Source organism: Lampetra planeri, chromosome 5 (assembly GCF_965212315.1).
Source record: "Lampetra planeri chromosome 5, kcLamPlan1.2.h2, whole genome shotgun sequence".
Classification (NCBI taxonomy): Eukaryota; Metazoa; Chordata; class Hyperoartia; order Petromyzontiformes; family Petromyzontidae; genus Lampetra; species Lampetra planeri.
Window position 1 is genome coordinate 22,875,081 of NC_136111.1, and position 142,526 is coordinate 23,017,606.

At 47.5% G+C, this 142,526-nt stretch overlaps 8 protein-coding genes across 14 annotated transcripts; 3 read left to right on the forward strand and 5 right to left on the reverse strand.

Moving 5' to 3' along the window:
- Positions 1-344: 344 nt before the first annotated feature.
- Positions 345-4,019, reverse strand: LOC144719161 (fatty acid-binding protein, brain-like). The gene is made up of 4 exons (XM_078595033.1): positions 3,820-4,019; positions 2,172-2,344; positions 669-770; positions 345-535 (listed from the first exon to the last, which is right to left on the reverse strand). The coding sequence occupies exons 1-4, from the start codon at positions 3,890-3,892 to the stop codon at positions 488-490; spliced, it is 396 nt and encodes a 131-aa protein (XP_078451159.1). The 5' UTR covers positions 3,893-4,019; the 3' UTR covers positions 345-487.
- Positions 4,020-4,758: 739 nt separating this feature from the next.
- LOC144719162 (phosphatase and actin regulator 4-like) lies at positions 4,759-38,622 on the reverse strand. Of its 5 annotated transcripts, XM_078595036.1 has the most exons (14): positions 38,566-38,622; positions 37,020-37,176; positions 36,798-36,883; positions 21,171-21,341; positions 19,906-19,986; positions 18,592-19,122; positions 16,047-16,238; positions 14,573-15,280; positions 13,733-13,889; positions 13,182-13,237; positions 12,578-12,642; positions 11,748-11,888; positions 10,488-10,564; positions 4,759-9,516 (listed from the first exon to the last, which is right to left on the reverse strand). In XM_078595036.1, the coding sequence occupies exons 3-14, from the start codon at positions 36,811-36,813 to the stop codon at positions 9,501-9,503; spliced, it is 2,211 nt and encodes a 736-aa protein (XP_078451162.1). In that variant the 5' UTR covers positions 36,814-36,883; positions 37,020-37,176; positions 38,566-38,622; the 3' UTR covers positions 4,759-9,500. The 5 variants fall into 5 exon arrangements, with proteins under 5 accessions (XP_078451162.1, XP_078451163.1, XP_078451161.1 ...); XM_078595037.1 differs by lacking the exon at positions 38,566-38,622 and having other exon boundaries at positions 21,171-21,338; positions 36,798-37,090; XM_078595035.1 differs by lacking the exon at positions 38,566-38,622 and having other exon boundaries at positions 36,798-37,090.
- A 5,355-nt stretch (positions 38,623-43,977) lies between these two features.
- LOC144719163 (CDKN2AIP N-terminal-like protein) lies at positions 43,978-49,120 on the reverse strand. Its single transcript, XM_078595039.1, has 3 exons — positions 46,408-49,120; positions 44,401-44,503; positions 43,978-44,244 (listed from the first exon to the last, which is right to left on the reverse strand). The coding sequence occupies exons 1-3, from the start codon at positions 46,629-46,631 to the stop codon at positions 44,236-44,238; spliced, it is 336 nt and encodes a 111-aa protein (XP_078451165.1). The 5' UTR covers positions 46,632-49,120; the 3' UTR covers positions 43,978-44,235.
- LOC144719164 (H(+)/Cl(-) exchange transporter 4-like) lies at positions 47,558-67,483 on the reverse strand. The gene is made up of 16 exons (XM_078595040.1): positions 67,326-67,483; positions 65,667-65,825; positions 61,136-61,260; positions 59,104-59,203; positions 57,977-58,164; positions 57,446-57,568; positions 56,387-56,593; positions 56,180-56,260; positions 54,817-55,089; positions 53,772-54,059; positions 52,920-53,106; positions 52,143-52,327; positions 51,469-51,570; positions 51,082-51,193; positions 50,224-50,476; positions 47,558-49,120 (listed from the first exon to the last, which is right to left on the reverse strand). The coding sequence occupies exons 2-16, from the start codon at positions 65,809-65,811 to the stop codon at positions 49,030-49,032; spliced, it is 2,460 nt and encodes an 819-aa protein (XP_078451166.1). The 5' UTR covers positions 65,812-65,825; positions 67,326-67,483; the 3' UTR covers positions 47,558-49,029.
- A 2,715-nt stretch (positions 67,484-70,198) lies between these two features.
- On the reverse strand, positions 70,199-75,439 carry LOC144719169 (high mobility group protein B3-like). The gene is made up of 5 exons (XM_078595047.1): positions 74,823-75,439; positions 72,393-72,551; positions 71,942-72,099; positions 71,191-71,365; positions 70,199-70,739 (listed from the first exon to the last, which is right to left on the reverse strand). Exons 2-5 carry the CDS (start codon positions 72,540-72,542, stop codon positions 70,545-70,547), a joined length of 678 nt encoding a protein of 225 aa, XP_078451173.1. The 5' UTR covers positions 72,543-72,551; positions 74,823-75,439; the 3' UTR covers positions 70,199-70,544.
- A 3,940-nt stretch (positions 75,440-79,379) lies between these two features.
- Positions 79,380-91,596, forward strand: LOC144719166 (uncharacterized). Of its 3 annotated transcripts, none has more exons than XM_078595042.1 (7): positions 79,380-79,594; positions 81,426-85,772; positions 86,468-86,548; positions 87,127-87,270; positions 87,979-88,202; positions 88,600-88,697; positions 89,317-91,596. In XM_078595042.1, the coding sequence occupies exons 2-7, from the start codon at positions 81,426-81,428 to the stop codon at positions 89,511-89,513; spliced, it is 5,091 nt and encodes a 1,696-aa protein (XP_078451168.1). In that variant the 5' UTR covers positions 79,380-79,594; the 3' UTR covers positions 89,514-91,596. The 3 variants fall into 3 exon arrangements, with proteins under 3 accessions (XP_078451168.1, XP_078451167.1, XP_078451169.1); XM_078595041.1 differs by having other exon boundaries at positions 79,381-79,594; positions 86,465-86,548; XM_078595043.1 differs by having other exon boundaries at positions 79,384-79,594; positions 81,645-85,772; positions 86,465-86,548.
- A 4,250-nt stretch (positions 91,597-95,846) lies between these two features.
- On the forward strand, positions 95,847-104,206 carry LOC144719167 (uncharacterized). The gene is made up of 5 exons (XM_078595044.1): positions 95,847-96,116; positions 98,844-99,205; positions 100,640-100,851; positions 101,464-101,523; positions 102,318-104,206. Exons 1-5 carry the CDS (start codon positions 96,060-96,062, stop codon positions 102,494-102,496), a joined length of 870 nt encoding a protein of 289 aa, XP_078451170.1. The 5' UTR covers positions 95,847-96,059; the 3' UTR covers positions 102,497-104,206.
- Positions 104,207-109,440: 5,234 nt separating this feature from the next.
- On the forward strand, positions 109,441-114,822 carry ZFAND2B (zinc finger AN1-type containing 2B). Its single transcript, XM_078595046.1, has 9 exons — positions 109,441-109,602; positions 111,519-111,613; positions 112,139-112,261; positions 112,511-112,662; positions 112,781-112,954; positions 113,074-113,128; positions 113,326-113,396; positions 113,676-113,751; positions 114,527-114,822. Exons 1-9 carry the CDS (start codon positions 109,548-109,550, stop codon positions 114,569-114,571), a joined length of 846 nt encoding a protein of 281 aa, XP_078451172.1. The 5' UTR covers positions 109,441-109,547; the 3' UTR covers positions 114,572-114,822.
- The last annotated feature ends 27,704 nt before the right edge of the window (positions 114,823-142,526 follow it).

A 142,526-nucleotide genomic window follows, 5' to 3' on the forward strand; every position in this document is an offset into this window, starting at 1 on the left:
TTGGGTGGGTTTTCCCTTTCTATTGAATTGTTGTAACAAGTGTAGTAGTGCTAAATGTTGCTTCTGAGATACTGGTTGATGCTTTGACATTTTTACAATATCTAGTTTCGAAGTGGGTGCTGGATTCTTGTTTTGCTTTAGTCCGTGTATTATTCCGTGTATTATGTAACTCGATTCTGAGTTTGTAGCCGGCTGGTGAGATATATGAATCTGAGACACGAGGAAGTTTTTATACCTGATAAAAAAATATCACATAACCTTCAGACCAGACTGCGAGAATCATTAACTATATTATTTCATTATAAAACCTACCCACACTCAAAACGTCTGCAGACAACAACACATTACAATGAAATGTACTTTATTATGAATTCATCATGTAAATTGCTATCCAGTACATATGCAGGATTATAACCACATCAAAGCAGACTACACATCGGCTGCATCTCCCCGAACCATCAGCTCTTCAATGGCACAAGGTAGGCGGCTACTTCTCATAAGTCCGGACACACTCCACGTCACCAATTCTACAGGTCTGGGAGAAAGAAATCAAATATACAGAGAAAACGTTAGTACGAACCACAAATAAACTACGTTGACAATCTACGCAACGGAACCAGACGGAATGTGCTTTTTGAAAATGCATTAACGGCAAAAGGGTGGCTTACCAAAATTAGCTTTCCATCTTTCAACTCCCTCGTCAAGATGGACTCCTTGTTGTCCCACTTTTGTACTTGCACGAGTCTGTCCCCTTGCATGGATATGACGGACTGTGACGGAGACGGATGATCGTTAATGGCGGAACGCAATCGCTCCACCCTCATCCATCACTCTATTAAAAAATAAAAAACTGCTCCATCAAATTCACAAACGCTAAAGGGCTCTTTTTTTTCTCCACACATCTGGCTGTCGGCTGATGATGCTGGTTGTTTTAATTACTGACGAAACGTCGAACTCGAATTGTAAATGTTGTGGATTTACTCCCCAACACACCGGTGTGCTGTATTAGTAACGATTTCGCATGTTTTACTTACATGACAAGCCTTACTAATTGGCTGTGTCGGGTGGTGGCGGGTGTAGTGACACATTTATATTTACACATTCTAACCTCCAAAAAAACATCTTATAGCCTAAGGGCTGCGTGACATTAAAGTGAAACTTTCTATTGTACTGCCCGAAAAAAAACTTCCACGGCACTTAATGTTTCCGAAAAGTAATGCTCGACAGCGTGGAGAAATAAATACTCTGCTTTGAAGACAAATCAGTCTCTTCGAATGTATCTTGTTCAAAGTTCATCATAAAAAAACATTAAGACATGGAAAAAGTTCAGAATATTGGACAAAGAAAATTACAAATAATTTCCCTCTGGAGCCGGTCCCCCCCTCCCCCCACATCACAAGCGAGATGACTCATCTCAAAACGATGAATACCCCGTCATGTTTACTGCATGTAATTAAATTCTCACTAACGGCACTTGCCTGACAGTCTACACGGTTATGCGGGGGGACCTTGAACGGTGTATTTGTACACCGTCAACATTTAAAGATTTGCTGAGAACTCGAGACTCAGTGACTGTGTCACCTTCTCGACCCTTACCAATGCTAAACCTTGCCGCATGGGAGAAAACAGGTTAGCATAATCATTAGAAGGCGCCTTTGTCGTTGTGTGCTTGGTTGGGACTCAAACCCACGACGGGCGGACATGAGCTTACTCTAAAGCACCACGTGGAACATGCCGACAATGTAACTGCAGCAACAAAACTGATGCACATCCAGGGGGGGGGGAGAAATTGGCTCCATCGAGAAACTAATTTGTATTTTTTTTGTCCAATATTCTGAACTTTTAAATTAGTATCATTTGTATTACTAAAGCAGACAATGTTTGTGTGAATGTCACAGAAGCCTTCAGCGTCCAGTATGCAATGTCCCGCGACCCTCGCATACAGCAGCAGCATCGCCGTACAGCGGTGACATGTGATCCGCTGAACCTCTCACAATCTGCTGCGTCATGACAAGCAAACGTGGACCCTCCACGGCACACTGATGGACGCGTGTCACAAGAAGTCGGCCCACGTGCAGTGCTGGGCCCTGGCTGCGTGTGCACGGGCAAACGTTGAGTGTCAAATACGAGAGACGTGGGCAGCTGTGGGTACAAATTCAGAGGGAACTCACCTGGACCTCTCTGCCATCCGCAGTCGTCTCCTTGAACTCCTCGCCCAGTTTGCAGACAACCTCCGAGTTCTTGAAGGAGCTCATGGTCTTGATGGTAATGTTTTCTCCATCCGAAATGATCTCCTGTGTGGGTTTGGTCATGTTTCCGATCTTCCTCACGGTAAAGGAGATTCCTGCAAAACGCAAAAGAGCCGCATGATTGGATTCCTTCCGGCCACAATACAGGCACCCAACAAACATGGAACGTTGGACGAACGTTGGGCCACCGGTTTTAACCTCATGCCAACGTCGGCCCAACGTGGCACGTTTACTGGGTGTCATTGTAATTGTAAACGCAGTGCACGTGTCATGGATGCAACCGCACGACATGACCGGTGGGTGCCAACTGCTGTGCGGAAAGATCGAACACTGGAGACCGAAAATCCACATTTGCAGTATTCATGGTGGAGCGGTAGCGCAGTGGTTAGCGCACCGCGCCGTGCAGCCAGGCGGTCATCGTCCGTGGCTAACATCAGGGGCGAGTGGATATCTGAACCGGTCCTGGGAACGCTCTTCACCAGCCCGCACTGACCAGCGTGGTGAAGTATGGTCAAACAACCCCCACGGCGTGAGGAGACAGCCTTCATCCGTCAGCGGATGTTCCAAGTCATACCGCAGCCCGTGCAGCCGTCAATTTGTAACACGACGGACGGACGTCATGGAGCATTCGCCACTGGTGTTACCCGTGGCCGAACCCGGGTTTGCAGGAGGGCTGGACGATTTGGGGAAAATATCTAATTGCGATTTTTCTGACAGATATCGATGGCGATTTGATTTGCGATTACAAATTTTTTTTAAGTCAAGCTTCAGTTCAATATTCACTGCGTAATAGATTGAAAACATGTGATGGAGCATTACCACATGATACCATCAAAATATGAACTGCTCTATATATTCTAATGCAAGGATGAGAACTTAACATATATTAATTGCCTCCAACATGTATTAAACAATTGTTAAATTCAATAAATAAAATTATAATATTAAAAAATAAAACAATTCCAACAACAATGTAATAGGACTTTTTTTTAAAATCTCAAAACATCGCATTGTTTTGAATTGCGATCTCGATTTGAAATCGATTAATCGTTCAGCCCCTAGTTTGCAGGTGCGTATCGCGTTGCGCTCACCACTGCGCCACCGCTCCCCCGCTAGGGCGGCACAGCGTGGAACACAGCGAACGAAACAATCCGCCACGAAACCGTCATCCAGCAGTGGATCGACAGAAGCGCGGCCGCGCGTACCCAGCGAATTGTGAAATGCAGCGTCAACGTCCCGCACAAAGCAACTTGCAGCATCGCAGCACCTCGGTACCGTGCGTATGTCTGCACGTGTGAGTCTATCGGCCTATTGGCTCCTCCACACACACACACCAAGCATCATCAAGCAGCATTTGTTTACAAAGCAAAGCTGTGGACCGGCTTCGGGGCCCACCTTTGCTTTCGTCGACAGTGTCAAGCCCGTTCAGGCAACCGCCTCTGGATTCGCAGCCGTTATTTGGCCAAGAGAACTTCCACATTTTTTTTCTTCCACATAGACCCCAGGGCACCCCCAATCAACATTCACAAGCAATGCAATAGCGTCCACACTGCTCGTGGATGTCGCTTACCTATGGCTTTCATGTAGTTGTCGAAGTTGACGCTGTTCGTCAGCCTCCACGTGCCGCAGTACGCCTCCACCATGATTGCGAGCGCGAGGTATTGATAGGTGCTGAGTAAGTAGTACAAACACTGCCTGTGCAGTATCGATCACGACTGGATTGCGGTATCGCAAAGTCCACATGCTTTTAAAGACCCACTGAACTCCCCATTGGCCATTCGGGACCGCCCCGCCCGTTCCCATTGGCCTGTGGTGGTGGGTGACCACGCTTCTCTCTCGCTCTCCCTGGCTGAAACCACGTTGTAGTTGGATATCGATTGATTTCCACGTGAACTCTAACGATACTTGCACATCTATTGCAATAGATTCGTGCGCGTAAAAATGCACGGTTTTCGTTTCATACAGGTCGCATGCGCATTTGCTCACGTTTATCTTGGGCCCGACGTTTCCACCCTGCCTTTGACATGTCATTCTGATTTCGATTTAAAGCTTTCGTGACTGCAGGGATTCATCTTCTTGGTTCTTTCGGTAAAGTCACGTAGAATGGAAATAATAAAATAATAAAAATAAAACATAATAAAATAATTCTTACGACGTTTCGGCCACAACGCAAGCAGCCGTCCTCAGGTGACTTTACCGAAAGAACCAAGAAGATGTCATTCTGAGTTTTAATGAAAAGTTAACGGTAACATTTCGAATTAAAGCTTTCTGAATCTAGACGCCGTCTTTCCGACAGATCTGTTCTTCACCTGAGGACGGCTGCTTGCGTTGTGGCCGAAACGTCGTGAGAATTATTTTATTATGTTTTAGTTTTATTATTTTATTATTTCCCTTCTACGTGACTTCACCGAAAGAACCAAGAAGAAGTTAACGGTAACTAAAAAAAAACTGGACACCATTAATAAAATGCCGCCACCTACAGGTCATATGAAAGGTTCAACGACAGCAAGACAGGAAAGCGACCAGTTTATTTTTTTTAACAAGCACACCATTACATTTCCGAAATACAATCATGAAAGCAGAAAACCGGCATAAGCCAAGTATTTCTGGAAAGCACACCCCTATTCCTCTTATAACTAAGTGCTAAAAAAATTACAAACATTCTGACATCATAGAATTCAAAGAGGCGTTTGCAGGTTTTGTGTTGACAACATAACGGTGATAGACTTAAGACTCGATTTTGGTAAATGTTTTACTCTGCACGTACTCCAATGAGCATAGTTTTCCCTGCAGGTGTAATTGTTAACAATTTGTACATGAAGATTCCTCTGAACGTGGGGCAATATATATTACAAAATTACATTTCGTGGTTTATTAGCAAAACGTGTACGATTTTGTTTTTACAAATTATCAATCTTTTAAAATAATATTTTTTTCATAAATTGTATGCAGTTTTAAAAAAAATTGGCACGTACAAGCTACTACAAATAAGTTATTCTAAAAATACTACGATCGTTTTTTTAATGCCATTGTAGTGTCCTGGTTAATACATGGCCTCACACAAACTGGAGTCATCAATGAACATTCTCAATCATAACGAACGCATTCTCAAGTCATGTGTAGGGTCGTCAGACCAATGTTACATCGCATAATACTACATATCCTCTTTACATTCTTATTCTAAATAAATGCGCTTACATGGCCATCAGCAAGTGTGCTTCCACAGTATTACATGCAACTTAAAATGACAAGTGAATGCGAGTTCCTCTACAAAATAAAACACTGAGATAATACGTATTTTTGACACCGTATAACCGCAGGCCAAATGCAAATACATGCAGAGATGGTATATCAAGTACAATTTTAAAAAAGCTATATAAAACTCAAAACTTGTTATTTTCTGGTCTATCTATAAAAGTTTCCATAAAGCACTGGATTCTACAGGCAAACTAAGTTTGTACACAGACATATTTACAAGTTACATCTTTAAAACGAAACTTAAAAATATCGGTAAAACAATATTTGAAATGCAAGGTATACGTGACAGCTCAAATGGGGGGAGGTACATTCAAAAAATAAAAAACGATGCATTTTCACCCGTTATTAAAATAGACCTCACAGCTGCCGTTCCCCACATGTTATCAGTCGCAATTTGGCCCAAATAGAATCAGCCACTTTTACTCTCAGCTTTGTCGAACAACCTTGAGTGCAGAAATGCACCTTCACCACACTCAATCAGAAGCTCCACTCTGGAACCCCCAAACTCGTCTTGCCCAGTACAATAACGCACAGCTAGCAGCTTGCGAGCTTTACGCTTTCAAAAGGTAAGGAAAATCATCCATTAATTTTACTTCCTAGCGATTCTTTTTCAAAACTCGCATATGAAATCAATTTGCCAGAATTAGTGCGTCCAATTATTTTTCGATTTCAAGCTTTCGTGACTGCAGGGATTCATATTCTTGGTTCTTTCAGTAAAATCACGTAGAAGGGAAATAATACAATAATAAAAATAAAACAATAAATACAATTCTCACGACGTTTCGATTGCAACACAAGAAATCGATTGCAACACAAGCAATCATCATCAGGTGTGAAAACCTGATGATTGCTTGTGTTGCAATCAAAACATCGTGAGAATTTTATTGTTTAATTATTATTTTATTATTTCCCTTCTACGTGACGTTACCGAAAGAACCAAGAATACGTCCAATTATTGTTTTAAACGGGCACCTGCCCTGCCATCATCACAATCACCCGCAGACCGATTCCACCATTCTCAGTAAATTACAAATGTACCGCAGTGCTCCCGTTCCCCGAGATTACCTGGCTGTCACCAAGGACCTGTCTGTCACGAAGGACCACAACGATGTGATTGAGACATTTTAAGTCACCAAACGGAGTTGTACTGGATAAAAGGGTGCAGTCAAGATGCATACAATTGTTGTTTGGTAACATTCAGCAGTATATTACACCAAAACGATAGCCAGCGTTTACAAACTGGCTTGAGGCATCACCAAGCTGTCTTAGTTTGCGTAATACATTTAGAAAAACGCAAAGCAACATAAGGCATTTTGTATGTATGTGTGTATGTATGTGTGTATGTATGTGTGTGTATGTGTGTGTATGTGTGTATGTATGTGTGTATGTATGTGTGTATGTATGTGTGTATGTATGTGTGTATGTATGTGTGTATGTATGTATGTGTATGTGTGTATGTATGTGTATGTATGTGTGTATGTATGTGTGTATGTATGTGTGTGTGTATGTGTGTGTATGTATGTGTGTATGTATGTGTGTATGTATGTGTGTATGTATGTGTGTATGTATGTGTGTATGTATGTGTGTATGTTTGTGTGTATGTATGTGTGTGTGTATGTGTGTATGTATGTGTGTGTGTATGTATGTGTGTATGTATGTGTATGTATGTGTGTGCATGTGTGTATGTATGTGTGTATGTATGTGTGTATGTATGTTTGTATGTATGTGTGTATGTATGTGTGTGTGTATGTGTGTATGTATGTATAACTTATTTTCACCGCATGTAGCCAAGCGTGCTAATCATACAAGCCAAGATGAACCAGGCCCCAATCTTGCCAATATCCACTTGGCATTGTGAATAGAAAACTGTCAAAACATTTTCAACATTTACTTAAAAACGGATCATGACCATTTCAGAAACCCATACAAGTCACCATAGTCGTGTATCATTAACAAAGACATCGGTGTTAAAATAGAGATAGCTGAAAAAATAATCCACTACATCAGTGTAAAGGATATTTCATAAAGCAATGCACATGTTCGTGGAGGTAAAAGAGCGACATCGAATAAAACAAACATTCAGAATGCCGGTGTTTAAACATGAGCGTATTTTTCAGTGTGTTAGAAAATCACCACATTGTTTAATGTCCGTAAATATTAACAAATGAGCACTTACAAATGTCCATGCCAATATATTAACTTAATTTTAAATGTCTATGAAAAAAGGCACTCAAAGGACTCTTAAATCAATTTTATTATAAAGTGGGTCACTACCAATCTATATTATACACACTTCTGCAAACTCTATACCGATGTCAGTCAAATGAAAATCTCTCCGATGACAATTTTAAACATTTATTTTACGCTTTGCAGTGTTTACACACCAGATAAACTGTACAGTCCGTTATATTCAACATTGACTGCTGTCGTCTTGACCAGCGACTCTCAACTGCAGTCATCACAAAGCAGCAGGGTGCAACTTTGCCCTGATTAATTACCAAGGTGCGTGCAGTGGCCTCAGCTGCATACGAATAGAAAAAAAGATTTGGTAATCGCGAATCGGCTGGGCAGGAGCTGAGAAACACCGGTCGAGACAGTCATGAAAGGCGAATGATGATGAGCGTACCCTTTCCCCACTGTCGAGCATATACATGGTAATATACCAGTTCACATACAAATGCAAAACCAGCACACCTGTTTAACCACCTGTGCGGCCACAGCATACCGAATGTTACTACAACGAAGAATGACTTCATCGAATGCATTTGCAGATTCACAAAGCCGATACCCTCCAACAGCGGTTCCCAATCTGGAGTTCGCAAAGCTGTGTGGGGAATGATCCGCCCAACTTGCTGCATATTCACATTGCTTCTTCTCTCACAAAACACCACACGGTGCCCCGCGAACATCTGTTGAGGGTTGACGGGTGCACGTGGGTCCAGAAAAAGTTGGGAGCCACTGCCCTAGAGGGTGTTAGGGCTAAGGGTTGGATGTGGTGGGCTAAGGCTACGGGGCTAGCCTTGATAATGCGCAAAGGAACCCTAAATAGCCGCACACTTGCTGCCGTGCGTTAAATTCCACGAGGGAAAGTTGTCATAGTGAAAGAGTTCTGCATTACAGCACATCATCGACACCTTTGTTTAGGGACAAGAGCAGTGGTAGAAACATTGTTCTAGGAAAACTTGAATGCTCATTCAGTGCAAGCGTTTGGAGACCGTGTACCAGAATAGCGCTTTCTAAACGTCTACCTATATACAGTATATTATTAAACATTCACTTTTGTATTTGTTAACACTCATCAGATATATTAATTCTGACTCAGTCGGTTTAACAATAGCCTCTTAAGGTTTAGGATACAAATTGTCTATGTTTACCTGTATATCATGTACTTTAAGTGCAGGCTTTATTCAAGTTTAATTATTTAAAAAAAATCTAATTATTTTCTTCCAAATATCGTACCCAGCAGTGGTAGTGACATCAGGAGTCATAAAATACACTGACAGATTTTTTAATCGATAACCTCAATTAAAGCGAATGTGACTGCCACATGGCACATTGTATTTATTATTCATAATTTCAGGCATGTTACAGGAAGTAAGTTTGTTTCCTAATACAAAATGTTACATTTTTAAACGTTTCAAAACTACATGCAGTTATTTTGTTTAATAATGAAACTAACCCGATGCTTTCAGTGTTATACGTTTTAAAAAAAATAATCGATCAATAAAACATAAATAAAAAAGCTTCCTCATGAGGCTAAGAGGATGGCTCCAGGGTCAGTTGCCATCTTTAGTGTGTGTCAGTGCATGGGGCCCACAGAAGGGAACAAAGCGCATGGGGCACCACGGCGGTCCGTGGAGATCCACCGCACCGGGAGCTCATCCCCCGCTTCTCCCCTCCACGTCCAAGCGGCACGGAGCAGGAGGACCCCCCCCCCCCCCTTCATCACAGTCTCACATTGAAGGGTACTCATGCTGCTGGCTCCAGCCCCCGTCACGGTTTGTGAAATCTGCACGGACAGAAAACAGCCCAGTCGGTCAATTCGCTCTCGACCACCACGGCCCGGTGCGTCGATTCACGATGACCTCCCTCTCTATGGCCTCGTCTCGAGCGCCATGGTCAGGAGCAGCGGAGAGACATTGGCACTTTCATGGATCCAGCATTGGCGAGCGCGACCGCGAGGTCTCGGCCTGGTCCGCGAGGGACCTCTGCCTGATCTCACATTAATGGCGAGCTTCGGGGCTTCTACGCTCAACCAAGCCCCACGGATAGACAGGCACCCAACTTGGCACTCAATGTAACAAATACCGCTATGGGTGTATTCTCGTGTTACGTGTTTATATCCGTATGTGCGGGGCTTTTTAAAAAAAAGCATCTCTTGAGTTAATTTGAAACTCTTTGGTGGATTTCGCACTCAAAGCATTTTAATTGCCATGTACGCGTATAGTTTTCACAACGAACGATTAAGTTGTAGTACAGTTTATAGAGTGCACATCAACATTAAAAAGACACCACGAGTACATACTTTAAATACTGGAGGACACAAATGTGTGCACCTGACCCTTATGAAGTAAATGAAACATGTGTGCCAAATATGATGCAAGATAAAGTTGTTAAAACTCATGACTTTGTGTTTCCACAAGATTAAGCAATGTCTGCATAACATTTATGGCCGATGAACCAGGGTAGTGGAATATTGGTTATTTATTTACTTATATGGTTGCCATGAGTGTGTAAATTGACACATGCGTGGAAAACAAAGGAGAGAGACCCACGCCACTGTGGAGATGGCGCAATGAGGTCAGTTTACATGCAGCAGCAGCAGCAAGATGGATTGTGCGACGTTTGCAGGGCGGAGGAACAGCGTGGCAGACTGACGCTGGTGACCATGCTGGAAGATTGATGGACAACGGGTAACAACAATTTCTGTACACCCCGTGTGTATACTCTGCACGCAATAAACACAGACGGGGTGCTGACCTGGTGAACATTCTGCTCTCTTCATGCACCTCCATCTCCGTGCTCTTGAACGTATTCAGCTCGCTTCGAATGGCAGCCTGGGAACACGGGGTCAACACGGCAACATTGCAGATTGACCCAGCCTGTTTGTCCGTGCCGTTCTACCGTCAGCATTTGCCAACACAAGAGGTGGCCTGGTGGCTCAGAGGTGAGAGCCATAACTAAGATCCAAGTAGCCACCTGTTATTAAACTGAGTGTCCACGTGTCGTGAGCGTAGCAAGTTGACGGTTTGAGCCCCGGCACCAATTTGTTTCTGCACTTAATTATCCTTCAAATTGTACCTCTGAGAATTCAAATTTTAATTTGACGGTCACGCTGCGAATAATCATTTAATATGGCAGAGCAGGTGGGAATTGGTGCCATCTCCTACTGTGTGGATCAGATCACTTTCAGGGATGTCAGAGGCCGCTCAATGTGCTCTCCGTTGCCGTGGGCCGTTCTCCAAGGAAGAGCCACCGCTGCTCTGCAAGAGCCCTGAATGGATCCATTGTCTCATGGCATGACACCAATGGCAAGATGTAAACTACCTCACCTGGTATACAGGAGGTCATGGGTTCGATCTCGACCCTGACACCTGCTGTATATTTGGAGTTTGTACGTTCTCCCGGTGGTCACATGGATTTTTCTCTGGGTCCTCGGGTTTTTCTCCCATTTAGAAACACGCGTTTAAGAGTATTTTGATGCTATGAATTCCCACGCGACAAGCCACTTCGTTGAGCTGTCATTTGTGGCCAGGTCGTGTCTGAAAAAGATCTATACAGCTCAGTTGGGGCCTTACCTGGTAAAATAGAAAATAAGTTAAAACAATTTCGATTTAAAGCTTTCGTGACTGCAGGGATTCATATTCTTGGTTCTTTCGGTAAAGTCATGTAGAAGGGAAATAATAAAATAATAAAAATATAAAACTATCAAAATTATCACGACGTTTCGACTGCAACAAAAGCAATCATCATCAGGTGTGAAATCCACAGCAAGAAAACAGAAAAACCGCCACTTTTTCAAATTTTCTTGCTGTGGATTTCACACCTGATGATGATTGCGTGTGTTGCAGTCGAAACGTCGTGAGAATTTTAATTGTTTTATATAATTTTTATTTTATTATTTCCCTTCTATGTGACTTTACCAAAAGAACCAAGAATAAGTTAAAAACAGTAAAATTGGTGGAAAATTACTAAAAATAAACACAAACATCCAAGGTGAGAGCAGGGCTTGCGCTGTACCTTGTCGGCGGACGTGAGCCTTGTCCACGGTTTGTCGCCTTTGCGGTCGTAATCCTGGGCCTCGGCCACCTCCACGTAGTCGTTGAAGTGGAGCAGGATCTTCTTCTCACGCAGCTCCTCCACTGTCGGTCTCATGCTCAACTGCACAACGCAACATGGGGAGAAGAGGGCGAGGGGAGGGGGGGGGAGGAGAGGTCACTCGAATGGGACAAATGCCTCGCGCACAATCTAATGCAAGCTTTAACACACGCTGTAGATCTGATGCGCTCTACCTTAAAAAGAAAACTGCCACAGTGGGACATTCACCTCTTGGGGGTGTAAAGATGTTTGACTTAAGGTGGAGTTCAAGAAATCATCCTGGAAAATGCCTCCTCAACTCCAACATAAGATGGGCAACATAACAAAAGCAGTACTCGGAGAGTGGTAGCTTAACAGACAGGTCTAGGATTGTGAAATCCCTTGTGCAGGACAACCACCAGAGACCGTTGATCCACGTGCCCACTGTTTCTGCACAGAGTCTCAGTCGCATTAACACCCCGCTAAATACACCACATTGCCCTGTGCAAGCCAACCACACCAAAAACACCGGGAGAGTTGTGGCTACCGCTCATTGCTCTGGAAGTCAGCAACCACCACACGACAACATGGGCTTATTGAGCAATCGTGCATTATTCACAAATTGAAGCACAGGATGCAGTGGCGTCCTCGACATTCCAGAGCTAAATATGAGAGCCCGCTATTTAACCAGGCAGGTCAATCCATGCATAAAGTGACCGTTTAAAAGCGTTAGGGCTCTCCCTTGCTCTCTGCGTTCGAGGCTAAGCACCCACCTTCCGCGTGAGCCTGCGCTTGAGCTCCTGTTTCGCCTCTTGCTGCTCGTCCTCATTCACCACCGCTGGCGGCAAAACACAACAACATAATTAATTCATGTCAGCGCAAACATTTTGCTTCACAAAAATGATTCTGAGATTAATTCGTAGAAATATTTCAAATGAGAAAAATGGCCGAACGGCGGTTTTCTGACTGCTGCAGATGTTCGTGGTTCAAACCCAGCAGCCGCCTTGGTTAATACTGCCGGTGTATTAACCAAACAATATGCACAGTCTGTTTCACAGTGCACATTAAAAATCCGGTGACGTTATTTTAAAAGACAAGTATGCCGTGTGTGCCAACATCATGGTCAAAATTTGAAAAAGTATCTGTAAATTGCTAAATTACTGAATTGGGTAAAACCACAAAGCATCATGGCCCCCTGGCTAGCAGACAATATCCATCTTTCAAATTAAGTGCCTTTGTAATAGCCTTGTGCTATGAGGTGTAAACACAACATTTACTAAGTTGTGATTTTTACAATAAAAAAAATAATCAGTGGATTGTTAAATTACGAAGGAACAAGTGTGGCTCCATTGTACTCGCTGGAAGTGAAGCGCATACGTTTCAGGATGTTTCGTTGCAGCAACTCGGCAGCAGACGGTCTCTGGCTCAGGCGTCTGGGAAAACACAGAGAGCACTGGTGACGGCAAGTCCAGGCCTCCCTCGCACAAGGACAGCAGCACACTGTGTCCGTAACACTTTCTTACCAGCGGCAGCATCCACGTCTCTCAGCATATCGTGGCATGCCAGCCAGTTCAGTTTAGTAACTACTGTAGAATTGTATTGTGCGTTTGGCTTGTGATTTTTAGTGGTTTACGTGGCGGATTTTACGTTACCGTTATGCACCCATGTCTCGCCCACCGACGTTGAAATTGTCGGGATGGATGGAATATTAATAACCTTCCAAGGCTGTACACGTAAGCTAAATTCGGTGTACTTGTAAGTACTGGGGTTTTTGTAAAAAAGAAAAGAAAAAGATATGCCTGGACACTTCACCATGCAGTTTGCACACAAATATCTCCAAGGGCAGTGTACATCACAAACTCAGAGCACCGCCTGGCCTCGTCATTCAAAAACACAGCCCAGCCGCTGTCACGCGTTGGGCTCCGTACCGGGTCAAGGTGTTGCCGATATTCATGCGCATCTTCAGCCGCTCAAGGTCTGCCTGCCCAGGGGAGAGGTTCTTGTTCTCCTGATCCTTGGAGGAGGATTGCTGGCCAATTAAGATTGCGAGAGAGTCTTTGCGTGCGACCTTGCTTGCAAATGCACCTGCGAGACACGTGTTGGATCATTGTGGTGAGCTGCAGCATATGTTGGCGACTTGTGAACATCTTAATTAAGAGAGTTGTTTGCAGGCATTTCAATTTGAAACATTGTCATTTTTCTACGATTAAGTCCTTCCGTTCACAATCCATGCAACAAATTGTTTGTGCAAGAATAAATTAATTTCAATTCATGGAAATGTTATGCAAGTAATGAACGAGTAGAAACAACTTTACAAACTAGAAAGAACAAATGTGAAACAATACGAATGAGATGGAGAGAAACGAGATGAAAATAACATACCCCGAATTGACAATTATTTAAGGGGTGAATCATTTAATGCCTTCTGAAATGATACGTTAAGTTATGTTTACCTCCATTAGCAGGGATTGTCTCCAATGACTCAATAACACATTGCAACTAATGACACTACTAGCAATACATATCTGTGTTTATAATGAGGCTTAAGCGATTGAAAGTGACCAGTGTCGGTGTAACTTCCTACACCGTCTCAGGACTGCCAGCAGAGGTGAGCAATTCCCCACGCTCAATTGAGAAGGAAGAAACTTAGCAATTTATACTTCACAAGCAAAAATATTAAATCATGGCTATCATGAGCACATGTCAGGTGACGACTCATAAACCATTGAAAAGTGATGTTAAATCAATACAAAATTAAATTTTCATACTTGTGATTGGTACATCCTCCTCTTCCCCCTCCTCATCGTTCTTGTAGAGAATCGGGCCATCGTCGGAATCGGAATCCGACTGAGAGTGATCAGCATCCCCCTGCGTGGCCGCCTCTCCCCCTCTTTCTTCTTCGTCGCCGCCGCTGTCGTCGTGATGATCGTCGTCGCCCGCCTCGTCGGGCACCGGCTCCGGGGCCTTCACCACCACCTTCCGCCCCGGCGGCGGCGGCGGCCCGAATTTGAGCAGCTTATTCAGCTCGCTGCTGAAGTTCTTGGGCTGAGACTGCAGCAGCAGACCCTGGGGTTCGCACGAGTGGCCGGACGGCGTCGACTCCTGCGAGGGCGAGGGAGGCTGGCAGGGCGTCGGGGCGTGGTGGGTGTCGCTGGGGTGACCTGGCGGCACGCGGTGATGCGTGGCGGGCGAGCGTGGCTGCGCGTGGTACACGTGCGATTTACTGGGCAGCTTGGGGGAGTCGGTGCTCTGAGGCCGCATCGAGGCGGGTGGTTTAGGGTGGACGGCCGGAGGCGCAAACGGAGGAGGAGGCTCCTCGGGTTCCGAGAGGTTTTCGCAGTCTGGATGTGGCGGATGGCTCTGATCCTGTGGACGCGAGGATTCATTGCGTCTGGGAATGCCTGACGCGTTCACAGAGACCTTCTTCGGAGGAACTGGAGGGGCCACCGATGGCAATGGGGCTGCGGTCGAATCCCCTGCAAAAGAAAATAAACGTGCCACGCATTCCGTTCACTTACAGTAAATGACAGGTGTGATAATGGAGACTTCATACAGTTTTAATTCAACATTGCTCTTGGAAAATACATTTCCTGAACAAGAACATTCCAGCATTGGTACCTCATTTTCCAGTAAAAAATATGATATTTGTTTTTTTACCCTTTTATCTGGCAACAAAACTGACACCTTTTTTATGAGGAGTCATGTTTGCATAGACCACAATACCTGTAGTCATAATGCAAACAAAAAACATAACTCTGATAATGTATACACTGTCCTTGAAGTTGATTGGTCCACACCCGAGACAGCTTTCCTTAGAGCCCAGTCTCACATGGGTTGGACCAGATGACGCCAAAAGGCGCACAACTCAAAGACAATGCACCATCATAGTATGAGAGCTCGGGGTAAGCATTTACACCATTGGTACCTCATTTGCCAGTAAAAAATATGATAATTGTTTTTTTGTTTGCATTATGAATGCAGGTATTGTGGTCTATGCAAACATGACTCCTCGTAAAAAACGTGTCAGTTTTGTTGCCAGATAAAAGGGCAAAAAACCAATTATCAACAAGAACATTATTACATCATCCGATTTCATTTGAAATGTAAAAGTATAAAACGTCAAGCTTAAGCGAACTTCACATTGCCAGACGTTAGCGGTACAATAAACGTTTTACGACAAACATCGTGAAGGCTCGAAATCCCGGCCGTGTGCGCGAGCGCTTCGAGGCAAGGTCCACTCACCGGCGTGGCCGTCAAACCCGGAGGAGGTTGACTTAGGGGGCAAAGGCGGAGGTGGAGAAGTGATACGGGAAGGCAAGCTGCCCATCAGTGAGCTAGGATTGGGGGAGAATGATTTTTGAGGTAACAGGGGAGGACCATTCCCCGCCTGGGTGCGTGGGAACGTCCCCCACGCAGGGCCACCGCCGTTCGCTTCTGCGTGAGGGGTGGCGGCGTCAGGGAAGAGGCGGGGGGGGGGGAGCGTTAAGGGAGTTGGAAGGAGTTGGGCAGAAAATGCAGGGGAGGGGGGAAAGGGTGAGTGAGGATTAGTAGGAGAGATACCAGAACCAGACTACACCAAAAAGCACCACAGAACAAGCAGAATCCCAAACTATCTGCAGAGACTCCCATGCAAAACAGTGATGTAAAGTCTTTACTATTAAACTGTTAATACGATAGGCTGAATTGTATTCCCCAGTCACAGCTAGCATCAGTGGCGAGTGAGAGACAAAACATCGACACGCCTCTCTCTCTAAAATGTAGCAATCTTTGGAATTACGTAATCAACCAGGTGGGGTGTTGACTGTTGTGTTGGCCGACTCTCTTTGTTGCATTGCATTATATTTCCAAGTTTACTATGTTTGTTTTCTCATTCATTTGTACCAGGTGATGATGGTTGATTGTGTTGCAATCGAAACATCGTATTCTATTATTATTTAATTTCATTTATTTCTACGTGACTTTATCGAAAGAACCAAAGAGTAATTCCTGCAGTCACGAAAGCTTCGAATCTAGTTTTAATCTCCTGTAATTCAAATGCGTGGAACAAAAGCCAACACCAATTTCACTGCAGAGATTACAAAACGCACTGTATTGTTGTAATTACCCAACTCCTGCATGAGTGGTTATGCTTTCATTAGGCTACAGATTGTCTCAGCAGATAGCCTATTGATTCTGCAAAAACTCTTTTGTATGTTGAAAATCCCATTATCCGTATCGATATGGAGGGCATTATAATATAATCTTGTTAACCGCGTTTATCCACGGAAAGTTCCCATTAATCTGAGCGGGAAAGCACATTTGCTGGCGACTTATATGTACAAAGGCGCGGATAACGGGAAAAAATACGCATGCGGATAATATTACCTTGGGCTCTACTCATTCATAAACACGGATGACATAGCTGTTTGACATAGGGATACGGATAAGAGGAGTTCATTGTATTGTCATGCATTCAGTACTCAAAGATACCATCACCAAACAATAAACCAAACAAAATCACCACAACAGGGTGACATATAAACAACATTACCATGTGAATACCTACCATGTGCCGTTATTCTATTGCTATGTGGGGGGATACCAAAGTGAGTGTAGTTATAATTGGGAGGTCAAGCTATAGAATCCAAATATAATAATTATTGTTTTCATATTCATGCTTTCCAAATCCGGTTCTGGGCCACCCCTTCACCAACCCACATGAAGTAGCGTGGTGAAGTATGGTCAAACAACCCCAGTAACGAATGCAGCATGGGGGGGGGGCAGGCCTACATCCATCAATACAACAACACGGGGCTGAAAATAATTGTCATTAATTTAATTCACGCTCCACTGCTGTGCCACTGCCAGATGGGATGCGAGACGGGATTGGTTTAGCCGGAGACGGGGAGTGAAGCCGTTCGCGTAGCAGTGTCTATTTCTTTCCACGAGGGGGTGCTACGCAAAGTAAATTTGTAAAGTATCAGATGTTATTGGTCCACGATACATCACCCTAACCCAGGCCCAAAGACTTGCTCATTTCCTTGCCTTTACAGAATGCGTTTGTTCACTATGCAAGCGTATACAATTCCAGATGTTGTATTGTTGTCTTTACAAAATGATAAGATAAATATATATTGAATGTCTACATTTGCTCAAATAACCACCGCAGTTTAAAATCAGATGTTATTTCTTCTATCAGAGCTGCAAAGCCTCAGTTTTAAGTATGCAATGGAGGGTCACAATTACAACCACTGACCACCATACACAATATAACATGATCGCCATCACAAATTCCCTATGAACTGTACACCGATGTCTCTCGCTTGCGCTGCTGACCATTTGCTTTATATACGAGGCTACATGGTATTCTGTTGAAAGGGCAGAAAATCAACAAAATCACAAAGGACCTCTTAGGAGCCTTCAGAGAAGTTTGGCCCCATGTCAAGCACGTTGCCGTGCTACATTTGTAACTAAAACAGCTGTACAATGTCTGCTAACGCTACTATTCTGCGATCGCAACTCAAACAGGTGCAACTACGGTGATGAAAATCAAAGCGTAGAGACAACAGGAGATAAACACTCGGTGCATTATTTTTCAATCGGCGCATCACATACGGGCCCTCTTGGAGACACCGTTTCATTCGACCCCAAACTGGCCTCAACCACCTGTAGTGCTTCAACGAGGCCACATAAATCCACTCAATTTAATTAAACATGCATTGTAAGTGCAAAGCCATCACCAGGGCACTATTACCCGTCCCGTGCTTCTAAAGTGACATCAACGCGTGTGCCAGGCAGTTGCTCTCACCGGGGGCCTTGCTCTGCCTCCGCTCTTCCGCACGCTCGGCCCTCTTCGTCTCGCCACTCACGGCAACGTCCCCTTCTGCCGCAGGGCCAACGTGGATGGACGTCCTGGGGCAGGGGACCGGTTTGACCGCAGGGACGCTAACGAGGGCGGCCGGTGGCGCGGCTTCTCCTCCGGCAGCCTTGGGCTCGGCACTCTTGGCTCCGCCGGGCTCAGCGGCGGCGGTAGTAGCGGCGGCGGCAGCGGCGGTGGCGGCACCGAGGGCTGATTTGCGGTCGACTTGGAGTCGCGCGTGCGCCGGGAGCGGGAGGGCCACGGATGCCCGCATGGACGGTCCCGGCGAAGGCTTCTCAGCCACGATGTACGGCTCAGATTTGGGCCGGACCTCCGCTGGGGAGGGCTGCGGCTCCGGCTGCTCGAGTCCATGCTGGGTTTCCGCTTCCTCCCGACTCTTCACGTGCCCGTTGCCAAGCTCCTGCTGCTCCGGCTTTTCTGGCTCCTCCTCGGGAAGGCTCGGCAACACGGATGGAATCCCTGTTACCGGCAGAGAGGAGCAGTTTCCCACACATACAATCGTGTCTAGAGACCAATGCTGCATGCATTTTTGCGTATTAATTTGATCCCTAATGTTATTTGAATTTCACCCTTTAGTCACTCCTGTATTTTACAAAGCGGTGACTCGTGGGAACTTAACATCCTCGAATTATGAAGCTTATATTACGCGTTATCCCACACATGGTACACACACTGCTGCTCAAGCCGCTATTGGCAGAGGCCTCCTCCTATTGAGAATCATCTTCCCTGTACTTGAACAATGATTATAAAGGTTATAAGTAGGGGGCAGGTGGCAATTCTTACCTCTCATGTCATCAACACAGGGGATGATGTGCGACTAACCAAACAAATTATTTGGCGATACTGCATCAGCAGTGGTGCACAAGCACAAACACCAAAGAAAACCCAACACGTTTGTCTATAACACTGTGGCCTTCATGGGAAAATATTAAATATGTGGCATTTAGAGCAATGGCCTTCTACATCGCACACTGTATCAAGAATGGCCTTTGCCAGAAACTTCGCCGATTAGGTTTTTCTTTTTACTTTTACGGCAGTGTTATTCACGAACGTGTTGCGTTTTAATTCTCCCTTCTGTAGGACTACCGGTCAATGTATTGTCTCGTATTCAACAAACGGCTTCGTAACCAATCACATCCAAGGCTGCATATAGTGTGTACGTGCGGAGGACAAGTTTGTTGACGTTCGGTCTGCGATAGACACTGAGAGAAGGCCACGAGTCGGGCATCGCTCCGAGCATACCAGTTTCCGGAGAATCCTGCAGGAGGCCTTTCTTGATCAGCTCCTCCCGAGGCAACCTCGTCGAAATCTTTCTCTCCAACTCTGCCAACCATAGAGCCAAAAAGAGACAGAATCATGCGGAGATTAATTTTAATTCGATTAACCCGTCGACCTGTGCCTCCTATTTATAGACATGGCCAAGGCACCATCTGCAGCTGTGCATTCAATACGGGCAACATTTTCTATTTTTGAAAGGGGACTTAAAAACAAGCAGGCCTTCCGACAGAAAAATCAAGGCCGATTAGATTACACTTCTTTGGAACCTGCTAAAAACATTCTAAGACAATTCACTTTCTTTGGAAACACTCCAAAGCACTACATCTTGAACTATTACACAAGGAAACAATATATATGCTGTACAATAGATTGTTTATTGTAACGGAGTGGCCGCCAGAGAATGAAACATGCCCGAGAGAATGACCACTGAGGCAATGGAGAGATGAAATCAGTTTGTGTGCCAGTCCTGGATGGATTGTTACATCGCAAGATCGGGAAAGGTGGTGGTGGATTGGGGAGGCCTTGATCCAGCAGCAGTGGATTGACCATGGCTGATGATGATGAGACGTTATGAAGGGGAGCACTGACGCAGTTGTTAGCGCACTATGCTAGAAACCCAGCACACTGTCAGTGGTGAATGAGACCCGAACAGGTCCTGGGTCCTCCATTCACCAACCCACATTGACCAGTGTAGTGAAGTATGGTCAAGTAATCCCCACGACCGGCATGCCGTGGAGAGGCCTTAACCCAGCCGTGGATTGGCAAAGAGCTGTTTATTATATATATGTTAGTTTAGACTGCCAATGCTCGTGGGAGCAAGGAGACACTTTGTCTTATATCGCGCACGTACATTTTACAGTCTAATACTGTGGTATAAATACCCAGCAGAGAGCAGTGCAACAAAATATGTTGTCTTCACTCGCCACCATCAACCCGCACTACCAGCATGGAGGATGGTCAAATAACCCCGATGGCCAGCACGGCCTGGAACGGCCCTAATCCAGTAATGGACTGACAAAAGGGCTGTCTGTACGTGTTTGTCCAACACTTGCACACAAAGCCATCCATACGCGAGGGAAAATATTGTATCCAATCGTTTCATTTGCTTGGCTACGTCAAGTAATAAGAGGGTCTCGTGAACACAAATTTGCCCAGATAATTTCGTGGCCCAATCCCAAACAAATCCATTGCAAATCGTGTGAGAGCAACGTTCATTCGGCAGCCCTTACCAGCCGAGGTCTCCTCGAACTTCTGACTGTGCTTCTTCTTTTTCCACTTCCAGTGGAAGAGTTTGCTCAGGCCGCTGGCGAGCTTGCTCTTGCGCCGCGCGGGCGGCGTCTCGGCCTGCGCGACCCCGTGGGGGTCTGCCTGCGTGGCCACCGCCCGGGAGCCTTCCTCTGCTGCAGCGAAACATCCAGCGGACGAGGAGGGACAAGGGCGCGGCGGGACAGAACAGGGGGCTCAGACGGCGTCCACCTCACGCCGAAACTTTTTTTGTTATTTTACCAGGGTAAGGCCCACTGAGCTATGTAGCCGTTTTGCAGAAGCGACGTGGCTATCAGAAATGATAGCTCAGCGAAGCGGCTTATTTTCACGTGGAAATTTATAGCGGCCAAATACTCTAAACGTGGTTTTTCTAAATGTGGAGAGAAAAACCAGAGGACCCGGAAGAAAATCCATGCGACCACAGGGAGAGAAACGCAAACTTTAAATATACAGCAGGCGTCAGGGTCAGGGTCGAACCAACGACATCCTGCATACTCGGCGAGGTAGTTAACATCTTGCCACCGTGGCGCCCAAGCTAGTGGCAGGCATTCCACAATTCCAGGTCAGGGGCAAATGTACCCATGTGACGACTGTTGACTTGCATTCACCGTGGTGTTCATTTGATCAAACCTGGAGGGATGATGGGTTGAGCCAAACCCCAAGCAAGATATGAACTCAGAACCTTCCGATTGCGAGCCGTTTCGTATGACCGCTGACCCACCTGGTGGGTAAGTGCTGTAACACGCATGCCGTGTGTCAGCACACACGCATGCCGTGTGTCAGCACACACGCATGCCGTGTGTCAGCACACACGCATGCCGTGTCAGCACACACGCATGCCGTGTGTCAGCACACACGCATGCCGTGTGTCAGCACACACGCATGCCGTGTGACAGCACACACGCATGCCGTGTGTCAGCACACACGCATGCCGTGTGACAGCACACACGCATGCCGTGTGTCAGCACACACGCATGCCATGTGTCAGTGGCGAGGTTTTATTCACTTGTATGGCGGGACAGAATACAGCAAGCCAGGCAGAACAAACAGCTGTCAGAAACTAATTCTTCTCCCTTTTCATGGATATTACCGTCACGTTTTTTTTATTTACCACGTTTACATTTGACTCTTTCATTGAAGTGCCATTAATTAGGGGAGAAAAGTCATTTTTGAAATCAACAGGATATAAACACGTATATGTCCTTCAGAAAAAAATGCGATATTGTATATTTTAAAATATATTTTTGGACACTATATGTTTCTGATTACAGTACATAGTGCAAGTGCATTTTGGACACAGTGAATATGTTAAGTCGAAATCAGTTGCAAGTGATGAATTCTATCGAATGGATTCTTCATTGAAAAAAGGTGCAGTTACTAAACTCACACGAATGCATCTTGATTCAAACAAGAGTAATGATTATCTGCTTGCCGACAGCACAACGCATCAATTGCATCATTGCCCTGGAGTAAAGCTGAACGTGTCAACACGGAGGTCTGTTCAATAGGCGATGTTGTCACTGCCAGGGGGAAGGTTCAACTTCACGCACCCATGGCAACCAGAAGCAGCCTTGTGTTTTCATTTCATATCATGTACACAAGCAACCATTACAAATGTGTGCCTGCCCACACTGCATCACCTGATATTATGCAATTTCAAGTATTATGCATAATGCTGTTGTATAGGGCCAATATACTTGCAATTTACCTGTATACATTACTGTATAACTATATATTGCACTATAAATACAATAACAAATAAACATGGTATAAGATTCAAGGTGAGCATTGCACACTCTTTTTCTTTCAAATGGCGTTTTGAGGTATTGCAACAGATTACAAATCGATGTCTAGATGTGATATCCATTCGACTGCTTCAGGACATTGTGCACATACGACTGCATGCAGAGGGGATTCCCCCCTTCCAATGGTAAAACGTCGTACAGTATCGTATAAAGTTAAAACAAACAAACACTTAAACAAATTAGCAACCAGCGGCACTGAGCAATCATCCACGTGGGAGTTCACAAGTGGCCCAGTGAAGTGACAACGCGTTGAGGACGCGCGAGGGGCACTTCTGGCAGATGTCCCTTCTCAACCACACGTCGTCGAGGGGGAGGACGTCAATGCTCGCGATCCTCCTCCACAACCTCAAGTGTTGACACTCCAGCATCAACACTGTGCTGCTCACAAGCTCCGAGCAGCGGTAGATTCTCTGCTCACCTCTTCTTCGCTCGCATCACTTGTCACGGAGCTATCGACCCTCCTTTCGCCGTATTCTCCGGATTGAGTCCCGTTTACTTTTCTCCCCCTGCATTTTTTTTTACTTTAATGCATCAGCGGCGTCTTGGAATCAGGCAGTTGTGAGCGTGTGTGTGTGACCAGATTTGTATGACTTTATGGACACCGGGCACAGGTTTGGGATGTGTCTTAGTTTCCGGAGCGTTTTGTAATAATCTGGAAAAAAAACAGCGCTGTATATGCACCTATCATCTGCAAAAACTAATCCAGATGTCCAAGCGGATATATTTGGAGATAAGTGCAGATAGCAGGAAGAATATCACAACTTTGGGGACTCCTCTCATATCTGAAATAATGTAGATAAACGTATCCACGAGGAGAAGGGCCTCTGAAAAACATACTACACTGTAGCGTCAAAGTACAAAATGACTCCTTGGTTCTTTCGGAAAAGTTACGTAGAAAGAAAATAAAATAAATAATATAATACGACAATATGTGTGTGTCCATGTGTGTGTCTGTGTTGTCTCTCTCTGCTTGTGTATCTGTCTGTCTGTCTCCGTGTCTGTGTTTTGTCTCTCTCAAATTTAGCAATCTTTGGAAGAACGTAATCAACCGGGTAGGGTGTTGGCTGTTGTGTCAGCTGACTCTGTGTTGTGTCACATTGTATTTCTAAGTTTACTAGGTTTGTTTTCTACCTGATGACGATTGCTTGTGTTGCAATCGAAACGTCGTATTCTATTATTTAATTTATTTTCTTTCTACGTCACTTTATCGAAAGAACCAAAGAGTAATTCCTGCAGTCACGAAAGCTTCAAATCAAGTTTTTACAAAATTAGTATTGCCTCTGGAGTGATGTATTTAGTTTGCTAAGTGACAGACATAACCTTATCCTTTTACAACTGTAATCAATTCATCTCTGAACAGGCCATTTAAAATCATTTTTTAAGTGTTTCCACCTCTGCTATTTTTGTTGAGTTTTTTCTGGTATTTTTCTGAAGAAACCGAAAGGCGGGTCCCGCCGTAAGAAACCACTGCCTTCGCAGAACTCAGCATTTGGCACAATAGGTTTCTGCTGAAGGTCGCAGATTTTCACGCAAGATTTTAAATGAATCAAAAACAATACAAGTCAGTGATGCATGAGAGTCATTGGTGAAAACCACTGGACTGACAACACTTTGCTTTTTTTATTTATGGAAAATATAAGCACATTTTCCCATATGCATCAGGAGCTAGAATTTTACATTGAGATTCACCATTCCATTCTTTTTTTTGTTAAATAGCATTCCACACTCAGTCAAATCGGAAGCGAACTACATTTTCTTCAGGTTAAGTTACATCTCAACCCAAAACTACAAGAGATTAACTTTTTAACATTTTTATCTGAAATGCAATTTTCCTAAAATCTCAATTATTTTACTAAGCTTTCATTGTTCAAGATAAATGCTCCATGTAATTGTCTGAGAAATTAAAGCATTCTGTGAATCTTTGACAAAATGGTCAAAACATTGGAATTACAATTCTGGAGCGTATTTGTTTGAATGTCTGATGTTTAGAGATGTATGTCTGCATGTTTACGCTTCTGAGCATTCAATCCTGACATTCGTATGAGGTCTACGAAGCAAGCCCAATATTTTCACATGATTTTGTAAAACTCATTCTCATGCAGTTTCATATGCACATTGTTGGCAGATGGGTCTCCTCTAAAGGCTGTTCTAAGGAGGCCATCTAGAGAGGTGTCTTGGCCTACTCTTCCAGGGTGGTCAGACATCTTGAAAGTGATTCAAATATCACGTACACATTGTGAATTTTAAAAATATCTGTTGTGCTATATGCTGGTGCAAGTTTAATCGCTGTTAAACTAGGTGAGAACAAACGGTCCCGGTTGAAAATACACGCAAACATTTGGGTCACAACGAGAACAGTAGTGTTTATTTAAGTACCTGGCTACGCTTATAAGGCATGTAAAACATAGTAGGGCAATGCCTGTTTAAAAGGTAACCGATTAAGAATGACTGCAATCTCTAAAGGAGGAGCATCCGTCACTCAAGCTGTGTATGCAACCTGCACCTTGATCACGATTATCATTGCCATGGTAATTCCACTGCTAGAAGGCCTTCCCAAGTTGCAGCAAGCATTCCACACCGAGGACAACGGCATACAACTTGACGTACAGTTGAGTTACCCTGCACGCACTCTCTCTCTCTCTCAGGCTTCCTAGCAAACCATCATTCACGTGGCCTTGCCGCTATGACACAAACTCACGCAGACTCGCCGTCAGTTCTCGCATACCCCATCTAACTATTTGCATACAAGGGTCTCGGACATTCAACAATGAACATTCAATGTGGTGCACATGTACCACGAGTGCCTGCTGATGGGCTACTGATAAACATGTGTGCCCTAAAACTTCATAGCTGCGTTATGGTTGCACAATTTTAAATGGCAATAAAAATGCATAGGTGCACTGTATACTGCGAGCATATACAGAGGCCCATAACTGGGGGCAAGGTGAAATACTAACCCCGACAATCAACATGATTACTCATTGCAGTGATTGCTACTTTGACCTATACTCAAAAGAGCAGTCTTTATTTAGCAATGCGGCTAACACAGAGATTCACACTGAGGGCACTGCATTTGTCACCCACATTATCAGCCCCTGCTGGAGGAAGGCCACTCAAAACCGCCGGCATCTCTCACGCACGGTCCCACGGTGCAACAATCCATCCAGCACCTGCTCACAAGCTTGTTTCATCGCTCCGTCTCCCTTCTGTGGTGAAATTACTCTCTGGCACGTTGCGGCGATGTGGCTGCCACTACATCGTGAGAGTTGACCACCGGTCATCGTACCTTCATGTGAGGTGTCCTGGCCAAGCCCCCCCTCTTAATTTGTTTTTAACAATCAGTGAGTACAATGTCTCTTTCTGTCTCTCAGTCTAATTCCAACGGTGGGCCTGTCCATGATTATTGTGCACTTCCAGTTTTTGTTCGTTTCGTTGTCAATGTTTCTGATCCATGTCATTCGAAAGTCAAACACGATTATTCATTACTGTGGTGTTCAAAGGGCACATTGGTAAGCCGTTGCTTTTCATTGCGAAATTCACTTTTCCCAAATCGCCTGCTCTTGTCTGTCCCTTTACAGCAACAGCTCTAGATTTGAAAAAATATAAATTCTGCGTGTCTTTTCAGTTGTTTCGGCAAATTGCAGACAACCGCTTTCACACTGAGACGAAATTAATTTATGATAGCCAAGTATTTTCAACGAACAACAGCCACTGTGCCAAGTCAACCACGTCTATTTTTACAGGTCAGCTGTCAATATGAGCATACTGGGGCACGTGGGTGACCCAGAGACATAATCGCGGATATTAATTTTATCCGATAGCCATGCCAATATATAGGCTGTTGGCATACATAGACTACGTATATGGGACACACGCACAACAGTCCAAAATAAAATAAAAATGATCTTGCACGCATAATTCATATCAAGCAATAGAAAAGCCTCATCACACCGTCTGCATTGGGTGCTGCTAACCACCACTGGTCATCCAGAATCAGTGGTGGCATTTCCACATTCCTATGCCAGAATGCAGTGTGTGTCCACATAGCAACCGACCTCTCCTGGCTTCCACTTGTGCTGTGAAATGTGACGACGTGGGGTTGCTAATTTTACCAGTCCGAGAGTGAAGAAGTGTTGACCAGACCTTCGCGTGCACAGTACATTAGCACGTCAATGTTTACACATGGGCTATTACGTGTTCACCATGTATGCGTCAATTGACACCCGGGACACCCTTGCAAATGAGACGTTCCATCTGAAGATATTTGCCAGTTTAAATCCTGGTATTTTGTGATTAGCGAACCCCGCAGGATTTGGCGTGATGTTTGATATGCGCTACATCCCTGCACACGCGGCTAACGGACTCGACCTGAGGCTTCAGTGCTGATGATGCCAGTGGCACTTGAATGGTGTGGGACACGTTGCTTTCCCTCTAATTCTTCGCTACTCAGGGTCTGCAATATTATGATTTATTCTCTGTAATGTTCTCTTTCACCAAGGTCCTTTGCGGGTCATTCTCGTAAAACCCGTGTAAAAAATCTCAATCTATTAATAAACAAAGTAACCACGCAGTCCTGAATACTGCACTCCAAAGTCGTAAACACTCAATTACGGCATGCAAAGAAAGAATGACCACCGCTTAAAATCCAAATACCAACACGATGACTATTTTATGTCACGTGTGGAGCACACGCGAGTCACCACGGTGTCTGGTGATAAACACGTAGGTGCGCACGGGCCACTGACACAGACAGCCTTCAACACAAGCCTACACTTCTGACGCCGATTAATGTCCCTTTACAAGCGGTCACGTTGTGAGCTGCGATCACTGATGAAGTCAATATCCCCAGCTCAACCAGAAATGTTACAAGCACCCTTTTGGTCGGGCAAAATCTAACTCTGCAGCAAATATCGCATTGTACCAGGATCAGCATGCAGTACGATACAGTGATGTACGGTGCTTTCAAATGTCATGCCAGTCGAATGCTGCTAATCCAGGAAATCACTGGGCGCACCTATTTTTCCTCCATATTTGTAGATTGCGCAACACTTTACATCACACCGCATCACTACTTTCTGTCGCTGACATTGTTTGAAATGCTTCTCCTCGAATTTATTTAAAGCAGTTTCTTTTCCGTACCAAAGTAAAAAAAAATCTACGCATTTACACAAACTTATAAAAACACCTTTCACCTGAGTATTGCGTACATTCTCAGCAATAATGTGTACGTTTTTGCTAAACTGGAGTAAGCCAGAAAATGTTCCACCACGACTGACTTGAACCTGCATTCATCGCGAGTACTCCTACTACAGCACTGTAAAAAGGCATGCGCAGGACCAATGCTGCATTATTCACTTATTTAATAGGGCACAATGGTGGCGCGATGTTAACTACCTCGCCTGCTGTGCAAGAGGTCGTGGGTTTTCATCGCAACCCTGATGCCTTTATAGTTGGAGTTTGCGTGTTCTCTTCGTGGTCGTGTGGATTGTCCTCCGGGTCCTCCGGTTTTTCCCTCCACATTCAGAATCAACATGTGTTTAGGGTATTTTGGCTGCTATACATTGCCACATGATGAGCCACTTTTTTGAGATATTATTTGTGGCCAGGTCGCTTCTGAAAAAGAGCTGTATAGCAGCTCAGTCGTCCTTGCCTAGTATGTTTTATCTACTAACCATGCGCTTTGTCAAATGAAAGCATTCGCCTTTGCTTGTGGGGAAATGAAATTCTGTAATTAATAAGGGGTCCATTTTGGCCTTTTCCACAGTCGCGACCCTTAAACAATGGAACAGGAAGCACCCACAGCAACCACTACCAAGCAAGGTCTAGTAATATAGCCCCTGGATTTGACTCAACACCCTCACAGGGGGGGGTGGCAGGTTACGGAAGTATGGCTGTTTGTGTAAATTGTTCATGGTACTATGAGTGACCACAGACCATAACTATATGACAAGTGGTTTCCTTTCATGTTGTCATGCTGCGTGTTATATTTAACACAAGAGTCAGTTTTTTATATGCTGCCATTGTAAAGCATAAACTGGGTGGAGGTAGTAAAAAAATATATACCTTGTAGATTGACCACTAAATTTAGATTTTAATTGACAGAACCGAACTGTTTGTCCGTTGTAACATCTTTACTCAAAGTGCAAGGATATATATTGTTCGGACCGACATGGAGTGGGAAGGCCTTCATCCACCTCGGATTAGCGCGGGTGGCTACGTGAATTGTGAAAGAACTTCAACATACAAACAGTGGATAGATAAAGAACTGTTAATGACCACATTAAATGTTGTTCACAGTACAACAAAACGAATATCGTGTTATCAGTAGATATATTGATGGAAATTCTGCAATCAGTTGTTTGTAATTGCATTAAGCGCATAGTAGACAGAAATCTACTTTAATAGTTTGTACCCTAACGCCAAACAAACTCTTGATGGCCTTCACCTTGTTACTGATTGTCAAAAAATGCATTTCATCAAGAGTTAATGCTTACTACAAGTTTGCTGCATTGCCATGCAGGCGCCTCGGAATAAAATGAATGGGTAACAGCTGAGGAGTGCAATAGCCGCTTCAAGGAAGTGTGGCGTGAGGGTCACAAATAAAGACACACGCACCACTCTTTTGCCGGCCATGGGACACTTATAAAGACGGTAGTGTAGTCGATGTATTTTTAATCGGACTGCTTAACCTCGTAGCACATCCAACAGACACAAACTACTACACAGCACTCGGCTGTAATTCCGCGGTTTGCAAGCAAACATGTGAACCCACCGCTTCTTACAAAACAGCAGCACCCGTCTTTTTACATTCCTGTACGCCATGCAAGTCGTTTCTCGGTTCTGTTCTGCTCAGACACACCCCAACCCAAGCTTGAAAAAAAATATCTGAAAAGTATCTGCGACTAAACACACACAAACACACAAACACACATATACAACATCGTGAAGTCTGCACTCTTCGTTTTAACAGCCAAGTGTAAATGTCAAAACACGAGTCCATCGCTTCGCTACACCGTACAGATGTCACACGGGAATCCGTGAGGACAGCATGACGGGCGGTGTTTCTTACGAGATACACCAAACCTGAAACACTCTGTGGGATTCGTCACCAAAGCCGCACTGAAAACGCAGTAGGTAAATGCAAATGTTAAATGCCCTGCTGCTGTTGCAATGAACAAACCAGTGCACACGTGTGTGCAAGTGCTCTGTGTTGGCGATGAAAAAGTAACCCGGCTGCGTACCGTTGCAATATTTTCCTTAAAGAAAATAAAACTCATCTCATCGGGTCTTAGAAGGCAAAGCAGGTTTGGAACCTGGGCAGGTCGTCACTACGCGGTGGACAGCAGAGGGGGGGGGTGCAGCAGAATCCATTGCTGAACGTCACTTCTATGCTTCCACATCCTCTCTCTCTCTCTGCCGTCACAACCGACATTGACCAACGTGGTGAAGTATGGCCAAACAACCCCCCTCGGTGTGTGGGGAGGCCCTCATCCAGCAGCAGACTCACACATGGCCTGTAAAAGACTGTACATGCGACATCCCACCACTGCTCTGTAATTACACAATAAAAATGAACGCTGATTCTCTGATTAAAGTTAACTGTGCGCGCAAAGTGCTTTACGATTTAAATTGCTTCACGCAGCCCTATACCGGTATGAGAAAATAATGCAGAACACTCCACATATACTACATTGGACTAATGTACTGTACCCTAATGTGTATACAGCACTGTGTGGAAATGACAATACTTTACAACGCACACCTGTGCTAGGGATTGTTATACGGCATAGACACTTTCTAAACAGGCCTGTATTTGAGACACTATGTCAAAATAACAATACAAAGTACACATTTCCGTTAACAAAAATGACACACGCACAATGTGTATCACGTAACAAAACCCTTAATGAATATAAAATGTATTACTGGATGGACACATGAATACACGATAACAACTGTTTTCAGGAATCAGGGTGGCCAAGGTGCTCAACTCTGTGTGAAAACACACACCTCAATGTACAGGTAGCCACCGACAGCGCACAGGTAACCACCAATACTGCACCTGCACAGGTAACCACTGACACTGCACCTGCACAGGTAACCACCGACAGTGCACAGGTGACCACCAATACTGCACCTGCACAGGTAACCACCGACAGTGTACCTGCACAGGTAACCACAGATACTGCACCTGCACAGGTAACCACTAACACTACACCTGCACAGGAAACCACCAATACTGCACCTGCACAGGTAACCACCGACACTGCACCTGCACAGGTAACCACCGACAGTGCACAGGTGACCACCAATACTGCACCTGCACAGGTAGCCACCGACAGTGCACCTGCACAGGTAACCACCGATACTGCGCCTGCACAGGTAACCACCGATACTGCACCTGCACAGGTAACCACCGATAGGCCACATGTACTCACAGTCAGACTCGGAGCTTGAGCCCTCGACGGGAGAGGCGGCCTGGCCCATTCTTCTTGTCCCAACAACTCGCTGCTCTCACAAATGCCCCTGGGCAAAACACAACCCGAGCCTGCGCTGACTTGTTAGAAAGTCAGTGTTAGAGCACTATACTGGAACGTTTAAACACACAACACAACAAGTGTGTGTTGTGTGTGTGTGGTGTTCCGTTGTCTTGACAGGCCGGCCTTCCGTCCCCGAAGTGACCCACAACACTCCTCCTCTAGGGTGCAGGCCGGGCTCAAAACTTCACTGGGAACTGTCCGCACGCTGCGCTGGGGACGGCAGTGTCCCCGTGTAGCAGGCGGGTAGAGACGACGTCGCGGAGACGTCGTCACACGGAGGAGGGCTGCCGCGATGTGGCCACGGCAGCCACTGGGGCTGGGAGCCACCCACCACCCCCCATAACCTACCGCCCCCCTGTGACACGAAACATTCCACGCGTTCTTATGCAGATCGCCCCGCACTTAAGGTTGCCCTAGCAAGCAAGAACAATCAAGCCTCCAGCGGCCCTTGATCTGCTGCTAACCTCCTAAAGGATCAAGCTGAAATCGTGTTCAATTTAAGAACAAAATGCTTATACTTTTTTTCGTGAAACGTACACACACACAAAAAAATATCGCGGACTTTAACGACACATTCATTATGGATAACATTGGTCGCGAAAGCCTACGTGTTAGACCGAATAACACACGCTTGTCTTGCACGACTTGCAGAGTGTGCCGAGTCAGAGAGACGGTGACCCCTGGGTGATTAACTGGCGGCCATGCCCCTCTGACCCTGCCACAGCCCAACCCTCACTTTCCTTGAAAGCCAACAAGCAATTACTTCATCTGGACCTCAATTATATGGGCAGCAGATTTTTCCCTTTAAGGCTGTCCCATCCCCCCCCCCAGCTTCCTCAAACACTGCCGTGATTAGCAGAATGTCTCCAGGGTGACAGCCGAAGATGGCACAGCGCAGACACGTCATGCGCGGCTCACAAGGGAGCCCGATTTCCATGCCTTCTAACAAATACTAAGATATGCGGGCAAGATGAAGACAAAGACGGACGTGGTGGGGGAGGGGGGGGGAGTAACATAGAGGAGTAGACCCAGCTCAGTATGGGAAAGATCACATGTGCTGAGAAGGTGTTTTTTGGTTGAGATTGCGTGTCGTAAACCCGCCACTACCCAAAAGAAATGTTTGTCATGTAAACAGAACGTGCCAATTAGTTACTACTCCAGGACATCGGTTGTGTTGGAGTAAACCCACAACATTTACCATTTGAGCATAGTGACGTTTCGCTGGCGATTACAACCAGTCTCATCAGGCGATTTGCCAGAATTGTGAAGAAGTCAAATGCATTTTGACCGTCGGCCTCCGAACGCGGAGACGACACCAACAGATCTGGCATATCAACGATTAACCAGCCCAAAGTCACATACTGACTCACTTCTGCATTCTCAATAAACACCCATCAGCAGGTGGTGACGACTCCCCATGTCACTTCCAGCTTACCTGAGGCTTCAGTCGCAGTACGTACGTTGTAAACAATCCCCCGCTTACTTTACACAGAACAGTGCAAAGGAGTGACGCCAATTCTAAAGATATTCTGCTGCACTGCAATTTGAAACAAATATAGCCAAGTGTATACTTATATTGTGATCTAACTTGGGCAACTCCAAATACTGTACAAACATTTACTAATGAGGGCTGCTCGAAGAACGACAAGCCCTCCAGAGAATCTCAGCACGAGCTTTTTTTTTTAACCCAGGCCTGGAAATAGTTGTATCTGGTGGTTAAAATTATGCAAACCTAAAATATATATACGGTACTGTAAATAGATGCTGTATTCAGAAATCATATTCAAATGATGGCTGCCAAATATGTCAAGCCAAGAAGATCTACTCTTTTTTTTAAACCTATGTAGATGCAAACTTGTATCGAGGTTTAGAATGACGGGTACAAATAACATCAGATCAATCTATCAGGTACTTTTTTGAAGAATGTTAATTTCTAAACATTAACACCCACCAGCGTACAGGAGTTTATATATCTTAACTTGGAAAGCTGCCAGTACGGTCGAGTACACTGCTGCACAGAAACATGTTCCAATCCGTCTTTGGTTAAAATCCTGGCAGATGTTGAAATGCTGCACTCAATGTAATCGATCGTCTGCCATTACCTCGCTTCGAGAAACAAACTTTTAAACTGGCAAAACCTGTTGTTACAGTATCTACAGTGCAATACTTATCAGACGAATAACAGCTTTTTAAAGTCAAACTGGACCGAATTCTTAAACATACCTTCCGTAGCACATAAGAACGGTATTGCAGTGCTATAGCAAATCACTCCGGTATTGTCATATCAAGATGAATACTGCATCTATCTTGATACTGTATAGATCTCCGATGTGTACTGTATGTTGTCCAACGTTTCGTTTCACGCGCTAGGAGCTTCCGGAGGGAAAATTCAGCTCAGGAACTTTACAATAAAATAACACATCAGAGAGCTATACAGAACAACCCGAAGCACAGTAACGTTAAATTCGCTCATGTACAGGAGCTCGATGGGTTTTTGTATTGCAAGACAGAGAGATGGCGACAGCCTTGGGCAGCCCTTCATCAAGCAGTTGATTGAGCATGGCTGATTGTGCTGAAAAGCCAAGAAATGTCAGCCTGCTCCCCCTACAAACAATGACCGAGGGGTCGGGCTGGCCGTGCCGTGGCGATGAAACATGGCCATGCTTTGTCACTTGAAAGCTGTAAAATCGCCAAGGTGTCATGCACAGATTATGGAAATAAATGGAGTGACTAGTGAACGACCGTGACTTACTGCACGTGAAAACCACCACCTATGAATCAGTGCTATAATCAGCACATAACACAAACACGTGCCATTTTCATTGCAAGGCACTCGAACCCCCGCATGGCCGGGCTTCAGTGTTGGGTCTGATCTGGTATCCTTGTTGGTTGTACTTTGCCCTGCCATCATATAACAACTTCGGAATGTACTTGTAGGGTTTACTGTTTTTAAATTCATGAACATTACGCAGAACTCATGTTGTCAGTGGGAACCAATTTCGCAGATCCCATTATCCGTGGGGTCATCCGAGATCCAACTCCTCTTCTCCGCAGGGTAAAACGAATCACGGTTAACCCACAGATGATAGGATGAATTTGCCGTGCGACAACTCTCATCCGTGAAAATATCGCAAATAATAAAGAGTAATGACGCAACGTGCGTTACCCGCGGATAATAGGTGAAGTCGAGCATGAAACTCTGCTCTTATCTGTGGGGAAACAATAACATGCATTCCCCTATACATTATAAGTAAAATCACGGATAACGGCAAATAGTAATACGTGAATTTAAATAGTTTTCACGTACTCTAACAGTTGCCGCGGATAATAGGAGCCACGAGTAATAGGGCCGCGAATACGAGACCTCGAAAACACAAATGTATGACATGACAATTCACTGGTACTGCATTGTATTGCAGTACTACGACTCAACGTTGTAAGCTACCATAAGCAGATCGTACTACACCACAACACATGACTTTAAACCCTCTGTGCATATTGGAATGACAAAATGATTAAGGATGACTAATAGAATACACTGTACAACGTAAGCACACGGACGGCATTTGGCAGGGCTGACGACGACATTAGTGCAGGTATTCCCATCACTCAGCAACGGGTGATGCTGCAAGTGCAGTCTTCAAACAAATTATTTAGGCAAATATCTCACAAACCAATGTTCTGAGAAGGTTAGGTGATGAATACTGCATTCCAAAATGCGTTATCTTCCCACAGTACAGTACCGAGTTACAATCAGATTGAGGACAACACCCACAGTAAACTTCGAACGTTGGACCAACGATGGTCCGACGTTACAATTTTACTGGGGCACCTTGTGTAAAAAAAAAATACTAAATATTTGTTGTACTTAACAAACGAAGAATAGATTCCTGTATATGTGTTTTTTTATATGCATATGCGAGAATAGTGGCACGGTTTTGTCCGAGACTGCCACTCTCAACACTGCTGAGTGTAGCGGCCTCCAGTGGCGAAATCGTTACATTAATGGAACATCACACGAAGAGAGAAAACGTAGACAATTCGTACTACACGCAATTCATTATTATAATTACAGATTAATTACTGCTATGTAAAATAGGAACAGCAATGAAGAAAACATAGAAATAAGGATAAAATCAATTGTGTTACATTTAAAATATTTGCACAAAAATAAATCTACGTTACAAAATAAATCCCCGCGTCGTGAGCCAGGCAGATTGGTTTCGTCTGATCATTGTAGAATTACAAAACATTAAACAGATACAGGGTGATCATTGCACTAACATGTAAAAGGACACGTCAAATGTACACAAAGACAAAACAGTAAACTTCCGTTAATGAAGTGCCTTTATACAACTCAAAATTGGACTTCTAAAGGACGTACTGGAATAATAACACGTGCATAGATTAGGATGTCTTCAGCCAATTCGTGTGTATTATACAATCTGGTGAAACCGGAGCATCCGGAGAAAAACTATACAACTATTTTTTTTTATTTTACAAGGTAAGGCCCACTGAGCTAATGTAGCTCTTTTTCAGACCATCACAAATACCGGCTCAGCGAAGTGGATCGTCATGTTGACATTTAGAGCAGCCAAAAACTCTCAACGCGTGATGTTGACTCGAAATGTGTAAGGGGAAAACCGCGGAGGGCCCAGAGAAAAATCCACGGGACCACGGGAAGAGAGACACGCAAAGTCCAATATACAACCGGGTGTTGTTAGTGTCGGGATCGAGCCCACGACCTCATTGGTATAGCAAGCGAGGTAGTTAACGTGTGGCCACGCAAAGTCAGGGGTCACCATCACCCCATACACACGTACAGAACACGTACACATGCACACACGTGCTGTCCCTTCCTCCTCCCGTACTATATACACATTCAGTCCTGCACTCGACTGGATAGAATCCTCAGACTTGATCAATCGTGGCAGGACGCTCCTGAAACTGAGTCATGGGACTCAGGTGATGATAATAAATCATATAAGTAACAAATACTAGCCAGTCGAACTACAACGCCACCTCCGGAGTACGCCATCACACCGCACTCGACTACACTGCATTGAGGCCCTTTGCACTCTCTATACAGCAGCACATCGCCTCCTCCTGGGCCGAGAAACATCGTACGGTCAACAATCGTGTACAAACAAGATATAAACCAACAACGTGGAACGAACGTACGGTATGTCGATTGATTTGTTTAAAAGACAATTGTAAGCGACATCTGCTGTGCGGGTCGACTCACTTCGTTTGACATCCATGTTCAGGTGACGACGGTGCCTGGGGCAGAGTGGTAGTGGTGGTGGTGTTTTTTGTTGTCGTTTCCCGCAGCTTGATAAAAAAGGCAGCAAACGCGGGCGAGGAGCCTTTTACAACAACAAAAAGGTTGTGCAACCAAGGGATGCACGAAAACTCATCCAGTCGTCGGGACGTAATGCTGCGAACGCCAGAGGGCCCCGGGTCTCACGTCGAAAGCCAGCGAAGCCGGGGCCGGGCCAGAGCAGATTTGTGGCCACCGAATTCAGCGACGGCAGTGGCAGCAACTCCCTCGCAGAGATCCACACCTCCACGTCTGCCGCTGCTGCTTCATGAAGATCTGGTCGAACCAGTTTTCCGTCCCAAGTCTGCACCGAGGGAGGGAGGAGGAGGGGAGGGGTGGGCGAAAGTGTTCGTAACACGAAGAGCCAATTGCCTTCACGGTAAACAACTTTACAGTGCAGCACTTAACAGAAGACAAATATATACCCCTCCTCCCCACACAGCCACCCACCATCACCCCCGTGTAGTCTCATCAGACTGTCTGTCGGGGGAAGTTGCCGTGAGCGAGTAGGCAACCGATGAAGGCCGGGCACTTGTGGCCAGCACCACGCCCGACCGCCTTTGTCCCCCCACTACGCACCAGGAACTCACTTTGAGGCCGAGTCGACCTAGGGGAGGCCCAGAACAGGTTCAAATGATCGTCACCGGTGTTGACCCTGACCGGGAATTGAACTCGTGGCGCCGGGCTTCGCAGTTCAACGCGCTAACCACAATACCCACCGCTCCCCCGCACATCGCTTCGAGGAAGCTCTCAAAATCCACAAGGGCGGTAGAGTCGTGGTTGGCCCCACTGTGAGCCAAGATAAACTCCGCCAGATATAACGCACATGCCTGCATAATGACTCAGTCACTCAACACCGGCCGGCTTAGGAGGCCGCACGCACTCGCGCGCTCCTCTCGTTAGGAGAAAGACCGAGACGGGCCGTCATCGTGATGGGCATCAACTTGCAGACGGGCGCAGTGGCCCAGAAATTCTCTCAGTGGCCCAGAAATTCTCTCAGTGGCCCAGAGATTCTCACAGTGGCCCAGAGATCCTCTCAGTGACCTAGAGATTCTCACAGTGACCTAGAGATTATCGCAGTGGCCCAGAAATTCTCACAGTGGCCCAGAGATCCTCTCAGTGACCTAGAGATTCTCGCAGTGGCCTAGAAATTATCGCAGTGGCCCAGAAATTCTCGCAGTGGCCCAGGTATTCTCACAGTGACTCAGAGATTCTCACAGTGGCCCAGAAATACTCGCAGTGACTCAGAGATCCTCTCAGTGACCTAGAGATTCACACAGTGGCCCAGAGATCCTCTCAGTGACCTAGAGATTCTCACAGTGGCCTAGAAATTATCGCAGTGGCCCAGAAATTCTCGCAGTGGCCCAGATATTCTCACAGCGACTCAGAGATTCTCACAGTGGCCCAGATATTCTCACGGTGACTCAGAGATTCTCACGGTGACTCAGAAATTCTCGCACTCCGCTCACTCGAAGTTCTATTCCGGGCCACGAATCCCACACTCAAGTGCGCGAGCGAAATCTGAACTGTATCTGCCCACGCCCGCAAGCTTCGCCAAAGCCCCTTCCTTCACTGCCCAGCAGCCGTGAAGTACGGTCAAACAACTCCCTGACATCCATCCACCAGGGCACTCACCCAAAAAAGTAGGAGTGGGCCGTACATTACTGGTCTACCGTCTGGAGGAGCCACTCACCCAGGTGACGCGCGTCCACTGTGGAGGAAGGAGGCTGCAGCTGCCGTGGCTGGCAAGTGAGTGAGTGGGCGCTGGCCGACTTGTTGTCGGCTCCGAGCCCAAATGTGCCCCGAGAGGATGGAACGAGCGGACGTCACGTTACAGGATCCGCCCCTGCTCGCTCCGGACAACCGCGGGCAATAATTGAAGGGGGCCGGCGACGGGCATCGTTTAAAAACACCCCCCCCCCCGCCATTCACGTTGCACCTCGCCCACCCCCACCACCATCATCAACCACGCAGAGCGCACGCGTCAGCAGGCCCACAGCAGCATCGCCTCCTCGCCGGGCCAGGGGCGCGGGGGCTGCGGGGGCACTGTTTAACACAGGTGTGTGGGTGGGTGGGTGGAGGAGGGAGTGTTTCATACAGATGTGTGGGTGGGTGGGGGAGGGAGTGTTTCACACAGGTGTGAGTGTAGGTGGGTGGGGGAGGGAGTGTTTCACACAGGTGTGAGTGTAGGTGGGTGGGGGAGGGAGTGTGTGAGAGGGAGTGTTTCACACAGGTGTGAGTGTGGGTGGGTGGGAGAGGGAGTGTTTCACACAGGTGTGAGTGTAGGTGGGTGGGGGAGGGAGTGTGTGAGAGGGAGTGTTTCACACAGGTGTGAGTGTGGGTGGGTGGGAGAGGGAGTGTTTCACACAGGTGAAAGTGGTTAGTGCGCTGCGCTATGAACCTGGCGACCCGTGTTCGATTCCCGCTCACGGCCAACACCAGTGACGATTATATAAACAGGTCCCGGGCCTCCCCTAGGTCGACTCAGTCTCAAATGAGTACCTGGTGCGGTGTATAAACATCGCCACTGGGGAGACAAAGGCGGTCGGGCGTGGTGCTCGCCACCCACCCCCTCGCGTGCCGTTCCGGCCTTCATAGGTGCTCGCTAACAGCACTTGCCCCTACAGTCTGTTAAAACTGCTCTAGAGGAGTCGTACACCCCTAGCTGCCATTCATATTCAGTGGCCTAAAATAAAAATGTTTCACTCCGGATGACCACTGCAAAGTATGATCTGTGTTTTGATTTAGTGTGATCTTAAAGGTGTATTGAAAATGTTTGATACTCCGACTTATGCCCCTGCTGTTGTGGCTGCAGGGTTTGGTGGTACATATTGTTTATGTCGTTTATTGTGAAGATTCGGTCATAGTTCCTATGATCACTGTTACATTGCTTTTATGGCTTTATTTTGGTGATTTAAAAAAGTTTTTTGGTTTGACCATGTTTGTTTGTTGTAGTACGGAGTAAGACTGATGGCCTTAATCTAAGTTGTCTTGTGGTTGTTGTTGTTTGACTTGCATCCCACTGGGATTTTTGCACACAGCGTTGGTGTACGGTGCTTTTTGTGGAATATTTTGCTGTCTTTTCTTGGATTTTCTGTTTGCACAGAGTCACATAGTCACTTTAAGATGTTTTTGTTTCATGTTTTTGTTTGTTGCGGTTGCACCCGATTCAAGAGCCGAATGGCTCACAGGGCGATACCTAATAAATGAAACTGAAATGAAAGGCTATATGGGGGTTCTGTCTTGTTTCACACACGCGTGTGGGTATAAGAGAGAGTGTTTCACACACACACGCGTGTGAGATGGAGTGTTTCACACATGTATGGATGTGTGAGATAGTGTTTCACACGTGTGTGGGTGTGAGAGGGAGTGTTTCACACAGGTGTGTGGGTGGAGAGTGTTTCACACACGTGTGTGCGTGTGAGAGGGAGCGTTTCACACAGGTGTGGGTGGGAGAGGGAGTGTTTCACACATGTGTGGGTGTGAGAGGGAGTGTTTCACACAGGTGTGTGGGTGGAGAGTGTTTCACACAGGTGTGTGGGTGCGAGGAGTGTTTCACACGTGTGTGGGTGTGAGAGGGAGTGTTTCACACAGGTGTTTGTGGGTGTGAGGATTGTTTCACACAGGTATACGTGGGTGGGTGTGAGTGTTTCACACAGTTGTGAGGAGTGTTTCACATAGGTGTGGGTGTGATAAGGAGTGTTTCACACATGTGGGTGTGAGAGGGAGTGTTTACAGATACAATTGGAGGTTGATCGATGCCCGGGTACGGTCAAGGGATGGCTCCCTATTGCTCAACCACGTTATGTATGCCGATGATCTGGTGATTGCTGCTCACTCAGATGAGGAGTTGGAGGCGCTGCTGCTGAAACTGGAGCTTGCCACTAAGAGGTGTGGGGCTTTACCATCAGCCCCACCAAAACTAAGCACCTGCCTGGGTATTTTGTACCACCGGGCACTCCACCCCCACAACTCCCAATCAGTGATGGGGCAGTAGTGGAGAGAGTGGAGAGTTTCCCATACCTGGGCAGTGTGCTCATGACCGGCTCCGGTTTAACAGCGGATGTCTCACTCCGAATCAGTCGAGCGGCAATCTTTTCATCGGTTGCGTAACGCTATGTGGAAGCTGCCTGGTCTGTCGCTCCGCACGAAGCTTCAGGTCTTCTCGGCCACAGTCATTCCCTCCCTTCTCTACGCTTGCGAAACGTGGGCCCCCCGAATGGAGCATCTTCGCCGGTTAGAAACATTTAGGTTGGCCAGCCTACGATCCATCCTGGGTTTAACCAGGCTGGATTGTGAGCTCACAAATCCTTGAAAAATCTGGGCAAAGTTCCATCGGTGAGCTCCTCCAGCAGGCAAGGCTGCGTTGGCTGGGTCATGTAGCCCGCATGCCCAGCCACCGCATGATTTTGTTCGGCCAGATCGAGGGGGCTAAACGGGCGCGGCACGGGCTAGAGAAGAGATGGAGTGATGTGGTACAGGAGGATGTGGAGCTGAGTGGACTTGCCGATGACTGGTACCAGCGGTGTCAAGATCGGCCTCTGTGGAGGAGGCTCGTGAAGGACGCTACTGGGAAGTTGGAGGCAGTCGCCCTCCAACAACAACGGAGGGCGGAGGAGCGACGCTCACAACAACGAGCGGAGTGCCGGGTGGCTAAAGCACAGCAAGTTGGCACAATAGGGGGCACAGGTGGTGCATCAGCCAGTCATCTTGGTTATCTCAGTCAGTCGACCCGTGGCACCTGCTGGGTCTGCCGTGACCTCCTGCCAGCGGGCGTTCGACACTTCACGTGGCCTCAACGTGCACCTAGCCTGGCACAAGCATCGTGGTGACGTCACCGCCACTTAGTGACGAATAGCGGTTGTTTCACACAGGTGTTTATGGGTGTGAGAGGGATTGTTTCACACATGTATGTGGGTGTTTCACACGTGAGAGGGAGTGTTTCACACAGGTGTGTATGAGGAAGTGTTTTAATACAGGTGAGTTGGGTCTACAAGGGAGTGTTTCCCAGAGTTGTGAATGGGTGTGCGCAGGAGTGTTTCACACAGGTATGAGTGGCTGGGTGAGGGAGTGTTTCACACTGGTGTGGGAGGGTATGAGTAGAAGTGCTTCACACTGGCGTGTTGATCTTACACGACTCGTGTGAGCCATGGCCAGGAATCAGCCGGGCTGCCGATTCATAGCTCAGCACGTTACCATTGCATCACCATTACACCTGCAGAGAACCATATCGTCTATAAGCATGCATGTTGTGCATGTTTAGCTCTGCTTTGGATATATTTGTTTGGTCATCAGTTGTATAGTCAACATATATTTGGAAGCCACCGAAGCTATGCACTTTAAAATCTAGACTGAAAACGAATTTCTTTACAGCTGCCTTTAGTTTGTCCTTCCCTCGCAACCTCCCGATTAGTACGGTTGGCGACGTACGGTGCAAAAGAAGTTAAACATACATACGTATCAAGTACCATTGTGTTATGACTTCGAGATGCTGATGTTGCTAATTTCCATGGCCATTCTGTTTGCCACCACCTGGATAATTACCTCAAAGCAATGCTCGCGAGAACACGTCTGAAGCGATGTCTGGTTATTGATTTACCATCACTCAATTTGCTTGCAACTCACAAGAGGTGGCATTGCCCGCATCTGTTCAGGGTAGTTACAGTACAGGTCTTTGATAGTATCAGGTATTACAACATTTCTGGATCTCCAGACCACTGCCAATAATTTATACAGGGTTGTCCAAAAGTCAGGGCACAGGGTTTTAATTTATTTTAACACTGGTATTGAAACATTTTAATTGTTCAATATTTAAGTTTGATCACTTTTAATATATTTTTCTTACTTTTTAGATGACATTTTAAATGAAATTGAGACAAAACAGAATTAACGTTCAAAGATTACACCTGTAATCTTAAATGTCCTAAATTAATTTCAAAAGAGAATTGATGCATGCATTGTTCATGGAAGTCAGTTTGAAATGTTGTTAAAATAAATGAAATAACCCTCATTTGTTAAAATAATTGTACTGATTTGTGGGCCACTCTGTAGTCAGACCATCTTGCAACAATATTTTTTCCAAGTTAAAACTGCCTGTTAGTAACCAATGCCAGCAATCAGCAGCTTCAGTCACTTGCCAGCTGCATTGCCATAAAACATCCAAATGGTTGTGCAATGGGCAGTAAAATACAGTACAGGTAAAAGTTGTGAAAATAATCCTAGAATAGTTTCTGGAATTACCACAACCATATCCTTGTGGACCACTGATTGGGAACAATTGCTCAATATGCATCAAATACACATTCATATTAACTCTGCCTTTGCCATTATCCATGGTCAATCCACTGCTGGATAAAGCCCTCAATCTGCCATCTCTCATGAACTTGCAATGTCATAATCCACCCCAACACAAGCCGAATGTATCACTCCATCTCAGCATTATCCTCACAGATGCGTTCCATCCCTTGGCTGCCAGTCATCATTCTTGACTATCATTCATCATGACTTCGAGCAACGTGTCCTGCCCATCCAACTTATAGCATTTTTATTTAACAATATGAATATTTGTAATCTGCATATGATCTCCAAAAACGCCTTATAACAGATATAACGTTTTGGGCAATGGCTGTGAAGCAGTTTCTCACGTCTTGATCTGAAAAGTTGGAATAATGCTCTAAAGAAGGCCCATTGCTTGAAACGTCAGCTTACTGTATAAGTATTGTTCAAGGCAGTGTTGCCGAATGTGGCGTGTTTTTTTATATTGCACATCACTGTAGCACAAACCCTTCTTATTGTTTTCGAGCAATGGCTGCCTTGTTTGAAATCTGCAACCGACTTGACACATCCAGCGGCTCTCTATTTTTAACTACAGTGAGTACTCTTCCTAAAGGGGATGCCAAAAAGGGCTATTTATGTACACACACTCGGCTACCATTAACACGCCGCTAGCAGCGAAGGGGTGGAAACCCAAACGCATGACCTCGGCAGCCCTTGCAACACCATCGGATGTCAACATTGGGAATGAGTTAAATTATATAAGACTTCATGTGTGTGCGGGTGAATATCAAGGTGAAGGCACTCAGTAAGTTTTGTGTAAAACAACTAACAAAATGCAAAAAATTTTTATTGCCATTCAACTTCGAAAATGGGAATGTATGTTATCATTTAAATAGACAAAAAAAAGAATAGGGCAATGAAACATCAAAAAGTACATTTAATTACAAAAGGCATACACAACACTCCATTTTATATGCAACCTCGTGTTGAAACTTGAATCCACAGAGCTCAAGTTCACGTGTGTAATGATCGTGCACAGAAACATCTTAGCAGGAGGTGATTGTGGATCACTCGACGCATGAGTTCTTCATTTTTTCTGAAAAGAAAAAACACAGAAAACAGTTTATGATTCTTGTTAAGTGATAACAACAGACTGTCTTAACTCTGGGGTGGTCACCGCTTCATACAACGGTCGCAACCCCCCCCCCCCCCCAAGTGGCCCTGCGTGCTGCACTCCCTGCTCCGGGCCTACCTGCTTAGCCATGATTTCATCCCTGGTGGTGAAGATGGGGGCATCCTCCACGTGCACGCCTGCCGCCATCTCGCCAACGCGCTCCATCAACTCCGCGCTGTACCTGCACCCAACACCATCAACAACCACCACCATGACCAAACATCAATAGCAGCAGCATCATCATACAGTAACTACATTACAGGACATTGTTTTGCTTATTAGTTTACAACTCTGTGCGGCTACAATCAAACCCAGCCCCAACATCAACCCTTAAATAATCCAAGATGTGTACATAATATTTAATCGTAGAAATAAGACAAAGCTCTGACCATTTCCAGCTGTAATAATACATATAAAGCTTTGACCACAAGAGTATGTGATTAAAACTCGACAGCCACATTTTATCTCTGACTTCTTGCAAAACTTTAGAATTGGCATACATGTTATACTGTATGTCCGTATTTAAAATGTCTAAATCGTTATTAGAATATTTATTTATCCTAAAATAATCCGAGGAGCAATACAACTTTTGCCAAATATATCCAAATATAATCAAGTACAGGTACAGAGAGAGTCCAGTGGCCGGTTGAGCCTTTTAAATTGTCATCACCATAATGTGAAAGTTAAACTGGTGTTCTATGCAAGCCGCCACACAACACACGCTCACCATCGGTGTTGGTTAAGTGATGTACAGGAGTGTTAACTTCGAGCGCCACTCACAGCTCATTGCCGTCTAATCACAACCACTTATTCACGGCCTCCTCCCGTGGCTCAATCCTCGTCGGTCCCCTCGTTACCCAGCACCACCAGTGCCGGATTCTCCCAGTAGCACAAGTAGCGACATGCGTAGTAGTAGCTACACGTGTAGTAGCTACGGGCCCCGCACTTTCAAGAGCCCCGCGCTAAATGCTTTCAAGCTATCAATTCCGTTTCAGCGATTCTGCACTTGCTCTATTGCTATAGTACTATACTCTGAATTTGGAGCTTTCGTGACTGCAGGAATTACTCTTTGGTTCTTTCGGTAAAGTCACGTATAAAGATAAAAAAATAAATTAAATACTAGCATACGACGTTTCGATTGCAACACAAGCAATCATCATCAGGTATAAATGAAATAGAAACACAAATCTAGTATACTTAGAAATGGAATGTAATACAACAGAGTCGGATAACACAACAGTCAACACCCTACCTGGTTGATTACATTCTTCCTGAGAATGCTAAATTTGAGAGAGAGATAAAGCACATAACCAGAAACATATAGACAGACATATAAGCAGACATATATCACAGAGATACATAGAGAGAGAACAAACATAGGCACACAAACATAGGCCTCAACCAGGTAGGGTGTTGACTGTTATGTTATCCGACTCTCTGTTGTATTACATTCCATTTCTAAGTATACTATATTTGTGTTTCTATTTCATGTATACCTGATGATGATTGCTTGTGTTGCAATCGAAACGTCGTATGCTAGTATTTAATTTATTTTTTTATCTTTATACGTGACTTTACCGAAAGAACCAAATAGTACTATACTGCCTTAAACTTTTATGAATGACTGGGTGTTTAAAGTTATCGATTTGTCGTATTATCTGGCTGCATAGCAAATAAAAAAAATACAATTACTTCACTGTGCAAGTAAAAATTGTATGTGTTTTAATGTTTTTTTTTAATTTAGGAGCCCCTTTATAACACACGCTACAGGCCCCGCACTAGCTTAATCAGGCACCGAGCACCACCGTTTCCAAAACCCACCCAGCACCAGGCCATCGCGATCACGCCTCGCACAACGCAGCCCTTAGACCAACATTAGGCCGCCACCACCACCACAACCCTTTCCCAAGAGGAAGACAAAGACGAGCGTGGCTGGATGGAATCTGGGAGCGGACCTAGCTCAGACATTGAGCGTCCATCTCCAAAAACTCTCTTGAGATGACACGAAGCGAACAGCACAAACACCACCCCGTGTCCTACAATATACCCTGTGTCCCGTCACCCCAGATCCTGAGGCCATCGCACCTGCATCCCATGAAGACGTTGTTTGCCCAGACCATCGAGAGGGACACGAGGTGGTCGAGCTCCTCTGCCGGGAAGGCGTCCGCGTGCCTCGACAAGAACTCGCGCCTCGCCCGCCACTGCTTGTCCGTCTCGGCGGCGCCGCGCAGCGACTCCAGGTCGGGTCGTCCGGCGCCGGTCGAAGCCTGGCGCTTCTCCCGCAGCATCGTCTCCAGCGACTCCTCCATGTCGGGCTTAGTGGGTGGCGATGTCGATGGATGTCGATGACCTCCCTCGCTCGCACGCTACCCTATCTCTGGCCTCCGGCGCCTAAAGTGAACTCACAGGCGACGCCATCTTACTACGCCCGGACAGCGGGCGCCGACGATTGGCTGCGAGCGCGCACGTGGTGCGCAACGGGCGCACGTGATTGGTCGCAGGCGCCGCACGCTGTGGGCCCTTGCGCGCCGCGAGGTTCACGGACCAACACCGACACCTGCTGGGTGGAAATTGACATCGTTGTTGTTGTCTGCACACTCCCGTCTCGGGCTGCGAGGTCATATCGCGTTATGGGGGATGACAGGCAAACATCCTTTCGGGTTTTTAAAAAAATTGTATTACGGAACTTATATACTGTGGATAGACTCGCCCCTAGGCACATCAATGGAGATGATTTCCACCCCTGCCTTAGTTCTGTAAAAATAACTATCACCGTGTCAATGTCCTTTTGGGCAGGACATTCATACATTTTAAGTTTCAATCATTCGTGCCAAGTCTGCCTATTATCTTCATGACAAAAAACATTTCACCAGGTAAGGCCCACTGAGCGATGTAGTTCTTTTTCAGAAGCTACCAGGCCACGAATCATTGCCCAATTAAGTGGATTGTGGAAAGTCACAGCAGCCAATACTCTCCCAATGTTTCTAAATGTGGAGGGGAAACCAGAGGACCCGAAGAAAAATCAACGCGACCACTGGGAAAACATACAAGTTCTATATGTCAGGTTCGAGATGAAACCAACGACCTGCATACGGTGCTAATTGGCACCCTAATTAGCACGGTTGGCTACGTATGGTGTAAAATAATCTTAACATATATACATTTGTTCATAGGTAGGTTGTTTTGCCAAGGAAAAGCATTAAGAGAAACACACAAGTGATCGAAACATCAGCAATTCAGGTTTCAATTTTAATGTTTGACAAAACAATGCCATGGTCAGCCTAGACGTGTCCTTAGAAGCACCTCTCAGAAGCGACAACCAGGGTGTGAACATTTATCTCATTTGTGTGGCAGCCCACATGAATGTCTGAAAGAAGTGTGCGCATGTGCACAGTGAGTTTCACTGTTATGAGTCCCCAGGGATGTGAAAATATTTAGCTAAAGAGTGCATCCTTTTTGTAGTGGGAATCTGTGTTTGTCCCTGGAGAACATGGGATTCCCATAAGGACAGTCACAGATGTCGTGATGTGCACCAACATTCTGCACGAGGCTTCATTTCACGGCAACAATTCCTCTCGGCACCTCTACAGGCACTAGACAAATGTATCCAACTACTCTCCATGTACCATCATTAGATCATTTAATTCCTAAACAAGGATGAGAAGGCCGTAGTGTCATTCTTTGTCTAAGCATTAACTTTATTTTTTCTACTTATACCTACTACTCCCAACGTTCTCCACTGGTCTTTTAATTAATATCAATTAAGCCTTGGTCCCACAGCAGTTCATCCATACTATGCTAGGTTTAACCGTACAATACTTAGATTTTATCCATTGCTTCATCGTTTTCAAGCACAAAGGATGGTATATTGTAAGGCAATGCCTTCAATACGTTGTTTCTTATGTTTTCAATGTAATGATAACCCCCCCTATGTGCCACCACTCAGTTGGGTCTAGGCGACGCAATCATGCCAACTCAAAATCATAACCTCAATGGGGTTAAGTAATTAATCGATTCGCTCCATACGCTTAAGTCAGACAGCCATATGGCAGGAGAAATTTTAAAACGGCAATTAAAATAACAAGTGAAATGCGTCTCTGTATTAGGCATCATGTTTCCGCTTGCTGTGCTCCTTCGGAGCCAAGGCAGCCAACTCCAGGGAACTGGGATGCAAAGACACGGCCTCCAGGAAAAACTACAATTTCGACAAAATTCACGCCCTTCACAAATGCTGCACGATCAGAACACGCGAGGTTAAATTAAACGCCGGCATAAATAAACCCGCGGGGAGATTCCCGGCTTGCACTCCTGTACGTAGAAAACACGCACCACGCACACTCACGGCTACTCTCGTCACCATCAGCATTGCACTCGCCATCGGCATTAACAAAGCATACATAAACGTATGCCAAATATAGACATCTAAAAACATCATCACTCCCATCATTAGTCCATCAGTCATATCCCACCATGGCTACTCACAATCAATCATAGCTAACAATGTAAGTAATGCCTGGTATGGCTAGACAGAATTGGTAATATCTAGTCATTTACCAATTATTATTCACAGCTTGGCATGGCCATAAACCACTCAACATTGTCAGTGATAGTTAATAATTGTATTAGTCACAGCAGATTGTGACTAGTCACGGGCTAATGACAGTGAGCAATACAAGTAATGGCTGGTCCCAGCTCAATTGCCGGGCGCTAGTCAAAGAGGCGAGAGGGCGGGTCAATATTGGAAGCGTGCGCCTGATGGCGCAGGAGATCCTTCTTCGTGATGATGCCCAGAAGCCGCCTGCAGAATCGCACCGACACATCACAATCACCACGAGCCATAGCTGGAATGATATCATGTTATCACAATGTCATAATTGCCACTTCATTACCATTTCACAAGCAATCATTAATCCCAACTATTGTAGAGTCTACACAACAAAGGCTCATTCCTAACAGCGTGCTTCAGCCTCACAATAATAATATCCAGGCTCCTACCTTGGCTCCTCCCACCCTCAACCAGTATATATACAAGGACTGTTTTCTTGGAATTTCTCTTACTTGATACAGCAATCGTGCTGTGACGGTTCCACCTGAAGACGGAGGCTTGTGTTGCCTCCGAAACGTCGTGATTTTTATTTTATTTTTATTTTACTTTTATTAATTTTTTTTTTTACCTACGTGACTTTACCGAAAAAAACCTAAGAATATGAATCCTTGCAGTCACGAAAGCTTCAAATCTAGAATTAAATTGTAGAGTCTGTTCGTAAGGTTGTGTGTTTGCTTTGTGGGTGTGTTGCACGTGTGAGGTGTACGTGGTTAGCAAACTGTACTCTGACCCCAATGTCATTGTGCACAATTTACAGCCCTTGACAAGTATGCCAAGGGATGTATGTACCTGCCATTAGTTTATCTCAGGGTCAACTTAGCTTGAGTGCCTTATGCATTGTGTGGGAGCCAACCGTGGTGCTACCTCCACCACCACTGTACATGATGTGCTGGCCACAGTAACTACTCTCTGAGAGCACTTTACAGCCCCCTTGTCAATTACTGATGGATGAGGGCCTACCCATGCCATGACGGTCGTGGGGGTTATTATTTGACCACGCTTCTCCATGCTGGTAGGTGTAGGTTTGTGAAGTTGATGAGTCTAGGTGTGGAATCATATAAGTATAGTACTGTGGATTTGCTTGGCTGCTCTCTGCTGACCACCACGTGGCCCCTTAGACACCTACAACAACGTGGTTTTGTATGGTGGTCGTCCATCCAAGCTCAATCTAGGTTCAACCATGCAGAGCTTCTTAGACCCGACAAAATTGGATATATTCCGGATGATTTTAGTCAGCGGCGAATGAGGATATGTGTTTTATTTGTTTTGTGTGCGAATGTCAGTGTATCCCTCACCCGTGGTGAGTGATGAGACACTGCCGGAGGCCCATCTTGCGGAAGATGTCTATGACAATCTCCATCGGTGTCTGGTCAGTCAGCGTGAACGGGCTGACGTCCAGAATGGAGCGCAGGCACAGGGTTTCTCCCGTGACGCCATCACCACCAGACCCCTCGGCCACCTCGGTGCTCTCAGAGCCAGACCTCCCACTCCCTCCGAAGCTCACCATGCAGTTATCGGACAATCCGGGCTGCTTCTTGCGCGCAGACTCTGCACACAAGTAAGGATTTTTATTCATTGGCCACCTAAATGCCTCCAACATGTCAAAGCCCCTTCCATCACACCTCATCGCAACCCTTCCACTGCTCTGCGGCAGTTTGGCCAAGGGGACACCCAATGGCAACTGTCCCTATGTATCACAAGGTGTACACAGCACCGGCCTGCAAATATGTATAGTCTGCCAGTAGCTTAATAGCATAGAAACTGCCTTTGTGGAGTACGATTATACAGGTTTCAGTTTGAAAAAAAAGGATACATCACGCTGTAAACTTGTAAAATTAAGGGCAATGGTTAACACTAAAGTTTTAATGCAATGACAGCAATTGTGAATGTTACTGTTATAAAGTACAAGGCTGCAATAGTAATTTAAGATGCTAGAGATGTGTTAACTATTATTGTATTGTTGCCATACGGCTTACAAGTCACTGTCAACCTCTTGTGAAGTTCCCCAAGGGTCATGAATTATTCACAATGTGGTTACAGCAAAAGCCTATAAATAAATCAAACACATTCGAACCATGTGGCTCACAGGCAATCAGGACGTTTGCGGGTTAATATATGCAGAGGTATGTGATTGTTTCCATGGAGCCTCTCACCGATGGCGATCATGATGTCGCAGCGCAGCACCATGCCAACCAAACGTGGCGACTGGGTGCCCGTCATCACGGGGAACGCCGTGTGCCGACACCTCGTCACCACCTCCTCCACCTCGTAACAAAACCACAAGAGCACGTCGCCACTTAATATTCAATAAATCCTATTGCCACCTCCGCAATGTGAATACACAGCATCACCGCTCACCTTCAATTTGCCCAATCCCATCTTAACCAATTACGCAGACCACACCATTGAGGGTGGCCAGATCATCTCGTAAAATCTCGGAAGGCAAGCAGCTGCGAGCCGCACCCTAAGGGCCGTGAGGGTAAGGGTCAGGCCATCAGGGCCACGCTGTAAGGGCCGTGCGACCAACGGCGTTGCGGTACCTCGCGGAGGGTCATGCCCTCGGAGCGCAGCGTCACCAGGGTGGCTGAGTCTCCACGCGGACGCATAACGTCACGTGCCCAGCAGGGAGCCCCCGCTGACTCCTGGGGACAAAGGCGGGGGAACACAACACAGGGTATTAACTTGATATTCGTCAACACGACATACACAGATATGGCCAGTATTGTACTCTGGCTCATGGTGATTGTTGTGCGGCATGCCAATATCTATGCCAGCACTTCCCACACAATAGCCTATAAAAACTGTAATTTGTCACTAAGTGGCAGTGACGGCACGAGTACTTTGGCAGGAGTGATTGGAAGACATGGGCCAGATAAGCTGAACAATAATGGTCGTCAGACTGCTAGATTTTTTCGCGGTACATGGGCATGTAATTACCAACACACTGCCCATAATTAGTGCCACCACACAACATCTTGGGTGCATGCATGCCGGGTCCAAGCAACAACATCTGCTGGATTACGTAGTGGAAGAACAGCGAATGTGAACCCGTGTCCTTGACACCAGGACCTGCCTTGGAGCTGATTTGACCATTGATCCCCCAGATTGTCATACATAAGATACACCTGCCCTACCTATATGCACACAAGTAATTTAACGTCGCGGTTCTCATTGGTTCAGTGTAGCTGCGCTGCATCCCCTGAACAGCACGTGCTTTGGCATCCAGGAAGGGGTATCCGTTGAGGCGGATGTGGGCGCCGTAGATGCCCTCACGTCCAAACGCGTCGCCCACCCACTTGCTGGTCATGACAGCCGCCATGAGGGGCACGATGTACTCCAGCCCGCCCGTCAGCTCAAACATGATCACCACCAGTGACACGGTCATGCGCGTCACACCTCCTGCGCGTCCAAAGAGGAACACAAAGCGTGAGATGCCACCATCGCGACCGGCGATCCAGCCGTGGCACCTTCATTACGGTTTGGGGCAGAGATGAGGGAACCTTTTCCTTAAGAAATAAAATAAACTTAACTCAAACTTACTGAGGGAAAATTAGGACTTTATCAGGCACATAACTTCTATTTATTCAATAACAAAATAATGGGGGCTCATCTTTATTGCACTCATGCGATGTTAGTTAACCATGTGCGCACACGCACAACAACACACAGTGCAGTCTTCATGATGACAACATCGACTTGAATCTGCATGTTGACCGAGTAAAAAGATGCGCTTGCATTGAAAAAAGTGACCGAGCATGATAAAAATGATAAATACCATCCCCTCTCATACCCAATTAGCGCAGCCAAGATGCTCGCACAGAGGTATTAAATGTCGTTTGCTGGTCGTCAATAGGTGATGGGTTTCACGTGCTTGTGAGCCAAACGAAACAAAGATATCAGCGGTATCCGTATCGGGCCCACGAGCAATAGGCTCCGTCCCCCACCCCTAGGTTAGGATGTGGCTGTGCAGCTGTGCGGCAGTTGTGGTTACCCAGGCAGGCAGCGGCGCCCACCATGGCGTAGAGTCCGGGCGTGATGCAGTCGGCCCCCGCGTGGCACCAGCCGCGGAAGAAGATCCAGTCGCGGTGCTGCACGGCCAGCTGCTCCACACACACTCCCAGCAGCCGACCGGCCACCGCGCCCACCGCCATGCTCGGGATGAACAAGCCAGACGGCACCTGTGACACGACGCCCAACGCCCACCACTCGTTGATCACAGCTCCAAGACTCGCCTCTCTCCATAGCTGGGGCGTGACACTCCTTACTGGACATCGGTGAAAAAGAGCTGCATGGCTCATCGGATTCCTTTAGCATAAATATTCTGATTATTATTCAGCTATTCGATTGTCATGACTGGAGATCACGTAATTTTATCAAGAATACAAAACGTGGTGGTTGTTTCATTTTCAATATTTATTTTGCACTATCTAGTTTAATGCATTAGCGTTAATGTAATGTCAGCATATTTAAGTGCGTAAATTAATAGATTTTCACTTGTACAATGTTATATATAAATTGATCTTAATTGATTATAAGTGTCGCTGCGATCCATATAGCCTCCTTGGATTGGATTAAATAAAATCAGCATTCCACCTGCCATACGAAGGTAAAAGCATTGATTAACAATTTGTAAAACGCCTATTCCTTTAAATACAACAAAGTGATGGATGTAGGTGGGAACACAAGGAAAAACATTGACAATGAGGATGTAGAGTGGGAGGTAGACAGCAGAAAAGGGATGTAAAGGAGATACCAAATTGAGGGACAGATGGGGGTTGGTAAAGGAAGAGATTAGGATGAAGGCGGCAGGATGGGGTTGACATGACAAGAGCCGTGACAGGACCTTCATGCCAAAGGTGAGAACGGTGAGCGGGATCTTGGTGGCGAGTGCCATGGCGAGCTGCCACAGCGCCGTATAGACGTCGGGGCCGGCGGGCCGGTCCGGGACATCGTCCCCACCGGCGCCCGGTTCCACTGAATCATTGGAAGCCAGTGACACATAGTCGCAGAGCGGCGACGACTTGAGTGGCCCACAATCGGTGAACAGCTCCGAGATGAGCTGGCTGGTGTTCATGCGCGTGTAGGGGTTGGGGTAGGAGATGATGGCCGTCACCGCCGTCACCACCAACACCTGGGCAGCACCGCCACGAAGAAATCACAACGCCGCTTAGAACCTCCGCCACAATTGCAAATGCTGCAATGGAGTTCCATTATGTAAGACACTGTATATGTACTTTTTATTTACATACATATGTGACGGGATTTTTTAGACATTTTTTTGATGAGTGTTTACGCACAATTTATAGTTTACCCTCTTTGCAGGAAGTTTTTGGCAACAATTTCGTGTAAATCATTTTTGTTTTTGCTCATTAGTTTGTACATCCCCACCCTGCAATGTCCTGTAGCTAACTCCACTGCTGAAGGTCTTGTAGATGTGGCCATCCTTGTCCAAGTGTGAATCAGGAGCAACCGTGCTGCATCAAGGTTTGAAAAACCATGTCCTTCTACGAGTAAAAGTATGCCATGGGTCACATCTCTTTCCAGGCAGCTCAAGGAACTCAAGATTTACAATCAGGGCCCCAGATAAATTGCTTACCAGCAGCTTTATGTGTCGAAATTATATGGATTGCACTTGAAGGACTGGTTACAATCGCTTATTCTTTGACGATTTTAAGTAATATTCTTCTAGACTGGAGCTTTATTACTGGCACCTAGGGAGAAGTCGATTGCTTAGAGTCACCGTCAGGTGAGCAGTCAGGGTTGGTGCCGTAGGTTACGTGCTGAAGTCAGCGCGAGGTATGAACTCGGTGTCAGGAGTCAACATTTTTCTGGTCAAGCGATGACATCGAGAGCATTGGGGTCGGTCGGGGGCGAGGGTCGGCGATTACCTCGGCGACAGGATAGCGGCCCAGGCCCGTGGTCTTGCGGCGCCGGCACCAGGCGATGTTGAGTTTGATGAAGGCTGCGCCCCAGAGGCCCCCGAACACGCCGAGCGCAATGAAAGGCACCAGCTCGAACAGGTACCACGGCGTGTGGTATTCCACGTAGAACAGGACCAGGCGGCTGTTCCCAAACGGGTTGATGGCTCGCAGCACGAAGGCTGCCACCAGCGCCGCGAAGAACGAACGCCACAGCGTTTTCATGGGGAAGTAGTAGCTCACCTGGGGACGAGTTAGAACGGCGGTCCACTCATTACAGATCACCACGTGAACCTTGTCTCAAGACGCACAGCTTTGGCCATGATGTTATATTGACGTCATCGTGGCCAAAGCCGTTGATGCCACCACGCTTCCTCAAATGCTTTCTACCCTCTGCCATATCCCGCAGTTGCTGCACAGTTGACACATCACCTCCAAGATCTACCCTAACCATATCTGACCATCAGATATTCGGTATTCGCTGCGGTCACCAGACTCGTGGAGACTGTAAGTGTGGATACCACCTCGTGGAGACCACTCCTATGCCTCAGTTACAGCAGTTCTTCAACGGTGTGATTCTGGCTTATTGGTTCTTAGAGTAAAAGTATACGTCTGTGTACATGCATAAGTGTAGTCGTTTACAACTGAAGAATAAACATGGGAACTTATTATTTGCGCTCTGTGATCACATACATATACAGTAAAACCTTAGATTGCGAGCATAATTCGTTCCAGAAACGTGTTTGTAATCCAAAGCACTCGTGTATCAAAGCGAATTTCCCCATAAGAAATAATGGAAACTCAGATGATTCGTTCCACAACCCAAAAATATTCATATAAAAATGATTAATACAAAATACCTTTTTATATTTGTATTATTTCAATTTAATATAAAGTAATCAAATTTATTAATTAAATTTAATCATGGCTGGTGTGAGGGAAACGAGAGAGAGGAGAGGAGGGTTATTGTGTAGGACGACTTTCACTGTCACTAACGGAATCACTGCTATCTGTTTGCTCACTGGAATCTTTTTCTTTATGTGCGACTTTAACAAGGAACCTATCCAATGACACTTGCTTTTGCCTCCTTTTGAGGATTTCGCGGTAATGTGACATTGCATTGTCGTTAAACAGATTCACCGTTCGCACTGCTACAGCCTTACTACCCGTATTGCAAGACCTCGCTCGTTAATCAAGTTAAAATTTATTTTTAAAATTTGCTCATCTTGCAAAACACTCGCAGACCAAGTTACTCGCAATCCAAGGTTATACTGTATATGTTTGTATGGATTTGTGTGTTGACACACATTCTCATCTGCGTGAGTGCTGTTACCTCCTCCAAGCTGAAGAGGACTCCTCCAATTGGAGCCCCAAATGCCACCGACACCCCGGCTGCAGATGCCGCAGACAGCACCTGAAGCGAGGAGGAGAAAATCACCAACAAGGACGCCGTCACCCAATGGCCCCTTTAATCCTCGCGTGCTGGCATCCACATGTTGCCGGCTCCCGCTCGCCTCACCCGATCTCTGTCCCTCCTCACCTCTCTCTTCTTGGCCTCGTTGGTGCGGTACTTGGGGAACAGGTAGCTAAAGATGTTTCCGCAGCAGCAGGCGACGTGCACCAGGGGACCCTCCTTTCCCAGGTTTAAGCCCGAGGACACCGCCAACACCAGCGTCACCGTCTTCACCAGCAGCGTCCACTTTCCCAGGTACCCGCGGATGATGAAGCCACTCAAGATCGTCTTGATCTGTGACGGCGTAATGCACGTGCGCAATTACGGACATTCGTGGGATACGCTGTGGGTGGCAGAGGGCCGTGCAGCAAAAATCCGTTGTTGGACTGTACTTCAATGCTCCCCGCCTTCACTGACCCCCACTGACCAGCGTGGTAAAGTGGGGTCAAAATAACTTCCACGGCCAGTATAGCATGCGGACGCCCTCATCTAGCAGGAGAAAGACAAAAAGGCTGTACACGTATATGAGCAAGCAGATGGATAGGAGATTATAATCATTATAATGTAGTTTATTTATTTAAAAATAAATCAATCAGTTCCAATACCCCTTTTTCAAGAGGGTCCTGCATTGATATATTTAACCAAGTCCATCGATAAATATTTTGAATGTGAGAGGAAACCAAAGTATCCTAAGGCAACCCACACATACAAGGGGGTAACGCTTAACTCACAACCCATTTCCTGTACTACCTCCTGCTGACAGCCCACTTGGTTTGGGATTCTTACAAAGTATGTAATGTTCCAACCCCTGCCTTAAAGCGATGATAAAGAATTACGTATGACCACCCCTGGATCAGATTTAGCCAGAAGCAGGAAACAATGAACTCACGACTGCAAACATGCGCGGGAGTGCCGAGTGTATGGGCAAACATGGTAAAGCTTGATTGGATCAGAGTGTGCAAAGCTGAGTGTGCAAAAGTGGAGTGTGAGCACAAGGAAGAAAGTACAAGTGAGTGCACAGCAGAGTATACAGGGACGAGAGTGTGAGTGTGCAGAAGAGAGTACACATTAATGAGTGCACACTAGAGTACACAGGGCTGCGAGTGAGTGGGAGATAGAGAGAGAGCTTGCAGGGAGAGCTCTTGCCTCAGGGATACCAGAGCCGCAGGCGTAGGGGGCGAACTCCCGCACGAGCGTCACGGCTAACCCTGCAAAGGCCAGAGCCACCAACGTGAACATGATGTAGTTGAGGATGTAGGAGCCAGGCCCCTGTGGGAAGAACATGAAAAACATAAATTCTTCATCCCCGTACTCTCATCACCTTGTCACCCCACCATCTTCCCACATCAGTACCTTACCATTAATTTATTTATTTCACAACCTTATCAACAAACTACCTCATCACAGGCGGCAGGATGGCACAGAGGTAACACTTGTGCAGCACGATTTTTCCCAACGCCTTTCTGTGTGCAGTCAGTATGTTCTTCTCGTGTTCTGAATGGGTTTTATCTGGCTCCCTCCCAGAGCTAAAACACACAATGTCATTTGGTGCTTACCAAACATTCCAATGGAAGTCCCTCCTGAAAAAGAATCCACACTCAGTGTGGATTTTCTGGGTAAGCAAGTCATTGTTATCATAACTCATCGCTCCGGCATTATTCCCCGACTCCTACTCACGTCGGGCTGGCCGATGACGAAGTCGGCCCAGTTCTTCCAGAGCGGGCAGGTGTACCGGTCTTCGAACGTCGTCTCATTGGAGCCCCAGCAGCACTGCTCGCGGTTGAGCCACAGGCCCGTGAGACACACCCCCTCCTTCAGGTCCGACATCCAGTCGGCTGCGATGTCGATCAGACCCGCAATCGCACCTACACAGTGATGACAACGCGTGAATATCAGCGCGGACAGAGCCACACGGATACATACGCCCCCCACCCACTCCCTTCCAGTAGCTAATTCTTTAGTAAGGATTAACTACTGTAAGTTCAATAATGGCTCTTTGCCAGAATTGACAATACGAAGGTTGTGAATTTCAAATCCAAGTCACGGGGCTGACTTGGTCCGTGATCCCACTTGAGGTCGATGAAACGAGTACCACTTGTGAGCACTCAGCCACCAGTGTTTTATGGTCCCTGCAATTAAAATTAGACATTTCCAGCATGGGCTCAGAACATCCAATTAAGATGAGTGCCACCCCCAACAACGATTTGGACACGGAGACACGACATCAATTCTAACCAAGCGTTATTCAAAGTTGATTCGAATTTTCCACGTTAAAATTTGACCATAACTAAATCAAACGGAATGTGTCCATTTTTGTTAGATCTCACAAGCTGAGCATCGTAGCGCTTGGCTCGATGGCCAGTGTACAGCAGGTTGTTTATAGGCTGCGTGGCTATATGGTGATCAGTAAAGAACAGTGCTGCCGTATCCATCATTGCACTGTACTTCTATGCTCCCATGTCTACACTCCCCATCTTCACAAAACTGCACCTCGTTTTTTGGTGAAGTAATGCTAAATAACCACCATGACCCGCATGGCGCGAGGAATTCCTCATTAGTTTATTTCTTTACAACTTTGTGTTAAATTTGTTCTTCCCCCGCACCTCCGTATTAGCACTGTTGACTACGTATGGTGTGAAAGAAGTTCTACATATGTACATTCAGCATTGGTTTGACAAAATGACCGTATCATGTATTACATTTCATTTTACTAATGCTCCAATAATCTTAACACAGACGTGCACAGAAGCCCAGCCGTGTGTGTGTGTGTGTGCGTGTGTGCATGCAGGAGCCGCCCACCGTACCAGCGGCGAGCCCCGTGAGCGTCACCACAAGCCACCCCGACCAGGAGTCCAGCACCCACTTCACGTAGTCCCACCGCGAGTCCTTCTTCTTGCTCGAGATCTGCCCCGCAAACCGCAGCGGCGAGCCAGTGCACCACACACCATCACGACACGCACACCACACCCCCGATAGCGATCAATTTGCCTCAATCTCGCAAAAACACACTTTATTGGGCGTAGGTGTAGAATATTTCTTTTAATAAATTATTAAGCGTGGCTCAGAAATATATTACTAAGTAGGTGATGCATTCAATAATTCTCAATGATGAAAACATTTCTAACACTTTGTTTAACATTCTGGTAACATAATGCTATTCTACTACATGATAGCATTTACATGAGTGGCTAAAATGAATAATCTATATGTGGTTAATCATTGGCTCAGATAAATTGTATATAACTTAGAATTAATTTGTAATGGTTTATAGTTAAAATCTAATTGGTTGTCCCTGGGATGTCATGAACCTGTTTAATAAGCTGGCTCTGGTGACATGGTTTTCTGACTTCCTGAAAAAATTTCTGATAATTTTTCTTCAACTTATCAGTGAGCTAAAATAATATCAGGAGGCACGTTAAACGCTTGTACACATGACAATTTCATGTGCTTGGCTGTGTCGGTTGGTGAAGGGTCTGGTGATAGAAATTTGGCCAGATAATTGCGTGGTCATAACCCAAAAACGATTTATGAATCACATGATTTGGCGTACGTGTTAATACATCTAAAACATTATGCAATATTGTTAACTGTATCCTGCAACTTACTTGCTGCTTTTAGTATTACATTACGAACACAATTTAGTAACAAAAATAACCAAACAACAGCGCACGAATGTGTCTGAAGGCAAGTTTTTATTTTTTTTCACGAAGTATGGTCAGATGCACTCATGTGCATCAGGGGATAAGCACACAATATTATATTGACTGTCAAATAAATGGGCTTCTGAATGATACATCCACAGAATTATGGCCAATGGGCATGACAAGTGATGGAAAGGCAGCCAAATGAGAGAACGCATATGTGAGAATGGCCACCATGGAAACAGAGCGATAAGATAAGATCATGCGCAGTCGATGATCTGCGGTATCACAGAACATCGGGATGGCATCAGCACCGGGAGACCTTCTTCCAGCACAACAAAGGTAAAGGATGACGATCTGATGATGCAAACCTTCTGTCTCGTTTAGACACCTTGCGCTCACTATTACTTGTGTAGTGGGTATAAATGGAGAGCGAGGCGTCTCTGGAGGCAACATGTTTATTACAACAATGTACCCTAACACAAACGGGTAGTAGCTGCCCCTTCCACCAGGTAACCTAGGGAGGAAATCTCTCCGGGCTAACTAGCCCAAACACAACTGGGGAAGGCTGTCAAGCCGGGACCCCGACTCGAGTCCGGGTCTTGTCTTCAGCTTCTTCTTCAGGAGGACGTCTTCATGTCTTCAGGTGAGCAACAACTAGCGGACCCGTTCAGGGGTCCGGCTTATATCCTCGGTCCCGGGGCTTCCTCCGCCTCTAGGCACGCCTCCCTTCTCGAACCTTCCCGAGGCATCTGGAACCAGTCCCGGGGTCCCCCAGCCCCCTCTTTGGGGGCCCCACCCCCGGTACCTCCGGCCACTCGCCCTCCATGGTGATTCCGGAGTGCCATGGCCCCCTGTCACCCCCTGCACCGCTCCAGGCGCTCTCGCCCCATAACCTTCAGGGCTGGCCCTACACACGGAGTGCAATGTCGCACAACTGCCGTGCTGTGGGTGGTATAAGCAGCGTGTCCCCCGCTTCACACACAGGCCGGTCTTACGTGTTATGCAGTGGCATCCCCCGATGCCACTACACTTGTGCGTGACCTTGTGCGTTTCCCGTGACCTGTCGGGAGGCAAGCCTTCGACAATTCACGCAACCTCAAAGTGCACCTAGCCTGGCACAAGTGTAACGGTGACACCACCGGCCCCCGTCAGTCGCGAATGACGCTTGTTTGGTGATGTCGTGCAAGCGTGCCTTGCGGTGGCGGTGGCGGTCGCGGGCCTTCTCGCGGACCCAATCGATGGTGTGGAAGTCTCCGTAGAGACCGAGGCCAGGTGGAGGGGGATCATCCGAGGGATCTGTCCGGCCATTCCACATCCCTGGTCGCACAAACACAAACATGTGTGAGGCATTACCGGTGGCACGGTGTTTTGCACACCACGCTCTCAACCCCGGCAATCTGAGTTGGATTCCTGGCCACAGCTAGCATCGGTAGCGAGTGATACCTGAACTAGTCCTGGGCGCCTTCCCATCACCAGCGTGGTGAAGTATAGTCAAACAATATCCCATGACCGATACAGCTTGGGGATAACCTCACACAACAGAGGATTGCCAAATATATGTACAAAAACCAGTACACATGAAGGTATGTATACATATACATGCAGGCATACGAGATCATGTATGGAAGTATATCGAGGCATGTACGCTGGAACAGGCAGGTAGGTGTAAGTACATAGGATGCAAATACCCACATAAACGGTACAAATCGATTGGCTTGCACCAACGAATGAACACAAACACGTACACAGAGCGATGTACACGCATGGGTTCACAAGAGCATACATACGCATTACAAACTGCAGCAGTTCACTATCTGCGTACACACATGGTGCAGGAATACAAACATGGCAGTGTTCATATGTTGATGTGGTGTTGCGCACAGGAATGCGCGCTGATGAACATTATTCAGTGCAGTATTTATGTTTGTCGAAATCACAATAGAGGGGGGCGTAGTCATAACTCGGCGACATTTACAATTTTTACCAGAAAAAAAAATCCATGCAAAATACTCTACGCTGTTGTGCCCACACACACGTACGTTGTCACATTATGTACGTTCCAGATTAAATAGATACGTTGTGGCAGGTTCGTTACATTTACGCTGTACACTATCTGTAAACGTAATTGAGTAAATGTAAGCATTTACCAAATTGACAGGACATCCAAGGCAGATGACACGCATGATTGACGATCTAAAGGGGTTATGTGAATGTACTGTACACACGTTAACGTGCGTAAACGGATACACAGACACTCACATAACACACGCGAGGGTGACGGAAACAAAAAAAAACAGACGTGTGCACAGATAACAGACGCCGAGACGCAACATACGGAAACGCATGTGCACAGAAACGTACACGCGGTACAAAACGAACACAAATAGATAAACCAGATGCACAAAAACCCAGATGAGCAACAAAGACAAAGATGTCCTGTGTAGCCGTCCGAGACTCGGGGCAAGTGCTGTCAAGGGAGCAGCTGAAAAAAAGGCCGGCATGACGCACAAGGGAATCGTGTAACCAGCACCACGCCCGGCCGCCTTCGTCTCCCTAGTGCTGATGTTTACAGACTGCATCTCATTTAAGGCTGGGTCGACCTAGGGGAGGCCGACGACCGGTAGAGATAAGCATATACACACACAGAGGCTAAACATGAGCAGGTGCAGCGGGGGCGGTACGGACACACGGAGGTCACGTACAAACACGGACAAAATAGTCCACAATGAAGGGGTGAGTACTGTTAGCGAGCACCTATTAAGGCCGAAATCACAACGGGTGATCGCCTCACCAGCACCACCCACGGCCGCCTTTATCTCTCCAATGACGATGCACGCACATTGCGCAACATGCATTCCATGTTAACACCGAGTCGACCCAGAGGCGGCACAGATCAGCAATGATGCGACAACCACTTGCCGAAAATCCAACCCGAGTTGCACCACAACCGGTTCACCACGACTCATTAAGCGCAGTACGCTAACCACTACGCAGCTGCCCCCCCCCTCTCCAGCAATAAGACCGTGTGACACGAGGCGGATACAGACACGCACACACAGGGCCACACGCAGGGACACACCGTGCATCCTCACGGGCCCCAGGGGCAAGGCCTCCCCGTCCCCGTGCAGCCGCGGGCCCTCGTCCTCGACACCCGGGCTCCCCGAGGAGGACGCCATGCCCGCCGTGCCACGCCGCGTTACCGCGCGGGTTCTCGCTAGCTCTCTCTCTCCTTGCCTCTCCCTCGATCCCTACTCCCCCCCTCTCTCTCTGAAGCTCTCTTCCAATGATCAGGGCTGGTGATGTCATAGAGCAGCACCCAAGACCACCCCCACCTCTCAGACTGAGTGATCGAAGCTCTGCCCCCTGTGTGGAAGGGCTGTACGCGCTCTGGTTTTGTTCCAGTTACAGCCGCTTTGCGATTCGGGGACCGCGACTGCATTCCTATTATAATTGGTTTTTTTACCCTTCTATCTGGCAACAAAACTGACACCTTTTTACAAGGAGTCATGTTTGCATAGACCGCAATACCTGCAGTCATATTACAAACAAAAGAACATAACTCTGATAATGTGCACTGTCCTTGAAGTTGATTGGTCCACACCCGAGACATCTTTCCTTAGAGCCTAGTCTCACATGGGTTGGACCAGATGACGCCAAAAGGCGCACAACTCAAAAGACAATGCACCATCAGAGTATGAGAGCTGGGGGCAAGCATCTACACTATGGGAACCTCATTTGCCAGTAAAAATATGATAATTGGTCGCACCGCCTCAACGCTATCGCAGCTTTGCCACTGGCAAAGCTGCGATAGCGTTGAGGCGGTGCGACCACGGCAGGAACACTTAGAAGTTGGACGGGGTTGGGTAGGGGTAGCATTTAATTTCTTCCACCAGGGCTCATGCCAACTACACGACCACACCAATGCCTCCCCACACGTGCCCACTAAGTCAAGGCCATCTGTACGAGTCTCTCAATCAAGGCGAGCGTCACCAATGCCTCCCCACACGTGCCCACTAAGTCAAGGCCATCTGTACGAGTCTCTCAATCAAGGCGAGCGTCACCAATGCCCTCTGCATTGCCACATTGATCTTGCGCATGCAATTCGGAAGAAAGTGTCGCCGGTTTGTCAAACCAGTGCTGGCTGAAGGCTTCCACACGCGCACACGCAATTAAGTGCCGAGTTAACAGTTCTGCAGCCAGTTACACAAAACAAGAGTATGCAATGTACCTGTATATCGATATGATTGGAAGTGATACAAATCAGTTTGTTTTTTAATGGAGCTATGTCTCCCTTGATATGTACGGTAAATTACGAGAAAATAAACAGGTCACTGATCCTATTTATGCTCACCTATGCCATAGGAAAATTGAATTGTTGGCACCGATTTAGGGATATACACAGCTGAGTAGCCAAGTGGGAAACCACTTTGAATTGTGAATTATGCACAATTATTGACCATCACAATTTTAAAATGCTCATTTAAGATAACCATCTTAAAGATGTACAGCAGCCACCACATGGGACTAATGCAACTAAGCTTCCCAAAACAGGTAAATGTCATGCACTGGAGTGGAAATAGCCAACATGTGAATTCTGAAAAGATCACTTTCCCACATACTTCATTTGGACAAAAAACTTTACATAGAGAACACTGCGACATTTAAACGTGTGGGTTGCCATTTCTTTCATTGGCGCAACAATTGCAACACATAATTGTAACACACCAGGTGTAGAAATGGTTCACATGTACATGGTGTACATGCACACAGACCAACATAGGAAACACACAAACCAACATAGGAAACACACAAACACAGACAGCATATTTGTATAAGAAGAAGAAAAATGCCTAAATTAAATCCGGACCTCCGATGAGCACAGTTGGCTACGTATGGCGGGAAAGAAGTTAAACATACTTGTACATAGCTTGTGGAAATAGGGAATAAAACGTAACATTCTGTATTCACACAACTTAGCAGATGTTGCACAATGTTAAGGCAGTTTCCGATCAAGAAGGACGACAGTAATAATGTTGGTGCCAGTGGCTATGTGCACACACAGTTCAAGCTTTCGTGGTTGGTAAAGAATAGTCTCTGTAGTGCAGAATGGCAATGGTGATGCCGATGGTAATATCGTACTGGAGATGCAGGCCATTATGATGGCAACATGACACTCATGATGTAGGGACAACATATAAAACATAGTAAACTGATGATTCGCGTGATAGCCAATTGCAATTGTTATTAAGCTGTACGATCATTATTTCTATTAGTTTCAGCCCTTTGTTAAATCACTGCTGGATGAAGGGTCCCCTACATGTCAGTTATGGGGGGTTGTTGTATGGACGTAATTCACCACGTCGGTCAGTGCTGGATCGTGTCGTGGGGATCCAAGAACAGTTCAGATAGCACTCGTCACTGATGTTAGCCATGACCAGGAATAGACCACTGTAACCAGGTCCATAGCGCACTACGTTAACAACTGCGCCACTGATACTCCCTCGAGCTATACAATAGGGGAGAGCTATTACAACAATAGAGGGCTGATCAGCACGCAGGAAAAGGAGTTTTGCATATTCCATAGAGGCAGGGGGAGAACAAGACATACTACATCGAGGGATGAGATGAAAAACAATGTCAGCGATGAGTGGTGTGTGACACTGGTGATGTCAGCATTGACACTAGAGGTGACGAGATGCTGCCGGTGAAATAGTGAAGCCCACGCTGCATGCTGAGCAGTCGGTCGTCCTCGGTGGCACTGCCATCCTCGTCTCCACCTCCTTCCTCATCCTCCGTCTCCTCGTCGCCATGAAGCAGTGACAGCGCGATGTAGGGGGGCCGCGTTCCCCGGGAGGGTGCCGATGCCATCCCGCTCCCCCTGCCTGATGCGGGGGGTACAAAATTGGGGTAATAAAAACGAGTATCGCTTAGTCCTGTTAAAAAAAAGTAGGTTTCACGGAAGACGTTGTTTGGTCGGACGAGGGCAGTGAGTGCGGAAACATTCTCTCGGACTTTCCAGCGCATTACATTAACACTCCTAGGTGGGAAAACAGGTTTAGCAAGAGCCCAACTGTAGTAGCGCATTACACTTTGCACCCTGCGTGACAATTAGCGATTAAACCAAATACACGTGTCAGCTGAACTTGAAACCCCTGTGATTTTTATCTCTCCCACAAAACTAGAGAAGCGTTATCAATGGCTTTTGGCTACATGTATTATTTCTATTGGGTGCAGGTAACAAATCGACGCATTTCATGAGAACCTGCTGTAAGCGAGCACCTATTAAAGGCAGCACAACACAGCAGGGGATGGTGGCCAATATCATGCCCGACTTATTTTATCTCTCCCGTGATGATGTTCCTGTCGAGCACCCGATACTCATTTAAGTCGAGTGGACTTAGGGGAGACAAAGGTTTGGTTTATATTCCACATGCCACCGACAGTGTTTTGGAATCGAAATTTTGTAGCCGGCCGTGTTCGTAGTTCAGTGAGCAAACCACTAAATACAAAGATCCCCCGTATAGCCTGAAACAGACTATTGGGGGGAAATGTTGTTGGCAAGCACATATTAAGGGATGCACGGCGCACGCAGGGGTTGTATGGCCAGTTGTGTTGATGTTTACACACCGCACCAGGTACCCAATAACGAGCAGACCATGGGCAGGTCCAAGACTCGCCAATGATGCGAGCAGTGGTCGAAAATGGATGCGTTAACCACTGCACCACCGCTCCCCGTCACAAAATGACTGATTTACAGTCATACAAAGACCACTCACATAGCCATTGTAGACAGTAGAGGAAAGTATTGTTAGCGAATGCCTCTATTAAGGTTGACACGGATCACGAGGGTGGCTTGTGGCCAGTGTCTACGCACATACGTCTTGTTCTCCCCCCTCTGCTGATGTTTTCACACCACACCGATGCAGTATACAAAGCCACTCCAGTTCTGGACACAAGTCACATTCAACCACCACACCTAGCACGACGGAGAGGCTCAGGCGATTAACACAGATCGACGCTCATGGAACCAAACTCAGGCATCAGAACGGCGCGAGTTTTTAAAAACGCGCTAACTTTTCTGCCGCGAGAGGCGGCCGTCAATGAAAAGCGATTAAGGCGACCGGCAACGCGATGCGAGCCCGTGCCTAGCGGACAGGATGACGACTCTCTCGTGTTAGTTAGGTAGTCAACGAGCCCGAGGAACGCCGCCTGAGCCGAGGCGACCCGAGGACATTCAAGGCCTACCCCGGCGAGGAGCCTCGGGCTCGCCTGGCCGACCGGCCGAAAGAGACGCGCCGGGATCCGGAGGCGGCGAGACGCTCGGACCAGGGGGTGGGTGGCGGCGGGAAAAGACCGCGGGAGGCAATTGAAGGTGGCCAAACCTGAGATAAAGAGCGGCGGGCGTCGGTCAGGCGGGCGGCGCAGCGGTCATTGACTAACAACCGATTTGGTTGCTTTCAGTAACTTTTTCGCAAGCCCTCGAATGCATCCCGTGTCGAATGCTGCTGACATGGAAGGGGGTGGGGGGACGCTCGTGACGTCATCACGTAAGGCGGCCGAGCCCCTGCGTGATGACGTCCCTGCCGACAACTCAAGCGCTGATTGGTGCAGATTGCCTGAGCGTTGCGAGTGACGTCACGCGTCGTCGCGGGTCGACGTCATCACGTGGCTGTATTTAAACCACATGGTACATATATGCGACGTTTCGGGTAATGGGCCGTCTTCATAGAACACAATGTGCCAGCACACACGCGCATTAATTAACTCGAGAGCACATGTGTATGGGTCGACACACGTGAGTGAGGCGCTATTAAGGGTCATTGCCCGAAACGTCGCCTATTATGTTTTTAGGACCAGTGTGTTTGTTGAATGTGTTGAGTTTTGCATTTGTCTGTCCACCACTGCCAGCAGCAGCAGCAGCGCCACCAAGTGATGTAACCTGTAATGTGTCGAACCAGAACGCAGCGATTAATTGGTTTATCGATTACAGCCAATCGATTCTGTTCGAGTCAAATCGACCGCGAGTAAGAATAGATTAAGATCCACCGAGACACAACGAGGCCGCCTCAGTCAATGTTCTTCCCTAATGTTCAGGGAGGCGGCCACTTTCACCGGAGAGACATCGTCAATGTGAGAGCCGTCACACATTTGAAACCATTGGGGGCTTGACAGCAGCAGCACGACGATGATGTATTGTCGGGGGCCGCCACTGGCCCCGCGATGAGGAACGCTAGTGTCAATGATCACGCGAGAAATGCAGTCTATAATCTCACCATGATGATTAGTTGAATCGAGGAGAGGGGGTAACTGCTGACACGCCTCATTATGCACAGTAATGTTGCAACGGCTATCAAATGCTAATTACCCCACAACTAAATACATATTCATCGCTTGCCACGTCGTTTATGTGAATATACAATGCGCCGGCTTCATGGGCGAGTTCATGAATGAGCTCACGATGCATCATCAGCCACAGTCAGTGCACCGCTCGACGAAGGGTTCCCTAAATCGCTGCCACCAACTCCACGATGCAACACTCCTCCCAGGAGCCGCCACGCACGGACCAATCTCATCGCTCTGTGGACACTCGGACCTGGTTCATTCCTTGGCTGCCACTCCGTATTGTTCTGGACTCCCGTCCCTTTCTCGTCATGACGTGTCCTGCCCAAGCCAACATACGTTTCTTATTAGCTTGGATTGCCACAAGTTCAGTTCCCCGAAGCGTTCTCTCGCCCGAGTACGGTGTTCTTCATTGAAAGGCCAGCGGGCCACTGGTGACACTATGTGCGGCCAACCGCCAATACACAAATGTGAAAATACCCCATCGCAGCTGGGGCAGTTATAAAAGGCGGACCAGGATCATGATAAAATGAAACTCGGGAGTCCATTTGTAAAACCAGTTGGCAATTAAAAGTAAAAAAAAAATCAGTGTAATTACCTGCCATTAATACGAAATGTTTTGTTTCGAACAAAAAAACCTACTTTGCATTTGTCTGTTAAGCTAGTCATATCCCGAGGTGCATTATGCAGGGGTGTAATACGGCTCTACTTGGATGTTTTGTATGGAACGACAACTCATGTGCTGGACCTAGTGGCATCATGGGACTGATGGTCATTTGGAGAGGCCTTCTTCCAAGCCGATAGATCATGGCTGACAAAAAAAAACTTCCACATGTAATTTCTTGGACAATTAATGGAATAACCAGTAGGAAAATCAACACCTCCCTTCCCTACAATCATCCAGCGTGAACACATTACAGTATCATGCTTGGGGTTTAACACATTCCTGCAGAGGGAGCTGGTAGGAACGTTGGGTTGCTCAGTCAATGGCCAAGGTCAACGGCAGCGTGGTGTATTCCGCAAATATGCCCGACTGAGGGTGGGAACAAGCCGGCGTGAGTAGGTTAAACGTTGAGTTTTATTAGGGCACCACGGGGTGACCAGCCCCTCCCTGCACGACGGACACACTAATCCCCTGTGGGCTGGTGTAACCAGGTTCCTACCAGTAAAATAACTGTCCTGTAGAGAGCTTGGCATCTGCAAAAGGAATTCTGAATACCTACTGGCTCAAGGATGTCAAAAGGAAATGCTTCTTTGCATGCGAATGAGGCAATTGGGGGAGTACGCAGGAGTTACAGCAGAGCAGATAACCAGAGGGGCTTGCAAGTGCCGTCCTGCTGGGCCCAGGGACAAGGCAGAAACGTCAGCCAGGAGCAAGAGTTGATTTGTCAAAAGATTACACTAATGCTTCCACGATTCTGGGATGACGCTATATTCTGATCACAGGATATGTTAAAAAGTTGTTCATGTACAGCCACACCAAATCAGTGCTGTTACTTTAGAAAATAAAATTCCCCCTGGCAGTCGTTCGCCTCATCACTTGAAATTAACCCTCATTGTAGATGTGCCCAACTGCATAGTAATAATGCATCGATTTAAATAACGATGTGCACAAAATGAAGCTTCTGAGAAAATACGTGATTGGTGTATTGTAATGGCGTTTGCGACAGCTACACCGCACCACAATCCTGTCACATCAATGAATCAAAACGCCAAATTAGACAATTCCTAACCTGTGCTCGGCACGAATTGTTAAACGGCTTGTGCACAAATTGCTTTATCCTTGGTTCCACACACCCTTCAAAAGTACATCCCCCTCCACCTTTTGTGTTAACTTCAAAGCAGTCTCGTGCAAGTTTTCTAGCGATATTAATGACAATTCCAAATGTAACTTCAACAAAAATGACAGAACAGATAAAATGTACACGTTTTTAATTAATCCAACGTCAAATTGGCATAAAACGGGCTACTTAAACAAAAAAGAGAAAACCGTTACAAAATAAACCAGTAGCGCACGGGCACGCGTTGCATGGGGGAGCTGTACATGTGTATATATATATAAATTATACATATATACGCACACACACGCACACACAAAACCCTGCTGTTCCTTAACAGGTTAACATTAAAAATGACTGCCCAAGAAAACACGTTACTAACAGCAACCGTTATGCAGTTGCTTCTTGGCAATCGGCCACCTAGAGGCTTCGCCTCCCCATGCCTCATCAGACCCAGCTGATCGCCGGCGTCTGACGGCGCAATCACTCGTCATCCTCATAGTCGTCATCATCATCGTCGTCTCCCTCCTCATCCTCCTCGTCATCTTCGTCTTCGTCATCATCGTGACGGGCGGGCGCTGCGGCTGTCGCGGCTGGCTTTCCTCGCTTGGGAGCAGCTGCTGCTGGTTTGTGTGCACCACTCGCACTTGCTCCTGAGCGCTGGTACGCAGCCACATCCTGCGTTGACAACACACGCCTGATTAGATGCGCCCCACCAGCAAGTCACCCAGGCACACGTCCCAATATTCAGATTTCAGGAACTAACCAGAGCAGCATCTGTATGCCAGGTTGTCATAAGGCTCTATGGAGCTTGCTTGAGAATGTGGAAAAACGGAGAGAAATCCACTGCGGTACTGCAATTCGACTCAATGCCTTGACGAGCACGATGATGTTTAAATAACCGAGACCCAGACAGCACGGGTTATTTTTCCATACGTTCAAAGTTATAATATTTTCATTAAGCACCTACACAAAAGTCCACTCTTGGAAAAAAGGCACGGGATCTTAAATATTTTCGAGCAGTAATTCCCAACCATAATTACATCAGCTTGAGGAATTTAAACAGTCAGGCTTCAAAATCAGCCAGTAACAAGTGTGTTGACTGCTGGAAGAAATGAAAGCATTGTACCTTCTTGTACTTCTCCTTGAGTATGTTGGCCTTGTGCTCGTACGGAGCTTTGTTTTCATTTGTTTGCCGACCCCACATCTCCCCGAGTCGCTTGGCAATGGTGCCAATCACCATGCCAGGGTTGTCCGCCTTGATCTGCGGCCGGAAGTCGGCACAAAAAATAAAAAAGGCGGACCTGGGGCGGGGGAAGCGGTTACATGTGCATCGTGAGCCATGCATGAGAATCCCCGCAAGACAACGGAACCTTCCTCCTCCCTCCTCGCACATCAGAAAGCACAGCCATGGAAGCAATACAGCCAGCAGAGAAGCACAATAGGGCAGCACAGTACCATATGCAAGCTGGGTGCAAATATGTAACAAGCCTATGCAGTGTACACTGTAGTTTTGTGCACAGTATTGGCAGGCATATAATATATACCAAGGGCAGGAAACCCTTTCCAATTGCCATTCCTTACAGAGGGCCAGATCAGTATCCACACATTGAAATGACACCTCAGTCACTTATCACTGCCTCAGCACACCAAAATTATAAAGTGTTTCCAGTTAAAACACACTAAATTCTAGTATCCATTAGTGCAGCCAAGACGATTGCAGTGACAACTATAATTTGAGAGCCATTTTGAAGTAGACTACAGGCCGTCTTAAATCAAGTGGCACGGCCAGAATTGAGGTTCCCCACCCCGTATACACGTTCATTTTCACACGATGTGTGTAATGGTGCATGTTGGGTGTAAAGGGCGTGGGAACACACGGGGGCCGCTTGGGGGCGTTGGGGTCCTTCTTCTTGCGCTGCGCAGGGCCGCCGCGTCCACCACGCGCTGGGGCATAGTCCTTCATCTCGGTGTCATAGCGAGTCTTGTCCGCACGCGCCAAGTCCTCGAACCGCAGCTTCTCCTTTGGAGACAACCCCTGGAGCAAATATTTCTCATTAGACGACACCGTGGACCATACAATGGCTAGACATCTCAATAGTAATATTTAGGCATATAGTGATTCACCCCACAGGCTAAGAGGCGTTGTGACGATTCTGGGATGCGATTTCCAAGATTTGTCTCGTTTGTCCAATATTATCCTTTTATTCTTAGCTCCATTAGCCTACATGCAATATCCTGTAAAAAAATAACGATCTTTTAACAAGCCTCAGGGAATCTTAAAATATATTTTATTCGGCTTGCAGTGTTTATAGAGAAGTGGGAGATTACCTTCCAGCGCTCGCTGCACTTGCGGGAAAAGTCGGTGAAAGCCACGGAGTCGTTGGGGTGCTTCTTCTTGTGCTCCTCGCGACACGTCTGCACAAAGTATGCGTAGGACGACATGCGCCCGCGCGGCTTGCTGGGGTCGCCGCGTCCCATGGCGCTAATCTGCACACCCAGCACGAATCGTCATGAGCAACATTGCCACAAACTCCTTCGCATTCAATAATACCACCTAACTGAATGAAGGCTCGTGTACACAGATCAATGTGCTCATCCCAATAAAGTAGGTTTCAGTCTCCTTTTACTATTAGTACGATCTTGGGTAAAATTTGTCTCCATAAACTAGTTCTCCCAAAGACCAGATTTAATCTCCCTGTACATGTTAAATCAAGTTTTAGTGATCCCATGACCAGGTCTCATGTGGCTCAATGGGATTTGCCTCATTGTGTTCATGAATCACATAAGAGGTGTCACTATGGATCAGTTCTGTGTTCATATGAACCAAGTCTCTTCATAGATGTAGTCTCATTTTCTCGAAGTGCCAGGTCTCCCTAAATAGGTAAATTCGATGCCGACCCTGATGCATGTACAGGGTGGTGGGGGCCATAAGTAACTACCCGTTATGTTTTGCCTATAACTTTCGAAAAATAGAAAACTAACTAAAGGATAGAAAATTATTGAATTCATGGAGATTCGATAGAATTATTTTTACTCAACCCCAGAACCTGCAATTTTGTTTCTTGACGAAGGCTCCAAGGTGAAAATTTGCTTCATCTGACATCATTAAATTTGTAATGAAAGCATCGTCTTGGTCTGCAAGTTCAATAAAAGCCCACGAGTACTCTCGGCGACTATGATGGTCTCTAGGCTGCAATTTTTGCACCAGCTGAATCTTAAATGGAAAAAATATGCAAGTCCTGTACCAATATTCGTTGTTCCCGATTCCCGAAACCGGGAAATCAACGCCCGAATACGGTGGAGTTGGAGTCGTTTGAGTTTTTAAATATCTGCGATAGTCTCTGTTGAAATAATTGAACAATTGTTCCGGAAATAAATGTTAACTATTCTTGCACGCTGCTCAAGTGTATCATTAACTCCCAGGCTTCTATTTCAGCCTGTATATTAGAGTTTGTTCTCCACGTGGTCGCATGGATTTTTCTCCGGGTCCTCAGGGTTTTCCCTCCACATTTAGAAACATGCGTTTAGAATATTTGGCTGTTATACATTTCGACATAAGCCACTTACTTTGAGCTTACCATTTGTGGACAGGTATTCTATTATTTAATTTATTTCTACTCGACTTTACCGAAAGAACCAAAGAGTACTGTATAGTTCAGTGGGCCTTACCTGGTCAAATAAAACTAACTTAAGACTTACAGGTTTCATGTGCCTTAATGGATTAGATCTACCCGATAAGGTGACATTTTCCCTTTGTGCCAGGTCTCCCTGGTTTTATATTGTGTGTGTACTGTACCATGTCCCATAAAGACCATTTCTCCTTTAACCTGTGTACTGGGTCTTCAATAAATACCTGAACTCGTGTTCCTCGTTTTAACAAGCCTCATTTTCCTTGCGAACCAGGTCTCCCCCTACAGGCCTGGTATAATTACCCTTTCGATTTAAAAATTTCCCCCCTATGTATCAGAATTTATTTTAACATAAACCAGGTCTTCCAAGTAACAAGGTCTTAAAAAACCATGTCTCGGGTCTCAAGTGCCGCCAACAAAACCTGCGTCTCTCCTTGGACCCAACGAGATAAAGAGACCGCCCGCGGTGAAGGAGGAGGAGAGAGGAAAAAAAAACTTAACAAGGAAACCAACAAAAAAAACTATTGTGAAACTGCGTTAAACCGGGTTGGGCCGGCTGCTCAGCACAAACAGCAGTAACAAGTAAATAATGAATTTAACGGAAAGGCGGTGGGGGAGGGAAGAAGAAATAATGAATGAATGAGGGCGGGATGATGATGATGTAAATAATTAAATAAGAGACGCAACGGCGGCGCGGGCAGAAAGGCGGCCATGTCACTGCGAACAAAGGAGGCCCTTTCTGTGGTGGGAAGCGCTTCCCCCTTCCCGGCACGGGGTTTACAAGCAAATTCGCTCGCGACGGATTAAAAATCGCCACATAATTTATTAAATCGTGGCGGCGTTTTTGTCCCCCTCCGCTCGGGTCGAGGGGGAAAACACGCGGCGGGGCAAAGCGAAAAAAAATAAAATCATGGCCACGATTCCTTATCCGCAACAACGGCGGAGCCACAATCGGCGGGCCCAAAAACGACGACGAATTTTCATTTGTAAAGAAACGCTCTTCCCAACCGCTAACCGAGCGCGAGTTAAGAGTTAAAGGCGAGAAAAAAATCCGCGTTGTAATTGGATTCGATATCGGCTTCAATAAAAAAATAAGAAAATTAAATGTTTAACGTTGGTCCCCACTCACCGTGAGTTGGCTGTAAGGCGCTGCGTGTAGCTCCGATGGGGCATGAACAGGCGGTGCCACCCGCTTATATTGCCTACAGCGGATAGGCGCCGCTCGCCCCTCCGAGCCACCCGATTGGATGGACTGTCACCGACGGCAGTAGCCGACGCGACCCCATTGGTTGGTGCGTAGGCGGTGACGTAAACGTAACCAATCAAGATCCGAATGAGGCGGGGCGTCGTTTATCCGTGGTGGGAAATGTATCGTTGGGGCGGCACTACGGCCGACCGCCGTACGATTTAAATGAAACCGACTGCGCACGCGCGGAATTTATTAACATAATTTATGCTCTAGAGGTAAACTAATCTGTGTTTTGTTTAAAAACACGTAGGCATTCGTTTTCTTTCATACACAGGTTCATTAACAAAAGATACATCCACGATTACATTATACACAAAAACGTGTATGTAACGTGAGACGACGTAGCAAAGGACACCTTTTAAATGTTAATCTATTCTATGGTTCTTTCGGTCACGTAGATAAAAAAAAATAACAATAAAATAATAAAAGTAAATACAAAAATAATAAAATTATCACAACGTTTTTATCGCAACACAAGCAGTCATCAGGAACAGGGTGGTTAGCCTCTGAGGACGAGCTGTTTATAAAGGTTTAGAGATGGGCGGGGCAACTTATGTTAATGAGGGAGAGGTCTCCGACACCGGCAGGAGGTCTCCACCAATCAATGGTAATCGCACAACAAACCTTCACACAATGCATTGTGCCAGCAACTTGTAATTTAAATACCTTTATTTAGTAATGTCTTCGAGTGCAAATCTGACTTTTTTTTATCCAAAAAACGAAAACAAAAATTATCGCTGTAGTTGTGTTCTCGATGGTCCTCAAAAAAGAAAATGTAATATTCCATTGGTGCAAGAACAAGCAACTCGCTTAGATTATTATTATCGCTTAGATTACCTACAGCGGATAGGCGATTGTTTGAAATGAAGCACCGCACGGTGTCCCCATTGGCTATCGCGCAGGCGATCAGGCGCCTTCCCACCAATCAGGCGCCGATTAAGGCGGGGCCTCGCTTATCCTAGGTGGGGAATCTAACCGCCCAACTATTTTAAATGCATGTAAATAAATTATGCGTGCTTTCACGTTTAGTTAATGTAAACCTCTTTTATGAATCAACTTATATAAAACATATTTAACGTGTGATTGCATACGACGCGCGATGAAAGTGTCCCTATAGCGTAGAGGTGGTCAATGTTTGAACAGCACATTCACTGTTGTCCTCAATGAAGGCGCGTAGGCGATGACGATCGATCCTAATTAACATAATATATGGTGCCGTGGTAAACTTATGTTTTTATTTTAAAAAAGGTACCCATTCTGCTTTCGTTGAAAACAAATACCTTCATTGCCGTATATGAATGTTTTTTTTCCTATATAAAGGGAAAGCATTTAGCTCGCTGCGAGCATAATAAAAGTACAAAGTATCCCCATGGCGTAGATGTACCGCGAACGACCATGCTATAAATAAGGGCCGAGACACCCTGCTTGCCGTGGTTAGCATCCTGAAGACTCGCCATCTAGGCCCCACGTGGGCCTAGGGGAAAGTCCCCGGACCTCGCACAGCTTTGCCGCAGTGAGTGCAGGCGCTGGAACAGCGTCTCGAGCCCCGCTCGCCTCCCGGGCCCAACGGGCAGAGAAGCCCCCCCCAAGGGCCGAGCCCCCCGCGGCATGCGAGCGGGGCCTCCCGGTCTCAGTGCAGAGATATGGCGGGTAGCGGCCCAGCCGCCAACCCAACGGGGCTCACTCTCGAGATGCTAGCCATTACATTTTTTTCTTATTAAATAAAATATGAATTGTTTTATATTTGTATTATTTTATAATTTCCCGTCTACGTGGCTTTACAGAAAGAACCAAGAATATGAATCCCTGCAGTCACGAAAGCTTTAATTTTTTTACTTATTTCAGTTTCTATTTATTTTTTTTACAAACAAAAACATCAGGTCACAGAGAAAAAAAACAACTCTAATTTACCTAAACTTAAAATCATCCCTCATTTGAACGATACACAATTTGCTCTACTGTAAATAATAACACTTGTGTAAACAATTTACCCTGGTTAGTGCTTGAATGTGAGACTGTCGTCGGAAGCAATTCTGGCAAATCGCCCGATGATGCTGGATGTAATTACCAGCGAAACGTCGTATTCAGATTGTAAATGTTGTGGATTCACTCTTCAACGTGACAAATCCCTTACTGATTGGCCGTGTCGGGTGGTGGAGGGTTTCGACACATTTATACTTAGGCAATCTAACCCAAAAACCTTTATTATGAACTAGCTTCTTTGCTCGTCCTAGGACAGAAACTGTAATATTTACTAAAATTTAGCAGAGTATAATTGTATCTTGTGTAAATTTAATGGCAGTAAATCTTGCACAAAAGTAAGTCATCAAACACTTCAATGCATTTCACTGCAGCACTGTATTAATGGCAGTGATTCTTGCACTAAACTATGTTATAAAACACCTCACTTCATGTCACTGTAGCACTGTATATAACTGACCTTCAATTTGTTCAAATTCGCTGCTCTGACACTTTATTCTCTTCTGCTTTCAGTCGCTGGTGTTAAAGTAAATTGGAATTCGATACAATATCTGGAAAATCACCGAGAAATGTCTATTTTATCATAAAGTAGAATCATAAATTAGACTTACCTTTTGTCTCAAGTGCTTAAGAAATAAATAAAGACACCAAATCCACTTTGTTGCTGCGTAGAATTATTTATTAGATTCGCTTTCAATAAAAAAAACGTCAAACTTAAAGCGAATTTGCGAAAAAAAATATTTCCGCTCCATCTTCTGCGTGAGTGTAAAAATCCACCCGCTCATGAATATTAATGACGGGGGTGCGGCATGTGGAGTGACGTCACACGCGTTACACACATACATTCTTGGCTCATTATAGTAGTAAATATAATATTGGTCGCAAAAGCCGACGTGTTAAATTGGCTGCGAGGTGTCCACGAGATGACAATACAGAAATTGATTACTAAATCCATCTGTACGGAACTTTGAGTGACATCCTTGGTGGGATTTCTCCACGTTCTCTGGTGTTTTTTTCCCACGAGAATCCAAACTCTCACGAATGGGACTGGCCAAACGTCCCAATGTTGCAGGAACCTGCAACGTTGGGACGTACTATTATTCTTATAACAATGTATTATGTACATCGACTGTAACTTATAGAGTTTTATCATGTGGACTTTAATAGGCACGTTATGAGCCATAGCGAGAGATATACTGGATACAATGTGGCGTGATAATAAACTAAGCCACTTTTATTAGTGTGTTTTCTCTCTCTGTGTGTGTCTCTGTGTTGTCTCTCTCTCTGTGTGTCTGTGTTGTCTCTCTCTGCTTGTGTGTCTGTCTTTGTGTCTCCGTGTCTGTGTATTGTCTCTCTCCCAAAATGTCACACTTAACTTCTAATTCAGCAATCTTTGAAAGAACGTAATCAACCAGGCTATGCGTTAATTGTGTGTTGACCGACGCTCTGTGTTGCATTGCATTACATTTCCAAATTGTACTAAGTTTGTTTGATGCAGTGAGTTTTCTCTCTCTCTGTGTCCTCGTGTTGTCTCTAGTATTTCCTGCAGTCTCTGTGTGCCTATGTGTGTGTATCTCTCTGTGTGTCTCTGTGTTATCGCTCTCTGCTTATGTGTTTGTCTATGTGTCTCGTGTCTGTGTTTTCTCTCTCTCTCAAATTTAGCAATCCTTGGAAGAACGTAATCAACCAGGTAGGGTGTTGACTTATGTTAGCCGACTCTCTGTGTTGTATTGCATTATATTTCTAAGTTTACTAGGTTTGTTTTCTCTTTCATTCGTACCTGATGATGATTGCTTGTGTTGCAATCGAAACGTCGTATGCTATTATTTAATTATTTTTTCTTTCTACGTGACTTTACCGAAATAACCAAATAGTCATTCCTGCAGTCACAAAAGCTCCCAATCAAGTTTTAAGCCCTGCGTGTTTTACTCTGCTATAACACTCACCGCACACATTCCACAAACACCCCACTTTTATAGAAGCAGGGGTTGGTCGGTCCCACCTGATGGGCAAATACCTATGCAGTATTCACCACCAGCAGAAATACTGGCTTACAAAATGTCAAACTTTAGAGAGAGACACACCTCATTTATTTATTTATTTTCAAATTCCGGGGGATGTTTCATGTCACATGTGTTGTACTGTCTTTCCAAAACAATATACTGTATTATGGTATTCTATAATCGACATATTTCTCATTAAAAGCTATCACCCTGACCTTGCTATCTAAAACATTAGTGGTACATAGATAAAATACCGCCAGAATAGAATTATAAGCAATTTCCACAGTGGGTGGTACCGAACACCCATTTTCGGTCTAGTGGGTGGGAAGCCGGAGCCGAGACAGTCGCGCGCTTACCCGGGCTACGAGAAACAAAGCGAAACCCCCTCCCCGGTGCGCAAGCGGACTAAGGAATCTAAATCAACATCGCGTGACGTCAGGCGCATCACGTCACCTCGGGCACCTTAGCTCCGGAAGTGACACCTGGGCGCGAATGGCGATGCGACGTTGGTGGTGGTGTCCGCGCGTCTGAAGCTGCCGCTTGCTGCTGCTGCTGTTGCTGTTGTCGCGTCGGTTGTTGTGGTCGAGTTCGTGGTCGTCGTGATGTGCTGAATTGTACGGCCCGCTTCGTGGAGATTCCCCGACTCGACCTCCCGCCTATCGCGGCAAGGTGAGCAGATGCCCCCGCTTCAGGGGTTTACTTCGGGGGTCGGGGGGTGTGGAGTCTCAGGTGAAGGGGGTTCACGCGGTGAGGGTGTGGAGTCCCAGGTGAAGGGGTTCACGCGATGAGGGTGTGGAGTCTCAGGTGAAGGGGTTCACGCGGTGAGGGTGTGGAGTCTCAGGTGAAGGGGGTTCACGCGATAAGGGTGTGGAGTCTCAGGTGAAGGGGGTTCACGCGGTGAGGGTGTGGAGTCCCAGGTGAAGGGGTTCACGCGATGAGGGTGTGGAGTCTCAGGTGAAGGGGTTCACGCGGTGAGGGTGTGGAGTCTCAGGTGAAGGGGGTTCACGCGATAAGGGTGTGGAGTCTCAGGTGAAGGGGGTTCACGCGGTGAGGGTGTGGAGTCCCAGGTGAAGGGGTTCACGCGATGAGGGTGTGGAGTCTCAGGTGAAGGGGTTCACGCGGTGAGGGTGTGGAGTCTCAGGTGAAGGGGTTCACGCGATGAGGGTGTGGAGTCCCAGGTGAAGGGGTTCACGCGATGAGGGTGTGGAGTCCCAGGTGAAGGGGTTCACGCGATGAGGGTGTGGAGTCTCAGGTGAAGGGGGTTCACGCGATGAGGGTGTGGAGTCTCAGGTGAAGGGGGTTCACGCGGTGAGGGTGTGGAGTCCCAGGTGAAGGGGTTCACGCGATGAGGGTGTGGAGTCTCAGGTGAAGGGGTTCACGCGGTGAGGGTGTGGAGTCCCAGGTGAAGGGGTTCACGCGATGAGGGTGTGGAGTCTCAGGTGAAGGGGGTTCACGCGGTGAGGGTGTGGAGTCCCAGGTGAAGGGGTTCACGCGATGAGGGTGTGGAGTCTCAGGTGAAGGGGTTCACGCGGTGAGGGTGTGGAGTCTCAGGTGAAGGGGTTCACGCGATGAGGGTGTGGAGTCTCAGGTGAAGGGGGTTCACGCGATGAGGGTGTGGAGTCTCAGGTGAAGGGGTTCACGCGGTGAGGGTGTGGAGTCTCAGGTGAAGGGGTTCACGCGATGAGGGTGTGGAGTCTCAGGTGAAGGGGTTCACGCGATGAGGGTGTGGAGTCTCAGGTGAAGGGGTTCACGCGATGAGGGTGTGGAGTCCCAGGTGAAGGGGTTCACGCGATGAGGGTGTGGAGTCTCAGGTGAAGGGGTTCACGCGATGAGGGTGTGGAGTCTCAGGTGAAGGGGGTTCACGCGGTGAGGGTGTGGAGTCCCAGGTGAAGGGGTTCACGCGATGAGGGTGTGGAGTCTCAGGTGAAGGGGTTCACGCGATGAGGGTGTGGAGTCTCAGGTGAAGGGGTTCACGCGATGAGGGTGTGGAGTCTCAGGTGAACGGGGTTCACGCGATGAGGGTGTGGAGTCTCAGGTGAAGGGGTTCAGGCGATGAGGGTGTGGAGTCTCAGGTGAAGGGGTTCAGGCGATGAGGGTGTGGAGGTCGAAGTGAAGAGGGTTCACGCGATGAGGGCCCTGATGATGGTGATTTTGGGATCCAGATATCCCGCTGTAGAGGTAATAATGCTTCCAGTGATGAATGCCTTAAAGGCCCCGTTTTCGTTGTAAGGATCTGAAGTTTTAGATGCTAATGGTTTTGAGGTCCAGGTGATTCGGGTCCTGCTGATTGGTGTGTGGCATCGGGAATCTGGTGATGAAGGTGTCCTGGGTTCAGATGACGAGGGTTTCTAAGTTTCTGGTGGTGATCCCGGAGTCTTAGTAATGAGGGTCTTAAAGTCCAGGTGATGGTGCTAAGGAACTTAGTAATATTATGTTTACTGCATGTGTGTGAACTGTTGGTGAATGCGTGCAAGTTTTGTTTGTGTGTGCGTACGAACAGATGGCTGCATTAGGACTGAGCGAGGATGATGTCCTGAAATTCCTTGTTTCGCGCGGTGGGGAAGTGCCGAATGCTGATCTGCGCAAGCACTTCCGCGACTTCTTAGAGTCGGGGGATGCGGAGATGAGAGAGCGCTCTCGTCAATGCTTCAAACAATGCGTGAACGCCGTTGCGACTGTGACCAAGACTAATGGAGCTACGTGCGTGCGCCTGCGCAAGCGCTATGCTGTACTCTTGAAGGGAGGAACGAGCGGCGCTGGCGGGCAGCGGCAGAGCGACCGGAGGAGCAGCCAGGAGCAGATGAACTTGCAGAGGCAAGGGCAGGCAGACAGGATGGGGTCGCGAGAAGGACAAGGAGACGATCGCTATCTGGAAGACAGGAGGAGTGATGAACATTATTTTATTCCAGGAGAAGAGCAAAGTCACCACCTAAATGATTACATGGGAGCGGGGTCGGCATCATCGTGGGCGTCATCGCCTCCCGGGTCCTTGATGTCGGCGCAAGTGGGAAGTTACGGTGAGGAGGAGCGACGAGGCTACTACTGCGCCGTAGGGGAAGGGCAAGTGGCTGGACCGGAGCCAGGACCCGTCCCATCTGACGCCAAGCCTCTTGACTTCTCAAAGGGGTTTGGAATAGTCCTGGTTGGGTCGAGTCTCGCTGAGGCAGCTCAGCAAGTGGGCGAGTGGCGCATTGGCGATGAGCAGGGTGGCGTTTCGAGCCACCGCGTACAAGCGGGCAGCAGCACTGGAGCATCGCAGTTTCTGCGTGGCGACGAATGCAGGGAGAGTGCAGGTTTGGTCTCTGACGAGAGGACAGGAGGATTCGCATCAGATACAGTGTCAGGACTAACTGACGGATGGGAACCTGCGGTGGCTGCATGGGAAGCACAATCCAAGTACTCTAACTCCTCCGATGCGAGGCCTATTCATGGTGAGCATTGGCAAGTGATTCCAGATGCAGTTGGCCAATCAGAAAGCAACACAGATGACAGCCAATCAGAACGGGTTTCACTATCGTCCGACCAATGGGCAATGCCATCACACGCACTTGAACCACAAGGCAGACATGTTCACGTTGATCAGTGGCATGAGATTCATGGAGCAACTGGCCAAATGGAGAGCAGCACTGAGCAAACTAGCCAATGGAGCAGGAACACTGCCATTGAAGACGGGCATCAAAGAGAAGTTCTGCCATTTGAGTACAGCCATGGGGATTCTGTCACACACCCACATACAGATGGACACAGAGATCAGATGCAATTAGAGCAACCCTACTGGGAAGGTCAGTCTCTTCCTGAACATATTCATAGGGATGGAAATAGAACCCTGGAACGTCCAGATACTGACATGTACATATCACCAGGCGCAAATTACAACAGCAGCTATGGCAGGGAAGAGCAGTCGATTTCTGAAAGACAACGCTCTGACTGTTGGTCAACCTCTGGATATTATGGACCGGCAGTTGGTGTTTTTTATTCGGGCGTAGAACCCGGAACTCAGTTCGAGAGCCATGAGAGGGAATGGAGTGATAACCATGACCATGTCCGTGAACGCACCAGGCCCTATGTAGAGGCAGCTGTTGGCAGACTCAGAACTGACGTGCCACGTGGCGGTTGGGAAGCAGCACAAGACCTCTATCTAAATGAACCAAACCCCCAAGGCAGCCAGCTGAGCGAAGAGAACATGTATATGACTTTAGAAACGCGGGGAGGAGGTGGCAGTGTTGGGCAAGGTGCTGAATACAGGCACAGGGCGCATGACCCTCCGCTACACGGTGCTGGGTGGCATCATTTGCAGAGGGAGGGCGAGCGGGCTACCATACCCGATTGGTCACGTGAACGTGCAGATGATTATCTGGAATTGGAAAGAACTGATCGGTGGAACAAGCAATACCCGCAACCTGGAAGTGAAATCCCCTCCATTACGTTCACTCGAGATAACGATCCTCAGAGAGGTGTAACAATGACGAAGGTAAACGCGCCCACATTTGTTCGTGTCGAGCCATTGCCGCAGTCCACATCACAATCCTCACGGCGATCAGACAGTAGCAGGGAATGGAGGGAGTCCGAGTTGGACGTGCGCCTGAGCACACCGGCAGAGTCGGAAATGAGGAGGAGCTCTGCCCAGCACTCTCAGCACGACTTGAACCGCAACGACTATGAGGAGAAAATGGAAGTCGAAAAAAAGCACACCGTTACTCGCCGCGTGGACATACTTCCCGAGACTTTGGCAGATGCACAAAATTCCAGACGTCCAGATGTGAACGCACCCCAGGGTAAGCTGCTGCCGCCGCCGCCACTCTATGCGATGATGAGTCGCTACCTGAGCTCCTCCGAGCTGTGTTCTCGTGGGGATCCTCGCTTGGCCACAAGAGAAAATCAGCCCTTGCCGATCGCGACGTCCAGCCGCAGCCGCTCTTTCCCCTCACTACGTTTTGACATTCCCCCAGATGCCACCGAAGATGATTTGGCGGAAAAGGAGAAGAGGTCAATGAGAGAATCTCAGAACGTGACAGCGGCGGCGGGTGAGCAACGTCCCTGGTTCCAGCACAGTAGCCAATCTCCGCGCATGCACCAGGACCAGTTCAAGCAACACGATTATGATCATCGTCAGGAAGGGTCACTTCAATCTTACGCAAGTTCAGACAGACGGCAGCCGTCAACAACTGAGGTGGCCGGACGTGGTATCCCGATGTTTATAAAACACGCCTTGACGCAGGGGAGACGACCCCGGCAGCGAGCCAAGGCTCTTATGGAGAAGAGCCACTCTTTGGTCAACCTCCAACATGGAAATCAGTGGGAATCAGTGGCCTCATATCAGCAGCCTGCTAACTTTCTCGGTGCTACTGCTGAGTATCCAGAATTGTTCTCAGAGAAGAGCAAATCTTTAAGGGATCTCTATGAATACAGCGTTGAGATTGGGCGTGAAGGTCATCCCAGAGACTGGAATGTTGTTCACGCAAACGCACGTGAGCCACTCCGAGAGACCGGGAGGAGAATTGTTCTAGAAAAAAGCAAATCATTGCGTGAGTTCCAGAGTACTGATCAGCCGTACTCGTTTCAAAATCAATATAGGCCAGATGATCACAGATTCAGCCTTACAGATCAAACTTTAGTTAACAGAAGTGAGGACAGAGGCAGGCTAGTATTAGAAAAGAGCAGATCTTTGAAGGATGTCTATCAGAGTGACCAAGATTTCAAATTTCAGGATAATCATAATTATGCAGGAGATCCAGAATTAAAACCTGCTCGTGAACATCCCTCGGTTCCGCCAGCTCATTACGTCTTACCGGAAAAGAGTTCGTCTCTGAGGGACCTCCATCAAAACGACAACCATTTTGAACATCATCGTGAGGTACGTCGCAATGAAAGAGATTTTCACAACCCTGCGGTACGGACGCAGAGTTTAGGCAGGGATAGCCATGTTTTAGAGGAAAGCAAAGCAATGGGAGATATTCAGAGTCACCACATGGAAAGGCATCAAGATGAGTTTCATAAACGTCCAGATTTGGGCTACACAGACACACGCCCAAAAGTCTGGACCTACCCACCACTGGAAGACTCTGAATCCAGTCTGGAAGGACAAGACATGTTCGTGCCAAATTTGTTACCGGACAGAGACGAAGTACACCCAGGGCACGTGTCTACGCTCGTCAGCTGTGACGATGGAGCCATCCTGGACAAACCTCATCCTCGCCGCTCTACACAATCAGATGTGGATAACATTCCACCTCTGTTTGCCAAAACCATGGAGACGGTCCCCACAGAGCCGCGGGCCCCATCACCAGTGCTGTTAACGGTACTGCCGGTAACTTCTGAACAGCTGAGTGGCGGTGACCAGACTTTAATTGAACGGCAACAAGGCCACTACGACTCTGAGGATGACAGTGCTTTGGCGGACAACCTGCGTCGCGTCGCAGCTGAAATCGTCCACTCTCCATTGCGGACTCGGGCGCAGGTCACCCGCGCGGCGTGGAAACAACAACAGCAGCAGCAGTCGGCACAGCCGCCGGGGGAGCACTCCTTGGCTCCTTCCTCGTCATCATCCTCCGCCGCGCCAGGCTCACAGGACAACGATGACGACGACCCCTCCTACGGAAGCGCCGACGAGGATTTCGCCTCTAACGTCCGACGCGTGTCCAAGGGCCTGCTGGCGGCGCAGACGGGGGGAGGTGGGCAGAGCCACCTGAGCCGACAGGGCTCGCGCATGTGGAAGAAGCCCGTGGTGCCCGTCGACTGGGGTGTATGCGTTCCGCAGGAGGTCAGCAGGATCAACGAGCTCCTGTCGCACAGCACCTCCCGCAACAATCTCCGCAAGCAGCAGCAGCAGCAGCTGGTGGTGCCACAGGTACCCTACGCTTGCACAGACAAGACATAACCTTGTCATAGGCGTTGGGTGTATACACAATATGCACAAGTCCAGTCTTGGCCTGTGCGAATGTTGAATTTCTTTTGCACCCCACGTAGCCAACCATGCTGATCGAAGGTGCGGGAGGTGTGTGTGTCCACACATCATTGACATCTGCCCAAACACAAGCATACTTGTGCTGGTTTGTGTATGTGCTTGTTTATGTACGTGTACAGCCATTTGTCAATCCACTGGGTGAGGGCCTTCCCACACCGTGCAGGATCTGGGGGTTGGCCGTACTTCACGCTGGTCAATGTGAATTGATGAAGGTTGGAAGCATAGTATATTACAACATTTGATTTGGCGACACTACCCTCTACAGCGCAAGACAAAAGCCCCGCGTGTTTTACGTACTAATTATACACAACCGTTGGTGCGCACATTGAACCAAATATGGCTGATGGACATCGATGTGGAGGTTTGTTGCATTTTTGTTCATGCAGACATCGGGACATCTTCACCCACAGTATCGGATAACAAGGAACCTTCGCCAGGAAGTGGAATGGACCGCTCAACCGCAGTTGTGCTCTCGGTGCTGTTGTCGCGCGGTACTGGACATCTGTGAAAATCGAGCTTCGTAGCTCATCGGATTCCTCCAGGATGACTAAAGATTATATTTCTGTCGTGTGCAGCAGCAGGACAAGGTGAACAAGGTGGTGCCGGTTCACCTGGACACGGCGCCGGCGGTGATCGAGCACAGGGGACCGGCGAGAGAGGTGCCGCTGCCTCGGCCGCACTGACCAGTCATCGCGTTGTATGCTGGGACAGCGTCAAAACCCATCGCGAATTATTTATAGATGGTTCTTGCATGACTCGAGAATTAATATGTTTAAAGTACCAGAATATTTGGCTCCGTGTGTGGGGCGCGGTGTCCGTGTGTCAGGTTGTTGTGTTTGGATGTGTGCGTGTGCCTCCAAGGGATGTATTTGCCTGTGTTATGTGGGTGTGAGAGCTTGAACATGCGCGTGTCCATGCGTGTATACAGACGCATGTGGGGAGCGGTGGCGCAGCGGTAACTCGTTGCGCTACGAACCCTGCGAACCCAGTTCGATGTCCACTTATGGCTAACACCAGTGACGATTACCTGAACTGGTCCTGGGCCTCCCCTAGGTCGACTCAGGCTCAAATGAGTACCTGGTACGATCTGTAAACATCGCTACGAGGGAGACAAGGGCAGCCCGGCGTGGTGTTGTCACCCACCTCGTGTACCATGCCGGCCATCGTAGGTGCCCGCTAACAGCACTTTCCCCAACAGTCTGTTAAGGCTATACGGGGGATCTTTGTCTCTTGCCAGACACGTGTGCGGGAGCGTTCTAGAGACCGCCTACAACCAGAGACCTTGAGCAGAGTCCAACGTGTCTGGATGCTTTCTGCTGTCCGGGGTGACTTCCGCTCCCTCTTCCGGGTCATGAAAACCAACCCTGACCTGCTGCTCACAGTATGTTGTTGTTCATATACACAAACACAGACAACGATCCCCCTTATACCCTCGTAATGGGTTGTTGGGGCAAGTGCCATTCCCAAGCACCTATGAAGGCCAGAACTACACTCGAGGGGGTGTTTGACTAGCACCATACCCGGCCACCTTTGTCTCCCCAGCACTGATGTTTACTCACCACACCAAGTACTAGTTTTTAAGGCCGAGTCGATCTCGGGGAGGCTGATTTTTAAAACTCACATATATAACTGGTGCTCACATGCACATACATACACATACAGCATGTATGTAGACATACAAACTTTTGAGGCAAGTTCTGTTAAAGTCAGCACAGGGCCCTGCCCAGCCATTTTTCGCCTCCCTGGTGTTCATATCTACACACCGTGCTATGCACGCGTTTAAGGCTGAGTCAACCCAGCTGAGGCTCAAAACTGGTTACGATGATCTGAATGGCTTTTTACCGAGAAGCGAACTCTGGCCTCTGCGTAATCGCCACGCCCCCGTTTTATAAAATGACGGTGCATAATTTAACATTTTAGTGCCTTTAGTTACAAAAGCCAAATACGTGCGCCATCGAAAAGAAATATTTCTCCCACGCACAATTTGACGTGTAAGAATAGATGTTAGTTTGTAAAATCATTATCTCCCTCGCTGACAATTCCCTCCCTGGTTTCTGCATGCGTGTGTCCCATCTGTGCGTGTCGACAGAAGGACTTGGTGTCGGGCTTCACGGCCCTGCACTGGGCGGCGAAGCACGGAGACACCAACGCTCTCATCATGCTCTACCAGCAACTGAACAAAACGCGTCCACCATACGCGCTGGGTGCCACAGGCCCCGGGGTGGAGGAGCCGCGGTCGCGCGTGGGCCACACGCCCCTGCACGTGGCAGCCATGTGTGGCCACAAGGAGGTCATGAGGCTGCTGGTGAACAGGTGAGGCTGCCACGAGGAGGTGGCTGTGATGAAATGTTGCCTCTTTGAATGTTGTTTTCCCCTTTAAGACCGTGGTGTTATTGACGAATGTGTCGAGTGGTTTTTGTGTTCCGTGTGCGCTGCTGCCGACGCAGTGGCGTCATCATCAATTAACCCACATGAAGGTGTGGAGGGGCTGACATTCGTAGGGCAGGCTTTCGAGGGTAATATGAAGATGCGGAGTGGGTAATGTTGATGGGAGAGGTGAATTGTGAATGATGTTCTTTTTACTTGATGATTAAGCACATGATTAATCGATTCATTCAAATAGATTATGCTCAAGATACCTAATTAAGAGATGTGGGGATGAGAGTTGGATGATGTATGGTGAGATAAGTGACGGAGGATTCTGTGCCAGATTTGGGGCGTTTGTGGGAGCACGAGATGCTGCCGGCCGGCGACCAGGACAGTACCTCCCAGCGTCGTCCTCGTCAGCTGACATCATTACCTTGCTGGGTACGCCTCCCCCTGCACCATTGCTACCACCACCACATTTCCTTAATACCATATATTTAGAATGGCCATGAAAAACGTCTCTCTGGCATCGTAGGTCATGCTAAAAAAGTAACAATGCCTGACAATGACGGCCCACGTAACGTGAGCCGACCCAGTGGGCAAACTAGGCGAGGTGCAGGCTATGCCTTGATGGTCGGCCTCACCTACCGTCAAGGCTTGATCCTCCTTGATTATAAGTTTTTAAAAAATCCTATTCGAGCTGTCAGCAACACTCGACTAGGCTAAAAAGTTCCATAAACCTTTCTGGGTACATATATATATCTAGCGTGTGTGGAGCGCCGAGCCACTCGACTGTTTGGCATATACGACGCCGATAACAGAAGCCGATGCCGACTACTGCACTGTGACAAAGAGCAGTCCTCGGCTTGGCGGAGTGAACGGCCAGTCTTGGTTTCGTTTGAACCTCGCGCGACCTCACCGACGCAACAAGAACAGCAAGCTTGTCCAATGATGCCCAGCTCCAGCATGTCGTGAACACGTCGCTGCTGTCGTTCTATTTTGTGCCTGTGCTGCATGTGCTGCGATCCTGCGTGCCACTGTTGTGGAATCCGCCGTACAGACTACCGCCCGGGCCTTGCTCGCCCCGTTGCCGCACCATCGCCCAGCCCTCTTCGCGCGGCAAAGAAAACCGGGGTCGGCCTGGCCTCCTCGCAGTCTATGAGCCGCAAGAGCGTCATGTCCGTCATGTTTGGACACGGCTCTGAAGATGGCCACTTTGTGAAACCGGGGCGGCCAAAATCATCCTACCTGTCGTGAGCACACTAATGTGCATCTGCATGCGTTTCCAGGAAACCCTCGGGCTGCATAAAAAACAACCACTTTTCCTTCAATGGTTCATGCAGAATGTGGTTAGATGCTTGATTCTTTATTAATTTATGGTTGGGTAATGTACTGTAAATATAACCATCGAGCCCTGGGGTCATGGAGGTTATTTGACCATACTTCCAACACGCTGGTCAGTGTGGGGTTGCTGATGGCTGGGAGCATGGATGCGTGAGTATAGTGTTACAGTACAGGACAACAGTGGATTTTTCTGCACTGCCTTCTGGTGCTCCACAGCCTATGACCTCTATTATGCTTGATGGTCGCCTATCCAAGCACTATCCAGGCTTAATATTGCTTAGCTTGTGAGATCTGACGAGGGTGGGTGTGTTCCGCGTAATTTTGTCAAATACTGTCCTGGTTTTTTGTTGTATTGCTCCCAGGTATGCAGAACGTCATTTATATGCTGCTGAACCTGGGCCCTTCTGGCTTGATATTGAATGCGGTTTATAATTGCAGAGCAATGCAGACAACTGAAACGTACAGTTGCAGTAATGGACTTTGTGATGCCTTGCGTAAAGTGCGTGTGCCACCTGGGGCAGTGTTGGTGATGCACACTGCACTTGAGTGTTTATCGCGAGCGTTATGCTAATGGTACTGAAAATAAGTAGCTGATGAAGTCGTCAGCACGCCCATCGTAAAGCTAATTACACTGGATCAGTGATGCGATCCCTTGTCTGCCCATTAATACGGCAAGGAATTACCACAGCGTGGCTTCTGTAAAGCAATAAGACACTGCAGTCATTGATTGAGCGTGTGTGCAATTGTGTGCCAGTGTAGTAGCAGTGTTCCAAAATTAGAAAATTAGTCTCAAAATTATAACTGGTTATTGTATGCCTACCAATATTCATTTAGAAAATAAGAGATGTGTGTACATGAGCTTTGCTTGTGTTACGAATTCAATTGAAAAGAAAAACATGTTTGTGACAAGAAATATGTTACTGCTCAGATGTTGTTTTATTTGATTTTGCAAAGGATTTAACTTTCCTGTGAAGTTGGTAAATAACTTGTATTGCTCCACTAATTTCGAGGTGGGTTTGTAAATCAAATAGCAGGCATCGTGCTGCAGTGCCCAGGCCAGGGTATGTGTGGAAGTGGAACTTCTTTCGCACCATACGTAGCCAATCGTGCTAATTGGAGGTGGTGCAGTCGCATGTACTGGGACATTGCTCATCATTTAGGCCAGTGGAAAAATATGCTGTTTCTATTATTACCACTATTATTACTTGCATGATGGGTGCACTTGGTTTAGGGACTGCGGTAAAATTAACATTGGCTTGGTTCTGCTTGGCACTATTTGGGTCGTGGTCGTCTTGTAAATATCCTGTCAATAACGCTTTCACTCTGTGCCTTGGTAAGACATGTCAGACGAACAATTCAAGTGCACCTCGATGATGCGGCATCAAAATACCACGGTACCTCTGCACGTTTTAAATGCTGTAGATTTTTAAATAAGATTCGTATTGAACGTAGAATGTAAAAAAAACTACGCAGATGTAAAGATGCCGTAAGTACAGTGGTGCAAATATGAGGATATACGCCGTTACGCCATGCCGGCACTTGTCACAAGACCAAACTTGTGTACCGACACTTTTCAGAATGGTTCCTTTTCCTATGCCACGTTGATTCCATAGAGAGGAAACAGCAGTGACCATGGGCTGCAGGACGAATAGGTTTCATACCGGCACATGTCCGTTGACAACTGTGTAAGTACTCGCATTTAGGAACGAGATACATCTTGATGGAGAAGAATGCTCGTCTTGATTGGATAGTTCTGGGTTTACACAGTGGGAGGAAAGTGGGAAGTTGATGGAAGGACGTGTCAGACAGTGGAGCCCGCTATTGTGCGGAGATGGATGGTGGGGAATTGCGAAACAATGTGTGCAGTGAAGTGACGAGAAATATGTATTTATCATGTGCAGTACAATGTCCACTTTCCACGGACTCGCAAATACCAACATGACTTGAGAGCACACTTTTGGTGCCATATACGAATAAATTTAGAGTTATACAGTCACAGGCTTGTTTTCTTTTTTAAGTGACTTGTTACGATGTATGGGGAATGCAGTGCTTTGTTATACACGGAGATGACTGCCTTAAAACTGCGTGATGATAGATTTTTCTTAGGTATTCACGCATTGTGAGGGTCTATTTTAACTTCAATTTGTTGTCTTGAGTCTTGAATTACAATTGTAATGTACAAATTTTATCAGTCTGCTGCTGCATGAAGAGCTTATTTGCAAGTAACGACTCATCAAGATGGCAAACGCAATACTTAACAACATTAAATCATTTGCGTCATTGTGGAGAATGTAAGTACAGAAACAATAAATAGAGAATAAGCCTCCTTCCCATGTTACTGCACATAAAATACAAGCGTGTTTTACACATTGCATCAACCATGCATCCTCCTTGGAGAGTTCCATTGCGTTTTAACCAACGCTGCTTAAGTTATGCACTTCCAAAAGGACTTGTGCATGAATTGATCTGTAAAAACTTTGATGGTTTATGCGGAGGGACGGATGTGAACCAGGCCAATTTGCGTATTATTTACACCAGTACAGTACAACAAGTAAACAAATAGGGACTCGTGGACAGCCTCTGACATAACTTCCCACCAATGTCCGTGGCCGGGAATGGAACTCTGGTGACGAAGTCCATCGTGCGAGTGGGTGGGTGCCGACACCGCGTATGCGTCACAACGTCTCGGGTACACGGGGCGGCCTGTGTGTGTGTCTCTCGTGTGTGTGTTCCTGCGTGTGTCTCTGTGTGTGTTCCTGTGAGTGTCTCTCTTGTGTGTGTGTGTCCCTGTGTGTCTCTCTTGTGTGTGTGTCTCTGTATGTCTCTCTCTGTGTGTGTTCCTACGTGTGTCTCTCTCTCTGTGTCTCTCTGTGTGTGTGTTCCTGCGTGTCTCTCTCTTGTGTGTGTGTGTCTCTCTTGTGTGTGTGTCTCTGCGTGTGTCTCACTCCTGTGTTGTTCCTGCGTGCGTCTCTCTTGTGTGCCTCTGCGTGTGTCTCACTCCTGTGTTGTTCCTGCGTTTGTCTCGCTCTTGTGTGTCTCTCTGGTGTGTGTGTCTCCTGTGTTGTTCCTGCATGTGTCTCTCTCTTGTGTGTGTCTCTGTGTGTGTCTCTCTGGTGTGTGTGTCTCTGTGTGTGTCTCACTCCTGTGTTGTTCCTGCGTGTGTGAGTGAGTGGGGTGTGCCGTGGGTGCGGCCCAACGATCTCGTCCAGCCACATTCCCCGGGACACTGAGCAGGAGGGGGGAGGGTTGGGGACGTGCGTGGTTTGTGGTGTACGTGGTGCGTGGTGGTGTTTGTTTGTCTTTTGTTTTGGTGGAGTTGTGGCGCAGTGGTGAGCCCTCTGCGCCATCACAAACACGAAGGCCCGAGTTCGAATCGATACCCAGCCACGGGTAACATCAGTGGTGATTAACTGAACCGGTTCTGGACTTCGCCTAGGTCGACTCGAACGTAAACGAGCGCAGTGTGTAACCATCATCGCATCGATGGGAAGACTTAAAACGGCGTGGCGCTGGCCACATTCACCCCCCTTCGTGTGCCGTGCCGGCCTTCGTAGGTGCTCGCTAACGGGGCATCTTTGTCTGCGCGTGTGAAGCGGATGGAGATGGGGAGTCTGGATTTAGCGAGGGGCTGTGGGGATGGGGCAGATGGAGAAAGGCAGGCTCTGGAACATCCCGTGAAGTGAGAGGGAGAGAACCTGCGGCGTGGGTGTGTGGAGAGACGGAGTTGGAGTGTCGGGAAATCCTGGACTAGGAGAGGTGTGGATCGTGCATGGAGAGAGAGACTCGGGTGCAATAACCAGAGCGATGTGTGGGGATGAATTGTATTAGGAGAGTGGAGAGAAGCTGAGCCCGGAGAGGTTATACAATGGAATGGAGTGAGACTGAACTTGCGTGGTTGTGTGTGCAGTGTCCGCACAGAGATATCTGACCTCGAGCGGTGGTGTGGGTGGTGCAACTACACTGGGGGGCAACTACACTGGGGGGCCCAGGCGTGGGACGACGAGGGGGATGTGTGGGGGGCGAGGGGGTTATGTGGGGGGCGAGGGGGTTATGTGGGGAGCGAGGGGTTGTGTGGGTAGCGAGGGGGGGCGAGGGGGTTGTGTGGGGAGCGAGGGGGGGCGAGGGGTTGTGTGGGTAGCGAGGGGGGGGCGAGGGGGTTGTGTGGGGAGCGAGGGGGGGGCGAGAGGGTTGTGTGGGGAGCGAGGGGGGGCGAGGGGGTTGTGTGGGGAGCGAGGGGGGGCGAGAGGGTTGTGTGGGGAACGAGGGGGGGGCGAGGGGTTGTGTGGGTAGCGAGGGGGGGGCGAGGGGGTTGTGGGGGGAGCGAGGGGGGGGCGAGAGGGTTGTGTGGGGAGCGAGGGGGGGGCGAGGGGTTGTGTGGGTAGCGAGGGGGGGGCGAGGGGGTTGTGTGGGGAGCGAGGGGGGGCGAGGGGTTGTGTGGGTAGCGAGGGGGGGGGCGAGGGGGTTGTGTGGGTAGCGAGGGGGGGGCGAGTGGGTTGTGTGGGGAGCGAGGGGGGGGGGCGAGAGGGTTGTGTGGGGAGCGAGGGGGGGGGCGAGGGGGTTGTGTGGGGAGCGAGGGGGGGCGAGGGGGTTGTGTGGGGAGCGAGGGGGGGGAGGGTTGTGTGGGGAGCGAGGGGGGGCGAGGGGGTTGTGTGGGGAGCGAGGGGGGGGAGGGTTGTGTGGGGAGCGAGGGGGGGCGAGAGGGTTGTGTGGGGAGCGAGGGGGGGCGAGGGGGGGGGGCGAGGGGGTTGTGTGGGGAGCGAGGGGGGGGCGAGGGGGTTGTGTGGGGAGCGAGGGGGGGGCGAGGGGGGGTTGTGTGGGGAGCGAGGGGGGGCGAGGGGGTTGTGTGGGGAGCGAGGGGGGGGGCGAGGGGGTTGTGTGGGGAGCGAGGGGGGGGCGAGGGGGGGTTGTGTGGGGAGCGAGGGGGGGGTTGTGTGGGGAGCGAGGGGGGGCGAGGGGGTTGTGTGGGTAGCGAGGGGGGGGTTGTGTGGGGAGCGAGGGGGGGGTTGTGTGGGGAGCGAGGGGGGGGGGCGAGTGGATGTGGACACGGGATGTGGAAGGGGGGCTATGGAGAGTGCGAGACGCTGCGGTGTTTAAAGGAGTTGGGCTCCCAGGGCCCCGGGGCTTTCCATTCTCTACCAGAACACAAAAGGAATCATAATCTGTGGCGGTGGGGTGGGGGTGATCGTGGGGGACGGGGGAGTGGGAGGGGCTGAGTGTGTGGGCGGAGCTTGCTGAAGGGGGAGGGGCTTAGACGATTTGAGTGGCGTGCGAGTGGAGCGGCAATTGCTCCAAGTACAGTCCAGTACTGTCGTTTCGCTATACAGTACAATGCTTATGCCTTTGTCATTCCACTGCTGGATGATGGCCTACACGCCCTGTCGGTTGTGAGGGTTGTTTGACCATAATTCACCACGCCGGTGTCGCCGTCGACAGCATCAGAACGTCACCAGGCCGATGCGAGCATCTCCTTAAAGCCACAATAGCCGCAGTTGTCATGCGATTGCGGACAATGCAACACGAACTATGGAGCTTGGGAGTTGAGCCAAGTCGTCTGCGCTCCTTCAACGGAGCAGGAAGGGAAAAACAAAACAACTACACGAACTCTAAAAGGCTGAAGCCCTCTCGTGGCCAGTAGACCTCGCGACATTTTTAGCATTTACCTCCTGAACATACTACACAGTCCTGCTGTCACGCGCAAGATGAGAACCAGGTTAGGAACTACGGCTCGCGAGTCGCCGCTGATGGCAGCCGTGGTCTCTGTGGAAAGCAACTTCGCGTGTCCAGCTTCAAAGCGTCGCGCGCCAACCCTGCGCCATCGGCGCTCCATAATCCCGATGAAAATGCCTCTCCAATCGTCAATAGCTCCAAAACAGGAAAGTGCATAATCGTCGACGTTTCGGCCGATGGCCCTTTTAAAAAAAGAAAAATCAACACGTTCACGAAAAGGCGGGGCTAGAGGAGGGGGGCGCGGTGTGATTTATATGTAGGCGGGGCTCGGGTCGGAGAGGGGCGGGGCTAGGAGCGGAAGGGGCGTGGCTCTAGAGAATAGGGGGCGTGGCTATAGAGAATAGGGGGCGTGGCCTTGGCGCGGAGGGGCGGGGCTCTGGCGAGGTGGGGGGAGGGGCGGTACGCGGGCCTCGTTGCTCCTCGACTCTGAAGTTTGGGGCCCGTGGAGTTTGAGGCGAAGCGAGAGACGGAGACGGCACGGGGAGGGTGGCGGCGGTGTCGGGGAAGCAGCGACACGGGGCACAGCGGAGACGAGAGACGGCGGGGAGCAGCAGAGAGACAACGCGAGCGAGAGTTACATGTTAAGGGAGCAGAGCGCGTGGGACACACACAGAGGGCGGAGATACGGGAGGGAAAGAACAACAGAGAAGGGGCAGAGGGAGGGAGGGAGACAAAGTGATCAAGGGACGCGAGTGTGAACTGCAGGGAACAGATCGACACGAGGACACGGGGATGGACGCGGAAGAGGCCCCGGTGTTCGCGGAGCTCACACCTGTGCGACCCGGCGAGGTGAGGAGGAGGACACGGGACCGCGTCTCCCTCTCACATCGCGCTCTTCTCTGTCCGGTGTCCGTGGCTTGTGTTTTCATCATCACATTTCTTGTCGCTTTGACCGGTTTACGCCCGGTGTCGCTTCTGCTCAAGGCATTGTATCGTCACCTCCTCCCCAGTGCCTATGGCTCTGTCTCGCCTCTCATTGTGCAAGGCCTCTTCATCTCTCCACGGGGCCCCCCGTCCTCTGCGTGGGCATGTCTACTCGTGTCTCCATTGTCCAAGTCTCGCATCCCATGTCTGGCGAATTCTCGTCTCTCGCGTCTCCTGCTTGGCAAGCTCTTGCCTGGCGAGTCGGTGTTTGGTTTTGTGTAACACACAACACCCTCAAGTGCAACTTTCTCTGCGATATTTAAAGTAGGACTCGTACAGCCCTTTAGTCAATCCACTGCTGCCCTGCCCGCTCGGCGTGGGTGGTGAGGGTTAATTGACTTCACTGCACTGCTCGGTGCGGGCTGGTGAAGGAGAGGAACATCGAAGTGCTGTCCAACTATTTACTTTTCTGCACCGCCCTCTGATGCCCAAGCACGCCGCCTGCCAGCAGCCCAAGCACTATCCAGGCGCACTCTTGTAACTTGCCATGAGTGATGAGATTGAGGGCATTCAGGTGATTTGGCCATAGGCTTAAATTAGAAAACAGTGGAAAAAGTCACCCCGATGTATTTTTCTCCGGCTGGCCACATGTCTCGCCTTTTTAATATCTTGTCCGTGGCCAGACCTCATCTGTCTCGTCGCCAAGGCTGGAGGCTGGTGCGTCTTGTGGCTGCTTAGCCATGTTTTAAGTCTTTACCTCCTGTCTCATCTCTGCGCTCAGGTCTAACACATTTTCCCTTCGTGGCCAGGTCTAGATGAGAACTTTGCTTGAACCCGAGCGAGGTGTGGTTTGTTGGGTTTCCTGGCCACTGAGTGAGCACAATGGACGGCTTGAAATTTTTGAGAAATGGGGCCGTTTGGTGGTGGCCCAGGGTGGCTTTATGTCAGCATCTCGGTGCACTTCTCACCCTGGTCACCCACGCAAGGAATGGTTTGTCAAGGTGAAGCTGTGAACGTGAATCTGCAACATTAATTCCCCACATGGGCGCATTGGACATTTGAATGATGGAAGTGACATCTCTTGTGAGCACTGAATGGGGTTGGTGCCATGGAATAGCCTCAAATAATGTGTTGTTATATACTTCATAAATATGCCACAAGTCAACATCCATCACGGTAGACAAGGAATGCAGTACATTTTACGAAGTGCTGTATAAATATAATAGTCACAGAAGAGTAATGAAAAACGTGTGAAGCTTGTTTTACTTGTGAAATTTGTCTTGGAGGATTTTTATTTAGAAATATCCGAACGCGCGTTTAGTGTCATAATATCTAGGTGTGACGTGCGTGCGGCAGCATGACAACTGCAAACAGGTTTCCCACCGCGCGCCTCGCAAGTGAAGAATAATTGTAAAACATGTACAAACTGTGAGACTACTTGTTTCTGACTTTAAACACTGAAAACATTAAAAAGCATTTAAAAGGCATGACATTTTTACATCAAAACGTGCATCTTTGCGCGTACATTCTTCTACAGAAACCTAGTTTGCGATCAAGCTCGGCCTCGCGTTCCCACGCTGGTCATGCGCATCCTCTGCAGTGGATTGAGCCGAGCTCTTTAAGTCCGTTCTTTAAAACAAAAGAACATTTTGGAACATGCGTGTGTAAAGCGGTTTCAGGAAATGTTGTGAGAAGAACCACTTAGGAGCTGGTTGACTTGTGTTTGTTATTATTATGCTTGTTTACCCTGAAAAGCCTCGCTGAATGTCGAGACTTTTCCAGGAGGGTCCAGCAAGGTTGTCGCCGTAGGAGGTGATGTTTCTGTGTGAATCCCAATTGAGTAATTTTCAGGTACATTTTCAGCATTCGGATGTTTAACCAATAACAGTTACATTGGATGTTTTTTTTCCAATGTAGGTCTTTGGATATTACCTAGACGCAGATATAATGACAGCCTTGCTGCCCAAATGTGAGCCACTCTTGATGTGTCTCCATGTGTATCAGTTGTATACTGATGTGTCTGTGTGTGTATTTGCTTTCGCATCTACGTATGCGCATACGTACATAGCCAACCGTGCTAATTGGAGGTGCGGGGGAAGGACAACAAACTAAACACAAAAAAGCAGTTCTATAATGCAATTTATTTAGCCAAAACATGTGTACTAAATATCAAGACTCTTCTAAGGGGGGCCCTGCACTGGGCCATTCACTTAATTCACTTAGGAGTGTTTGGCAAGTGGGAGGAAACCAAAGATTTCCTGGACAAAACACAACACGTACAAGGGGGTAATGCATAAATATATCCACAGATAGAATCAATAATCCATTGTTGTACTATCTTATGTAATAAGTATAACTTTTTGGGCAAGTCCTCTTGGGGCTGTAAACAGGTGATCACTGCCTAAATTTTGCATTTGAGCATGAATTGACTCAACTATCTTCTGTCATGACACTTGTACAAGTTTGCAACACTTAGTGTTCCCATGTAGTGTATACTCCCTTGTAAGTATCAACCATGCTTTACCATACTGATCTTCTGATATCTGACTAGATCAGTGCACATGCAGGATGCAGTTGTATAAATGTCTATTGTCTTGCCTTGTGCCAAAGTAGCCATGCAAGTCTGCATGCGTGTCCGCTGTGTTTGCGTAGCGGGCCGATATGTACGTGTACCTGCCCGTGGATGTCCTGGTGATGGATGCGGGATCCAACTCGCCGATGATAATGATGGACCCGGGTTCCACCGGTGCCCAGCGACACATAGAGGCAGCGCCCAGCCTGCTCAGCCGACTGCTGCCACCGCCGCCGCCACCACCGCAGCCCGGGAGGGACTCGCTCATGGCGGCACCGCTCAGCACCATCAGCGACTTAACGGCCGAAGTGCTGGGCCTCGTTTCGCTGGGAGGGACCTACGGCTCGCCTAGCCTGCAGGCCCAGCGCGACGCGGTGTCGGCGGAGCGGCCTGCGAGGAGAGGCCGGGGCCGAGGTCGTGGTCGTGGACGTGGGAGAGGCCGGTGGGTCGATTTTCCTGCAGTTTTCGCTGCCTGTGATTGGTCGCAAGGCGGCCTGTGCCGTTAATGAATTTGCAGTGGCTGAAGCGGCACAATACGCTGACATTTGGGAACAGCAGGGCCTCCCAGGCTTGAATAACTCTTGTGGATATGACTGTTGATGTCCAATTAATTACCAACAAAGAAATGCAATTTATAATTGACACGGGTCATACAGAGTTCACCAACACTGGGAACAAATTCAAGTGCATAAAATACTACCACCTGTTCTGACAACTGTTGAACGATAATCATGCCCTTTATTTATCCAGGGAAGCCTCAGCATCTTACGATTGTTTTTCAGGAGGGGTCCTCTCTTTGGGATGCTCCATTCGTGAGTTTTTAGCTTAAATGGGGAGGAAACCAATTCACCCGGAGAAATCTTATGCACAAGAGTGGATGACACTGAAAGGTCCTTACAGACATTACAATTTACAACGAGACATAATCCAGCAAGTGAACCAAATCTATCCCTACACCACAGTACTCCCATCCACTGGCAAGTCGCAGCCCTTATAGCAAGACACCGACAACACCTGCTATGCACCTTTCCCCTGCCAGCCTTTACCCTCCTTAACATGAGAGGTCTGATGAGATCAGACACATTCAGAGTCATTTGGTGATAGGTTGGATGTTGCTCTCATGTAAGAGCGATGCCAAGGAAAATGATTCCATCTTTGTAAAAATACTTTTAATGAAAACACACTTTGATAAAGGGCTGGCCTTGTTAAAATTCAATAGCATTACCATAGGCTAGATTTGTGAACGTTAAATGTCATGGTTCTTGAACTATATTTTCGAGTGGGGCACTTTCTAAAAATGTAACGTTTGCTGATGGGCAGCATGACAAAATGTCACGTGTACAGATGTTATGACTTCATATGTGACGTGATAACATTTGTGAACGTCACGACTAATCTGCACCACTTGTCTTCAGGTGTGTCATCTCTTGCGTGTATCTCATTTTCGTCTCACGAATCTCTATCTTTCAGCGAGCCATATATCCCATCACCCTACTACGAGGGCCGTCACGGGGCAAACAGTCTGCGGGCCAGTTGACATTCTGTTCTCTTTGATACGGCGAGGCCGAACTTGATGACATTTTAACTTTTAAAGGGCTAGGCTTGCCAATGTGCATTTAAATTCTGGTTATCATGGTGCCAAATAGCCTCATGTTCCCATACCGTGAGGTCTGCACAAGGGACTCGTGCCAGCTCACGTGCAGCTCTGTGGCTCTTGTGCACTATTGGACTGTAACCTTTACAGAGTTCGGTGTGTTCAACGGCTAAACACAAAAAAAACACATCGGGACAATATTTACGTGAGCAACGGACCCCAACTGGCGCGCGCGAGTGGCGGGGCAGACGGCGACATTGTGCCGTTTTGTTCGGGACGCAGATGGGCCGAGGCGGCCGCCTACCTCCCCCCGTCGCCCCCCAGCTCTGAGCGCGGCAGCCCCGACGTCCCGCCCGCGGCGGCGGCGGCGACGTCGTCGCGCATCGCCACGGCGACCGCGGCGGGGGTGGGCGGCTCCCTGGAGGCGGGGCCGAGCGCCGAGGAGACTTTGAAACTGGAGGAGGGGAAGCGCGTGCACACGTGTCCGCACGAGGGTGAGCGCTGCAAAGTCACTTTCATAGTCATCATCAGCGGCCGTGATCAATCCACTACTGGATGAGGGACCCTCCCAAGCCATCGCCACCTCTCCGCAGTTCGACGATGTAATAATCCCATGTCTGTCAACCCATAGTACGGTTTACCCCGGATTATATTGTCCAGGGAAATTTAGTTTGCAGGTCCATACGACGTACAGCCGTTTAAATACGGGCAAAAATGTTTTTGGTCTTTACGTGAGTCTTGTGATGAGACTTTGTAGGATGAACGTTGAGATTTATAAGGGCACGGGGTGACCAATAAGGTCTGAATTGGTCTGTAATAAGGTAGCCACTGATAAGGGGTTGACAGGGCTGTAATCCACCTGTTGCTCCATCTCCAAGGGGGGCAACCTCCTGGGAGTGTCCCCTCCTTTGGCTGCCTCCATTGTTATTCCCCACCCATCAGCCACCATCCCATCCAGAGACGTCTCCTGCCCACTTTTATTCACGGTCAATAAAATGTCTTTTCACCTGCATATGTTCTCACTTTTCATCAGTCATTGTAAGAAGTGTTCATTGTGAATGTTGTGGCTTTTTAATGAGGCCAATGACCGTTGTACCGCTTTGCAGGTTGCAATAAAGCGTACACCAAGAGTTCGCACCTGAAGGCACACGTGCGCAGCCACACAGGTACTGCACGCACGCTCACTCGCACGCACGCTCACTCGCACGCACGCTCACTCGCACGCTCGCTCGCACGCACGCTCACTCGCATGCTCTGTGGATGAAAAAAATCTATATCGTATTCGGACTTTTCGACAACGGTACAGAGACCAAGTGTACGAATAGTGGCAAAACTAAGCGCGTAAACTTACTCTGCTGGATTCCACGGTTGTAATCTAGAAAAATAAAGCAAAGCTCGCGAAGGTTAGGGGCGCAGAGGGGAGGACAGAAGACGGCAGAAGGAGAGGAACGGGAAAAGGATAGAAGCTGAAATTGCGCAATGGGGACGAGGATTAGATCAGAGACAGATGAACATCGTCCGTTAAACAATTGCGTTGTCAGTCTCCTGCTTCTTAAAATGTTCACATGTCATCATGCAGCTCGTTTCTTTCAAGAAATTGTTTTGTTATATTCAACACTAAACTCGCATTCTTATGTATTTATTTTTTAATGTCCTGATATCTGTTGAATACAGCAGCAGCGACAATTATCTGAACCAGACCTGGGTCTCCCCTAGGTCGACTCAGCCTCAAATGAGTACCTAGTGCTATGTTTTAACATCACCACAAGGGAGATAATGGCTTCCGAGCATGGTATGGGCCACCCACCCCCTCGTGTGCAGTGCCTTTATAGCCGCTTGTTAATAGCACCCAGCAAGTTTATTAAAGGCTAATATACTAGGGATATTTGTCTTTGGTGCATGGCACGGTGGTACTTTGAAGCCTATATACATGGGATACCTGTTGTGTGTTTGTGTGAAGGGGACAGACCGTACGCGTGCGCGTGGACGGGCTGCTCATGGAGATTTTCCCGTTCCGACGAGCTGACTCGACACGCGCGCAAGCACACGGGCGCGCGCCCCTTCTCCTGCCGCGCGTGCGCCCGCACGTTTGCGCGCTCCGACCACTTGGCGCTGCACGCGAAGCGCCACCTCACCTAAGAAGCGGCCTGCACACGCCCCCCCTTACCCATGCCGGGCAGTGCCCCATCGCTCCTTGTACATATACACACGGCATTTTCTCAGCGGCCATGAACGGCGCGTCTACTGTCACTGTACCTCCTCCTCCGCGGCGTCGTGCTGCCTGTGTGCGTGCGTCGGTGTGTCCGTGTGCGTGTGCGCGCACGCACGAATGCTCGAGTATGTAAACGCGTATGCACTGGATAATCTCATGCTCAGAAACGTAAAAGTCTGCACGGGCTCAGAAGCGAGTTCTCTCTTTTTTTTCCAGATGGAGTTTAAATGTGGGGTGCTCTTGCGTCAGGGTTGACGTTTCAATGCATGTTGTGGACTTTCACTTTTTTTTTTACTCACTGATAAAAATCTAGCCCAATGTATACACTATCCCCTAGGCCTAAATAAAACCCTTAACCGTTAAACCTCAACACTAACCCTTAAGCTTGTTACATTCCCAATGACAAACCTGTAACACTAATGCCGACTTAACACTAAATCGTCACCCTTGAGATATTTTATCCCTTGATTCTTACATACTCTAATCATGCTGAAACCTTAGCCCTCAGGGAACATGCACACTGGTACATGATTGGGACACAATGACTCGTGATATAACTGTACTCGTTTGCAAACATGTTAACTGCAAATCAGGGATTAGTAAAACAAAAGTTTACGTTTTGATCATCGATATTATTCCTCAGTCCCGGAAAGTGAGAATTTATTAATTGACACAGACGTTCCAACATTTCATCCAACATTGCAGCAAGCAACGTTCCCAGCCTATTGGATGGTGTCTCCCTCGTTCGAGTCATCCAAGTGGTCGAGCAGCCCATCCCAGTAAATACGCAGTGCTGGGCCAACGTTAGCATTTGGTTTGAACCGTTTGATTAACATTGGCCCCAATGTTCCACATTTACTGGGATGACATCTCGGAACATCTAGCCCTGGTGGTTCCAATCCTTCCTAGATGTGTCGACCACTCTCAACTCTCATCTAATGTTCGCTGTCCACTACCGTAAAGAATTACATGTTTGGAAAAAAAAATATCGCATCTGCAACAGTTCCGCAGACCACTTCTGATGGTTCACGGGTTTAGAATCAATGTTCTAGTCTCCACCATTATTAAACGTTAGCCTGCGGGTTAAACCTGGGGTCAAGGAAGCTGCATCCATGAAGTGTGGTTAAGGTTCTGTTTGCACGCATTTGTTAACACATTTTGCACGTTGCGGGTGGTGGGAGGAAACTAGTGGCCGCCCTGGTTAACACTGGTGGTGTGGTATACATTTAAAATACGCGCCGTCTGCGTCTCAGTGGATGCTAGAGATCCCGTGACATAAATTCACATTTTCCAATTTAAAAAAAATTACCCAAAAATTACTCAATTGGAATCTACAGAGCGACCGTTGCCTATGACTGCAAAAAAAAACTTGTCAGGACCCTCCTGAAAAAGTCATGTGACTCGCTGGGGATTTCTGGGTAAACACACGTGTAATAACAAGAGTTAACGGTCAACGCAGGTTTGCGAATGCATTGCAATAGGTTAATGGTGTTTGTGTTTCTGAATGTCTTTCATTATTTGTAATTCGATATAGTCTCCAGGCTTTTCTATTTGTCATATACATTTTTTATTTCAGGTGGCGTTACTTTTTGGTCTAAAACTGGGTTTCTGTCGAATAGAGAATTTTCAATTTTGAAGTATCTCCTGTCCATTATTTGCTGTGCACAGGACATGGGAATGTTTGCTGATCGAGGGTCAAAGGTGTGAGCTGCTTTCACAATGTGCGATACGTTTATCACTTTTAAGATTAGAACCACACCTCTGGCATGCCCTGCATGCTTGGAGCCCACGGAAGTTTCACACAACTCGGGTGAGTTCGAGTGCCAGAAATAATTGGGGAATATGGGTGCCCTGAAGGCAACAACCGGAAGATACAATCCAAACTTAGGACTTCATGGGTTACACGGAACAACAGACGAAAGCAAATGATGTATAAGGGCGATTTGTTAATGTGGACCCAGAATGAAATTATGCTCGGGGTTTAACGTTCACGCATGGCTGTGTATTACCTTCGGGAGATCCACACAAGTTACAGTTTAAGGATTTAACAACCTCCATAGCATTGTCATTGGTCTAGCCGGGCTGGGCAAGTCCGCTTGTGGGGTGGCCGGCGATCATTCTCCCTCTCCTCTGCAGCGAGGCCGGAGGCTCGCTCTCACTGGTCTCGGGTTGAGCCGTCACAAACGGCTCTGGCAAATGCAGTGCGTACAAGACTTACATAATTACATTTCATAACGTCCATCCGTCGTGTGTTATACATGTTTTGTCCGTGTTTTTAAACACGGGGATTTGAAAAAAAGGTTTGTAGTATACACACTAGTGTAAACGCCTATTTTTGAATAATGTTAAATACACTGTGTAAACACTACTTTCAGCACTGGACTGGTGTGAGCCTGCAGTGGTGATAATTCAAATTACAGAAGAAATTAAGAGACATTTAGACTGTTAAGTAGTCTTGGGCGGGATAAGTAGCTCGGAGGGAAAACAGCCGGTGGTTTAGACTAATGGCAGAATTACAGCCAATGTAGGGAACTCCAGAGAGAATGTACACTGCGGAGATGGAGCTATGAGTTCGGCTCGTACGGGTGCATTGTTAGATCGCAGGACCGTGGGATATCTTCATTCAGCACGATATTGGTCATGGCTCTCAATTGGGATTACACCGCAGGCATTGCCCCCGACTGGCAAACGAAGGCCGATTTCAGGCTGGGTGGTGCGTCAGCTTGTGCCCACGGGGACCGCTGCCAGTGCGCCTACCCTTTGGAATGTTTGACGTGAGACGCGATGTAAAGCGCTCTGAGACGCCGTTCGGCTGGTGGTGGGGTCTGTCAATCAACGACATTCTAAACTATGAACTAAACTTTTTATTTCACCAGGTACGGCCCACGGAGCTGTATTGCTCTTTTTCAGAAGTTACCTGGTCACAAATGGTAGCTCAAAGAAGTGACTTATCACGTGGAAATTTATAGCAGCAAAAAATACTTTAATCGCATGTTTCTAAACATTGAGGGAAACACCGAGGACCCGGAGAAAAATGCTGGAGAGAGACATACAATATACAGGCATCTTCAGGGTCGGGATCGAACTCACGTCCATCTGGCATAGGCGATGTAGTTAACATCTCGCCACCGCGGTATCCCTAATTGCGACGAACAAATTCAATGTATCTGTCCCAATTAGTGCAGCATCGCCAAGTGGCCAGGGCTGTTGCAGCATGGGGAGGGGGTGGGGGACTTGGGGCTGTTGGCTGCCCGACCCTCTGTTTTGGCAGTGGGGCAGGCCTAACGCTGCGCCAATGGCTTTTAATCGCCTGCAAATGGTTCCTGGCCGAGGAGGGCTACTAATATAGCACAGTCGATCCTGGCTGCGACTTCGACCCAACATTTGATCAAGATTCCTCAGTGCCACATAATTACTACAGCATTTATCTTGTGTGTGTGTGTTACCCCTTCACTGGTGACTCATTATCCTTGGGAACTATTGGATCTGGGAACATCATTATTAGCGGCTCTATATTTTTTGATTATCAGCGAATAACTGAAAATTCCCTGTGGATAAGTGGAATCAACTATCGGACTAATAGGGTAATGGATGTTTGTAAGGTTCATACGAGTTATGTGTTTCCTGGCTCGTACAAGAGGTACATCGTGTACTTGCACGCATTCCCAAGGAGCCCACAGTGACACGCACACAAACCTGCATGTGTTTGCTGCAAACCAGTTCAGCAGGTGTAATTATCTTGATTGTAATTTTATATACACAGAAAAACACCACACTTAAGTGTATTTATTCAATCACGCAAGACCCTTTCATACATACTTCAAGGGACAGCAGGATTAAAAGGAAAACATGTACAGTTTAATACAACAAGCTTCGTGTTTTCATAGGGCATATGGCGCTGTAAATAAACTTGTAGGAATAATTGTAATAACACAATATGTTTCTGCACTTAGAATCGTGCAAATTAAAGCTACAACTGACAATTCACGGGGATTTCCAGCCACAGCAGGGGTCTTATTATTGTTATAGTCATCACATCCACTGACCTCATCTTGATGGCGACGTCACGCGATGATGTTCATCACTGAAATCCCACCACAGTGCCCCTCTTGATGATTGGAGCATTCGAGCATTAGGCTCCAATGGAGTATTAGGCTCCAATCATCACCATCAGCCATGTTCAATCCACTGCTGGATGAAGGCCTCCTCAAGCCTCTGCCACCTCCCATGGTATTGCCATTGCAACAATCCATCTAAAATCTGTCCACGAACTGATTTGATGGCTCCGTCTCATTGGTGGACGCCATCTTGGACACGTTCCATTCTTTGGCTGCCACTCTAATCATGCTTAGCCATCGTCACCCCATCTAACGAAGTGTCCTGCCCAAGCCCACTTGTAGAGATGATTGATACCACTAATCTGTACATCTATATAATCCATCGTATTCCTCTGTCTCAATTATGTCTCTCAATTCCAAACATCTGTCTCTCCATGCGTCTTTGCACAATTTTCAGGTTTGCTTTTATTTTTTTCTGTAATGACCGTGTTTTGTCACTATGTTATATCGAGGTAGGGGTAACAGTGATTGAAAACTTTCCGCATATTGCTATGATATTTTTCATTGTTAAGTTCGAATGCACTCCAACCCGCTCACGTCCACCTCTTTGTTCCATAGTTTTTTTTATCCTCGTCCGTTGTTATAGGTGCACCACACACACGCTGCTACGTTTAAAGGCCCAATACCTGTTACAAAACACAAGGGGGGGCTCTCTCACACCTTGGGCAATGGTGCTACACACAAATACTTTATCGTGCTGTATAACACATTTGTCAATAGCACCGTGGCCTCAAAAGAAAAACATAACAGGCGACGTTCCAGGTAATATCCCTTCATAGCACAAATAATATTCCATGCTTCTTTCGGTAAAGTCACGTTGATAGAAATTGTATTTTTTATAAAATAATAAACATAAAAATTAAAATAAAGTGACAAAAAAATAAGAAAAATATCACGACGTTTCGATCGCAACACAAGCAATCGTCATCAGAAAAGCTGTTGAGGCAGGCTGTTTTTATTATTTTATTGTTATTCTTTTTTCTATCTACGTGACTTTACCAAAAAAAACATAGAATATTAATTCCTGCAGTCACGAAAGTTTTAAGTTAAAATTTTTAGCACAAATAATGCTACGACATTTGTCACGAGAGAAAAAAAAGTGCATGGATTATAGATCAATCACTGATTCAAGACATACTTCTGACTTAAGAAAAGTGAGCCATGGTCAGGACACGTTATGGCTGGAAGGGATGATGTCCGACGGTTCACACGAACGACAGAGTGGCAGCCGAGGGAGGGATGAATTCAGCTCGTGTGCAGGTGCTCGATGCATTATCAGATCGCAGTATCGCTTGAGAGGAGAAGCCTTCATTCAGAATCATGGCTCTGCATTGGGATCACCCATAGACGAATGCCTACGTTGCAGGCCAAATGCTGAGTCACCTCGACAGTGACGGCTCCGGCTGGGAGTGCCCTTTCAAATGTTTGAGATTAACTGTGATTTAAAGCGCTCTGATACGACCCGACGCACCTATTGTTACACAGTTGTAGACATTGATTAAAAATACACGATTCTGGAATTTGCCATTCAAACACGCGATATTTGAAATGTGACGGTGTGTTGTATCTGGCACTTCATCTATCCTTCGATAAACATCAGTGACTCATTCATCACCAGTGCTAGATAGGACTGCTGCTGCCACACCCAACCCCACACTTTTAAGTCTCTGCCTGAACCCCAATATCATAACAACGCTGCTTGGTGGGACTCTATACCACAAGTTATGCCGGATTCTCCCAATTGTAAGCCGCGCTATTTATCATTGTATTTCAAATCAAAAGTTGGGGGTGCGTCTTATAATCCGGTAGGTGTGCATGGCCAGATCAGTATTCAACGAGATTGGGTGCGTATTATCATTATGTATGTGTGTCAGAGCTAAGATGTGTCCAGTTGAGTATAACTTCATAGAAACCGAACACACGTTTGAGTTGCGTCTTATATATATTTTTCGGAGTGTCTAATTATAATTAATCCGGTATTTGGGCGCTATTTCAATGTAAATCTCGTCCCGTCGCCCACGTGGATGAAATCAGTGAGGACACGCGGTGACGTCACAGCGACAACACGCGGTGACGTCACAATTCCGGAACATTCCCGTCGCCGCGTGAAACTCGAAAAGTGCCGCGTCACGTCTCGTGACGTCACCCCCCGCAGCTTCTCGACCGGCTCGTAACGCGGCGTGTCACGATTTCTCAATTCAGTAAAAAATAAAATGATAATTATTTATTTTAAGATAAATTTGAGTAAAATATAGATGTTCACGGTTTCGTCTCGCTATAGTGCCTCTGCCGTGTACATGTTTAATATCGTATTGAATATTTACACGATTTCAGCAGCTTTGATTCAGTCGAAGTCCCGTCACCGCCAGATGTTCATAGGCAAGGACCCTCTGTGGGTCCACAGTTCGATGCAGAGCGATGCAATGCACAACACGGAATAATCATTCGCGTCGTTGTGTGGAATATAAATAAGAGTAAATTCACCACATTTACAATTCGAGCGCTGTGGATGAACTCTCCAAACACACCGGTGGTACAGGTTCTGTTTACGTGACACAACCTTCCTAATTATCTGTGTCGGGTGGTGGCGGGTTTAACGACGCATTTATATTTAAGCGACTTAACCCAACAAAAATAACCTCGATCATGGATTCATATCGATCGCGAAAGCCTCCGACGCCGTTATACGGGGCAGTGATTAGAATTGTGTAATCGATGAGTCACGATAGGCTACGTCACGTCCGCCCCCCACCGCTTCGCCCCCGCCGCTATAAAGTGAAGCGGCTCGCGTCGTGAACTCCATCGTCGGTTGTTTTGTTTTGTAGCGCTCGGACGTCGACGGGCACGACGGAGAGGCGCCATGGAGCTGCCCGACCTGGGGAAGCACTGCATGGAAGCGGCCTGCAAGCGTCTCGGTGAGCGGGGCGCGGCGGCGGTGGCCCGCGGTGGCCTGCGGTGCGCCCGCGGTAGGCCCGCGGTGGGCGAAGCTTTTGTCGGCGGGACCCGCTAGGCGAGACCGAGGCTCGGGCCTAGAGTGACGGGGCAGTGTTTGGGCAAATTAGAACTTCCCGAGTGGAGGTTGTTATCCCATAGAGTTCACGTTAAAAGGAAAAACAATTTAATTTCGATAGCTTTTGTGGAACCAGCTGTCGCGTCATAAAAGATGGGTTGGGGGTCTGGGGACCGAGCGGATGTTTTTTTTTTGTAAGAGAGGGGGGAGAGGACACGGGAAGGATTGTCTCTGTGTGACACACCAGGACGAGAGGGGGGGACACGGGGAGGATTGTCTCTGTGACACACCAGGACGAGAGGGGGGAGAGGACACGGGGAGGATTGTCTCTGTGACACACCAGGACGAGAGGGAGGAGGGGACACGGGGAGGATTGTCTCTGTGTGACACACCAGGACGAGAGGGAGTGGACACGGGAAGGATTATCTCTGTGAGACACCAGGACGAGAGGGGGGAGAGGACACGGGGAGGATTGTCTCTGTGACACACCAGGACGAGAGGGAGGAGGGGACACGGGGAGGATTGTCTCTGTGACACACCAGGACGAGAGGGGGGAGAGGACACGGGGAGGATTGTCTCTGTGACACACCAGGACGAGAGGGAGGAGGGGACACGGGGAGGATTGTCTCTGTGACACACCAGGACGAGAGGGGGGAGAGGACACGGGGAGGATTGTCTCTGTGACACACCAGGACGAGAGGGAGTGGACACGGGAAGGATTGTCTCTGTGAGACACCAGGATGAGAGGGAGAGGACACGGGGAGGATTGTCTCAGTGACACACCAGGACGAGAGGGGGGAGAGGACGCGGGGAGGATTGTCTCTGTGAGACAACAGGACAAGAGGGAGAGGACACGGGGAGGATTGTCTCTGTGACACACCAGGACGAGAGGGAGACGCGGGGAGGGGAGAAGACACGAGAATGAGTGTCTGTGTGACACCAGGACGAGAGGGAGGGGAGAAGACACGAGAATGAGTGTCTGTGTGACACTCGGACGAGAGGGAGACGCTGCTAGGGGAGACACGATTAGAGACTTGTCTTAGGTACAGGGCAGCCAATTCCTCCGGCCAGGCCGGTCCAACTCCACCCACTGATGTCCGTCAGGGGTTCACGAAGTCGGTCGTGCCCGTCGCTGTGGATGGGATCGCCACTGTGTGCGAGGTTAAAGGGGCGGGTTGACGGAGTGATGTTTCGGGCCGACGTGGCTTATTCTTGTTAGGTTCGTTGTGTTCGCCGTACAGGGCGAGTTTGTTTATGATTTTGAATGATCCTGGTCCTAACCCACTTTACCGACTGCAGTTTCGGCTGCGCTTGATTAATGTGAAAGCAATTCGATATCTGCAAATATTAACACTGACAAACAATACGCTAGTTTAGGCCTCGCAGCTGTGAAGCTGTAGATTGCGTGGCGTATATAAATAACGTGTGTTGTCAAGTGTACGTGTGAGTGTTTCCTGTATTGATGTGTGCGCTGAGGCTCCAGGACATTAGCACACACAGTATTGGCAATTTAAGTCGTATGAGTTGTTTCCCATTAACCACGTTGCCATTTCTTGGTCTGTCAAATGTGTTAAGTTTCGAGATTTTTATTTTTTTCAGCAAGCGGATAATTCTCGGTGCCACGGTTGAGTCGTCATAGATTCGGTCAATCGATTCAATTTCAGTAACGCACACGGCGCTCCGAAGGGCTGCCTGCTCCGTTGTTCGCGGCCAATTGTTTGGTGCGCCTGAACAGTGTTATCGATTTGCATCTTAATGTTGTGGAGTCCCTAAAGGATACAGTGTTAACGGTGGTTCTGTGTATCCTGTGTTGTGCTGCAGACTTCCTGCCGATGCGCTGTGATGCCTGCGAGCTCATCTTCTGCAAGGACCACTTCTCCTACTCCCACCATCGCTGTGCCTCTGCTTACCGCAAGGTTAGAATCCCCAAACGGTACTTGTCCAGGCCTTGAGAATGAAGGCTATAGAACTGGCATCCACTTTGGTGGTTAGACATGGCATTTTAAGTGTGTACCCTAACATCCTCGCTTTGCTGCTGGGGAAGAAGATGACAACCTTCTCGCGGTCTTCCCTGTTACGTGTGTAAACAACGAATGTCATCAAATTGGCAAAAAAAAACTATTCCAGCTGTTGAGAAATCTCTGAAATGTCTTGTAAGATGCGCGGCTAAGGTAGTGCGGAAACATGGAACACAACTGATGTCACGTGGTGATGTCGTCATCATCATGACAATGCCCAGAATTCCATTTAATTTGTCTCTTGCACTATTGTTCACTAATGTTGGCTCCTCGTGATTTAGGTGGCAAGGATTAATGTCAAGTCTGGGGCCCCAGATTCTTATGTGCAGGGTGCCCCACAGATAGGAAATCGGCCACTAGACCATGCTGTTGGTACATGGAGGTCTCCTCATAACGCTGTGTGTGTGTGTGTTGTCTTGACAGGATGTACAAGTGCCTGTGTGCCCGTTGTGTAACAAACCCGTCCCGGTGGGGAGGGGAGAGACTCCCGATGTGAGGGTGGGGCAGCACATGGACCAGGAGTGCCAGTCAACGCGAACCACCAAGGTGAGCAACCATGCCATCTCCGGCTGTCTGGGGTTTGTAAACTCTTTAATTTGGATAACCACTTTATATAGATGTGACTCCACGAGGCGTGGTAGAGCGACGCCAAATATTTAAATGCGAGTAATTTGCAACAAAACCGTAGATTACATATATTAGTTAATCGGACTCTTTAATTGACTAATCATCCCCGCTCTTTGAAGAAAGGCCACCATATGGGTAAATGTCAGCGTTGCTTATGTTTATTTTCAGATCTACACCAACCGGTGCTCGCAAAAGGGCTGCAAACAGAAGGAGCTGGTGAAGGTGGTGTGCGACTCCTGTCAGAATAACTTCTGTCTGAAGCACCGGCACCCAGCCGACCACGAGTGCATAGCACGGCCAGGCGGCCTATCCCGCGCTGGGTAAGCCTTGCAAATCGGTGGAGCAGGATGTTGCTGCAAAGGACTACACCTCTCCTCCAAACGATCCACGTGAAAATATTTGCAAGTGTGATCGAGCGTGTTTTTTTTTTGCATGCAGTACGGCAGCCGTTATCAGGGCCGGCTCGAGTCAACGCAAATCTGCCTCGAGCAAAGCAACTCCTGCGCCAGGGAGAACGCACACCAGCCAACCCACCACACAGGCCGGCCAGTCGCCCTTGCATGCCAGCCAGCCCGCTGTGCATGCTGGCATCCCAAACCGAGGCCCTGCAAGGTACGTGTAACCGTACACACGCATTGTACAGTACCAGCGACACGTACGTAGAGAGCAACATGCATCGCACAAAACCAACCACATACCCAAGATGCCTAAGTGGGTAATCTGTACCACAGGGACAGAGCTACACTGCCTGCTGCCACAGCACAAGCAAGCCTGCAAGCTGGACTGGTGAGTACAGTAAACAATCATTCTCATCAGCCATGTTCTATCAACCGTTGCCACTCCCCGTTTCCTGTTATGCAACAATCCACCTTACACATGAGCTCAGCACTTTGTTGCATATCTGTGATGGTCATCCTCTAGGATGCTGTCTGATAAAATAAATGAGTTGATGTGTGTACCCATGTTGTGTGGTTCTTATGTAGACCGAAGAGGAAGCCCTGCAGTTGGCTTTACAAATGTCACTGGCAGAGAATACACCAGCCCCTCCACACAGGTGAGGCGTGTTATGGTGGTTTTATTTGGCTTGTAATGTTCAGAGCATTGTAAATGTATGAAAGGCTTTTTTTATCGTACCGAAAATCAATACATTTGTCACACTGCTTTCAAAGGGAAAAAATATACATATATAAAATGTGATTTTTGAGCAGTAGCCATTCATCATAACACATATATACGTGTGCACAACTGCCAATGCAGTCTAACCAAGTGATTTGTTGAATTTTCACAAACTGGCTTGCTCCCTTCGCATGATTTTATTTTCTTCCCAATTCAGCGAGGATGATGAATTGGCTCGCGCTCTGCAAGCCAGCCGCCAGCAACAGGAGCTGGAGCAGCAGCAGCGGCAACAGGTGCGACCCAACCTGCGATGGATGTGTCTTCATGTTGTGCACAACTGTTGGTCAGCCGTTGCTTGGGCAAGTCACCAACTGGCAGGCGGACTAGTAGACACGTGCCAATTGTATCAATTTGTCTATTTAAAATGGGATTTTACATCCACGTGCATCGAATCAAGTGGCACCCGAAACATTGCATGCCAAGAGGCTCGCGAAACATGGTTCAAGACAGCCCGACTCCTGATGAGTCAGTCAAAACTGTCCCAGCATTTTCTTAGGTTGAAGCACAATGCTGCTGAAATGATACACTCCCTGAAGAATGTGGCTGATGGGATGTGGAAAAAATACTTTACATTTATTTGGCAGGACTTATGTGTTCAGATGACTTGTCTGTTTCTCTACTTTGTTAGATAAATAGTCATTGAGTCTGTTACACAACCAGGCTGCAACACGGCAAATTTGTACCGGTGATCTGAAACGGTAATTCCACAGATTGATAATAGTAGGTGGCAGTTACGAGTGTAATGATCCACCAATTAATAAAATAATATAATTTATTAAGCTCATGATTCAAGCGTCAAATCGCATGTATCATAATACATGCTTTTTACATGCATGTGCGTTTTGTAAGTAATGGGTAGTAGAGGTCACAACATTAACTGCAATGTCGATTCTTGAATTTAATTGTGGTCTTCAATCGTGTGGACGAGTCATTCCACCTGTAGTTGTAGCAATGATTTCACGGGGTAATAACCGATGTGGTGTGTGTGTGTGCGCGCGTGTGTTTCAGGCAGCGGGAAGATCTTCACGAGACAACAACTGTAGCCTGTGCTGAATAACGACCCCGCAGGGAGCAGCTGCTGTTGGACTGTTGAAGGATGCACATCTGGAGAGCAACTTGACTTATTTTTCATTCGATTCTTAAACCATTTCGCACAATATTGGGTGACTTGTCTAAATCTAGCATTGAGTTAGGGCAGTGGAGCGGTAATTCTCCATTACTGAAGAAGTGCGGCATGATTTATCTTTCTGTGTACTCTTCAGAGCGTTGACGTAACATTTGATAAACGCTCTTTGTAAACTGAACTGCCCCATGCCACGTTATGTGGTTTTTTTTTAGTAACACGTTGCTCGAGGTTGTATCCTGAAATAGGAGGAGACCTGAGCTTCTTTGTCCAAGGGTTCGGGCAATGCCGATGATGGCTTATTTTGAGCTGCTGTCGCTTGTCCGAGCGTTCGGCAGTGCTCTCGTTTCCATCTCAGGGTTTGGACGGCGGCACCTCTCGTCAGCTCAGGGCTTGCTGCAGTAAATGTTATTCAAGAAATCGAGGGGCACATCCCTTGTTACACCAATTGGACATTGTTTGTAGAGACCGACAGTGTGCGCCATCATCAGCTGGGATTTGCTAACTGCCGGATGGAAGGCCTCTCCAAGCTATTGGCGTTTCACACCGTCGCGCGATAAACATCTATCGCGCGCCACAAGCTGCTTACATTGATTCATCTCCACAAATGGAGGTTGTCCACTTGGGCACGTTTGCTCCTTCAGCCATCTTCCCGGTTCGATTTAAAGCTTTCGTGACAGCAGGGATTCATATTCTTGGTTCTTTCGGTAAAGTCGCATAGAAGGGAAATAATAAAAATAAAACAATAAAATTCTCACGACGTTTCGATTGCAACACAAGCAATCATCATCAGGTGTGAAAACCACAGCAAGAAAATGTGATGATTGCTTGTGTTGCAATCGAAACGTGAGAATGTAATTGTTTTATTATTTTATTATCTCTCCCGTTGTAAGTCTCAGCCTGTGGCCATCATCGTCGTTATCCCTTTATCGCCATGACGTGTCCTGCTCAAGCACGCTCACTTTTTTAACGGTCAAAATTACGTCCATAACTTGTGCGTGATCTAATCCGTATCTTTCTGTTTTGCATTTTCTAAGCATGCATCTCTCTCCATGCTTCTTTGTCCACTTGTCGGCTTTTGTTCCATTGTCGTGACTCGCAGCAGATGAACTCTTGGTGTGGAACGTTTCTGGGTGCCGGCTTAAAATGAAAATGCCTGCAGTTTTCAGGTTTATATTTATACAAAAAGATCTTTCTAAAGTAATTTACCTTTGAGGAAATTATTTGTACCTCACAATTGGCACTCGATGCATGTTTAATTTTAATTTACCATTATTACAAACGTGCCTTTCAATAAAGGTAAATTAAAAAGCTAAACTGCTGTGTAGCCAAGAAGTAAGCACACTTGTTGGTGTTTTTGCACAGGGTTTTTAAATGGCCACAGGTGTTTAGTATTTTTATAGGCTATTAGTAATATAGTACTGTCTTATGAACATTGGATACAACTATTCATTGTCTGAAAATTATATTGAAGACCCTGTGACATTTGATAGAATAGTCCATTTTATGTCAGTCCTAGCCCAATCTAGAAAAATGTAATCTAATTTTAAACATTCTTGTACCTTAACTAGTGTTTTGGTCTTCATTGCAAAGTCTTTGATATCATGGAGACAACTCGCATATGTAATACTATTTGCAAAATTAGCTGCAGTATGTGTACAATGCAAGGGTTAGCGGCTTGTTAGCATTTGGCGTAATTAAACTGAGTTTTAGCATGGCGTAATGGTTTGGAAGCTCGTGGCATTTGCACAACACAAGAGAGCGAGTGCACGTGGCACTGAAGTTCGTTTCGGATGTGGAGCGCCTCTTGCCCTTGAACGGCCGAAGAGATGCTGTCAATGTTCTTTATTTAAAATTGTCAACTTTCCAATGCCATTAGCCGAGAACGTTTACGATCACAATGCGCACGGCAGCTGCGTCTGCCGAGCATCGTGTAATAATCGACACGGAGCATTCGCGATACGCAGGTGCTGCAGGTTATAATCGAAGGAAGCGCAGTGAATCAGGACCGAGCAGAGCCAGCGGCCGCGCTGAGCACTGGGACCAGATCTGACGCGACTGTTGCTTGGCCGCACTCCACAACATTGCGGTCTTTAATCTGTGCGCTCTACCTTGTCTGCTTGAAAATAAGTCCATCCTTTTGCAAGAATTTGTTTTTCTTGGTCGCTGGGTGTGGTGAATATATGATTCGGTTATGAATAAAGTCCACGTGGTGTGAAGCAGTGGCGCCATGGTTGGCGCTCTGCGCTCGGAATCTGGTGACCCGAGTTCGATTTCCAGCCACGATCGGTGGCGAGTGATCACTAAACCGGTCTCGAGTACAGCCCTGCAACTCTCACTGACCAGCATGTTACGTTCAGATAACCTCCATGGCCGACACTGCGTGGTGGGGGAGACCATCCAACAGTGCATTGACCAAGTGCTGCGAAATAAATCCATGATTGGCCAAGAGCTCAACAGTGATGCGAGGGGTTGCATTGGCCGAGCACTTGAAAGCTTTGCCAGATTACCCAAGTGTGGACCCATCTCGATGTGTGTGCGGGCATGCAGCATTTCTTACGATAAATCGTTTGAAAGTGGGCGTGTCGTGGGATGGGACGAGTGCAGGGGAGAATGCCGTCCTGGGAGTTGGGCTGTACATTACTTCCACACTTTGGCAGCAAATGTGTGTACGGTTGTTGGTTACATGTTTTAACGTGGAATTAAGGGGCATGATTGATATAACTTGGAAAGTATGTGCATTTGTCTCGTAAAATAAAAAAAAATGTATAAGTGTACTTTACATATATTTAAAACCAAATAAACATCTAACCTCTGTCAAACAGAATATTAACTTTTTCACGTGTCTTGTTTTTATTGCTGTGCTTACAAATTTCAACATGGTCAAATCTGCAACGTATTTTTATGTATAGTAGTTGAATAGTTAAACCTTGCCTCGTTAAAAAATGTTTTAGCGTATTTTCACATGAAGATGTTAATCTACATAATTGTACATTTCACTTTCATATTTTCTTATTTCTACCAATATGTATATCTCATCTCAAAAAACAGGACCTTCAGTGAATACAAATGTCATCCATGGCCACTTGGTGGCAGCATAACACTACCCACTGCATGCGATATTCTGTTGTTCTTTCGGGAAAGTCACGTGGTACAAAAATTATACAAAAAAATAAAGTGAATACAAATAATATAGAATAAAAACTAAAAAACCTCGACGTTTCGATCGCAATACAAGCGGTCGTCATCAGGAAAAGGGGGGGGGGGGGTTAGCCTCTAAAGGCAAACTGTTTATAAAGGTTTAGAGACGCGCGTAGCCCAAGTGTGTCGGCAGCATGGGCGGGACGGCTCGTGTTAACGTGGGAGAAAACAACGAACCGGCAGTGGGTCTCCACCAATTTCCACTGCACGCTGTTTTTATTTTCATATTTTCATATCATCCAGTGTAGCCTCGGTGGGATAAGGGGGAGGGGTGTTGGGGGGAGACTTCAGCAACTTGCCCCATTGTTTCAACTGCCGCGCCGGGAGATAGACTTCAACGGGTGGCCTCTGGATTGCAGGTCCACTGTGCGAGCCCACGACACCGCCCACGGCAGCGCTCGGTCACGCACCACCAGCACAGCACAAGACCAAACACGTGTTTAAATTATGCGAGTAACGCAATCCAGTCCAGTGGTTTAAATCACACGTTTCTTGTTTTTGAAACATCGGCAAGTAGAGCAAAGGCTGCCACCGTGTTAACTCGGCAATAATTGGTACATTCACTCTGAGCAGTGAACTTGCAAAACCCTATTGCAAGGCAATAGTACCCCCCAAACATAGTAAACATGCTATGTTGGGCCACTGGTTGTAACGGTTGGCCCAAAGTTGCATGTTTACTGGGTTACCCATTCCACTGAAGAATGCATGATTGACGGTCCTATTAAGTGTCTCATCCGCACAGGACAAGTTTCGCCCGACCTCCACGCGTTAAGAGGTTCACATTACAGATGCCCTGGTGCCACTGTACCTTCATGGTATCCAGTGGATTGTTACAGCATCTCCGATGTAAGCACATTATTTGGTGACACTGCGTTGGCAGTGGTGCATCAATAGCCAAAAAAAAGAATCTCAACACATTTCCCAAAACACTCATTGAAATGGAAATGGTCCTCCATAACACATACATGATATGGTTCGTTCATGTGCACTACATTGCCCATATTTGTGTTTTTCTTTAAAGGCGGTGTTATTTATGAACATGTTGGGTGTTTGTTATCCCAAATGCGCACCTGTGGAGGAGAGGGCAGTGCCAGAACTTGGCATTTGGTGAATTAAACGAATTTTTGTTTTCACAGTGCAAGCTCAGTTCGAACAAACTCTGTGCGGGGATGGCATCGTAGTTTCTAAAACACATTCCTGGCATTTCCCCCAGTTACTGCAGTGGCAACACAGCTGCCGCAAGGTTTAATAGAAAATCTCATATACTTGGAACACTTTTTGCTAATTCAAAATGTTACGCCTTTTATAAAAATCACGAGAAACCCCTGCAGGTTAACCAGCTGTTTGGCACAATTTGTTCTAAGAGTCAGTGTGTCCTGATTGTTTATTTTATAAGTAATAACACGATATTCACTGAAAACCTTGCGTGTAAACTTAAGCCTACTGAGAAAAGTACGCTATGTAGTGAACACCACTAAATACCATGTTGCACAATTACATCTTTCTATGTGAAGAATGGAATCTTAGCGGTTATTCTTTTTGTAAAGAAAATGTTGTTTCGGAATGATGACTTTGTGGACATGAGGTGCCTAATATGGCGACGATGGCGCTTTTCTGCGCCATTCCATCGTTCACACACAGGGCCACATTTTCATGAATTGACGACCAACATTCGAATTTTGATCATTAGCCTTTTTTTCGGCACTGCATTTGTTTTTGCCAAGAAGCGAGCGTTCATTATTCTTGAAAATGTTTATGTTGGAATTCCAATTCCTTCCATGAATTGCATGTTATTCTCAAATTTTTTTAAGTAACTGGCAAGCCAATATACGCCGTATAACTGTGGCTACTTTGTGGGTAGTTGTGAGAGTTCGTGCTGAAGGCTGATGGAGTTTGTACGACGCCGTAAGACTCTTACCCCCGCTCGGCAACTTCAGTTCACCGTCACGCACCTTGAATCACTCCCTGAAGGCCGTGTGGCTGATGGGATGTCAAACAAAAGTGCTTCATGTTTCTAAGGCAAGATGAATGTAGGAAGCAGGCATAATGGCTGCTGATTTATTGTGTTACTCATATTCCCAACAGTGACGCTCATGATGAATTTGTGTTAATTATTACTGTATATAGTTGTGTGCCAAGCTAGGATCCAGATCTCACAGAGCTTTCTCGCATATAAACATCTGGCAATTCAGCGTCGTTGATTTAAGCAAGTCTGACTGTGTTGAGACACTGAATGTTGAAGCCTGTCCACCGTTTTATTGTGTTAATAAAAACAAACTATAAAAAAACAGTTGTTTTTACTTTATTTTACCAGATAAGGTCCACTGAGAGAAGTGTCCCACCCAAGGCCGTTTGCTTGCGTTCACGGTCAATGCGATGGACGAGACGAAGCCTACACGTGGCCACTGACAAAGAAAATGGAACAAAAACTGGAAGGTACACAAAGAAGCAACGGGTGGATGCACACTTGGAATGTGGTACACTGCGAGACAAAGAAGAGGAAGACGCGGGGCAGAGGACATACACCAGCTTGGAGACATCTGCTCGACTCCAGCAAAAGTAGATTCACACAGGCACGGCTGCGCAAAAGCCGTTATGCTACGTTCTGCGCGTGACACTTTCGTTTTGCATCTCACGACAAAAAATAATTAGTACCGAGCCTCGCATCCATCGTTTTGCGTCACTCGCCCCTTTCCCGGGGAATATGAGTAACACAATAAACAATAAATACGCAGCCAATATGCCTGCTTCCTATATTTATCTTGCCTTGAAAACATGAAGCATTTTTGATTCACATCCCATCAGCTACACATCTCCCTTCACCCCTAATTTGTGATGCGCGTCGCGGCCAATGCCTTTTTGTTGTTGCTGCTGCTGCGGCCACCTCCCCCTGACGGGAGCCCCCAACGCGCTTTGTCGGCAAGGCTTCAAATCTAGAATGGCATTTGGCCGGCCTGGCGAACAACGCCAAGCCCTGCCGCTGCGGCGGTTGGCGGTAGCGGCGGCGGCTGCTGAATGGCCTCCCCGGCTAAGTTTGCACGGAGTCGGCAGTTTAATTGAAGCAGCTGCCCGTCGATTTCCACGGGGGAATTACCCACGTGCCCCCCCCCTCTGCTGCGAAGTCGCGCATACACCATGAGCCTGTGACGTTATTCGGAATGGGGGGTGGGGGGCATTCGTCTGCCAGAGTTCGACCCAACTACTGTATATATAACGTCAGTTTAACATGTAGGCTTTCGCGACCAATGTCATACATAATAGAGGGTTTTTTTTTATTTGGGTTAGATCGCGTAAATATATAAATGTGTCGTTTAAACCCGCCACCACCCGACACAGCCAACTAGTAAGGGTTGGCACGTAAACAGAACGTGGCCAATTCAGATCTGAGTACTCAGATTGTAAATGTTGTGGCTTGGCTCTCCGACACACCGGTTAGTGCTGTACTAGTGACGAATTGGCCACGTTCTGTTTACGTGACAACCCTTACTAGTTGGCTGTGTCGGGTGGTGTGGGGTTCAACGACACATTTATATATTTACGCGATTTAACCCAAAAACCTCTATTATGGAAAAAAGTTGCACAAATAATACAAAACGTATCTATGTCACCACAGTTATTCAGATCTACTTTGTAAACTAAAATGGAAATGTGCAATCTTACCATTATCGAACCACACCATACAACATTCAGAATTCAACCACGAACCACACGTCCTCTTTCAGAAGCTGCGCTCATTCTTACTTTTACAAAAGAACAATGTTTGGTTTGAGGCCAGACATTCAAGCAGATAAAGATGGTCACAGCTAAATTGGTAATGGAAGACGTTCCATGATGTGGTTTGACAAGCGCTCTGTCACTGACGCTAGCCGGTCGGGGTTGGCGGGACACCAGGAAGTGGGAATCTGCCGATCGTCGTGCCTGAGATGGGTTGTATAGGGTAATTATCTCCATGAGACAAACAGGTGCAAGATCGCGATGTTCCTTCACAGGAATCCCGTGCGACATTTTCAGAATCTATTGGGAAACAGTACCCCTGGCAATGCAGGGTGAACGCACTTGAATCACGCACGTGGGGTCTCTCTAACCTTTAGCTGGCGGTGAGATCAAAGCGTGAGATTTTCTGCCCGCATGCTGTGATGGGCCTCTTGATTTCCCCTTAAATCCTAAGCTTCAATCACCCAAGAGGGCAGACATATGGTGGGAGACAGGGGTAATTAAGTGATATCAGATACGTGAAATCCCTCATCGTGGGACATGTAACGGGCTATAGGTTATTATTTGTTTCGATGCCAACACTCTGCACGCCTCTCTCCAGCCTCAGGATTTTACTGGGGGCCCCCATCGGGAATCACTGATGGAGACCTCCAGCCTGCAGTGGCTAAGCAGCCTGGTCCTGTGCCTCACTGCGGCTTCCCTTGCATCCAAGGAAGGGGGAGGGGTGGGGTGGAGAGGCTCTGGAAGGCTTTAGGTTTCACTCAAGGGTTCGACTGCCCCTGTTAGATGTACAGTAAGAACAACCCACCATTGTTAATTCTGCCAATGGGAAGTTGGCTATACCCCCCCCCGCACTGCAATCGCGTTTGACATAAAACTAATTAAAAGTGTATTATACACAACTCATCAGCCCCACGGCCGCTTCTGGCTTTGCAGCTGAAATTAGGCACTCCCAGGAGGCCATGGGGCTAATGGGTTGTGTGAGAGAAATACAATACTGTAATTTTTGTAAGAAATATTTCCATTCTTATTTTTTCCACAAATATATACTGTAGATATGTTATATTCAGGTTAATGGGAGAAATGAGCCAGAACAACCAATACAAACAAGGTGTCACAACAAGACAAACAAGGGAAATTATTGAATATTATTTCAACCCTGAATTGTGACATTCCCAATCACCGCGGGTGGGGGTGTGAATATTCACACCCTCATATCAACATTGGAAGACGCAAATATAACACCCATTCTCAGCTAAACTCTGTAACATAACCAAATTACTTAAACGCAACAATTGCATTTCACTTTACAATACTCAGCATCATAAATCACATCAACGGAATGTTGGTTCACGGTTAGAGCTAAAAAGGTAAACAGAAGATTCTAGAATTGAAGCTTTCGTGACGGCAAGGATTCACATTCTTAGGTTTTTTCGGTAAAGTCACGTAGGTAAAATATCAAAATTAATAAAAAATAAAATAAAATAAAAATCACGACGTTTCGGAGGCAACACAAGTCTCCGTCATCAGGTGGGACCGTCACAGCCAAATTAGCTGCATAAAGTGAGGCAATTATTCAAGATGTAATCCCTTAAAAGCAAGTTGAGGGGGGAGGAGAGGGGGGGGGGGGCTCATCAGAATGTGGTAGCCAATGAATGGAACGTATCGGGAAGGAGGGGGGCGGGGCTCAAAGACGGCACGGAGTGCCACGTACAACGCATCGGGAGGGGAAGGGGGGCGGGGCCAAAAGGATGGGCGACGGCGTGGACGCGGTTGTGCGCAAGCGACTACTGCTGCACACACCAACGCATTGGACAGAGAGGGGGGAGGGGAGGCCTGATACACATGATAGAAAAGAACGGAAATGCCCATGTTTATACCAATGCTGGCTGAACAATGAAGAGAGTACTGTTAAACACTGGGGATGTTAACACTCGGTAAAGTAAAGTAAAATAGTGCCTGCCAGATAAGATGGTCCAAAAAAGTGTAATTAAGTCTTTTATGCGTGGTTGATAACATCTTTCCAATGATTACTAAGTTTGTACCCATCATCACGGTTGAAATTATGTCTGTGTTTGTATATTTGTATGGCTTCGTGTACAAACCTTTGATGGTAGCCGGGAGGTTTGCAGAGAACCTTGGTCTCGGAAAAGACAATTTCATGAGAGCCCACCGAGTTGTAGCAATGATCGGCAACGGCCGAAGAATCAGTTCTGCCGTGTTTCAGATCTGACTTGTGCTCGCGGACACGATCAGAAACATGACGTTTCGTTTCTCCAATGTAGCAATCACCACAAATGCAACTCAATTTGTAGACTCCAGGATACTGTAAGTCAGGAACGACATCCTTCACAGATGGAATCAGATCACGGATTTTATGCACTGTACTGAATCGGACTTGGATCTTATGTTTGTTTAGAATTTTGGAGATCTTTTTGGTCACGCCTGCTATGTATGGTAGCGTGATAGTTTTGGTCAGAGTTTCATGTGGCTGTTTCTGTGTGGTGGGAGAGACAGCTTGGCGGATAGTACGGTCAGAATATCCGTTCATCCTGAGGGCCCGATGTACATGTCTTAGTATCCGTTCATCCGGTGAATTAAGACCAAGGTTCTCTGCAAACCTCCTGGCTACCATCAAAGGTATGTACACGAAGCCATACAAATATACAAACACAGACATAATTTCAACCGTGATGATGGGTACAAACTTATTAATCATTGGAAAGATGTTATCAACCACGCAAAAAGACTTAATTACACTTTTTTGGACCATCTTATCTGGCAGGCACTATTTTACTTTACTTTACCGAGTGTTAACATCCCCAGTGTTTAACAGTACTCTCTTCATTGTTCAGCCAGCATTGGTATAAACATGGGCATTTTCGTTCTTTTCTATCATGTGTATCAGGCCTCCCCTCCCCCCTCTCTGTCCAATGCGTTGGCGTGTGCAGCAGTAGTCGCTTGCGCACAACCGCGTCCAAGCCGTCGTCCATCCTTTTGGCCCCGCCCCCCTCCCCCTCCCGATGCGTTGTACGTGGCACTCCGTGCCGTCTTTGAGCCCCGCCCCCCTCCCTCCCGATACGTTCCATTCATTGGCTACCACATTCTGATGAGCTCCCCCCCCCTCTCCTCCCCCCTCAACTTCCTTTTAAGGGATTACATCTTGAATCATTGCCTCACTTGATGCAGCTAATCTGGCTGTGACGGTCCCACCTGATGACGGAGACTTGTGTTGCCTCCGAAACGTCGTGATTTTTATTTTATTTTATTTTTTATTAATTTTGATGTTTTACCTACGTGACTTTACCGAAAAAACCTAAGAATATGTAAACAGAGGAGTTTGATCTTCATTTGAAGCTTTCATGACTGCAGGAATCCATACTCTTTGGTTCTTTCGGTAAAGTCACGTAGATAGAAAAATGTAAATAAAACAAAAAATAATCTATCACGACGTTTCGATCGCAACACAAGCGGTCGTCCTCAGGCGGAAAAAAATATCCAGCAGTAGAACTGCTGATCTACTGGTCCCAATGAGTGCAGAGGAGTTTGGTAAAATTATTCAGACGAGGTCTCCTGAAAGCCTGTACTGCTGTCGCAGCTGTAGGGCTTGGTCACTGCTGGAAATGATCAACATTCATCGCGAAATTGTTAATTTTGCTGCGGATAAAAATTTGGCCCGTGAGCTTTCGTTGTTTTACGTCAAAATAAAGATGAATTTTGAACAGTTGATTAAATTTAACGTGTATTTGTTACACTGAAAATCCCATTGAATTAAATTATATTCCACACATTCACCACGTGGGCTCGTTCTCTGCTTTATTTATATTTTGTCCTTTGTTATGTTTCTGCTGCTGTGCGCACGCACGCACGCACCACGGATCTCCCGTGTAAAATATCCAGGCTATTGGCCAAACGGGATCATCCGTGTGACAAATCAAATAAAGCCAAACAAAGGTATATTTGCTGGGGCGATCGTACTAAAATGTGAAATCGCGATTTTGTCGACTAATAGGTGGTAACAATAACACCGGAGGAATGTACGAGTTATATTTAGGATGCATAAAGTTCAACTCAATCCTCCAGGGCTGCAGCCGTGAATATTTGTTCTGTGTCTGGGAGGTGAAGGGTCCCAGAACCACGTGGTAATTTGTTTTGCACTCAACGCTGACGGATTGGTGGTTTGCGTTAAAAGTGGAAGCTTTTAGAAATCCGCAGAAGCGAGAATTTAATCTGGCAAATTGCCATCGATAATGTGAAATTGTGGTTACCTTACTTGATTGATGCAACAGAGTTGCGTTTAACACATTAAATATAAAATATCAACTCATCACGAATATTTTATTCAAGCGAGCTTCATTTGGGCTATGTTCGCTGCTCGTGTTAGGGGGGGGGTGTTACTTTTTCCGCTTTGAACAAAAGAGAGAGAAAGAAAATGACATCGCCACCACTGTCAACGCCCTTGGGATGTGGCCGTCCTTGCAACATCCGCTTAGCTCAATTGGCCTCACGGGCTGAGGTAAGAAAGTCTGAGCGGCCCTGATGTTGCATATTCGTGGGAGGTGGTTGTGGATTTTGAGGAGGCTTTCACCCAGCAGTGGGTGGACCATGGCTTTTGCCGTTGACGATCATGATGTGTCCATCACGAGCTTCTGACCGCAGCACCCGCTGCTGTGCGTGCACTGCAATGGTAAACACCGGTCGCCTTCAGTCGAGCGAATTTTTCTCGATTTTTTTTTGCACTTCCTCTCGAACAAATATTGAAATATTTATGCCTCTGCCCAAGAAGAGTCTTGCCACAAAACAAACACATTATATGAAACCGAGATCCATGCGCATTCTAATTACACTGTTTTTGTTATTCCAACATTATTATTTTTAGTACTGCAGTTAAAGCAACGTATACGCACTTTATTTAAAAGCAGGTGAGCCCGGCGAGTTTTGAGAAGTAATCCAGAGCGAGCGAGAGAGAGGGAGGGCAGCGAGTTGCTCGTGGCTCTGGCCAGGTGCACATTGCCCAGAAACACGGCGAGAGCCAACACTGCCTCGCAGCACAAACGGAGGCTCAAGTGGAATACGTTCGGGCAAGCCACGTGCGTGGAAAGCCTCCCCGTGATCGATGTGGACAAATATGTGTGGTTAATGTTGCCGAATGCCAGCCATTCTTTATTGTAAGCCCAACGCAGCGACTTTTTAAAAGTGTTTTTTTTTTCAGCGAAAATATTATTGTATCAACGTGTGCCAAGTTAATCATAGCGACTGGGACAATCGGTAATGATCAACATCGTCATCGGCAGCCATGCCCTTCCCGCTGTTTGGTGAAGACCTTGCGACGTGGTGATCCGCGCCGCTCCTGCGCACGAGCTGTTATTTATCGCTTCACCTCCCCAGTCCTCCTGGTTACGTTCCCTTCGTTGGCTGCCTCTCCGTCGTGAGTCTTCACCGCCAGCCGTGCTCCATTCCGCCTGAGCTCGGTCACTCTCTACAGTCTACACGGTCAACGGGACTTGACGGAGCCAAGGAGGCCGTCCACCGCGAAGATGGAGCGATGGGATGAGATCGTGTGGCAGGAGCTGGATGGATCGATTTCACGATGTAACACGATTTTTGTGCCTGGGTGGTAAGTGTTATTTTCTAATAGCTTATGCCTCAAAAGTATCGAAAATGGCTATTATTCCCCACAAACTTTGCTTTTGTGACCAGGACTTTACGTGAAGGAATGACACAAATGCACACCACGTTTTCTCATTGAAAATAGGTACATTTCAAAATATCACCGTCCTGGTCACAAAAGCAAAGTTTGTGGGGAATAATAGCCATTTTCTCTACTTTTGAGGCATAAGCAATTGCAAAATAACACTTACTAACCAGGAACAAAAAATTATGTTTTTTTGTTACACAGTGTTTTCTATGGGAGCCTTTTTTCCGGTATCGATATGATGAAAACAGAATGGGCTGAGTTACGAATGCTTTGGTGTTATTTCGCTTTGCCTTCGCGCTGTTCGCCTCTTGTCGTTGTTTCCTGGTCTCACACTGCCCAGACAAGGGCACGAAGAATGATGTCTCTGAGGTAGGCAATGTGCACATTAGCAGAGCTCGTTCGGTTGCATGTCTTACCACGTGCGTGTGTGGTCGATGCAGACTTGACGAGGCCTTGCAATTGGTGTATATTTGGCGTTTGTACACATTTTACACCTCCTGTGGAATTGCCACGAATGGGTAAAGCCGATTACTTTTTTCATCACCGCGGACGGAGAGTGGAGATGGAGCGATAAAATCATTTCTGCTCGAAGGGTCCTTGCATCGCAAATCCTCGAGCGATTGCGACGACTTCGGGAAGCTTTCATCCAGCAGTGGATAGTTCGTGGCTGATGATGATGATGATGGGCACGACACTGCTTAATGGACGCATCACTGCAGGCCGCAGTCTGGGTGATGAGGCATATTGCGATCAGTGCTTTGAAGAAAAAAAACGTTCAGATGAACATCGGCGTCCAGCTGAGTGACACAGAATAAACAGACCGAGTGTGGGAAGTGGGTGACGAGGGGGGAGCCTGAGCACAAGCCCGTCGTATGTCATCACTTCACAAGTTCAGGCGTGCATGACCTCGTGACGCTGCTTACACCCTCACCCATACACCCGCCTTGCTCCAATGTGTCAATCAAGCCCCAAGAAAACATTTTACGCGCGGACAGTGAATCGTTGGCCGTCGGGAAACGAGACGTCCACTTGGGAGGGCCACGCGTGGCCTCGACTCTTCTGTCGGACGGAAAGGAGGCCGGTGGAATCGCATCGAAGAGCTGGCGAAGGAAGGGTCCCTTGGGATCTCTCCGCTGCCTCGACGACAGCTGGGGACCGCCCCCAACCACGTCCCAATACCACCACCACCACCACGTGGAAGATCAGGGACTCACCAAAACTGTGATTGAGCTGAGGTGCAAACGACTGCCGAGCACAACGCGCGTATTCAGGTGGAGCAAGTGGACTCCACTCGGCATCCCCGGGTGCCGTGGAATGTCCTACAACATGAACATCATTCAAGAATAGCATGTCGCCCCCCTCTTCCCCCAAACGCCGTGCGAATAAACCAACGCGATTTGGGGCAGCGATGGCGCAGCGGAGAACGCACTGCGCTTCTCAAGCCGGCGAATGTTGGGTGTGATTGGGTGAGCGGTTGTGAATTCAAACAACAGCACACGCAGCAACATCAACAACAACAACCACAGGACAGTGCACGGGAGAGCCGTCAGCGGGGAGGGTGTGGGGACAAGGGTTTGGGTGTTGGGTTCAGGTTGAGTGGGGGGGGAGCCGAAAGTGGTGTCGGGGTAAAGCCTTCTGCGTTATGTATTTAGTCCCCACCTCTCCTCTGCAAATGCTGACCATGCCAGGAAAAATACCGTTATTAATTACACATTGTGGAATTAGAAAACGGGAAAGCGTGTGTACAGGATGTAATGCTGTTCTGGTAAATGTCTCAGCCGTGTGCTTGTGCTTAGACTCGTCAGTGGTTGGAGGGGTTTTGGTGGAGGTGGGGGGGGGGTGCGAGATTGGTTCTGTGCTTTGTGAAAAAATAAAATGTAAATAAATAAAGTCATGGCACTCATTAATAGCAACAATAAAATGTAATTTTGAATGTTAACATATGCATACACAATTAATCATTTTTATGCGTTTTGTTTCAGTAGAATATTTTTTAGATAAGTAACGTACCACATCATGCCTAAAATCCATTTAAATTAAACATTTATTTCCATAAAAAAAAAACGCAATTTTCCACGATTACATTTCTTTAAAATCACAAATTGTAGCTCATCATCATCCACTGGTGGATAAGTGCATCCCAACAAGATCACCAGCATCCTTTAATAGTCCAGCGATGCCATAATCTATCTCACGCCTGCTCATGAGCTGACGTTATTGATCTTTCTCCACGGTGGTTGTAGTCTCAGGCACATTCTCTTCAGTTTTGTCCATCGACCATGACCTCTTCTTGAGCTGTGTCCTGTCCAAACCAACTTGCTTTCCTGAAGTGTCACTCTAAGGTCTCGGGTTCGCATTCTCAGCTAGCTGTGGAAAACAAATTCCAAAGTAATTCGAGCACGCATTACTTATTTCACGTTTAATGACACTGCGAGAGATTTGCAGATATGGTTTAATACTCAGGCCCTTAACTTCCCACAATTAAAAAAGATGCAATATTGACTGTAACTGTTGAGTAATATTTAAACGATAGGCTACCAGACAATTAGTTCGTAGAGCCATAATCAGTTCATTTTCAATTACCAATACAGATCCGAGCGATCTCATTGCACACTTGATTACATTTACTGTAGAAGAACACTTAATTATTTTGAGGTATTTTCAATGGGAATACCCTGAACGTAAAGAGTTGCTGACGTGATGAGAAAGAGCTGACCCTGCCAAGTGTGCGCGCTGATTTATCACAGGGCACGGTTGTAAATTTAGCAACAATAAAAAAATAAGAATGTTTCTTACTGGGCACAGCGAGCGGAAAATGTCCCACAGATGTTATTTTAAGCTCATTTCACAAAAACACATTTTTTAAATATTCCAATGTGCGCACTCAGTTCCTATTTTGCCTTCCATTTTTAGTTTTTTTTTGGCAAGTGGCCGCGTGAAAATATCCACAGGATGCTTGTCAGTTAAAATAATGTGTCCTCTGCAAAATATTGAGTTAGGTTAAAAAAAACCCCCACACACACTCCCCGCCTCCTCCCAAACCTTTCTCCTCTCCAACGTGGGCGACTCCTCGCGTGGTGCCACGCGTCTCGGCCCGAGCCAACCCCTGGGGAGGGCGGGAGATGCCCCATTCATTCGGCAAGCGCCAACGCAAAGCTGAGCAAGGGAACTCCCCCACTCGCATCCTGCCAATGTCCCTGGCGCTGAGAAGGCCGTGACCTCTCGCAAGGCCCAGTCTTCATGGTACCACAAAAAGAAACACAACAACGGGATTTCGTGCCCAAAATGAGCATTCGGTGCACTGATGCTCATCTCCTGTTTACAGCTCCCCTGAACCAGTGATGGATATTCCACATTCCTATGTTACGGGAGAGTCTGTCTACAGGAAAACCACTGTTGACCTCCCCACAAAATGGTGCTTATTTTATTGACCCCAGAGGGATGATGGGCTGAGTCAACCCCCAACTAGAAATTGAAATCGCAACCTTCTGATTGTAAGCCACTCGCTCTACCGCTGATGCACTCGGCCCTTCTGTCCGATACACAGCGATGTAGAGTTGCTTCATATTGCATATTAGTGGTAGATTTTACATTTGTATCAACGTGAGTAATCAGCAGAATGCACAGCTACCACAGTGCCCCACTCCCCGCTAACCCAAGACCCACGTCGGTAGAGACCTATTTCTAGCCCGAGGCCCTGCGGACGGAGCCTCTGGGCCTGCGTGGCATTCCGTTTCCCCACGACACATTCCAGAACAAGGTGCTAGCATTAGTGAACACGCGGCTACACGCATACTGTAGCGTGAACGAGAGAATCATTCAGGCGGCTTGTTCATCTTTACAAATGTCTCAAATTAAACTTCTATTTTGACCAAATGTGTGTGTATGTTTAACGTCTCTTCGCACGGCACGTAGCCAACCGTGCTAATCGGCACTTAGCGTGTTCTCCAGACTGGAGGATGCTTTGAAAATTAAGACCCACCCCAAACATGTGCGTGCATTAATACAGTTATACAGATCTGGTCACATATATTGCATCGACCGGATCAGGAGATCTACCCCTTCCCCCCCTCCCCAAGATTTAGCTTTACAAAACATGGAAATAAAGTGGGTCTTATAATCGATTAAATATGGCACTACCAATGTGCATTGCTAATTTCTTAAAGCAACAAATCCCCATCCATGGGTGTAAAGGATCGTGTGCCGTGTTGTCATTATATCACCGTGGGCCCCGTGCTCTTCCTTTGCCCCGTGCGCCACAGGAGCTCTTTGATGAGAGCGGAGAGCCCCGCGAAATCTAAGTCTAATACCCAAGACAGTGTCGCATTTTGGAGATTAGTCTTTTATTACTATTAGTACCGTTTACAATTGTTGTCGCGAACGAACGCAACCACCAGAAAAAAACCAAACAAACACGACGGTGGTTTTCTTCGCTTCGACAGCCCACTTCGATTTCCGTCGTTCATCTCTCGTTTGCCCAACGAGCGGTCGCTGGGGAGCGTTTTAGCGCTGCCTTCTTGACTCGAGGTCGGCGTGGAATCGGAGCCGTGCGCGTGCTCGTGCTCGTGCGTGCGCGTGCACGGGGGATGCGCTTCACCTGCCCGCTCCGACCGCAGCCACTCGCTTGGCTCGATGCCAGGGAATGAAATTCCACCCGGCCGGCAGCACAGGGCAGCTTCTCCTGTCCAGATTCCAGTCCCTCCTCAAAGGGCCTCGACATCGCCCCCCCCTCCTCCTCCTACCCCCCGATTACGTTGCCTCGTGGCCTCCGCCTTGACTCTCAAGGGCTAACCCTGACCACATCGGGGCCCGCAATCGTTGGACTGCCTCTGCCAATGAGGAAATGTAACCACGGTTGCTGCTGCTGCTGCTGCTGCCTGCTGCTGCTGCTGCTTGCTGCTGCTGCCTGCTGCTGCTGCCTGCTGCTGCTGCTGCTGCCTGCTGCTGCTGCCTGCTGCTGCTGCCTGCTGCTGCTGCTGCTGCGTGGGTTAACGCGATTGCGCTGTCACGGCTCCCCAATGTGTTTGTGGGCTGCGACGCATCTTGTTGTTCCGTACGACGTCTGACGTTTCGCTCCACATTGCTGGGAGCTTGTTTTCATCTCGATTCCCGCGAAACCTCGGACATCGTGCAGGACAACACGTGGTACAGTCATGCATTTTCTTCTTCAGAAGAAAAAACCCAACTCCTATAAAACAAGTTTTACACTCTCTGTCGAACTTCCTTCGCACCGTACGTAGCCAACCGTTCTGTAAACCAGACTAAGAACTTGTTATGAATGCAAACACAAGACGTGGCACTCGGGAACTTTTTTTAGAGATCAATGCCCATCTCTCTGTGTCATTCAATCTCCCGTGTACACGATCGTGTAGCATTACAGGTCTGTTAGTTTCTTGATGCGCAAAGATTCCGTTTAAGTGTAATTATCCCCTAGGTTTGCCATTTATTGAGAAATGTCGAATTGAATATCACATTTCTCTCCGTCGCTGTTTGAGGAGGGTTGCTTCGCGTTATTAATAAATCGGCGGTATGTCGCTTTGTTTTAACAAGATTAAGCACGCAAAAAAACGCACGCGTAAACCGACATCTCCAGAGTCCGATTTTGATTGTATCGAGTGTATTTAAATAATTATACAATGGGGAAGAGAGGTGCTGCTCGAGAGAGAGGGAGACGGAGCACCACCCAGACAGGATTCTCTCTGAGCGCTGCAATAAAACCAGCACGTGTGTTGCGCAGCACGTGTGTGGCGCTGCACGTGTGTGGCGCTGCACGTGCGTGGCGCTGCACGTGCGTGGCGCTGCACGTGCGTGGCGCTACACGTGCGTGGCGCTACACGTGCGTGGCGCTGCACGTGCGTGTCGCAGCACGTGCTGCGACACGTGCGTGGCGCTACACGTGCGTGGCGCTGCACGTGCGTGGCGCTACACGTGTGTGGCGCTGCACGTGTGTGGCGCTACACGTGCGTGGCGCTACACGTGCGTGGCGCTACACGTGCGTATCGCAGCACGTGCGTGTCGCTGCACGTGCGTGTCGCAGCACGTGCTGCGACACGTGCGTGGCGCTGCACGTGCGTGGCGCTACACGTGCGTGGCGCTACACGTGTGTGGCGCTACACGTGTGTGGCGCTGCACCTGCGTGGCGCCGCACGTGGCGGAGCGTTACCCAAGTCCCCGACACACGAGCGCTGCCCTGCTGCTGCTGCTCCTGCTGCTGCTGCTGCTCCTGCTGCTGCTGCTGCTCCTGCTGCTGCTGCCGTGACCAATTTAGCCCATTGCAATTTTTCAAAGTAAATCCCAACTTGAAAGGTGTTTGGTTTAAAACCTGTGTGCCACAGCAGCTGTGTGGGACATTAGCGCCGTGGAACGTAGACGGATAACGATCGGCCTTCTGAGTTGTCCCATTATGCTCGATAATGAAGAGTGTTTTGTTTGTTGATGATGGATTACGTTAAAGAGCTCCTTATCTATCCAGTGAAGTGGACAACAGCAAATGCAGCACAACGCACGATTGAGGAGGCTCGGTGGCGAGTTAGAAGTGTTAATGCTTTTGTCTGATACGTGCTCAGTATTTTATAAAAGAATCATAATCCTTGCAGTGGTGTTGAGCTCATGACGAAACGCAACATCTCAGAGCGTCAGGTTGATTGTGGTCTCGGGGACCCCTTTATGGCGACTGTCACTGTGCAGCGCAACGTGACTTTGCATTCGCCTGCTGAGCGCTAATAATTACGTAACGATTTTCGTGTAATCCAAGTTGAGCCATTAACGGGTTAATTTTTCAAATTTGGACCACGATTCTGGCAAACAAAGGCCTACCACTTTTTTTTTATAAATGTCACAGCCTCATTAATATCCACCGTGAAGCAGACAGCGCGTGTGTACGGTTAAGGCACCCCGCAGTATTAACCGGGGCGGCCGACCAGAGCAACAGCGCGAACCTCTGCAACAAGCGTGCGAATGCGCTTCTGCTGGGCCCCGAGTGGCCCTACTGCTGCTGACGAGCACGCGGCGGCCCGGGGCCGGCGCAGTGGTGAGGCCCTGCGCGGGAGCCCAGCGGCCTGAGGCCGATTCCCGGCCGCGGCGGCGGCCATCAGTGGTGAGTGCGATCCGGATTGGCCCTCGCCTCCCCACCCTGCACCACCACCACCACCACCACGTCACAATGGCGAGCGTGGTCCCACGCGGTGTGGTGAGGCCTTCATTCAGCAGTGGATTGACAAAGGGGCCGTCCATAAATGACGTCACGCGATTTTGGACGATTTTTGACCCCCCCCCCCTCGTCACACGGCGTCACAAAAAGTCAGACCCCCCTCAAATATGACGTTACAAAGCTCTGCCCCCCACCCCCCCAAAAACAATTATAACATGGTTCAAATCGCTTTAAACTATTGTCATTGTAGTGCGTATTTAATGTGGCGCTGCACTCTGATGTTGTAGTAGAAAACATTTATTAAAAAGTCTATTTAATTAAGTAGAACGTTTACACTATGAGATCTCTTTTACCAGTGGCAAAATATAATGGTAGGTTTTTACCCTTTTAACTGGTACAAAACTGACACCTTTATTCAAGGCATCATGTTTGCAATGTCCACAACACAAGTAGTCAATAAAGCAAACAAAAAGAAGCAACTCTGATAAGGATAATAATATGCACTGTCCTTGAAGTTGATTGGCCCACACCCGAGACGGCTTTCTTTAGAGCCTAGTCCCCATTGGTGTAGGGCCAGATGACACCAGAAGGCGTACAACTCAAAAACAGTGCAATATCAGAGTATTGAGAGTTCGGGGTAAACATTTACACTATGAGATCTCTTTTACCAGTGGCAAAATATAATGGTAGGTTTTTACCCTTTTAACTGGTACAAAACTGACACCTTTATTCAAGGCATCATGTTTGCAATGTCCACAACACAAGTAGTCAATAAAGCAAACAAAAAGAAGCAACTCTGATAAGGATAATAATATGCACTGTCCTTGAAGTTGATTGGCCCACACCCGAGACGGCTTTCTTTAGAGCCTAGTCCCCATTGGTGTAGGGCCAGATGACACCAGAAGGCGTACAACTCAAAAACAGTGCAATATCAGAGTATTGAGAGTTCGGGGTAAACATTTACACTATGAGATCTCTTTTACCAGTGGCAAAATATAATGGTAGGTTTTTACCCTTTTAACTGGTACAAAACTGACACCTTTATTCAAGGCATCATGTTTGCAATGTCCACAACACAAGTAGTCAATAAAGCAAACAAAAAGAAGCAACTCTGATAAGGATAATAATATGCACTGTCCTTGAAGTTGATTGGCCCACACCCGAGACGGCTTTCTTTAGAGCCTAGTCCCCATTGGTGTAGGGCCAGATGACACCAGAAGGCGTACAACTCAAAATATTTTGCCACTGGTAAAAGAGATCTCATAGTGTAAATGTTTACCCCGAACTCTCAATACTCTGATATTGCACTGTTTTTGAGTTGTACGCCTTCTGGTGTCATCTGGCCCTACACCAATGGGGACTAGGCTCTAAAGAAAGCCGTCTCGGGTGTGGGCCAATCAACTTCAAGGACAGTGCATATTATTATCCTTATCAGAGTTGCTTCTTTTTGTTTGCTTTATTGACTACTTGTGTTGTGGACATTGCAAACATGATGCCTTGAATAAAGGTGTCAGTTTTGTACCAGTTAAAAGGGTAAAAACCTACCATTATAAGTAGAACGTGTTGTCTATATTTATTTAAAGTTGCGCATTTTGATGTGACGTCACATTTCTCAAACCCCCCCCCTCGATTTAAAGCTTTCGTGACTGCAGGGATTCATCTTCTTGGTTCTTTCGGTAAAGTCACGTAGAAGGGAAGTAATACAATAATAAAAATAAAACATAATAAAATTAAATAATAATTTTATTTAAAATAATTATTTTATTTTATTATGTTTTATTTAAAATAATTATTTTATTATGTTTTATTTTTATTATTTTATTACTTCCCTTCTACGTGACTTTACCGAAAGAACCAAGAAGACCCCCCCCCCTCGTCACACATCGTCACAAATGTCTGACCCGTCCCCCCAGGTGCATGACGTCATTTATGGACGGCCCCAAAGGGACTGTACGTTCTTTTGTATTTTTCATGTTGAGACAGATTTTCTTGAATACGGTGACTATTTTCATTTACTATGACTATCTTTGTTCATAATAACAGGATTGAAGCCTATCTTTCTGTTACACCAGAGTCATGGTGCCTCTGAGTGTGAAGCCTAGCTAAATAAAATGACAATTAAGGTGTACTTTAAGTTTAGTATAAAACAACTATGATATTATACAGAAAGCAGAGGTGCATTTAAATATAACTGCAGATGCTGGGTGGATTCCAATCTTGCTGACACCAGGAACGGCAACGATATACGACGAACAACAACGTGGAGTTCGAAACAAGAGCGTTGACTCGGATCACACGTCGCTCGCTCTCCCTCCTTGTCGTTGCTACAATGAGAACGTTCGCAATCTTGGAAACACTCCAGGCATATGCCGTGACTTGGAACCAACGTTACTTTTTTTTTTATCAAACAATCCCATAAGGGGCATTTGTATAGGATGTGGATAATTCGTGAAGGACAATTACGTGGGTTATAAATCCGGGGTTCCACTGGTACATTGAACAATAAACCCAGCAAGCACCATAATGCCACATAATTTAAATGACTCACAACTCTCTGTAGATGTTTTGTAGAGCGTGCATTTCAATGTAAACCTCCCGGGACGTTAGACAGGAGAGCAGACATCTGGTCTGTACATGATAACATGACGTGTTTATTTATATTGTATTGAGAATGAGGCTGTTTTGTGTTAAGGTGCCATACAACACAACATTATCTGTGCATTTTAAATGCATCTGTTAAAGTCACCATACTCATTCTCAGCGTCGAGTAAATCAGGATTAAGGAGACTATATCCAGTAAATCAGAATAATATAAAAACTCCAAGATGTGTATATATGTAATTCACAAACAGGCAGTGGCAGTAGGGCAGTCGCTAGCTCATTGCACGTTGAACCCAATGACATCAGTGGCCGATGAAATATGAATCGGTCCCGGACGCTACCTTTATAAACCCACACTAACCAACGTGGTGAAGTATGGTCAAACAACCCCCCACACACTAAGACAGCGTACAGAGGCTTGAATCCAGCAGCGGATTGACAGAGGGCGTGTTTAATAATCATAATAAGTGATATCGTGCAATGCGTGACTGTTGCGAAATTCACGTCGGATATCTCAACAAAAGCAGGATTAATCGTGCTAATTTTAAAAAAATCCACGGAATTAGTTGTGAGATCATGCCTTTTGTTCTCACAAAAAATGATGCCAAAAAAAATGGAAAATCTGGCTTCGGGTCTCGCTTTGCTACGCCCTTTGCGCTGAGCCAAGGCTTGTGGCGCTTGGCAGGAAGGGGCGGCTCGCGTTCGCGATCTTCCTCTGGGGGGCGCGTTCATCTCATTTTCGTTGGCTCCAAGAAACCCAGAGGACACTGCTGACCTTATCACATGTTTTGGCAACTCGTGAGAATCGCAATATGGGCGTTTGAATGTAAATATATATTTTATGGATGTGTGTGTGCGTGCATATGTATTTACTTATGTGGGGAGCGGTGGTGTAGTGGCTAGCGCACTGCACTACGAACCGTGACAACCCGAGTGCAATACCCGCTTACTGCCAACATCAGTGACGATTATCTGAACCGGTTGTGGGCCTCCCCTAAGTTGACTCAGCCTCAAATAAGTACCTGGTGCGGTGTGTAAACATAACCACTGAGGAGACAAAGGGGGCCGGGCGTGGTGCTGGCCACCCACCCCCTCGTGTACCGTTCCGGCCTTCATAGGTGCTCGCTAATAGCACTTGCCCCAACAGTCTGTTCAGGCTATAGGGGAATCTTTGACTTTGTTTTATGCTTATATACACGGGGTGTATACTATAAGTATACTGTCTTTGCCGCGCCAGCACTGCCCAACGTGGTGAAGTTTGGTCGAACAACCCCAACGACCGACACAGAGCGGGGGAGGCTTCCATCCAGCAGTGGATTGGCATGGTGTCTGTAAGTCATTGCCATTGTTTCTGTCCGCGGTGTGTAGCTTGTAGTTGTAGTTGACTTCACCACCATCTGAGTCCAACACATTCTTAACAGAGCTAATAATCTTAGTACCGGCTGATGTGTTGAATGAGATTATCATTGTCATTATTATAACCAGAATTGGATTACAAGGGCACACAGCTAATTATATACAGCACGCAAAAATGTGTATTATATTTGAAATGCACACCTATGACATATTTATTTTGAAACGTGCAACTTATAAATGAAGGTGAGAGAATGTTCAGTTCTTGCGCACAACGACGACGATGATGATGATGACGACGACGATGATGATGATGACGACGACGACGATGATGATGACATGTTTTTGTAAGTCCCCTGCCAACCATGACGAGGCTCGGCACAGCCCTCGGGCCGGTTTCCGCGTGTCTCGTTCAGGAGCGTCCTTCTCGCCTGCGGCTGCTGGCAGCGCCTTCTAGGGGGAGAGGAGAGGGGGAAGGGGAATTAGGGGGCCTTTTTCTCATCTTTAAAACATAACAAAAGAAACCCCCCGCCCCCCACCGGCCCAGGAGGAACGTGGCGTGAGCGCGATGATGTCATCGTCCCCAGAGCCGAGTGAACGCCACCCCCACCTCCCTCCTTCACCCCGGCCGGACAGCGCATGATGCAACAGCTCGCGGAGCCGTCTGTGAGTCGTCTGCCCCGATTCACACGGAGCCCCAGGATTGCCCAGCAGCTTTAGCCCCGCGGAGAGCACGGAGCCGCGAGCCACGCGCGCGTCGCGGCTCCGTGGAGGTGGCTGCCGGCTCGAGGTGGAGCTGTCGACGGGGGGGGGGGGGAAGAAAACGTCGTTTGGCATCTCGGAGCCCCGAGTGCTGCTCCATTGTTTTCCGTTCACGACCGCTCCTCCTTTCCGCCTCGCATCCCAAACAATCGGAGGCTCAGCTCGCAGGAAGTGCTGAGCGCTCCTTCCGGCTCACAGTGGTAACCTGCCTGATGATGATGATGACGATGATAAAACAACAACCGCCAGCCACTTCTCATCGCTAGATTTGAAGTTTTCGTGACTGCAAGGATCCATACGCTTTGGTTATTTCGGTAAAGTCACGGAGATGAAAAATAATAATAAAAATAATACAATGAAAATAACTAAATTAAATCACGACGTTTCGGAGGCAACACAAGCTTCCGTCAGCAGGTGGAACAGCCACAGAAACATTACTGTAGTGAGTGAGTAGTAATTTTGCTGTGGCTGTTCCACCTGATGACGGAAGCTTGTGTGTTGCCTCCGAAACGTCGTGATTTAATTTATTTATTTTCATTTTATTATTATTAATATTTTTCATTTACGTGACTTTACCGAAAGAACCAAAGCGTATACTTCTCATCGCGTCGCGTAACGCCATCACGATGGCTTGTCGCTCTGCCGATGAGGTGCTGAGTGTCGAATCCAGTCCAGAGTTTGCTCGCATTAAAACCGCCTGTTCCAGAAGAGAAACAAATAATTTCCCACAGCAAGGATGTGCGGCCACGCGAAGACACAAATACGGGAAGGAGGCGTAGAGATCATCATTGATTTCGAGAAGTTCACATCCGTTTCGTTTTCATTTCTGCGTTCTCTGTTGTTATTTTTCTCTCTCCAGGAAATGGAGCTTAATTAAAATGTTAAAAACCGCAACGCCGTGGTTTCAGCTCATAAAAAGTTTAACTTGAGCCCGCTCTGCATGTTTTTTAGTTGCTGCAGCATCCCCACGGCGTTTCAAAGCCACATGCACGCGAGCAGCAGCCTGCCTGGACAATACGTACAGAGCTCTGTACGCACATTGTGCACATGCAGACAGAGAGTCGTGCACATTCGCGGTCACGGCTCACATCACGCACGCTTGCCCAGCGTGGTAAAGTATGGTCAAACAACACCCCCCCATGAGCGACGGGCGAGGGCACGCAGGAGGCGTTCATCCAGCAGTGGAGTGACGCGCGCACAGCAGCGGGGGCGCAATGAGGGGGCCACTTAATCTTACCGGAGATTAGAAATCGAAACGTAAGCAAAGTGTCAACCTCTGGAGAGGAGGGAGAGCGAGGAGGGAGGAGGGAGGAAGGAGGAGGAAGGAGGAGGAGGAGGGAGGAGGAGGAGATATCACAAAGTAAAAAAACGTTTCTGGGAAAATCTCTGCGGATAATCTCCTCCAAAGTTTCGCAACAAAAAAAAACACACGCGGACGCGATAAAAGCAGAGCGTGCAACGCAGCGTGACATTCATCAGCCGCCTCCCCGAATCATAACGCAGAGCGCAAACCCCGCGGAGACAATCGCGCTCGTGTGTGAGCATCTCAGCAACAGTTCTGCCTCCATCGCAGCCCGAGCAACATTCTTGCTCGTCATGGTGACCCGCGGTCACGTGACTTCATCTCTGCTCTACGTCACAATGGTGGTTCTCAGCCGGAGGCACGCGGACCCCGCTTAGGGGGGGCGGGGTTACGCGTGGCAATGTCCCAGGGGGTACGTGAGGTGATTTATAAAAGTGTGAGATTATATCGTACATTAGAGCCATTGGTGACCAATTATGTATGAGCCAATATAAAACATGTAAAGTCATATGTTAACCTATAAACTATATAAAATGCCTTTCTAAACTCGTTGATCGTAAACAATGTTGGCTTCCAAGAAGAACCAGCGCGCGCGTACAACTCACGCCGTGCGTGCAAAGCTTCCGTTGACATTTTTTTTTCTTCACTTGCAGTTTCCTCACACAATGGACAATTGGTAAAAATGTTGACGTTCGTTATTCATTCATATTTCTCAGAGCCATAGTGGGTCAGGCAAAGGGGGTTACTGCTACTCGGTTGAAACGGAATTCAACAAGGTGGGCAGAGTAGCTGAAAACAGGATGAGAACCACTGCTTCACGAGATCGTGTGACCTGCCACTCAACCTCTGTGCTCTCTGTCCCAACGCAACGCTCATCCCTGCCACTCAACCCCACGCCACAAAGCCCTCTTCCTGCAGGCTCTGCGCGTGGAGACGATTTGGTGGCATGGCGGTGTTGGCATGGGGTCCGTGTCTCTGGTGCCCAGAAGGGAGGGGCAGAAGTTTATTGGTAACAATCCCCTTGGGTCCGGTGTAGCTCAGGAAGATAATGGACAATGATTGATCGTGTTTGTTTGACTTACTATTGGGAGGAAAGCCAAGGACGCTCGTGTTATGATTTCGTTATTTTTTATGGGCCACGGTAAACATTCAGATGTAGAAGAAAAGAACAAACGCACTTCAAAATGTTGACTTATGGAGATGAAGACGAATGTAGGGGTTGAATAAAGGACCAAGGCATTTCCGCTTACTTCATATATTGTAAAGACACTCTCCTTTATGCCACAGATGTGCCGAACAGTTTCCCTCCTCCCTGTATCGCCACTTGTATATAATACCTCGAGCTTGGCCAGCCCTGATAGGGAATTAGAATACGCCACCTGTCCACTGCCTCGCCACGTCAGTTTGGGGATTGTTTCACCACACTTCACTATGCTGGTCAGTGCGGGTTGGTGGAATACTGGTATGGGGTGGGGGGGGGTAACCGGTTCAGATTTCACTCACCACTGATGCCAGGGATCGAACTCAGGTAGCCAGGTTCAGGCTGCAGTGTGGTTACCGATGTGCTGCGTTTGACAGCGGTCACCATCGTGCACCTTGTCATGACAACAGTTGTGTTTATTTACAATTGCTATGATCACAGCTACACCTGCCCTTGAAACAAAACACGCATCTCAGGCGCGACAAACTCTTCCTCCTCTTTGTGTCGTCATCACGCCTCGTGCACGCGGCGGTGCCGTGCCGCTGCGCTGACCGTGCTCGGTCAGCCAGTCGAGGGGATGGCGCGTGGTGCGTCCACGTGCAGCCTTCACGTCGACATGACACGTGCTGGCCGAGCCCCGCGTGTGCATCAAACACCGGGTCACCACACACGCGCACGCGCGCGATTCGTCAATGCGGTGTTTGTCCACTCATGCAAACGCGCTTTGAAAAGTTCTCACGTGTAGGAGTTTGAATGTGGAATTGATCGCCGTGTCAACGTCAACACAAATCCGGCGCCACCCCACGGCAACGAAAACAACAACAACAACAACTTTGTGAACCTCCACGTGGAAAACCAACCCCAGGGGCCCGAGCTACCGATCCGGGCCAACCCGCCCAGGG

Bases quoted from the DNA above. Each gene is read 5' to 3' on its own strand.
- LOC144719163 (XM_078595039.1), bottom strand. From the start codon at position 46,631: ATGGAGGAGTCGCTGGAGACGATGCTGCGGGAGAAGCGCCAGGCTTCG. The intron at 44,504-46,407 runs GTGCGATGGCCT...TGTTGGGTGCAG, and splicing joins AACGTCTTCATGGGATGCAG to GTACAGCGCGGAGTTGATGG.
- ZFAND2B (XM_078595046.1), top strand. From the start codon at position 109,548: ATGGAGCTGCCCGACCTGGGGAAGCACTGCATGGAAGCGGCCTGCAAG. The intron at 112,262-112,510 runs GTGAGCAACCAT...GTTTATTTTCAG, and splicing joins AGTCAACGCGAACCACCAAG to ATCTACACCAACCGGTGCTC. The intron at 113,397-113,675 runs GTGAGGCGTGTT...TTCCCAATTCAG, and splicing joins ACACCAGCCCCTCCACACAG to CGAGGATGATGAATTGGCTC.
- LOC144719164 (XM_078595040.1), bottom strand. From the start codon at position 65,811: ATGGCATCGGCACCCTCCCGGGGAACGCGGCCCCCCTACATCGCGCTG. The intron at 61,261-65,666 runs GTGGGCTTCACT...TTGTGCGACCAG, and splicing joins CCGACTGCTCAGCATGCAGC to GGATGTGGAATGGCCGGACA. The intron at 50,477-51,081 runs GTGAGAGGCTCC...ACTTGTGTGCAG, and splicing joins CGACATCATGATCGCCATCG to AGTCTGCGCGCAAGAAGCAG.
- LOC144719166 (XM_078595041.1), top strand. From the start codon at position 81,426: ATGGCTGCATTAGGACTGAGCGAGGATGATGTCCTGAAATTCCTTGTT. The intron at 87,271-87,978 runs GTATGTTGTTGT...GCGTGTCGACAG, and splicing joins ACCCTGACCTGCTGCTCACA to AAGGACTTGGTGTCGGGCTT. The intron at 88,203-88,599 runs GTGAGGCTGCCA...ATTCTGTGCCAG, and splicing joins ATGAGGCTGCTGGTGAACAG to ATTTGGGGCGTTTGTGGGAG.
- LOC144719167 (XM_078595044.1), top strand. From the start codon at position 96,060: ATGGACGCGGAAGAGGCCCCGGTGTTCGCGGAGCTCACACCTGTGCGA. The intron at 96,117-98,843 runs GTGAGGAGGAGG...GTGTTTGCGTAG, and splicing joins CACCTGTGCGACCCGGCGAG to CGGGCCGATATGTACGTGTA. The intron at 101,524-102,317 runs GTACTGCACGCA...GTTTGTGTGAAG, and splicing joins ACACGTGCGCAGCCACACAG to GGGACAGACCGTACGCGTGC.
- LOC144719161 (XM_078595033.1), bottom strand. From the start codon at position 3,892: ATGGTGGAGGCGTACTGCGGCACGTGGAGGCTGACGAACAGCGTCAAC. The intron at 2,345-3,819 runs GTAAGCGACATC...TGCGTTTTGCAG, and splicing joins CAACTACATGAAAGCCATAG to GAATCTCCTTTACCGTGAGG. The intron at 536-668 runs GTAAGCCACCCT...TCTTTCTCCCAG, and splicing joins AAGATGGAAAGCTAATTTTG to ACCTGTAGAATTGGTGACGT.
- LOC144719169 (XM_078595047.1), bottom strand. From the start codon at position 72,542: ATGGGACGCGGCGACCCCAGCAAGCCGCGCGGGCGCATGTCGTCCTAC. The intron at 72,100-72,392 runs GTAATCTCCCAC...TATTTGCTCCAG, and splicing joins AGTGCAGCGAGCGCTGGAAG to GGGTTGTCTCCAAAGGAGAA. The intron at 70,740-71,190 runs GTACAATGCTTT...TTGTCAACGCAG, and splicing joins TCAAGGAGAAGTACAAGAAG to GATGTGGCTGCGTACCAGCG.
- LOC144719162 (XM_078595034.1), bottom strand. From the start codon at position 31,499: ATGGGCCAGGCCGCCTCTCCCGTCGAGGGCTCAAGCTCCGAGTCTGAC. The intron at 15,281-16,046 runs GTGAGTGGACCT...TTTCTTTTGCAG, and splicing joins CGGGTTTGACGGCCACGCCG to GGGATTCGACCGCAGCCCCA. The intron at 13,890-14,572 runs GTATGAAAATTT...CGTGTCTCGCAG, and splicing joins GGAGGATGTACCAATCACAA to GTGCATTTGCAAGCAAGGTC.